Source organism: Pagrus major, chromosome 1 (assembly GCF_040436345.1).
Source record: "Pagrus major chromosome 1, Pma_NU_1.0".
Lineage (NCBI taxonomy): Eukaryota > Metazoa > Chordata > Actinopteri > Spariformes > Sparidae > Pagrus > Pagrus major.
The window spans coordinates 10498661-10641899 of NC_133215.1; the positions used below are offsets into that span (position 1 = coordinate 10498661).

Below are 143239 nucleotides of genomic sequence, written 5' to 3' on the forward strand. Positions count from 1 at the left end.
TTATTTATCTTCAATCTCGCCTTCCATAACAAACTCAGACTTTGAGACGAGGGAATCAGATGTGCACAAATGCAAACAAAGTTCTGGGTTTTAGGACCACAGACGACAACACTCAATAGTCTACCTATCATATCCCATCTCACACACAACAACATTAATTTCCTTCATCCTGCAGCGCTATGCAAGCAGTGAGCCAGCTGGAAATTAAATGGTGCACCAACAGGAGGTCTGATCGCTCAGCTGATGACCTCTGACCTCACACATGACTCCTGCCAACGCAGAACAGCTGATCGGTCAGGTGCCAGATGCTGCTCTGATCATTCTTCATACAAATACCCCTTTTAAACTGATTACAATCAAGCACTACTAATATTTATAGTCACTGCTAGACTCCATAAAATCCCACTAGAGTGAATCAAGATGTATGATTATTATTTATAATTAAAAAATAATACAAACCAATCAAAACGCACCTTTAACCATTTGAGGCTGGTAACAACAGTAATGTTGCTTTTCCATAAATTAACATTTTGACTTTTGACCCATTTTAAACACAACAGCTTGGTGTATCTTGAGGATAAGCTACTTATCTTTATTGGATCAGTTAGATGAGCTTCACTTGTCACACATTTGCTGCAACACACCTCCAGCTGTTTGCTGCCACTGTTATTCAACCAGTTCACCACAAGATGGCGCCCTATTTGAGCTTTTCCAAAGGTCAGTGCTCTGAAATGGCTCTTATACTGTTTCCTGCTTCAGTGGTTGTATGTTTTTCATTATAGCAAGATCATCTGTGAGAGGAATACAGAACATTGGTCAAGTATTTGTAAAAATATAAATGCCTGTTTAAAGGTGCAACAATACTTTTAAATTTAACTTATATTATGAAGTAAATGCTCTGTAGTGCTCATGTTGAGTATTCATGTTGAATCAACACCAGTTATTGTGGGACTGGGTCAGGTTGGCTTGATCAGCCATTAGTTTCACAATGTTTGTTTGACTCTCCAAACCTGCAGCAGTTTGTTCAGATCAACTCCAATGTTGTGACTTTGGCTCCATCCACAGTTCATCCAGAGAACTGCAGCCAGAGTGCTATCACCATCACTGTATGGTTAGGCAGAGTTAAAGGACCAGTTTACCAAAATTAGAAACAAATAAATATTTCCCTACTTACCTCCAATAGTATCTACCCATGCATGTAGTTTTGGTTTCATTTGCTGACGTTTGGAAAAATCTGTTACCCCAATACAATTAACACAATTCATAGTGTGTCCTAGCATTTCATGTTTTTAAGCATTAAAAAAGCCTTTAAACCACTTATGAAGACCAACAAGGTTGAAAGAGTTCTGTTAAAAAAAAGTTATATAATTAATATTATTATTATTTTTAAATTAACCTGTTAAGAACTAGCCTCTATTTTGTATCTCTGCAACTACAAGGTCTATTTGAATAATCAAGGTATCATAATAAACACTTGAAATATTTTTTCAGATGAAAGTACAAGTATATACGTCACTGGGTCAGAGTTAATGACGTTAGCACACAGCATAAATGAAAGTTTCTTTTAAAAAACTTGAATATCCCTGAGGATTGATGCAGCTGCAGCTCCAAATCTCAGCAAACCACAGCAAAACATCTGAACATTACCCCCGACAACTTTTATGCTAATAAAGTCAATCAGAACAAAATAGTAGAGTACTCGGGCAGAATTTGGCACATTTTGGCACCATCCATTAAAAATTTCAGATACCAAACTATATATTTCACCATAGGTGCTCAAAAAAAGGGTTTTCAATATAATTTTCTCATTGGTCCTGATACTTAAAAATGTAGTGCCTTAAGTGCAGCAACTTTTGAAGACAGAGGACATACCCAGTGACACCAACATTTTCCTGGACTTGCACTGAACGATTACAAAATGATTTAGTACTGCAGCTAACAATTATTACCTCCGCCGAGGAAGATATGTTTTCACCCATAAGATGGATCCAATAATTTTTACTCACTCTCTTTAACATAGTGAGACAGGGCCTTTTTGTCCGGGAATGATGCATGGATCTTGGTGAAAGAAATCAGGCATATTTAGGTGGCTGATATATGAGTGACTACAAAAAGGGGACTGTTGGGCCTTGATGGAGGTATGCGCTCTACTGATTGCCAGTTTTCATGTCTATTAATCTGCTGGTTGTTTTTCGATTCGTTCATTCAGTGTTTTGTCCATAAACACTGGGAGAGAAAAAAAAAATCAAAATGTCCCTGAGCCCAAGATCATATCGTTCCTAGTCAGTAAAAAAAAAACCCAAAGATGTTCAGTTTACTTGCATGTAAGAAAAAGAAAAGCAGCAAATCATCACATTTCAGATGCTGAAACTCGGAAATTTGTGGCATTTTTGCTTGAAAAGTGACTCAAAACTATTCAGTGATTATAAAAACATTGCTGATTAATTTTCTGTCAATCATCTAATCATTTCAGCTCTGAAATGATAACCTTCTAGAAATAATATCCTGGTTACTCTACATGAAGCACAAACAATACTGTCAACAGTTCATAAAAAAACTATTTTCTCAAGCGAAAGCAGAAAATGAAAATAGAATAGAGTATGAAATGTTGTTGTTACTGTAGTTGTAGTGTGACAGTCTGCTCATCCTGCCTACAGCTGTCACAGTGCACCATGTTAATTTTCATTATCAATGAAACTACTGATTATTGTCTTCATTGATCGTATGGTCTGTTGATTATAATAACCACCATTAATAAATGGTATATTAATAGTTAATTACATTTTAGTTAATAGTTATTTCACTGTTAACAAACAATGAAATGCTTTATAAACCATTTATTAAGCAACTGTAAAGGTTCATAAACATCAATAGTTATATCTTTATCATTAACAATTGCTTGATAAATGGTTTATAAAGCATTTCATTGCTTGTTAACAATAAGTAATTATAAATTTACCATTTATTAATGATAGTCATTGTGTTACCAGTCTGACATTTGAGAATCTAAAACAAACTTTCAATAATTAAAATAATTGCTGATTAATATGTTGATTTGACAATTAATCAACTGTTGATCAGATTTATCATTAGGAACAATTTTCTCCTGGAAATATAAAATTAAATCTTGAAGAGCTGACCATTTAAAGTCTTTCTAACATCCAAGACTGCAGAGTCTCTGGTTATACGGTCTACTCAATCTGCATACAGTTCCCACAATGCACCATGTCTGCCCTGTTTGGAGGAGAAGGGAAGTGAAAACCAGAAATATGAGGGAAGCAACAGCTCAGAATTTCCAACATAAACCAAACATTTTTATATTCATACCCCTCTTTAGACTCCAGAGAGTACATTCTTGACTTTCCTTTGAAGAAGTAGCGGACACAACAATTTAAAGGAATAGTTCATCCAAAAATGAAAATTCAATCATTATCTACTCACCCTCAAGCTGATGGAAATTTGGGGGAATATTTGTTCATCTCTGGAGCTTCACAGCAAAACAGCGTTGCGGCATTCTCCTAAACTGAAGTCAATAAGGACTTAAACTTTAAAAAATACAAACATAAAATGGCTCCATACAACACGTCTGCCGTAATCTATGGTGTAAATAATGTCCTTTCAAACCAGTTTGGGATCTGAGGGCTTCCAGAGACTTACATTACACCAGTATGGAGCCATTTTATGTTTATGTTTCCATCTACTTCAGTTGTTTAGGAGAATGCTGCATGAGTAGATAAAGATCATTTTTGGGTGAACTTATCCTTTACTGACAAGTGGACATATAGCAATTCCTTGACGTGGCAAAATCCATCTGCTGAAAAGAAGATCATGTGATGTGACGACTGAAAGCTCCAGACCTGATACCAAATGAACCTTGTGTTGAGATTGTTAGGCGTGTCTGTGATGTCCTATAATGTAAATGTGGTGCAGCTCATTTTGTCGAAAACATCATTTTTGGTCACATAGCATCTTTAATACCACCATTATAATAATTAGGATATCAAAAGTATCGAGTATACATACATCATTTGCATTGCGGTACACAAATCTGAGCTGATTTATGTTTTTATATCTTTCATTCGTTGTTCTCAGGATCAACTTTTATTGTCTCGACATTGTGCTGATACATTGAATCGTCCTGAAGAACTATTTCAGGAAGGAGAACATTTAATTGGACATGTATTGTTAAGTATTATAAAAAGTTTTCGATATTTCCAAATGTAACTTGAATCCTATAGTCTACTACTTTCCAATACCAATAGTCAAGAATCTTGATATAAGCCAAACTAGAGTCCATGTCACCAAAATCAAAGTACTTCAGGTAGGTTTTCTTCACCTACTGTGGTCTTGATATTCTGTAGTTTTTCTTCTCTTTTTTGCAGTAAAGTTCTTGAAGCTGTGGGAACAGTCTCTTGAAGCCATGCCTGTTTTTGTAACAGTCCCAGTAAAATGGATTCTCAGGAGTCTGAAGATGTGTGTTCATGTGTATGTGTGTGTATCGGTTGAGGAAAGCGAGGGTCAAAATGGTGAAAACACCTCGCTCCCTCTCTCCTCCACCACCTTCACGGTCTCAGTCTGTGCTGCCTGTCAGACGCTGGTGATGGAGGCCAGGCAGTTTGATGACTTCTGGAGTTTCTCAGGCTGCGTGGTGGGGGGTTCTGGGATGGCGCGAAAGCTGAATGGCAGTCCGATACTACTGGTGCCAATGTGGCCGGGGCTCAGCGCTGGATTCTGCCGTCTATTGCTTTCCACTATGCTGGATGTGTTGGATGCAAGGCTTTCACGCGTCCTGCACAAGAGACAACATAAAGTGTTTGGTTTCAAAATACACTGTGACTTAAAGTAAAAGATTTCACATTGTGTGTACTAGGGATGGGGAATCTGGCAATTTTAGATTGTGATTGATCTTGAAGGCATCCACAATCCACTTTCTAAGTGAATCATAGAGATCGTGGTCTTTAAAGTCCATGTAAAGCAATAATGAATGTGCTCTGAGTATGTGAAACCACAGAAAGATGTGTTATTTACCACCCAGCCAAATTTGAATGACTAATACAATTGTTTACTAATGACTAATACAATTGTAAAAAAACAAATCTTGAGCAAACAAATGATGAAAAACAATTTAAAGATCAAACTCCATAATCGTATTTTCAACAATTATTTTCTAACCTGTACAATGTGTTTCAAAACAAATCTCTGAATTTCATGTATGCTGACTTAATATAACCGAATTGACCAGCAGATCTGCTGCGTGAACAAACCAATGGAGTGGATGTGGCCTGCGAGACGGCTACCCTGACTGGATGAATTAGTTCATGTGGCTCTTCCTTGGGTGACGTATTGTAAATGATGCAACTTAAGTTAAAGCTATAGCAACATGGCAGCTGAGGAGCTTGTGCCTACAAAGAACTATCCTTAAGGCAATATTGTTTGTTAATAGTACAAATAGAGAAGTGTATAGGTTATTTCAAGTCTGGTTAAAGTCTACAAAGCATTTTTTGAATTGAGAATAAAAGATTGCAAGTTAGATCACCCCTTGTGTATACTACGTGTGGTGCTTAGCCAGGATGAGGAATACCACTAAAATACAAATGAAACTATTTTCAAGTGTATTTTGCTGACTGGGGGGAAAGCTGATAAATTATAATGACAGGAATAAAAAGGAGCAACTTATTTCTTTTTTTTTTTTTGCATAAAAATACACAGAAATAATATGTATGTATGTGTGTATATATATATATATATATACATATATATATATATATATATATATATATATACATATATATATATATATATATATACATATATATATATATATATATATATATATATATATATACATATATTGATTCAAGCAAATTTAGGCTATGCACAAGCCTTTACCATTTTAAGAGTTGAGAGATAATTAAATGATCTTAATAACAATATTTAATAAATATTTTATAGGTTAGTGAACCATTTGTTGCCATCAAGATGAAGGAATTACAACAGTGGGGTCACAGATGTGAGATCCAAGCTGCTTATAATACCATTCTAGTTATTCACACACCAACTGACAGAAATAATGTAATTAATACATTACTGGAATGCTATAAAGGTATTGATTGTTTAGCATGAATCTGGTGGTTGTGCTTTATTTTTTGCCGACTTCCATGTTACAACGATATAATCTGTGAATAAAATTACATTAGCATAACAAGTGAGAACACAGAAACTAACCCCACAGTCCAGGTCTTACATGAAATGGAGTGTGAGCATAACAATGCTGCACACCTCTTAGAAACCAACATTTTTCTTTGGTGGATTCTTCTCTCAGAAAAGTTACGATACTGTTGTTAAAGCAGGAAACTGGTCCTTCGCACTTTTTAACCAACATTTTATCTGATTAAATAAGACTATTGGGACACTAAGTCACTTAAACCTGCTTCAAAAATATCAAAAACCTGTAGATATACTCTTTATTGATAACTTTATTAGGTACACCTGTGCAGTATTGAATCCTGAATTTACACATTTTTGACAATGTCACCAAAAACAGAACATTGTGATTTTCTTAGAGATAAAAAGTCGTGGCAGCGCTGTTGTATCAGATTAGATTATATTGTACAGGTGTACCTGATAAAGTGGCCACTGAGTATAGATACAAAGATAATTTGACTGTAAATGCAATAACCTGGGCACCTCTCTAGCATCTTTGCGATAGCTAATGAATCATCTCAGTTTGGAAGCATAACCCACTACAGTTTACACATAATGAAAATAATAACAGGTTGTCACATGACCCAAGTTTCATACTTAAAGGGTAACTCCACCACTTTTACAAATTAAAGTGTTTACAACAGGTTTTGGGGAGAGCTACTGCATATGTGGAAAAAGTAGTATAAAGCCTTTTGTGGCTCCAGAGGAAGCTGCATGTAATCTGATCAGTTGCCTCCAGTGATGTCACTGAGTGGCTAAGTCGCAATCCTCTAACACTGTGGGACACTTTATGTACAGTTCAAAAAATAAATGATCAAAATCAGTACAGCAGACGCAGAGATATCGCTTTTATTCCACACATTCTTCTTCCTTTTAAAAACCTGGTGCCTACATTACCCACAATGCAATTTAGCCACTGAGTGACATCACTAGAGGCAATTTATGAGATTACATGCAGCTTCCTCTGGAACAAAAAATGGCTTTTCACCACTTTTTTCATATGTGCAGTGGTAATCCACAAAGCCTATAAAAAACCTCAATGTGTAAAATGGATGGAGTTACCCTTTAAGTCATGTGATGACTACTGAGCAAACTCCATCCACTGAAGAAAACATGAAATGCAGCCGAAGTTCCCAATAGGCTATTAAGTTGACCTTGAGTCAGGATTTCTTTCGTTGTTTTTTCAATTCCGAGCGACTTTTCGTCACATCATACTACATAAAGACTGCATATGTCTGGTTTGGCAGCAAGCCGGACATATCAGCATATTTTAGTTCCCACTGTGTACTTGAGTTTATATCTCCCAGACTTTACCAATATTGCTGATTTGAGTAGTGGTCGATTATAATATGCATTTACAGTTCGTTTTAGCACATACCTGGGGGAGTTGAATCCACTGTCCACTGTGACACTGCTGCTGTCCATGCTGTCCAAACGGGCAGAGTGGGCCGACTTCTGGCTGCTGCTGTTCTCCGTCTCCTTGGGGCTGAGTAAGGTCAGATTGGTCTCCAGTTTCCGCTGCAGATCATGGTCCTTCTCCCGCTCAAGAAGCCACTGCATGGTTCCCTCCCCACCACCACCACTGCCTCCACCATTACCACCCCCTTCCCCATGGTCTTTGTTGTCCTCAGCCTTTGCCAACTCTTTGTGCGAGTCCTCCTCTGCCTCTTCCTCTTCCTCATCGTCTGATACATTATAATAGTCAAAGGAGGCGGAGGGGACTGTTGGCTCTAAGCAGCCCTGTAAAACTGCAGGTGACGCTGAGGAAGTGGCTGAATTGGAAGGCTGCTGGGGCTCAGGATTGTCTAGGGCCTCTGTTGATTTGGCATGTGAGGCTTTCCGCAATGTGCCGGACTTGGTGTAGCTGCTGTCCACATAGCCTGTGGACAAGGCATTGTGTGGAGGTTTGAACAAAGTGTCCTTGCTGAAGATCTCTTTCCTCTTGATCACCATACCGCCGCCTCCCCCTCCAGGATCTACATTGTGTTGGTGTGGCGTCAAACGGGCATTTTGCACTGGCTCCGGCGTCTGGCTTGGCGTCAGTCGCACTGAGCCGTTCTGTCCCTTTGCTGCCGACAAGTCCTCTTTGTACTCCATCGTGTGAGGAGAGGTGAGGTGAGGCGTTTGGCGGTCAGCCGGAGAGCCCTTTCGGAGTCCCCCTGATGAGGTTAATGTGTCATATTCTGATTTTGCCTGAGGCGAAGGGGCAGTTAGGATTGTTTCATTTGACGTATTGCACTGGAAGTACTCATCTGTTGAGGGCTTAGGAGAAAGTCCCATTAGCTCATTGTACGTTGGCAAGCTGTCTCTGCTTTTGTTCCTCTCCATCGTACTCCGGATCCTTGACTCATCCAAACTTCCTTTCCCCAAATCAGGCACATTAAAATCAGAGTGGAACTTAGCAGCAGAGAACATGATCCTTGAGTAGTGGGAGGACTTCTGCGTGGCGCGCAGGGTGCCGTCATCAGTGTAGTAATGACTACGCTCCTCCAGACTGGGTTCAAAGTCTTCTGGCGCCCCCAGCGATGGGCCTTTAAGGGAGTTATCCATGGATCGAGAGCGTTCCTTAGCTTGATCAGACCTTTCATGACGCGACTTCCTGTCCTGATTATGACTGTGACTTCTTTGCACTCTGGACTGGCAAGTCCCACGCGATGGCTCAGGGAAGGGCATCTCTGTCCGTCTCTTGGCTAGCTCCCCAGACACGTCCCACTCAGGGGTAACTGGGCAGTACGATTCAGTAATGTTGGGGTTACTATGGACCAGGTATGTTGCGCCTCCACTTCGCCTGCGTTCCAAGGTGTACATGGCCTCCCGAGGTGAGCGAACTAACGAGTGGCTAAAGAAGCGGTAATCCCGTTCCATGAACAAAAGGTCCCAGTTTGAACCCTCAGACGGGTCTCCCCTTGAAGTTCTGGGCTTGCTGTGTGAGCGGGACTTACCATGTGGCGCCCTCCGGTGTCCTCTCCCCCTCCTGCTGCGTGCACTGTGCTGGGCCGAAGACCCCGCCTTGTTCTTCTGCGTACGCTCTTCCTCCAGCCTCTTCATCACAGCCGTGTGCCTTGCCACATTCTCCACTGTTAGGTCTGGGTTGATACGGCGGATTATCTCCATCTCCACCTCCCGGGGAATGGGCGTGGTTGGCACTTCCTCGTCACGAAGAGGCCATTCCTCTGGGGGGAACTGGGCTGAGAAGGTGGCCAGCTGCCTCATTTTGTCCTTCTTGAAACTCAGCCTGAAGAGCCTGAGACCGAACCTTTTGGATTGCTTCTCGCCACTTCCGCCACCACCACTTCCTTCTTTCTTTTTGGTCAGAGTGTCAGTTTTATAAGGGAAAGAAGTGATGCTTTTGCTCTTATCAGCGGGATCTTGAGGCGGAGATTGCTGTACAGGAGGGGAAGTGGGAGGAGGGGGATAAGGGTATGACGGCGGTTCTCCTCGGTGCTCCTTGGCTGACGTGCTTGGTGGAGGTTCCCCGCTGTTGTGATCCTTGGGCGGCTTACTTTGATAAGAATCTCCCCTGTGCTCCTTAGGTGACTTACTTTGGAGCGCAGAAGTATGATGTCTGGACGAGTCTTCGCGATAGGAGTTGTATGAGTCATTGTGATTCTTGCGAGGAGGCCTCTCTCTCAGACAGCCAGGTGTGGATGGTGTGACATTGCCAGACTGAGGCGAAGTGCATTGCTGAGGTTGCTGCTGCTGCTGCTGCTGTTGCTGTTGTTGTTGTTGCTGCTGCTGCTGCTGCTGCTGCTGCTGCTGCTGCTGCTGTTGCTGTGACTGTTGCGGTTGGCGCTCTTGCAGCCGATCGTCCAGGTGATACCACTTGTTGTTGGTTCTGATAAGGGAGGGAGTGATAAAGTAGGTCTGGGGGGTGACAATGAAGTAGCCCTCTGGAGTTGGGTAGATCTTCCTCTCTCGCACCAGCATGTTCAGGGTATGTCGCAGAACCTCTGAGCTGGGTGTAGGCACGCCTGCAGGAAACACAGATGGGACAAAGATCGAGCAGAGTTCATAAATTTCACAGTAAAGTGATGTAATTTTCTGACCTTACCGGACTGCTTTACTTTTTCTGATACTTGCCTGTACCCACTTAGTTATTATATCCACATTACTGAAGATTATTTATCAAAAATGCCTTTGTGTTAATATTTCATGAGAGTACCAACAGTTATCCCGTCGATGTTGAGGTATTTGGCCTAGCCAAAAAATATTAAGATATTTGATTTAGTCGACTAGTCCGAGCATCTATGAGCTGTTGAGGAGATTTCAAAATATAGAGATATTTATTGTGTGCAATAAAACCTAAACATATCTCAGTCTCAACTATTTTAAGGCCATATTGCCCAGTTCTATTGTGGATGTACTGTACAATGTTTTTTTTCACATTTCTCTGAAATTCAGCTTGACATATTCAGTATCTTTGGAAATATTACCAAACACTTTATAATAACCATCATTAACAAATGGTAAATAACTTTGGTTAATAGTTTTTTCCCTGTTAACAAATAACATAATGTTTTGTAAACCATTTACTAGGAATTTTCTAATGTTGCAAATGATGTTTAAAAACCTTTACAATTCCTTACTTTATGATTTATAAAGAAATGTAATTGTTAACAATAAAATATCAACTAGAGCTTAATTAACTATAAATTTAGCATTTATTAATGATGTTTATGATAAAGTGTTACCAATGTTGGCTTTAATCTTCTTAAAATTTGAACAGACAGAGAATTTTAACAGCTGTATATTTAAATGTTTTCTTCTTCTATTCTTCTATTTCATTCTTAGAAATTGCGAAAAAAGTTTTTTTTTTCATTTTTATACATCCTTCCTCTGTTCATGCAAATCCAAATGCATTTTAAAATCCTCGTATGACTTCTATATCTACTACAATACTGATACCATAATGCGATCCAAGATTTAATGTAATGTATGTAAAAACAAATGGTACTTAACAAACTCAACACTCCCATTTTCGGATGACTCCTGAAGATTTTCAATCAGGATACAAAGCATCAGTCAGCTTACATAAATGACCAAATCAACATTAAAAGTAGTTCATTTTGAACAGCACCATTCATAACCTTTGTCTAGCGAGGCCTCGTGTTGCCTGACATTACATCACCCCAGTGTTAGTTTTTTTTACACTGACATGATGCAACGTATAAGTTCAACTCCCTTCCACTCTGCCATTGTATGGAGGTAAAGATGAATTTGAAAGACATGCTTCCCATTAAATTTGACTAACAATCTGGTTACACAGCAGTTAAACCTTTTAAACCTCGAGTTTGATGCATTTTAGACTTGTTTCACCAACATCACGCGTAACGCTGGATTGAACTGTTTTCTACATTTTAGTAAGAAGAAAATATAATATGCTACTAAAAGATTTGAGATATTAAGATAAAAAAACATCACAACAATTTGTAGATGGTAGAAACGGATAATAAAAAAACCCTGAGAAATCTATGTTTTTGCACTCTGCATGGTGTCGTTGTATTCAAGCTTAACAATTACAATAAGACTGGTCTGGTTGTTTTTTTTGTTTTTTTTAAAAGAAAATAACAACTGGTTGAGGTTCTTCCCATTACTTCACACATATATTCAGAAAATGTCACATTATATATAAGTAAAACATATAGTCGAGGAGGATGGGGCAGGGAGCTGATGATGCTGTGTTCTAGTACATTTTAGGCAGGATTTTGGAGTAATTGTAGATTTAATATTCAAGTTTGTCAGAAAATAACAACAAAGTCTTCCATCATTTCCCACAGCCCAATGTGACGTCTTTAAATCTCTTATTTTGTCCAAATTTCAACGATATTCTGTTTACTCTCACACATATGACAGAAAAAGCGGCAAATCCTAAAATCTGAGAAACTGGCACTACTGAAAAATTTATCAAATAATTGTCAAAAAGTAACGTTGCTGATTAATTTCTGGTCGATCAACTGATCCCTTGATAGACCATATTCACATGACTGCCATTTTCTTCTGACGTCGCAGAGTGGGAGGCTCAGATGTCATTCTGCTGTGTTCCAGGTTGCAAGACGGATAAAACATAGGTAATATGACAAATTGGGAAATGAAACAAGGGACTGTGAAAACCCAGAGGGACATCAGGCCATATTTTATATTTTAAAGCAACACATTTACCCGTTAGCTTCTATTAGACAACAATTAACATTAGCATTCAACCACTTCTGAGCTAACACTACTGTTTGATAGTGTTGCACACTGCGATAAGAAAAGTGTTAATGAAATCTAAAATACATCTTTGGACATCTTTATGTAAACCTCTAAGGGAAATGCACTGGATGTAATAAAATGATAATGTTAGCTAGGAAGTGGTTGAGTGCTAACATTAACAAATGGGTCAAATATGTTGTTTTAACTTGAAATATGGCCCGATGTCTCTCTAGATTTCTACTATCCGCCGAATTTTCAGAAGCAGATCAATCAGAAAGTGGTGAAATGATAATAATTTGACAGATTCCCTATGTTTTAAAGGACCCTGAGCATGACACCAGAGGAAAATGGCAGCCCTGTCATTATGGTCTATGTTTCAAATCTATTCCTGTTGAAACATTATGATGATGATTTTACATAATGACATGTCTCAATCCTCAGTTAATCAATAGAATGTACCCTGAGGTGAAATCAATATATGTTTAAAGCCTTCATATATGATTACTTTGCTCTTTGAACCTGGCTTTTATAAAAAAAACATTTCCACCTCAGTATTTACAGTAACTGCTCATTTTTATAGCTACATATGCCACATAATGTATTCAGAAGTCACTCTCTGCACGCTTTAGTGCCGTCCCATTTTAAGAAGGAGGTCAGAGGAGCCTACCTGGGAAGCTGGCAGTGAGGTGCTCCACCAGAGCCTCCTGGTTGACAGGCTTGTGGGCAGAGTTCATAGCAGAGATGGCCAGGCACAAGATCTCCCCCAGCGGGATGAACTGTGACTGGCTGATAGGCGACATACTGATCGGAGACACGTCACCTGCAGGAGGAGGAGGAGGAGGAGGAGGAGGAGGCACAAGCACAACTGTGAGATCATGAATGAACAGCAGGCGCAGCGTGTGAAGCTATGATGTAATGGTCAAACAGCAGCAGTTTGCATGCTGCCTGGAACAGCTCCACCCCTCCCCTCTGTGCTTCCTTTAGCCTCTCGTTCCTCCTGTTTCTCGTAGGTTAGCAAAGCGAGGCAGCTGCTGCAGCAACCGTAGCGTGAGATCACCTGAGTCTTCGCAGCCTCATTATTCAATTCATCTCGCAAACAGAAAAGGAAGCTTACACGACCCTTCAGTATGTCAGAACCAAACCGTGTTTGAAATTTAACAAAATGTAGCTCACTTTAGCACCACATTGAGAGCTTACACACAGAAATTCTCTGTTGCCTTTGTTGAATTAAGCTGGCTTTGCTGTCAGCAATAGTGAGTAGTGAGATCATCCTACAACCAGACGGCCCGGCTTCAAGCCCCTCCGAGAGCAAACATCTGCCCTGCCGAAAGGTCGTAAAGCAACACACTGAATCCATCGCTGCAGCATCTGTGCCGAAGCTGACCCTGTCCTCTGACCTAAATCTGATGATCGATAGAGAATCACACCACACGATGCAGAAAATATATCATCACAGCCACCGTATTTCATTTCTAACCTAACACTATGTATCACCAACAGAATGAATGTTGCCTTATTGATCGCCGTTTTAAAGTTATGCTAGCATTTGCTGTCCACACTCCTTTAGCTTAGCTGAGCACTGTGCAGGGCCCTGCCTCCTCACCACACTCAGCTGAATGGTCAGCTAAGCAACACCGATGACGTTATCTCTGCTTAGTATCACAGCCCCTTAAGCTTTATGTGGCTTTAGAAGGCTTTGCTCCGTTTTCAGTAAACATGAGAAAAGCTGGATCTGCCAGTGAATTGTAAAAAAATAAAATAAATAAATAAAAGAGAAAAAAATCAGCCTGTCCTTTCCCTTTTATAGTATTTTTTGGTAAGATATACACAGGGTAAGTCTCTGAGAGGGGTGGTAGTAAGGTTGTAGTATTTATGTTTTCACATCTTACAATAAAACATGAAAAAACAGCAGAAAAATAAATAAATATTTATAGAAAAGGGGGCTGAAAGGATTAGATTCTCTTGGTAGGAACATCAGATATTTGATATTGCATTTTCAACAAACAAAGAATTAATCTGTCACAACATTTGGCACAAACGTGATGCAACTAATGTATCCCACAAAATCTGAACTTTTGAGTATTTAGGAAAATATCAAACAAATGAAAAAAAAAACTCACTAAACTAATGAATGTACATTTTGTCTCACTAGTTTTATCAATATTTTTGAATACTTGTCAGTGAATATGAACGATATGTGAAAATATGTCAGGAAGTAGGAAAGTTAAAGAGATTTGGGCAGTTTAATGAATTTAAAAAAAAGCCAAAAGACAAGCGAATATGTCTCTTTTTCTATTTCTACTTGACCTCATTTCATACATTAGAGAAATAATAAAAAAAGGAAAGTTATCAACATTTCCTACTCGATAACATGAAAATATTTTTCTACACTGAACTCTGCCCTTTGCCCCCAAACCAAACTGTGTCTTTGCTAACCCCGAGTATCTCTGCGTAGAGAGAGGGTGGAGCTTCTGTTGGTGGGAGTGTCAGACTCACCTGGCGCACGATAACTTGGCGGGGACGGAGAGAAATGAGGGGGAGGAGGGGGAGGAAGATGCTGCTTCTGCACACGGATGTCTTTCTCGCTACGGGAGAGATTGTGCTCCAGCGGGCGTTCGCTAAGCTCCGAGCTGGGCCAGGCCCGCCGCAGATTGCTGCTGCGGTTCTTCTTCATCGTGACCCCTTTACCAGGTGGCCTTCACCCCCGGGGGCTTCTGGGATAAGGTGAAGGGGCGGAAGGGGGAGAAAGGGGAAGGAAAGAGGGAGGTGGGGTAGGGGGGTGTGCAGGGGGAGGTCGACCAACCTCAGGCTCAGTGCCTCCCCCGCATCAGTAAGAACGTCCCGCTAGAGCGATCACACACCAGACATGGCAGGAACCAGTGTGCACCTTCACACACATACACACGTCTCATTTACATCCACGAGCAAGCTACAAACGACCGTGTTCGCACTGTGGGTGGTTGTCATCGGCTGCTGGGCTCTCCCAGGCTGATCTGGAGCGATGGCAGCGGTGGCAGAGGTGCAGGTGATTGCGCGAGGCATCACCCTTTCATCGGCATCAGTCCCAGCCACCATTTGTAGCATCCCCATTTGCATGCGTAGGGAGGCACATTACGTAGCCGCTCTGATGTGGGAGGAGGGAGCAGGAGAGAGGTGGGGGGGCAGGGGTAGAGATGAGGGAAATGGGGCATTGGAAGCAAGGAGGACGGTGAGGAGAGATTTCAGCGGTGGTTTTGGGAATCCGCTTGTTCCTTTTGAGTAGAAGGTAGCAGGGGAAGGAAGGGAGGGGATGGATGGATAGTCAAAGATTCAAAGCTTAAGAGGCCCAGTCTTCGACAATAGCTCAATTCACCACAGGAGTGCTCGGCCGATCCCCGGAAAACAAAAGAGCCCACTTAAAAAAAAGCAGAAATAAAAGCTCCATTCACCCTAACGGGCAGTGAAACCTCAATAGTATGCCAAGCACCGGAGACGCCACGTTCACCTCCATCTTTATCCGATCAAGCACAAGACCCCATCGTCCTTTCGACAACAGCACACCAGGAGAGGGTGGGGAGAAAAAAATGGAGAGCATAGAAATAAATAAATAAATTCAAGAATAGATATCCACCGTTTCCCGCAATCCAACGGATGAAGCTCCCGAGCCGACCGCCGTAGCATCCATTCATTAACAGGGGGGGATGCAAACTCCAGTCAACGGCAAATCTCTTTCAACGCTAATGCTGCAGCTGCTCCCAGCACCTCCAGGAAGGGTGTGTGAGTATGTGTGTGTGTGTGTGTATGTGTACGTGTGTATGTGTGTGTGTGTGTGTGTGTGTGTGTGTGAGAGCGGGAGAGCGAGAGAGAGAGAGAGAGAGCGAGCGAGGGAGAGAGAGAAAGTGTGTATGCGCGCATCCGCCTGCTGCGCGCGATTCTGCGTGAGCATGCATGCGTCTGTGTCTGGGTGATTGAGGCTGAGGGGAGGGGAGGGGAGGATGCAAGAGAGGGAGAGAGAGGGAGAGAGAGAGATCGAGGACATACATAAGGCAGAGAGGAGAGCAAATATCAACAGCTCGAAACACACACACACACACGCAAGAAAAAAATAAAAATATTCAGCCCTCAGATGATGTCCGGGGAATAGCTCCGGCTCTGAATCTTTGGCTGAATTTCTATCCTCACCCTCCTTCCTCTCCTGTTCCCTCACCCCTACTAGCTCTGTATCTTGAAGGATGAGGGGGCCCCCCTTAAGCCACCATCCTTCCTTCCTTTTCTGTGTCTCACCTGACTGTAAGGCCAAAGCTACGGACCTGACCAGCGCCACAACCAAAAGGGAATCTTTTTTTTTTTTAAAAGGGCGCTGATTTGTGTCTTCCTCATCAGTGCTTTTTCCACCGGTTGATTCAGTAACTACGCTGCGTGGAGCTGTCAAAAACAAAAAACCCAAAGCATCACCTTAATCATGTTCGGAGTGGCAGCTCCTGCAAAGCTGCAGACTGCTGCTGACTCACATGTGTGGAGTGTGAATGGACGGTTGGAGGGACAGAATAAGGAGCAAAGTGAGAGGGCAGGACGGGGCACGGGTGGAGGAGGGAGGTGGAGGGGGGGGGGGACGGTGTCACAACCAATCTGCTCCAGTTCACTGATACGAAAGAGAAAGAGGAGAGGAAGGGAAGGAGGGGTGAGGAGGAGGAGGAGGAGGAGGAGGAGGGGGAGAGCGACACCACGCCAGCCATTTTATTTCTCAGTAGTGCTGCAACAGCCTTAGTTGCCATGACGACGCAAGCCGATGATCTCATAGCTGTTACCTTTGAGTGCTGTTCCCTTAAAGAGCCAGTTACTCAAGATAGAAGCAGACAGACACCACACAGACGAGGACTGACTGTCTGTTACGCGGACAGAAAATACTCCTGCATCGCTGCCGAGATACCGAGATCCTCCAGCACTCTGTGGCACCGCAGCATTGAGGCACAATTACACAAACTGGATGGGGGGAAAAAAAAATTAGCTGGATGTCTTGTTCGTGGAAAAATACATGTATCCACAGCGACTACAAAGATTTGAATTGTCGCTAGGTATCCCCTGTAAAATCATGCTGCGGTCAGAGTCGGAACGATTAGTCGACTAACTGATTAGTTGGATGAACACAAGCAAATTGAAAAACGGTTTGAATTTGAAACTAAAGTGGAACATTTTCCATCATTTTCTTACATCTTACAGACAAAAAGATTGGACCGATTTATTTTGAATCACATGGTTGTTAATCTGACAGATGGCTCTGTGGACCTGTAGGCCTACTTAGGCATGGCGAGGCTGTGCTCCGAGTTAAATGCTATTAGCAGCAGCTATCATGCTTGCAGTGCTAATGTGTTGATGTTTAACAGTTTGTCATTTGCAATAAATGGCCAGAATTGGAAGGTAGCTCTAAAACTATAAAGGGGCTGGACTTGCTGCTCTTTGCTGTAGCTATCTTTGGCTGGAGCAACTAGCTGCCGTCAGCAAGAAGCTCAGCTAACCGTGGAGCCCACACCGCAAACCTCGGATGACTAAGAGGAGTCACCGGGCTCAGTCAACTGGCCTTCCCAGACTGAGACTGACGTTTGTCTCTGAGACTGACGGATGCCAGTTTGAAGACAGGGGGAGACAGTACAGAGGAGTCCCCGAGCCGGGACTATGACTCCAGGGACGAGAAGACACAGCAGGCAGGGACAGGAGAGGCGTGAAGCGACAGAGGAGCGAGAAAACGGCGTGTTGAGGCGCAATATTTCCACATCTTACTCATTTTAGACCAAACCAGAGGTGATTGTGGAAAGAAGAGTTTGGATGAAGTGTATGGCAATTAAGCTCATCTTAGCTCAGTAAAAGAGAGAAACGTCAATTCAGAAGGTGTACGGTTGTATTTTTCTGTTTAGTAAGGAAAACAATATAAAAATATCTCCTTTTTTGATATTTTGTGAGTTCAGGTTTACCTATTAGACGAAGTAGCAAACTCGCCACTTATACATCTGCTGGCTGAAGCTACCGGGTCTATCAGACTGTCACCTCTTGCAGTACAAAGTGTTATTCGGGAACAGGACGGGCCAGGGCTAGCTTGTTGGCATGCTAACTTCAGTAGAGAGCTCTGCAACGTAGTACATAGAGGTCTATGACAATACATCAACACTGTTGAGTCTTCACATTCTGTTGACCATGTTCATATTTGAATGTTTTACACCATATTTTACAAATTGTCCAGTTATTGCGTTTCATGTTCACCATCTTAGCCAGAGTGCTAGCATGTTAACGCTTGGTAATTAGCACTAAACATAAAGTACAGCTGGGTTGCCTGACCTGACAATGGCATCAGATGATGGGGAAACATAAATGTCTGTATAAAATTTTATCACAATCCATCAAATAGGCTATTTCTACAGAGACTAACGTCTATAGTGATGTTGCACTCTGTTTGGGTGAACATGCCAGTAGTGGGCTGGTACTATCCTGCTGTGTAAGACAGTAGTCCTGAGCTGTGGTACAGTTAAAGGATTTGAGGCCTGTTACAACTTCATCCTACTTCCTTGCAAACAGGACCATTTGTGCCGGTGGTCTGCCCTCCAGTGGATCATTTATGACAACACATGTATTTTCAATTTCGGCTCTCCAGGCCAGACACAGAATAAAGAGGTGAGAGAGAAAAATACACTAAGAACTTTAAGTATTTTAATTACATGTAGATTTTCAACCAAATTGTATTTTGTAAGTTCATTGTAAAGTTTTTACATTTAATGCAAAGTTTTTCTATCATGTTGAGTCATTATCAAGTGCAGACTTACACATAAACCTTGTGTTGACCTGTAAAGTTAAGGGGAACCACGACATAAACATAAAAGTGTTTTATACATAAATGTGATGCATTTCACGTTGGTTATTCTGTCTCTTGTAATAAAACACACATCTAGTCATTTAATTTCTACACATTGACTCGACATGATTGTGACCCCCTCCCCCCTTCTGTGCTTTCTCTGCTCCTCTTCCCTCTAATCAGGTGATTATGCCCTGCCTTATATTTAAGGGAGGTCTTCCACAGCAGCAGTCCTCAGTGTTTCTGTCTTCTTCCTCAGTTGGTCTTGTTTTCTTTTGAGGATGCGGGTCGTTCTGTTTTCGTGGCTTAGTTAATTTTTTCTTAGTTTATGGAGGGAAGTTTTGGGTCCTACGGGCGACTGCATGGATGGCCCAGCCTTCCCCCATTCTTTTGTTCATTTTGGCCTCCAGACTTTGGAGAGATTTGGTTAATTTTGTTGTAATTTGTAAATGAAAATCATTTCGTTTTGCAAACCTGTTCTTGGGTATCCTCTTTATATGTTGCTGGCCACAAGATTGAGCCAACTGTAGCATTAAACCCTTTAAATTGAATGTTTGTAATAGACTTAGATGGAATTTGGACATATAATTTAAAAAAAACATAAAGTTAGGCAAATTAGTTCGAGTGTAACACATCCTGGTCTGACATTAAGCTCTACGGCAACAAATCTGTCTGCTGCGTAAAACATTTCCCCCAATTCTCTACTGGGACCCTCCCTTTCCTTCCAATGGAGGGAATGCACTGCAGGAGTGTTTTCCTGAACAAATGCTCCACTTTTCCTTCCTTAAAAGGCACACACTCCTCCCAGTCCATTGTTTTTTAGCCTGCTAACGGATACAAAGTCCCTCCGTTAATCAGATTGAATTGTCAGTTTTAAAAAAGTTTCCACACAGCTGAAAATCCACAACTTTTGTCTAAATGTATTAATCCATCTACTTGTTGGCTCTCGGCCCTAATCAAACATTCTCGGGCAGTTTGAGGGATAAACCGCATTATCGAAACATGTAGCAGTCATATGAGGAAATTCGCTATAAGTGCAGAAATCTGACATAAGAATGCATTTCACAACAACATGACTTCAGTGTTTTAGACTCAATAATCGAGTGTTGCCTGTTAATTATCTTCAAATGATTGAGCTTGTTATTCCTCCCTGTTTTCCCACAGCCTTAATAATGTCTGAGCAACTTCCTACAGTCCTGTGTGCACGGCTTGTCCACAAAAATACTTTTAAATGACAATACCGTCATACAGTTTTGCTGTATACGTTACACCAAATGCTGACCTTCTACACACAAAGGTTATTAATAGCCTATTTTGTCTGAACTTTGTTTGAACTTGTCTCTCAAATTAAAGTCTCGACACTTCAGTTGACACAATGAGTCACACAGAAACCTGCAGCTCATACTTCTGCAGTGGTTTTCATCTGTGTTTAGTTATTATTGCTCTACAACATACGAACAAACAACAGCAACACCTACATTAAAGATTCTTCTGATACTTAAAGGGGAAAAACTATCTGAATGATTTATATAAAAGTTTTGCATGCTAGCTCTGTTTCAGGTGATCTCAAAGAGGTTAAAGTGTAACTCCATGAGCTTACTATTAAACTAAAGATTGATTATGCTGCCCATTGATTATGTGTGGTGGCCACACAGCTGAGTATGAAAAACACAAGCCCCTGCGCTGTTACATGCACTGTCTGACTCTTCACCAAGTTAATAAATATCCTACATTATGAGTTTCCATAATCTATATTACACAAAAACGTAATCTAATCTGCATCTGGACCAACTGCATATACGCCGTGTTGGTTTTGGCATTATAGAGTCTGGTGAGTTATTAGCCATAAGACAAACATTCCACAGCTTATCGGTGTTTGCTTCAGTAGTGCGAGTGCAGCTACGTCATTTCAGCTAACAGAGAGAGACACAGAAACACAGATACCAAACTCACAACCTATCTTAAGATTTACCTTTGGACTAAAACAGACCTGAAGGTATTGAGGCTTTTAATCAATGTGGCAGCTCAATGGAGAAGTGTTTGTAATGTAGAAGTCTGGACGTTAGCAGTCGGTGCAGGAGTTGATTTGTTGAGTTGTCTGGCTTGAGTTGAAAGTATTGTATATCTGGGAAACTGTTACCAAACAGTTGCTTATTCAGACAGAGCTGCCTTAGACAGGCTAAAATACACTAAAACGACTGATAGAGCTGAGGGGATCTGCATAGTCGGGCCGTTACTCTCTGTACTCTCTTACCCATAGTATTGAAATCCACTGTTCTCATAAAAATATTGATTGGAGCAGCTTTCAAGCCCGCCTTTTCGTCAAAAATATTTTTTTCTTGTTCCTACAGTTGAATTTCTGAGCTTCACTTTGACGTATTATCACTTTTTAAGTTGATAGGGACGTCAAATCACGCATGCATTAATCTGGAGTCACATTTCTGACCGCCTGAGGAGTCCAACATTCACTTTCCTTTTGGCTCTGTTTTTGGTCTCCACCAACACCTGAGGGAAGCTGCTAAATTCTCCACTATCTTCACCTCGCTAAATTCATACTGTGTGTGAATGAAATGAGTTGAATCGGTTGCTGCAGTAGGTCTATAGTTAACACAAGCGTAAGAGATTTTAACGTTTTGTTCTACTAAATAAAATATAGTAGATAGTAGATACCCTGCTTGCGAACTTACTTTAAAGTGTTTTTGGACATGCTTTTACTAAGTTACAAGGTGTCCGTCAGCTTTAAACAACAATAAATATGCTGAACTGAAAGCTATTTAAGATTTAGGGTGTTATCTTCATCATTTCTTTCTTCCTGCTCCAAAGTCTTTTCTGTTTGTAACCTGCTACAGTTTGATGCTGCTCACCGATGGAACTGATAATCTAAACTGAGGCTCAATTGTGAAAGAGACATAAATTTGGTGATCCATGACATGTTGTACGCCTCTCTCATTGGTGCACAAACACACACACACATGCACACACTCACACAGATAGGGGAAACTTGTGAAGGCAGTATGATTGGCACAGTGGTTAGACTTGCTCACAGTACCTCAAACCTGTCCCAGCACATACATGAGTTATAGCCTTGTCATTAGTAGATGAGTATGAGTGTGGGAATGTCGAACTGGAGTTAAACCGGGCCTGAGTCCTGGCTCTTTTATCTCAATGAGTAAGCCTACATGATATGAAGCAGCTAGGTTTAAAAGGTGAGATGCTGCCTAAACCCCCTTCATCAAACTAGCTCCGACTGGTTTTGTGCAATCTGCCAGATGAACTGTTGCCGTGACTTGCAGAGGGAGTGGACAATATCGTATAAAACCTCAGGGAAAACTATTTTAACTTCCAATTAAAAAAAAAAAAGGAGGTCCGCAAATGCCAATCAGCCCGCTCCTAAAGAGGTGCTAAAACCAGCATGAAAACAAAACAAGATGGCGACAGGTGTAATGCCAAATTTAAGGATTCAAAACGGTAGTTCACAAGCCGATAGATAGGTTTATAAATCATCTTGATGAAGACCCTGCAGAAAGCAACTGATGCCATGAAGAAGAAACCTCTCATTAGTCAGCTAGCGTTGCCGAGGGGTTTTTCCCACTTTTGGTTCCTTGTGACTTGAGCACCTAGTTGGATGGAGCATGATTTTTTTTGCAGATCATTCCAGTTGTAAGGTGCACAATACCTGAAACCTGTATGCAGCAATGTGAGCCTTCCTTTCTGCAGTTTCTTTTTTTTTTCTTCTAGGATTTTATGACTCAAATACCTGAGGAAATGCTTTTCAGTGGCATGCAATTAAACATGGCCCATGGGAGATGGAAATTTTAATAATTTTATTTATGTCATCCATTCACATCATTCTGACAGACTCTGTGGTTGGTAGCCAAGATTTATAACATGTTATTGCCACTTTAGAGCCCAACAAATACTCAATATATCAGCCAATAGACGCGCCTTTTTTTTTTTTTTTTTTGCAATGATCCCTGATGTCGGTGTCTAACAGAAGCTATGTAACGGAGGCAGGATATTTTTTAGTTTAAAGGATAAGTTAACCCAAAAATAAAAATTCAGTCATCTTCTCACCCGCATGCCAATGGAAAGCCAGGTTTGAGGTCCAAAAAACATTTCTGGAGCCAAACTGAGAGACTTCCAGAGACTTGGATTTATGCCGGACCACTTTATAGTTTGTTTGTTTTGTTTTTTCAGTCGTGTTTTTACATTTTAAAACAAGTCCCCATCTACTTCATTTGTTTAGGAGAAATGCTGCGACATTGTTTTGCTGTGAAATGTTTTGTGGACTACGTAACTCCACCCAACTTTCCATCTGCATGGGCGTGAGTAGATAATGACTGATGAATGAATTCTCATCTTTGGGTGAACTTATCCTTTAACAACAAACTTTATTCTCCAAAATGACATCAGTGCACTGAAACAGTAAACTTCAAGTTTGGGTATTTAAATTATCCCAAAGATCTTTATTTGCATTATAATTTCAAAACATGCATGTGCACTGTGCATGGCTCTGCATGCATCTTAATGTTTCTGAAACAACAACAACAACAACAACAACAAACCCACCTATGCACTTGATGTTGAAGCCCTGTGGTGGTTTCAGGGTCCGTCGGTTCCATCCGTTCCTGAGGACCTGGAGATGCACTTCTTTCCCCTGGATGAGCAGCACACACTCATCTATCCAGCCCAGGAAGAAGATCTCGGACAGAGCTTGTGTCAGCGCCTTGTTCCAGAAATGCTGCATGTTGACAGATTTGAAACTAGCGAAAACCTCGAAGCCGGTGTGATGCTGTAACTTTACCGATGATGATGGTGGTGATGATGATGATGATGGTGATGGTGAGGGGGAATCCTCTTTATCTCCCGTGCGAGCCTGCGACAGCACCAGAGCCAGGGAGTGCGGAGCGACCTGAAGCAACTTCTCCTCCATTCCTGCTGCTTCAGGTCACTTTAACCTCAGTCCACATAGACGACTACTGTTTTTAATTCACTGTCCGACATTGTTTAGACCACACAGATGTCTTACGTTTAAATCCAGAAAACTTCCTGATAATCCCAGCTGGTTTAAGCATTTTAAAGACGTGGATTAAAAGGCTCGAGAGGGGGAAAAAAACACGCTGCGCTGATCCAGAGTTTGCAGCGCGACGATAAACACGCAGGTGCTCCGTGCAAAAAAAAACTCAGGGAAGTCTGCAACCTGACACGAAGCTCAGTGCGGCCACCCCGACTGTCAGAGAGCATTAGGACCTATTTACAGCCACGGGAGAGGCGAGGACTTGTGCTGCGTTCAGGAGCGACTCGGAAACTCCCAACTTTCCACTTTGGAAAATCCAACACAGTCAGACCTCACCCAGAAATAGTTTAATAATCCCTTATGTTCCAGGTACCTTTACTCCTCGATACCTCAGCATTTTATTTTATTTACCTCAGTATTTCATTTTATCTTATTTTATAACTACTACTAAGCATTTTTGCATCTATGTGTAAACCCAAAACACCAAAATAAGTTTTTTTTTCTTGTTCCTACAGTTAAATTTTTGAGCTTGACTGTGAAATATTATCACTTTTTTTAGTACATAGGGAAAACAGTTGCCTATTTAGTTGATGAAGGTTCTCAGTCATCCGGGTGATGCTAACTCAAAGTGCTGTATCGTAAGCTAAATCCATAGGCAACTGAAACAAGTCCAGTTGCCTACGATATAGCACATAAGAGTTTCCTGTTTACACATCCAGCAGATTCAAATCACATATGCAATAATCTGGAGTCACGTGTCAGATCATGAATCCAATATTCACTTTTCCTTTTGGCTCTGTTTTTGGTCCCCACCAACACCTGAGGGGAAGCTGCTATACTCTCCACTTTCTTCACCTCCTAGTCGCTGACTTCATACTGTGTTGTCTGCTGTTTGTTGTCGGCTAGGTAGTGTACGGTGGGTTCATCAGATCTTTTTCACTAAAAACAGTGATAATGAAGCAAAACAGTAAAGTTTTGGCCTGTAAAAGCAAAACAAGAGTGTGGAGTCCTAAAACACAGAAATTAGTTAGCATTTTTGCACCTGAAAGAGGCACTGGAGAACGTGCATAAAGTCACATTGTTTGGACTGTCATGGGAGATGACAGTCCAGCAGCATTGACTTAAAGCAACATTATGTAGAAATTGGCCTCTTGTGCGGTTTGCCGCCCTCCACAGATTCTGAGTGCAACACTACTGTCGTAAATACAAATCCCAGGTGGTCCCGGGTGACCATCACGTAAACTACATTTTCAAATCTTTGCACAATACGACAATATAAAAGTTGGAGGTGGATAAATCTGAGAATTTGCTGTTTTTTGTGCTCTTATAGCAAATATAACATTTTTGAGTTGTCGACTGTTGACTTTGGACTCTACGTTACCACTGTTGTGAATATTGAAGTGTATATCATGCTTGTATAGTAGAAATATTCAGGTGCAATTTGTAGATCTAGTTTGTAGTTATACACCACTGCTGTATTATTCTGTAGGTATTGTCTACGTGTCAGTGGTGAGCCTTTCTATTGAGTGCATCCAACAGGTTGTCAGTGGTCTGTTGTTTGTGAACACTACTTTTGGTAAAGTGCGTCTGTGCTGGCAGTGAAAGAATCTGAGGCTCAGCTTTATTTGGCGCTGGCCCTCAGGATCTGGTGGCCCAGTTCTTCTCACCTCCAGACATGCCAAATCTGGAGTAATCCTGCCTGTTTACACTCAACAAAGTGTTCACAAGTAGACTCTTTACTGGGTTTGTAAAGGTTAACACTTGTATGAGATATGAGCAAAACTACCAAGGCTTTATGGGAATGTGAGCACTTTAACTTAACAGTAATATATTTATGGTTGTTGATGATCTAAATGAGCCAAAAACAAAATCAGTAAAACTGTTTTCAAGACAGAACAATGAAAAGTGGTCTTTATTTTTCAAGAAGATTGTTATTCAAACCTCACAGTATAGCTTGCTTACAAAATAGCGATACCACAAAAAAAATCCCAAAACTGACACGTGTAGTAAAATGACTTGAAAACTAGATTGTCAAACATCAGTGAAATATTTTAACAGCAAAAGTGTTTTCAGCCTATATGTTGTAAAAATTGCATATTTTCACAAATGACCAGGACCTCGATCAGAACACATATTGTGCTTTGTCTGTTATAATTCACTCAATGCTGATGGTTACGTATTAAAGTTTGACTCTGTTAAACCTCCTCGTACTAGTACCAAATATGAAACAAAGCTGCGGTCAAGTATGACAGCATCGTGCAAGTGGGCTGGCTTTACTTATGCATGCTATGACACAACAATTCATTCAAAGAAATACATACTTAGAAAAAAAAAACCCAGAAAAAAAATGAATTCAGAGCTGGAACACCGACAAAAAACACGATAGCTTACTGGATTCTTCTGAATTTGCTACACAACATTATCCTTTAATGTTCCGTCTGAGTGAAAGCGTTGCATTCATCGAGGCTTCACACAACTCATCTGCTACTTATCAAGTGAAAGACCGTTTATTTTGGTTGTGGATGTCATGATGTCACTAAACTGACTCAATAGTGAAAAAAAGACAACAAGGATGTAAAAAAAGAATAATAAAAAGCAGGCACACATTACACACATGATCCCTCAAGTTAAAATAAACTGAAAATGTTGATGCTGGAGTGCTTGCGGCTCATCTACGCTTCCATGATCAAGGTCAAACTTCCTATCAAACTGGCTTGTAATGTTTTTCCCTGAAATGTATATAGTGTAAACAGCAGAGAGGCTTGTACCGGTAGAAAGTGGTGAGCATTGAATTGCAAGGTTAATTACATTTTTTTTTCTTTAGAGACGTGATTTTTTTTTTTTGTTTAAAAGAGTGTAGAAAACATTGTAATGCTTCTATATCAGAACTGTACTCCACATGAAAAGCGCCCGTCAAAATTTTAACTTTAGCATCACATCTACTCTCCCAGAAATGTATACCGAGGTTTCAAGACACACTCAGTCAGAAAGTGTAACCTAAAGTAATTCGAGCCTTCTGAGGCTGAAGGCTCCTGCAGCAGAGACGACATTAAGGAGAAAAATACATCTCTTTGGTCAGCATTGACACAATGCATGGGATTTGTTTCTTTGCATCAAAGCCTGGTGAATTGGAGACGGACACAAACTCTGTCGCCACCTTGTGGTTCACTCGTGTCATGATGTGCTGGAGCTCCAGCTCTTTTCCATACTTGCTGATCATATCACACAGTGACTGGATGAACCAGGACCCGGTCATAGTGTTCCTCCACGAGTAGTAGCCTGTAGACAGATAAGTGGTAGTAAGTAAAGGGTGAATCAAACCTTTATTTAACAGGGAAGAATCACTGAGGGCAAGCAGGCTCAATAGTTAGCTAACAAAGATGGAAAACCTTGGAAGTCAACACAATACAAATATCTACCCATGAAATGAAACCACTGAATGTAATATTACAGCAGTGAAAAGTATGAAAAATGTGCATGTTTTTTTGGGGGGAAAAAGTACAGTTAATATTTTAAAAATGGGTTTTTCAGCTCCAAAGCTATATTAAAAAAAAACATGTGGCACCCAATTTTTTACGCAGGACCCAAGAACTTAACACAGAATCCAAATTTGGTTGCAACAAAAGTAAAACTATTGATAAGAATAATAAATGACTAAATCCAACTTAGAGGGCCAAACTTCCAAATTCAAAACTAAAACATATGGCTGCATGATGTTAAAATCATATTGCAACTATTTTGACAGATATGATTGCAATATGACTCGAGATTAGTGGGAATAATCATTTTTGCATCACAATTTGTAGTTTCCCTGAGGTAAACTATTAAAATCATGATGATGTGACATTTGTTGGGCTCTGACCCACCAAAAAACAAACAAACATGTTTTCTCACATCAGTCTAAAAAGATGTAATGTGGATATTGCACTTAGCCATATTACGATTTCAATATCTTTGCGATTAAATGTGCAGGACTAATAAAAAAAATTATGCAGAGTACAGCTATAGGATTTTGAAAGGCCCTATGAATTTAACAGAATAATTTTTAAAGAAATCCATGACAGTTACTGGGAAAAGTCTAAATTCATGGAGAGTTGGCATGGGATGACCAACACACCAAACAAGGGAATAATAAGTATACAAAATAGCCTGTGTTTGTGTATGTGAGTATTAACCTGGAGCTGTGGAGAAAGCATAGAGGAAGTCAGCTTCTACAGGGATCTTGGTAATGCCTTCTTCTCCACTGTCTGCTTCAATGCCTCCATCCAGATCAGTGCCTCTGCAAGCCTACTCAATGACAAGACAAGACCTAATTAGAGGTGAGACAGTTAAGAAAAGCCCACGGCTAGTTAGTGCAGGAGGAAAACAAACATAAAAAAAAGACAAACTGTGACGATACCTGGATGAAGAAGAGTTTGGGCTTTCCCACCAGTGATCTGCAGCGATCGCCTCGAAAAAGTGATGTCAGGTACTTGAGCTCTATGGAGCCATCTGTACCAAAGAACACACCCTCATCTCCATGACTCAACAGAACACAGACAAATGAGGCGTTGCTGCTGTGATCTTCCTTTGACGCTGGAAAAAGAGAAATGTGTAGACTTTTTTTAAAATTATATAAATCAGGTAAAAAGAGTCAATATTTGGAGCTTTAGTATTATTTTTTGTGTGTTCAGCTTCAAACTTACCAGAAATTAAAACTTGTTTCATCTGGTCGACCGACTGGTCGTTGTAAACCTTCGTTTTATAACCCAACTTTGTGAATACTTTCATCGCGTTGGCTGCATCTATATCTGTACCATTTCGTTGATTCATGCCTTTAAAAAACAAAGCAGAGACATTTTTTCTGGTTACTTGAGGGACACAATAACAACACAATTTTTTGTGGAACCAATTTTCAAGGAACCAACAACTCTTTGACCATTATCACACACTGTATGCAGTCAATAATATTAAAAAGGCACACCCATGGTACCCCTGGCACTTGTCAGGTGTTACGTTAGGTGGAGAGAACTAGCAGCATGTGGTTAGCAGGAGCCCCGGGATAGCTGATAAGGTCAGCTCTATATGTGTGTCACAGTTGACAGCTGATGGACTGCAGTGCTGCTAAACTTTCTTTATATTCCTCTTGGGAGCAGCTGAGTCCCGTGCGACAGCTAGTGGTGAAATTCAGCATTACTGTTTTGGTCCATAATTAAGCCTCATATCAACCCAGTTTGAATTTTTTTTAAGTGTGCCCAACCCTAGTAGCAGGTGTTGAGAGATGCTGTGTTAAACCTTCATTTTATTTTCTTTACAGCTTGTGATTTTTGTGTAGACGGTACAAAACCTTTCCATTTGAATCAAGCGTGTGATGTTTAGTATGCTGAATGGTGTGAAAACCCTGTCATACCTGCACAGCCACTGTGATGGTGTAGTTTCTTACTAGTACACCTGATTACCTCACATAAGAACACACATATATCTTCCACATGTCTTCAGCCTGATCAGCCAGAAAATGTGAAAACGCCCTCGCAGGTGTAAATAATAAAATGAGTGATGGCTGAATTCCAAGTTTGCTTCTTCCCAGACTGTTCAGTGCATCTTGTTGAATGAGTCTTGATCTGACTTTAACACTGCTACATTTCAAACAAAGTCTAGTGGGCATAACTATCTTGTGTGCTGTCAGACTGCACCATCCAGCCACCCTGTTGCTGTCTGTATGTCCTTTACAGAAAATCGCATTGGTTCTTGCACAAAATGCTGCAATGGAAACATGCATGGTGGATATTGAAGTTACATCTAAGGGTGCACATATCTTCCTTAACAGGAATTTCACATGGTTGAACAGCTGGAAACAATTTTATATGAACTTGGAGATACAGGCCTAACCCCTGCTGATGTTCAACCCACTCATATGATGTTCTAGCTCATGGAACATTATAGCCAAGCAGTCATGTGTGTACTCAGTGAGTCCTGCTAGACTGGTTTGTCAAACAGAAGCCTGACAGCAATATGAAACCATCACACAGTAACTCTGCAGCTCTATATGAGCAGACTGTATTTGCTTGCATTGATATCCAAGGTCCCTCTAAGACAGATAATAAAGACTTTCAATAATAGCTACTGTAACACTGCTCCTCAGCTTTTATAAGCTCAAATTGCAAAATGTCCCTAAAGAGTAGGCGAGGACAACGGTCAACTCAAGAATTCATACAGAATCCAAATCTATTGTAGACGTGAGGCCTTTATATCCTCAGACACCGAAGCGCTGGATAAACATTCCCTTATAGATCCTTGAGGGCAGACATGGTCAAACAATAATCAACAGCTCAAGGACACATATGACAATAGTTCTAGCAGAATATGGCCAAGTGACTTGGCCATTAAATGAATGTTCAGAAATCAAAATCGCACACACAATCTTCTGTGGACTATGGACTTCTCCACAGTCCATAATAAACTTGGAAGAGGAACTAATCAAACCCACGGTATCCATGTGATTTGATGTGTGTCAAATCATACGAAAAGTCATGCGGGTACCTGAACTTCCTGAAGGGCATTACAGACCACATTCTGAATTATCTAAATACAAAGATGTATACTGAGGGATCAGTACAGCTGCCTGCGATTCTCTCTAAAGACAACATAAGGACTGATGCAGAGCTAACTTGAGCATCTAATTAACTAGCATGGGATGTAGTTAAATGGTATCCACAGCAACAAGTGTTGGCTCATGAAGTTGTGGAGAAAATTCACCTGCTTTGTTGTACACCGAGATGGTAACAAAGCCTCACTATACTGTAGCCTAGGGTTGGGTAACATTCAATACTGATACCAATACTTGCACTGGTAGAAGCAGAAAGTCATCTCAAATATTAAGGCATTACAGTTGTACCACCTATGTTTTCTCTCAGTACGGAAATGTCATCTTGACATAAGCATGTGGCCAGTGCAGCACAAAACATCCCTGAGAAACAACAACAGGATGTGTCTACTCTGCAGGAAATGACAGCTTGAAAAGTAGTTAAGCACAAACTGGGTAAATATTAAGATCCAGAGTGGAAGTAGAGTTGTGTTTGTATTAGGCTTGCACAATTACTTGAAGTTGCAATATAACCAAATGCAATATCCAAATCACAAGAAACTGCAGTTTTTCATAAAAGGTCAAACGTGAGACAGAACAGCTTTATACTGAAGTGCTGTAGTGCTGGAGATGTCCTGGCCTACAAGTCTGTTTCTCCAGATGTAGGCAAATATGTTTGTTTGGCACAGACCCCAATCATTTTCACATCCATTATCATCTTTTTAATGTTTTTTGGAGTGAAAATTGTGACGCAAAAATTATCATTCCCACTAATAGTGAATCATATTGCAATATCTGTCAGAATAATCGCAATATGATTTTCTTTTAACCATACCGTGCAGCCCTAGTTTGTATGTTGTGGAGCTAAAAGCCACACGGTTAACGCATCCTTCTGTCCGTCGTCAGCTGGTATAGTTTTCACATGTCAGGAATGCTAGTTTGGACTGTAAAGAACGTCCAAGCTTGGGTGTGACTAGAGGCAGCTGGTCAAACACACACACACACACACACAAATACATACATATAAACTTAGGGTGTTGCTACATTTTTGATCCTCCAGGGGTCAAATTGCTTTTGCCTCATTAAACAATGTTCTGCGTTCCTCCAGCTCCGAGGGACCGACTAGACAAGCTGGAAATACTACTACAGCAATGCCACAGGCCTCTCTACAACCAGCTAACGTCTAATTAAAGTTTTAAAAGTGAACATTTCAGCCACCTGACTTATTAACCTTGGACTACCTTGCTGGTTTGGTCTACAATAACGAAGCATTACAAAATCCAGATGTGGGACCACAAGTAATTCATGCAAGTCATATCCTGAGGAGTCAAAAACAACCATACAGAAAGAGGAAAGCCAGTACATATTGTAAATAAGTAGATATTTAACACCAGATGCTTTCAACATTATAATGATCAGATCTCTAGTTTCAGCATGAAGTCAGACTTTAGATATTTATTTTAATATTCTATCAAATATAATCTCATAAAGTGGTAACATGTATTCACAGCAGCTTCTTTAAGTGTGTTTCATCCAAATAAATAGCAAATAATACAAAATGAACACCTGTTCTCCGGTCAAAGTTCTTGTTGTTGATGATGATGCACCGGCCGATGCTGGGGAAGCTGAGACTGTATCTGAAGCTGTGGGAGTTGGGCTTTGCATCCACGTCCATGGAGGCGGAACCAGACGATGAAAACGGCGACCTGGGGGACAACATAACCATAATAGGACCTATAATTAAAATGTACGCTAACAACGAGGAAGATGCATTTAAAGAGTCAGTCCCAGGTCTGCATTAGTGCTTAAAATGTGACATTTAACGCAAAACTAAAACAGTTTACAGAATTACAAACAGCTATCGGCTGTGTTTTATTATGCTAGTAACGGGTTAAGACTTTGGGCTGGGAAATTAACCAAGACAGCGTCCTCATCACTGGGTGGAAAACAATGAGCTGCTGCAGATAAAGATGCTAACTAGCATAAATAAACCGCGACTCACTCTTGCCCATCGCCTCTCCTCGCATCTGTGGTGTCTTCTCCAGGTCCGTTAGCCGACATATTTATTGATTAAAGTTAACAAATCAACCACTGAGCACACCGAGTGAAATGACTGAACCCTGCCGACAACTAGTGCTAATGTATGAAGACGCGATGCAGCTCAGGCAAAAGACGCCTTAGCTGTGCCGAGCTAGCTAGTAAACAAAGATGCTGATGTCATGGGGAAGTGCACTCGTTTTACACCCCCGCCCCTGCCGTGTGAGGGGGCAAGTCACAACACAGCCTCCTCTGATGAGAGCATGGACATAAGATAGGTTTGTAGAGATCGTGACCAGACACAGACAAGGAAATTATTTGTATTTGTATATTGTATTTATTCACTTAACTGAAATATAATTTTCACTGATCACTTCACCCCGCCCGCATGACCCACGTTGAGGCCTAAATGCTATTTTTCAAGCTGCTTCTCAACACTGATATGCAACAGAAATACAGTTCTGGTACCTGAGCTTATTCTTACTGGCCAAATTTAAATATTATCATCTAAAAATACTACAGTATTACCCTGTAAAATACCCACTCTGTTAAAGTTTCAATTTCAGACCTTAAACTCCTCGAAACCCCCCAAATTCCCAGAGAAAATACAGCCCTACTCCTGTTACTACTGTAACAGACTCTATCCCATCATACAGTCACATAATATAATCATAAACCTCCAGCTGTCACACATACAGTATAGATAAACTGAGAAAAACTTTCAAAGTAAAGGTAAAAAGGTGACATAATGTTGCTTTAATGTCCTCTGAGAGGCAATTTGTTTTACATTACAGATCATATAGAGACATTAAAATGACATCAGATAGACAAAAACAACATCGCCCATAGCAGATGTTTGAAGTGCACGTACAGTTAGTATACTGCACATCCCCTAGTCCATATACTTCCCTGGACTCCTGTAGCTCCCTTATCTTGTTTGAAAGGGTAACAGCCATGGGAATTAAGTCAGTCTGGTCAGATACGGGTGGTACACGTCAGCCTGATGTTTCCCCATGATTTTCCCACAGTTCTTCATTATCTTTCCTTATTTTTTTCCTGTGACTGACAACAAGACTCAGACAAACTGTGCTGCTGGTCACCACAGTGCAGCGCCCTGGATGTGATAGATGCATTCATGATTCAAGATGTCATTTTACTGTACGACTACTGAAGACATTATGGTATGTCACATGAGGAAAGGTGCAGATATAAATTAATAAAATTAATAATGTCTGAATTCCATTTTGCTGCATCAGGGTCCTGTTAGAGGCCTGGAGTACAGCCTTTTAAGGTCACAAGTCTATCTTTGTAAAACAAACACAGATGGAGCTGAACACTTGTACCAAGACGTTAGTACACACAATATTGTGAATATGAGTCATGCAAAATTAGATGACTATTTGAGTTTGCATTTAAAACTCACTGAATTTAACCTCATTTGTGCTACATGGGTGAGGAGTATTGCCAAAGAGTTCGCGGCAGCCTGCAACTCATGTAATTAATGTGGTTAACGCTATCTGTAAAGTAGTATAAGCCTGTTAAAATGAGCACAACACAATAAGAATTAGTATGAGCCAGTTTGTTTTGCTTTGTTCAAGAAAATCAAATACACCACAGATATGCACTTCATCTCCGTTCAGACTTTAATATTGTCAACCTCTAACACAATCCTGCTAAAAAAAGAATAAAGAAAAAACTGCATTGAAGGACAGAAAAAGGTGGAAAGTATTCTGAGAACAGTGAATCAGTACATATGTATATTTTAACTCATGGACATGTAGGAAAAGCTTTCAAAACAAACTCGCAATATAACAAACTCTATGTAATGTACGTTAGGTGCAAGAACACCTTCCGTCAACTTTTTACAAACTGGGAAGTTGTGATATTATGTATAGTGATCTTAACAGTGCAGGGCAAAAAATATAGCTGGGAATAATAATAGGTGAAAAAGGTAGAAACTTAAAAAAGAACATACAAACAAAGAAGAAATGACAGACCTACACAAATAAGGACAGTGGCTAAAAATCAAGGTTATATATATATATGCTGAAAAAGACAGGACAGACAGAAACCTGTGAAGTCGCTCTGTAATTGCAGAGATGTAGTGTGGCAGCTGTACAGACCTGACACATGCTCTTTTTCATCTGTTTAAATGATGTATAAAGCAACAGTAGTTCATAGTGAGGAACGGTTTAGACCAAAAGAAATTAATGTCATTTAAAATAAAGCAATCCTGGATGGTAGGGGGTGACTCATGGTAACATGGTACACAATGAAAATGGATCCAGTTGTCAGGAAAAAAAATAAAATAAAAGTGCATCACTGCCATTAGATTCTCTATCAATATAACCAGTTAATATCACAATTACTTTACTATTTAATATATTTACACAGAAATATTTGCAACATTATGTTTTGTGATCTTCATTTTCAGTGTTCTCTTTTTAAGTACACTTGAATATAAAATGAAATTTAGATTTTCATCACCCACTCAGCCCTTCCACAAACAACAAAAGAGACAAATACAACGACACAACTCAGTTTTTGCTGTTTTAGTTCTCGCTTCACACGTTTCATTTTGTGCCACATGTACACCTACTGAGGCACTCTTATTGCTGTCTTGTTAAAAATCTACACTCACAACACACAAAGATTCAAATAACCTAAATCAGAATTAAAGCTATGATCAACATGTTTGAAGGAAACCAGGAGGACAAAAACACTTTTGCCTCACATTTCCCTTCACTTTACTAATCATCAAGCCGGTAGAAATCAGCACACAGCTCAGTGGCAGGCCGAAGCACAGCTCTGCTGCTCTGAAATCAATCTCAGCTGTTCAGATGGTGAACATCAACATTTACTTTGAAAGCAGAAGTGAATTCTTGGTTGACCAAAGTGAATAGTGAGCGCACGAACATTAGGTATGAGGCCACAGCTACATTCTTTAAAGAGCAGCTTAACACCCAGTTTATTTTGAGCACGCAACGTTCACAGATTTTAAAAAATGCATCCGCTGCCCATCCTACATGTTAGGTGGTGGTGATACGTACGTGATAGATTTCACACGTTTTTGAGCGTGTAATTTACCAACTCAGACGAGTAGCTTTAGTGTTAAATTAGTCTTTACATTGAAGTGTTGAAGAAAAAAAACAAAACAGACAAAGAGACAGAGTTCTGATTGTTTTTTTCCCCTCATTGGTATTTTCATACTTAATTTTTCCTTTGGTACTTACTTTATCCAAATTTGACTCTACCACTGTTACAATTCATATAGTATTAATTATGTTATCATTTTAAATAAAGAACGTACTCTATGTTCTATTAAAATGAATGTGCTACACAAAGAAATGTCATTATTCTCAGTCAATAAAAAATGAATAGAAAAACCATGAAAGTTATGATAGTTAAAAAAAGGTTTTTAAAAATGTTCTCATATATGGAATAAAATATGTCGCCATTTAAGACCCACATTTTGGAATACTTAAAGGGACAGTTCACCCCAAAACCAAAAATACATATTTTCCCTAATAGCTGTGGTGCTATCTAGATTGTTTTGAGGTGACTTGCTGAATTTTGGAGACACTGACCTAGAGATGTCATCATGACCCGGTTACTCAAGATAATCCACAGACCTTTTGTGAGCAGTTCCATCTAGGAACTATTTTCTTTCTACCAAACTACAGCCGCCAAATGCATCTACTTATGGATGAGACCGCAAGTTGAGTGCCATCTAATTCCATTATATCTGAAAGTAGGAAAACACTACAGGCGATATCTCCAAAACTCAGCAACTCACACCGAAACAATCTGGATGGAAAAATAGCACTATAGGTACAGTAAAAGGAAAAATATGTGTTTTTGATTCTGGGGTGAACTGTCCCTTTAAGTTTACCGGACCAGACTTTATATATGGAGTGTATAATCTTAATTAACTACTTTCACATCGCTTCACCACTATCATGTATTTTACAGGAGGATCGGGGAAATATCAGGGAGAAGTTAAAATCACAAACAGGCTTTGAAATGGACTAATAAACAAAAAGCTACGATGTAGATATAGTTGTTGTTTCACTTCAGGGATTAAAGTAGCACCGCAAATCACAACAAATTCAAAGGCAAAATTCACATTCACCAGTCCAAAAATAATTGTTGATTTATTCCTTGAGAAACAATATTTAAGTCTCTTCTGTCAGAAACACTGAAATAGTCAATTATTGAAGACGTTGGGTATTATTAGTTTGATTTACAGTGGTGCTGTGTTGGGGGAGCTGCAATAAATTCATTGCCAAATAATCTGAATGCACAACAAAAACAAACATTAATTACACGTCAGGTGATAGGTCACTATCTCAGCAAACCTTACATATTTGAAGATGTCATCTGAATTATGCCTTTGACAGTAATGCTTTTAAAGACAATGCATAATGAGATTACAAGTGTAATCTCTTACTAATCAAAGGCTGTACCAAGGAACCCAAATAACAAGCAGTGGACCAAGAAAGAGATAAACCCCCAGTGTTTGAGAGGCAGTGAGAGGGATTTCTGAAACACTAATGTGCTGCAATAATACAACAATGCTACAATGTGCATTGTATCTAAGTTGAGCAGGAAGTCCAGATGCTCTTAATCCTGAGCAAATCACTGCTGGAAAAAAGAGGAGCTGAGCGGGCTGAGCAGATGAAGCTGAAGAAAAGGCTTGATTCCCCACTTTAGCTGATGTAAGGTAAGTCACCTCTTACCGTCTTCTCATTTGTACACACGCACACACACACACACACACACACACACACACACACACACACACACACACACACACACACACACACACAGGATAACAGGATGATTTGGCTGGGATCAGAAGATGTCGGGGCACAGGTCCCAGCTGCCTTGCTCCTTCGCCTCCCAGTACCCGCCTTTGTAGACGTGCAAGGTCTCTCCAGAAACGGGGTCGTCTAACTTCTCGAACCACATCGCCTGGTAGTTGTCTTGATGGGCGCCTGAAGGAAAAGAAAGACTATCTTTTACAGAGGAAGCTTTAGAGGGACCTGAGGTGAAGGTTAAGAAACCTCTGTGCCATGACAACAACTGAGCTGATAACGACTCTGACGTTTAAACTGAAGTATAAAAAGGTGCAAAAAGCGATTCTGGAGACTTGTGGTCTCCTGGTGGCCAGCCAGATCTACCAGCACAAAGTGTTAGTATTTAACGACCTGGGAATGGGACACAAAAAATTGAAACAAATTACACCTTTGACTGTAGACTTGTCGACTAGTTTAAAAGCACAAAATCACCCAGAAAACACAATTTAACCTAGAAGATTAAACACTGTCCGAAAAAATAGTGTGACAAATGTTAGACCTCTTCAGTAAATCACCGTAGTTGACAGTAACGGATGCCAGTTTTTTCTAAAGCAACACTTGACTAAGAAGACATGACATGTTAGTTCAAATTATATTACTATGTAATTGTACGACTAATTGCGCTCATCTCAAGTTCCTGATCACTTGGTTTTCAGATGCACCTTATAAAAACTGACGCAAAACAAAGAACAGGAATTATAGATAATTATTCTTCTGCAATATGACATGTGGAGGGAATCAGGCTCAAAACTAATGCCCAGAACTAATGGATCAATGACAGACAAAATGCTACTACTAAAATACTAAAGTACTAGGCTTGTGCTGACTCTACAGTCAGCTACAGTCTTCTATAAGGTTAAGACTATCATCCTAAATCTAAATAAAAAACTAAATAAATGAAGGGATAATGGGGAGCAACACTGATGTTACTTGCTTTTGACTTGAGCTCCATAAGGACATTCCTTGCCTTCCACTAAGAGAGAACAAGTTGCAAAGGATGTAAAGAGGAAATGATGGAAGATGAACAGGGTTTCTTAATCTAGATTAAATTAAACTACAACAATGTTTTGAAATACTTGGACTGTATGTGTTATAATCAGAATACTTGCTTAGGTAAGGGGGGAGCGATGGTCCATAAGGGGCTGAAAATAGAAGAATTAAGGATGAATCTTTGAGAGTTTATATATAAAAGATGAAAGTATAAAGAAGAACAGAGAATGAAATGTAAGAAACTACTTGCATGCAACAGGTGTATGAGGGGGAGAGTCCTCTGTGTCAGCTTAACACCAGCACAGAAAAAACAGATGTGAACCCACAACTCAAACAGTATCCACACAGAATTCTTGTTTATGTTCATTTTAGAAGTGCTGTGTGCAGCATTTAAGGCAAAATAGGCTTGTCAACAATACTGTGAGAGCCAAGTATACTTATTTTCCACTAAAGGCAATGGTCTGGACATTTCTGACCTCTAACATCACTAATATATCACTTCCTGTCATAAAAAGGACCCCTGCTTCTTAACTCCCAAGATATTTATTGCTATCTTTGTCTGCACTTCTTCCCATTTGTGCTGTAAAGCAACATAAACTAACAGATGATTTCCAGTTTTATCAGATTTGGAGGCAGTGTATAGGCTCACCTCTCACCTTTAGTGCCACTTGTCCATCTAGATTATTGGTGTGAAATGTGAGTTTTTGAGATGAGATGGCCATAAAGATGTCTGCTTTCTCTTAATTATATTGGAACTAGATGGCACCGAAGGAACTGTGCATCTACTCATGGATGAGAGGGTATCTAATACCACTTTCATACCAAAATCAGCATGTAAAGCATGCTTTCAGCACCACTAGCAAAGATGTCTGAGTAACTGAAGTCACTAGTGTTGAGAAACAAGCCTATATCGTCTTTCCATGAATATAAAAGAGCAATGTCTTCCTCGCTGCTCTGTTAACACAACACAAAGCACTTTTAAAAGGACATATAATGTAAAGCTGTGAAGTGATACTTGCTTTCATCAGAAACCTCATTTGCTTCTGTGCCAATCTCCACTGCATCAGCTAAACAGAACAGAAATCAATAAAGGGAGGGTAAAAGCTGAATGAAATGTTCGCAAGATGATGAAGGAAGACATTTAGCACCGTCCTATTATATACAAATATACTGTCGATGTGTTTTTGGATCTAGGGTTGATGTATAGTTAGATCGAGGGTGGGAAAAGACTAAGAGAAGAGTACTTGCTTTTCAAGGGTGAGTCATTGATTGAATCCTCAGTGACAGCTTAGGGATGAGACAGAGACAAGCAGACAAGGTATTCCAAGACAGACAGACAGACAGAGTGGACAAAAGATGAATGGACAGAAAAATATTGGACGCAAACAGAATAAACAAGCACCCAAACAAGGCTCATTTCCTTTCATTTTTTTAGTACCTTCCTCAGGTGAGCTGGCTGCTTTAACAGCCTCCCTCTCCCTCTCTCGACGGGTGATGCGCTGTTTCTCTTCTAGCCTCTGTTTCTCTGCGTTCGCCTCATCCCAGCGGCCGTCCTCCATTAGCCGCTGATCAGGGCGCTTCCGACTGTCAGTTGGCGCCACTCCCTCTTCAGGTTCATTGAGCGTCAAGGCCAGTGAGGAGAAGAAGTACATGTTCTCTGCTCCCTCTCTGTAGAAAGTTATGATGATAAAAGATCAGAGGCATGAAGCTAAAACAATTTAAAAGATGTAAATACTGCTCTACCTCTACAGATTTGTTTGAAAGACTTCTTTACAATAGAAACTCACGGTAGAGGGTTCTTTGTCCAGATTTCTTTGGCTTTGAGGGTTTGATAGACAGTCCTCTGTTTGCCTTCTGTGCCGTTCTCGCCTTTACTGCTCTGCATGATCCTGGAGAACTCCATCTTCTCATCCCAGGTTCCTGATAGCACGTAATGAGCCTTCCCATCCTTATCTGTAACTACTCCTGTTACCTGAGAGACAAACGAGCTTTCAACTTACATAATTTTTATGTTTTTAATATACATCTTCCTGTTAAGATGCACATCAGCTCCGGCTTTACATACAGCAAGAGTAATAGAATAAAAAGAATATAAAGAATAATACAATTGAAAAGCCCACCTTTCTTGGTACATCTCTGGAAAAGTAACTGTAGGGAGCAAACTTGAGGTGGCAGCGATCTCCTGTCTTGTGGTTTACCACATCTATCTCTCCTGACTGGAGGGGCAGAAAGGAGAGATACAATATGCTCTGCTGATACGACTTAAAGGATAAACCTAGTAGAACAGTAAGCAAAAATCATCTGAAGCCATATTTGTCATAAATAGACAATATTCCTAAGCAGTTGTAATGTTGTTAAGCTTTGAATTTACCTGGTCAATCCATAGTTTTCCAACAATTATGTTGTGTACTGTGGTAGTCACTTTCTTCCAAGAGTAGTGATTGTTGCTTTTGTCAAATAAACACTGGATAGCACCTGAGGACAGAGGGGGGATAATGTTAGAGGGCAGTTCTCATTTTTACCCTTTTAACCAAAAATATAAATTCCATATCCCACATCTATGGTACAAACTATGGCGTGAGTTTCTATATCTACACATCGCAAACGATCAATTTTTCTTATTATCCATGTTTAATCTTTTGCTTTTTGGTCTGGACGCACTCACCCAAAGGCATAATAGAGAGATATTTTCCTCTGAACTTGCTGGCCAGGGTGATTTCTTGTCTGAGAGTCCAGCCCTTTTCAGAGATGGCATGGTGGGCTGCAGCAGGTGGATGGTGGCTCACCTGAGGAGAGGCGAGAGAAGTGAAGAGAGAGAAGCAAAGTCAGAATTTGACCATCACAAATAAATAAGTAATGCATAAAAAACACTTCATGAATGTGATGCTGTAGTTAAAACTAGCTAATTTAAGTCAACGGAAAAATCTATAGTCTGCAAGAGCCACTTGTTGTATGCGTGATGCTGCCTTTTCACAACAGGTCACAATTTTAAATGATTTCCGGAGTGTATTCCACATACCTGTTCACAGAGGGAGCGGTAGCCACACTCGCTTAGCCGATCAAGCTCAAAGGTTTCTCCCAGCAGAGGATTGAAGGGTTTTCCTGTGCGGTGGACAGTGGTGGAGTACGAAGACACTGTGAACGCAGCCACATAACACATCTGCTCCAGAGAGCTCTGACATTTGGCAGCCTTATCCAGAAGCTCGTAGTACTCCAGGTCTTCAGAAAGACGCTGCAGCATTGAGAGGGGCTCGTTGAAATTCACCTGGTGGGTACAAAGTCAGAGGAGAAGTTTGATTACTTCTGATTATTCTTAAAGAAAAAGCCACTTGGTTACCAACAAGAGCACACGTTTCTTACAGGCATTGGTATCTTTGAGAGCTCCTTTCCAATACAGTTCTTCATGATGCTCCACAGATTGAGGTAATAGTTAGGCTTGTCGGGAATACGAGTCCGTCTTTGTCTAACTGGCTCTAGCTCAAGGGGCTGAGGAGACTCTGGATTGGATGCCAACGACAGTTCATCAAACTGGAAGAAGAGAAGAAAAACAGCCCTCAGGATCAGATGGCTGGCAGAGGAGAAGACAAGTCGATACAAATCAGAACTTGCTGACAATAACAAAGTTAACACACATTTACCGACTGATCATCCATTCCAGTCTCACTGCTGAACCCGCTGACGTTGCTCCCAGATCTCCTGGTGGACAGATAAACAAGAAGGCATAAAAATAAAAATAAAACCCACAAGACTTGAATATGAAATTATTGAAACAGAGAGTTATTAACCTGTGATACTTGGGGTCAGCAGGGACTGTAATAAACTCTGCTGGGTCTTCCATAGCATCAAAGAACTCATTGTCATCATCCTCATCACTGGCATCACCTTTCCCCGACACACCGCCTAAAGTGAAGAGAGACAGTTTGACAGTTGGTGCAGGTACATGTCATGGCGGCCATGCTTTTGAGTAACATCAAGGGCCTAAAGACAGAAGTGCAGGCTGGGATGAGAGCCTTACCTTTGTTACCTAAGGCTGGATTGCTGAATGAAGAGGGGAGGACTGTGGCTCCTCTGAAAGCTCTTTCCAAGTGGTTGTGCTGTTTGGCCAGCTGCTCCAGAGTCTCTTCCAGTCGTATCCTCTGGTCTCTTTCTCCCTGTAAGGCCTTCTGCCAGCGCTTACTATGGTTCTGGGCCAGGGAGAGGAAGTCTCTACATGCCTTGAGAAAGCATGAAAAAACAAGAGTTACATTTCAGCAAGAGAGTCAACAACAATATTGCACGTTCATCAGCAAATAAGTAATAGGGTGACTTACATTGATCATGGCATTCGAGGTGATTCTGAACAGTGTGGCCCTCTCTGTGACTTGTCTGATCTTGTCCCCCATGTCCCCTCCGACACGAATCCCCTCCAGTTCTGACAAAGACCTGTGTGTGCAAACAAAATAAATAAATATCCTTCACCTTTCTTTTCTTTGGGTGATATTGTTTAACAAAGGAGCTCAGTTTGATAACCGATACCTTTGGAGGGCAGACCCATGCTTGACAATGAGATCGTTGCAGGTGGTGAGGTCCTCCACCTTGCTGTTGAGTGTTCGCAGTGTGGACTGGACTTCTGAGTTACGGCAGCCTCCACCCTGTCCTGAGGTGGGGGGAACTGCAGGACAATCATCACCCGAGTCATCTGAGAGAGAGTGAGAGCAGGAAAGACAGTAAGACCAAAAACAAAGTTTTGTGTTGCCGTTTAAGCCATTTTGTCTCCTGCATTCTTTAACATATCTGTGTTCCCTCTCACCAGATTCAGCCTGCATGCGGACTGCCTTTGCCTTGGCGAGCTCCAGAGCTGTGATCCATCGCTGGCGCTCTACTTCTGAGTTGGCCTTCAAGTGGTAGGTCTGCGCCCCTCCATTGGAAATTACAAAATTGCACGAGTCCTCCACAGTAATATTGGCTGTGGCCAGGTTGATGGTGCCTCGGCATGTGTGACCCATCTCTGCCTGGGTCCTGGAACAGAATGAGGGACATGTTAGTGTACTGTTCATTTAAATGCCCTTTAAACAGCGAATGAAAGTCAGTGAGATACTGCTTGTTACGTTTTCTATTTTAAAATATCTATTTAGTATATGACCCACCTCTATGATTTTACATTGACCCCCTGTTTAGCCAGGCAAAACCCTGCAAATTCATTACACGTTCAGTCAAACCTACCTATAGTAAGACAGCAGTCCATTGCTCAGAACAAACCAGCGTCTCTGGTAACCTTTAATGTAGTTAGTCCATTTGAAGAGCCAACCCTTGTAGGTGTCTCCAGGGGTTGGAGTGGGGGATTTAGGCTCCGACATCACAACAGCCTGTGCTTTCACTGGGTGAAGTTAGAGCCTGTGGAGATAAAAACCTAGATCAAAGATTTACATTGATATTCCACTGTTGGACATGTTACTGTTCGTTCTGCTTAATGCACATTTGACACAGGAAATGTATGCAGAAACTGGTTTGGCTTATTAATGTCAACACTTTTTGACTATAGTCACAAGTTCAGTTTGTCATCCTATGTCATATATTAAGGCATAAAGATGTGTTTGTTTATCTTTCTGGTTCTTTATATTTAAAGGAAATTGTTGGCATCAAGAAACACTAATCTCTACTACAACCAATGAATAAATACCGACCTCCTGTTTAGCTTTTGTTAATGTAAAAACGTGATGGCTGCTATTTATCAAACTTACGTTACACGGATAAATGTATGAATGCTGACAGGTCCACATTTAGCATTTAACATTACAAGAGCTATGACTGTTAGCTAAGTAAACAGTGAGGGCTAGCTCTCACTATCAAACCCCCCCTAACACGAATCGGGGATTAACACAGATATCTATGATGTCGTGTTATTATGTCGTTATGACGGATTCAGCTTTGACGTGAAATATACAAACAAACAACAAAATGGTTGAGTGCTGACATCACTTCTACAGTAATAATCTGTTTAGCGAACAGTGCTCTGAAAGACTGAGAAAACACGGGTCACTGCCGATCACAGTCACCTCAACCCGCCACTTATTTGCCAGGATTACACACTAGTGTCCACTAAGCAGTCTGGATATTTCAGATGTACTTCCAGGAGCAAGAAGCCGATTCTGGGCATCAAAGCCACTTAAAACAGTGCTGCCACTAAGCTTGCTGCTAGCTAAACAACAGGAAGCTGTCAAACAGCCGGACACGTTGGAAGCGATAATAATATCTCAAATATGCGACTCTCAGTTTCTTTGTCCGATATTTTTAATTGACATTAAAGCATTATCGTATTTACCGCTTACACTTACCGTGCAAGACTTTAGCTATTAGAGGTGTACATGGCGTACTCAATGTAGCGGTGTTAGCTTGCAAGTGTTAGCTTTGCTAACTACTTTCGTGGATGAACCATGGACCGATGGGATGAGCGACTACTTTGCTACAGGTTGTGCAACAGAAAAAGTCCGCCGGTGAGCCCCTTGATAGTCAGCATTGGTTCCGGTGAAGACAGGAACCAAAACAACACAAGAAAACTTGCATTTTTTTTTTTTTTAGCAAACATACATTTCCAGTTGTGATGAATATTTGATAATCTGAAAGACTGGGCGAATGGCTAAACAGTATCTGTACCACAGTATCAACACTATTTTTAATAGAAAGTAAATGCTTGTTTATTATTCACAATTTAATTTCACTGAATTAGTTTAAATATTTTTCGGTTTAACTGAGACACCCACAAGTAATCACCCACCACTGTCATGGCCTGTTAATAGACCGTACAAGGCTGCCATCTGTTGTACAAAAACAAATCCACCCTATTTTTGGAGTAATGTATGTACATGTAAACATTTGTGAAATGCATATTCTTAATATCAGTCTATATTCTCTCCAATTTGTTGTCAGTTCACCAAATTTAAAAACTAATATTATTTTATTAACCATTTTATTTATAATTTGAAAGGCATGGCTATCAACCAACTACTTGTAAGGAATTATCTTACACACTGTATTGTTTTTTTTACAGAAAGGATGAAACCATGAAAGTGGATATGTTACTCAATAATAAACATTTTTAACATTTTAATTTGTGATTTTCTTTATGTATTGTCATTTTGGATTTGTTGTGAACCACATTTAACTTAAAAAACCCGAGTGGATTTTAAAATTCCTCCTATTGTTCATCACTACTGGACCTGTTCTTAGCCTCATGCCATGAAATGTGCAACAGCTGAAATGAAACTAAAAGGCATTCAGAATTGACACTACTTATTTACAATTATAACAAATTTACATCCTCACTAAAACAATATTCTCATCCTGCGTATAGTTACCCTCCAACTTGCTCTACACCTTGTAAATTTGACACAGAAAATGAAAAAAAAAAAGACATTTCTCTGATTGGTATTCATTTTATTGGACAATTCTTAACTACAACAACAAAGCTTTTATGAAGTAAGCATGAAATTGGATCAGTTTCTTTAAGCATCGTGTGTGTGTATGTGTATATCTGTGCATGTGTGAATGCATGTTTGTGTTTAAGATAATCAACTATCCCCCAAAAAATTATTTGGTGATGGTGTTTGCATTCATACTTTTCCCACTACCACTAAGCACAATATATGGTGTTTTCTGGGATTTCTGCTTCTCCTGAAGCAAAGCCACCGTGCCCAGAGGAGTGTCACTGCTGCTCATCTTCTTCAGCAGTGCCTCCTCCTCCAGCTTTTTCATCCTCCTCTCGGTCTTCATCTTTCCAGACCCTTTCCCATGGAATCGATGAGAAAGCTGCCTGAAGGCTTCTTTTGGAGTGAGTTTCCGCCCAGATTCATCCACATACTCGATCTTGACGTCAGGCTTGTAGCTTTCCTTCTCCTTGAAGTCTTGAGTGAAGCCTCTGTATTCTTCACGGCGACTGTACTTGTCATCAAAGCCCATCTTGTCCTCAATGCAGTAGTTGTCATTAGGCAAGGCGCCTTTCGGGGCTCTGACACGGGCTACTTTCTGCATTTGAGTGTCCAACAGACCTTTGTTTTTGCACAGCAGCAGGGCAGCAGCAAGGCCGGAGTTGACAATGGGCTCTTCATCCAAAATGGTGGCAGAGGCTGTAGAGAAATCTGGTTGTTTCTGCTCTTCGTCCAGGTTAACGGTGCTCCATCCAACATTCTCATCCATTTCTGAGTCTGAACCTCCAGCGTCATCTTTCTCCTCTTCCTGTTCAAAGTCCATAATGTCTTCTTGGTCCTCTCTGTTGCCCGACAGTCCGTATGTTGGAATGTCACCCAGAGTTCTGCAAAACTCTGAGGTGGCGTTGAAAACAATGTTGTTCCTCTTCTCTGGATCATTGTCAATGTCAACTTTAGCAAGCTCTTTAATCTGCTCTGCCACCTTTTCCCCAGAGTCTTTGAGAAGCTGCTTCTGTTTCAGCTTCCTCTGTTTTGCCAGTTGTTTCTGCAGCTCCTGCTCTGCCTCATCCTCCTCAATTACAGCTGGTTCAGGAGGTGTAAAGTCTTCCTCATCGCTTATGTCCATCTCTGCCATCCTGATGTCATCAGACATTTGGGGGATATTGTCTGCCAATTTGCTCTCCTCCTCCCCCTCCCCTTCCTCCTCCTCCTCCTCTTTCACCTCCTTGCCCTCTTCATCCAGCTTTTTGCGGCCTCGACCGCGTGTCCTGGAGCCAAAGTCAGTGTTGCGGGTGTCATCGAGTGCAAGTTCATCAGCAACTGTCAGCTTCTCCTTCTTCCTGATCTTCTTCACACGGCGTTTTGTCTTCTTAAAGCCCACCATTTCCTGAGGCGTGTAATACTCGGAGGCGATGCTGAGAGCGGGCATTTCCAAAGACTGGGCCTGATTTCGTAGAGCCTCTCTCATGGCCTGAAGCTCCCGCTCTCGCTCCCCATCAGCAAAGCCCCCCGTATTCAACCTGAAACTCTTTTTCTTTTCACCCTCAATTTCCTCGTCGTACTTGGACAGAACAGTGTGGGGCTTGAACGTGACCATGTCATCCACACTCTCCTCTTCTTCATAGGGCTTGTAATCTGGCTTTTTCTTTTTCAACTCCACATTCTTCTCTGCTTTTTCCTTGTCCACCATTCCCACATTTACGAGCACATCTTCCTCTTCTTCGAGGACACCTTTATCTTGCAGGGTCAGGATGACAGTCTGGCCCTCGTTGAAGGAATCCACCTTGTGCTGCACTTTGAGTCCCTTCAGATCTCGGGATGTGTAGGCATCATTTCTGCTTTGCGCAAACTCCTCTTCCACCAGACTGCTGACACCAAACTCCTCATCCATCTCCTCCAGAAGTTTGGCTCTTTTCTCCGCCATTTCCTTTTCTTTCGCCAGCGTTCTGCTTCTCTCAACCCAAGCACATGTGTCGTCCAGCCAGTCATCCTCTGCTAGGGTCTTGACTTTCCCCAATTTCTGGTTCTGGATGCGTTTTTCTTTCAGAGCTGCAAGCTTCTCTCGTATCTCTTTTTGCTGTTTGATGAGGACAGGGTTGATCGTCTCAGCCACCATCGGTTCCTCTTTGGTGCCGAGCTCCTTTTTGTTGTCGCTTAACTCCAGAGGCTTGAGACCCAGCTTGGCCCTGAGTTTGTTTGTCTCATCGATGCTAAGAGATGCATCTCCGCTGGCAGACTGAGGCCCCACCTCTGCACTGCCTTCTTCATATCCCAGATCAACTTTCTCCTTCTTCACTCGGGGCTCTCCGGTGCTCCTTTCACCTTTGGTACGGCTCTCCCGCCCGCTCCTCTCCCTGGACCTGGAGCGTTTTCGTTTCTCTTTATCCCGGTCGGAACCGTCTCTCTCTCGGTCCTTGTGGCGGTGTTTCTTATGCTCGCGGCGACGCTCCTCTGTGTCCTTGTCGCGGCTCTTTTCCTTGTGTTTTTTGGACGAGCCCATTATTTCCTCTGCAGGTTTAACAACTCAAGACTGCCAAAAAAAAAAAAAAAAAAAGTTGTTACAACACACTTGCTTACGTGTTGTATAACAGGATGAAAAACGCTACTAGTTGTCGTTTGCTAATTAGCCAACATTAGCATTGAATGCTAAGTCGCTAATCGACGACGCAACTCACCGAGTGCGGAGACGAAAGTAAAACCGTGCACAAAAACGATAAAAGTAATCGACGAAGAGCGAGGATGTGGAAAGTTTGTCGAGCTGTAGGTTTTCTTCACGCCACTTTAACCATCTAGTCCACGTTTAGCAACACGACTTCGTCAAACGTACAGCTAAAGACAATATTACTGTTTCCTGCAAATACACTTCCTGTAGTCGAAGACGAGCTAGCAGCTAATGTATACCGCCACCTGCTGTACGGGGGTGTTTATGACGGTATCAGGCCAGGATCACATCCAGGAGTTGCTGCGTTTGGGCACAGAAACGACGTTATTATTTATCAAATGGCTTTTTACTAGACCCCGACGGGCTTTGTAAAACCTCCTCTGCAATATATGAAGGGCTAGACAACGACAGCTTCGCCACTTTCACTCAGAACGGTAATATCCACGACGTCCCGTGTCTTAAATTGTAAGCTAACTTAGCAATAGCCGCTTTAAAATATCATGACTAAAAGCCACTAACGTTGTTTTTAAACTGCTGCGTTTGTCGTTAGCGAATGCTGATTTTGGGTTTTAGTCGTGAGAGTTTGTAAAAACCACGCCGAGTGTGCGATAAATAACCACACTCACTGCTCGACGCTTAGCGTTAGCTGAGATGCTTGTTTGCTTCAACTTTTATCGGGACATTTAAAGTTAGCTCCGGGCTGAGCGGCTGTTAGCAAGCTAGGTAGCATTAGCGAGCTGTCTCAACAAGCACGACAACGATAGTTCGCGTAAGGTTTTATGAGTTATTTACAGGCAAATAGCGCTGGATGATGTTGTGGTGTTGACTCGATAGAGGGTCGGAGTCGTGTTAAGTCAGTGGGTTAGCTGGTGCGGATCTGGGTTATGACGTGTTGCCATGGCGATTGCGGAGCGGAACTAGGTCACAAATGTTAAGCTAGCTAACTGTCAGTTAAGTTCAGCGAGAAACGAGCTCCGTGCGCTCACATGTGTCACGTTTGTTGAAGCTAACTGCGTGTTTTTGTGCTCGTCCTTCCTAAAAAAAAAAGCTAACATTAACGAGTGGCCCCGGCGGGGAGCAGTGACAGAAAGCTCGCGCTAACTCGCTGCGTGGTGGAGGGAATGCCTCATTGTTTTTTCCCCGGGAATCCGAGCGGGCCACACAAACACACACAAAAACCCAAAGGCAGCTTGGCTAGTGTTCACAGACAGGTGACACCGTGAATGTCCAGTAAGTTAGCCACTCGGTCAACCTGCTGATGTTTCTTAATCTGGTCGTGATCGGAGAGTTAACGTTAGCTAAAGTTGACGGCTGGTAAGAAATGACGCACTTGATGCTTGGATGTAACGGTTAGCCAAAACAGTCGGCTCCATAAATGTTTTTTACGCGTTATTAACATCGGTCATATCGATGTTTAACACATCGCAGGCAATGCGTCGATATTAATTGCTCATTGTTGTTGTCCTAAGATTAATTACAGTCAGATTTGATGTCGTTTTGGGGCACTAACGCAAGGTTAAAGGTTCAACTTAGTGACAGGTGCTAACATTCAGCTAACGTGAGCTAGTTAACCTCACGTCACCTCTTCGTTGTGAACTACAGTAAGCTAAGCAATCAGTAGTCCACTGTGAAATGTCCTTTTACCGTAATGTTTTTTTTTAATATAGAGTTGTGTAACTTCGTTGTAGTGCAGTGTTATGTGTGTGTGATGATGATCAGTATGCCCTTTTGTTGTGAATTCCAGCAAGCCTTAAGTGGATGACATGGCAACTGGAGGCACTCCTTTTGATGACAGTGCAGAAGAGCTGCACAACTGGAGTGTGACCAATGGTAGTCTGGTAGATAGACTCAACAACATGGTAAGGAATGGTCCGAACTTACAGAAACAAAAGACTCTTTGTTTCATTTCCACAGCCATTTTTCACCTTACATGTCTCATTCAATCTGTAAAGTGCTTGCTGGTCTGTAAATGTATCCTACTGCGTTGTCACTCTCGTGGCTTATTGACGCTGTGATATGTGTGCTGTTCATCAGGACTGGGGTGTACAGAAGAAAGGCAACCGGTCCTCAGAGAAGAACAAGAAGAAGCTTTCAGCCGCAGTGGTGGAGAGCCGCCTGACCAATGATATTTCGCCCGAATCCACCCCTGGGGCCGGCCGCAGGAGAGCGCGCACTCCTCATTCGTTTTCCCACATCAAATACACCACCCAGATGTCTGTCCCAGATCAGGCTGAGCTGGACAAGCTGCGTCAGAGAATCAATTTCACAGACTTGGATGAGGTAAAATGGCAGAATGGCAGAGCACGTATAAAAACAAATGGGCGTTGTTTTTACTGGGCTAACAAACCATGTTCATGCATGTTACCCATAGCAGCATATTTTGGTTGTATCTAGTGTGTTGTGGACATTAAAAATATGTAATAACTGTTCATTTATATGGATTTATCTGACTTGTATCTTCTTTTATTACCCAGAGGAGCATTGGCAGTGACTCCCAGGGACGTGTCACAGCTGCCAACAACCAGCGCCAGTTAGCTGGAGAAAACAAAAAGCCCTACAACTTCCTACCTCTGCATGTAAACACTAACAAAAGCAAAGAGCTGCTCCCTCCTTCGTCCTCTGCCCCAGCCACACCAGCTATCACCAAGGAAACTAAGAAACAGAGCCCAGGACTCAGGGACACGTTAACCCCTTTGGTTCCCACCAAGGATACTCCAAGGTTGAGCCGTGGTGCCAGCGAGAGAGGGCCTGTGGCGCACAGAGAATATGGGAGAGGACAGCCAAGAATAGACAGCAGCCAGGTAACATTTTGTTTTGTTGTTTTTAAGGGTCTAGTCCACTCTTACTCTTGTTTAACTTCCACTTGATGTCTTGTAGTCTGAGGATGAGAATGGATGAGTGGAACAATGAGGTGCTGATCTCAAATACAAACAAATATGTCCATCAAGTAGATGCTGAGATGTTTTACTGAAAAAGTAAAAGCACTGACTTGCTGGTGAAGCAAGAGGAAAAGTTCAAATTATCTTTAATATCAAATGTCATAGCAATTAATTTAATAATTGTCAAGATACTTCACTCTGAGCCACATATGTCAACCTCATGGTGGCACTGGAGTACAAATGGGGTCATCACAGTTAGGAGGATTCAGCCTGTGGTTACCATGAATCTTTTGATAAAATGTCATGCCAATCCATCCTATTTTCATCGTTGTTTCAATGTGGACCGATGTGATTAAGTGGCTGACAGACAGACAGACAGACAGCATTGCCAGCCCCAAACTCATGTCATTAGCATGATTGAAAAGATGTTAAAAAAAAAAAAAACTTCATTAACTTTTAAGGAATTAGGTCTATGACAAAAAGGCACAGAACTGGAACATGTTTTGATATAGAACAGATCTCCTGTGTAACAACCAAATTACATAGACGATACACACTGAAAATTTTGCCATTTTGATTTAATGATGTTGTTATGAGAAAAGTTATTTGTTTCTCGTATAAGGTGCAGTCAGTCAAGTTTATCTCTAAGTAACATCTCCACCACAACAAAAAAGAGGTTTTAATTTAAGTTATCCCTTTTTATATCCACACATGGCATTGTCTACATATCATTGCACTCCAGACTGCTCTGTGAAACCAGAACTAGGTTGAAAGTGAGGGAGTGCTTGTGCGGCTGAAACTAGGCTGTATTTAGGGCAATTTATAAATATGCCACCCCTGGTGCCCAATGAGTATTCTGCCCAACCCCCTTTCTGCCCTTATTTCGCCCAGTCTGAGCAGTCGCTACAGATGCTCACTAACCTTTCCTCACGTCTTTCTCTGTCTTCTTTTCATTTACTCTTCCGAAACCCACACCCATCACACCACCCTCCTCTCTGTGTACCATCTCAGGTGGTGAGCAAACTGGTACAGATTCGGGAGTACATCAGTAAGGCCAGCTCCATGCGGGATGACCTGGTGGAGAAGAATGATGTGCCGGCCAACGTGGAGCGTCTCTCCCATCTCATCGACCACCTCAAGGAGCAAGAGAAGTCCTATTTACGGTTCCTGCAGAAAATGCTGGTTAGTTCTTTGCTTTTCTCCTGCTCAGACAAAAGTAGATAATGTTTCAGTAAAAATGTGGTCTTTCATTTGTAAAGCTTGTTTAGCTAATTAATGGTTGAAATGGAGCCTGTTTGTGTTTTTCTCTTGGCAGCTAGCCATACACATACATGTTTAATGGTTGTCTGTGTCTGTGGCCTCAATAACTTCTAGTCAAGTCATGTTTCATGCTACCTTGCATTGCTCTGGTATGACATAGTTTTGTATGTGGTATCATTTTGCCTTGACTGGGGAATTTGTGAAGTTTATAGTAGTATTTGCAAGAAACATTAATTTCCACATATTTCCACTTCTCCTGTATGCAGGCTCACCCATATATGGGGCATTTGGGGGAGCATATTGCATTGGATAAAAAATAGTGTACTGCATACTTTCCTATTCAGCTCTCTTTGAGTCACTGGCTGTTCTTTCCACTATCTTTATAGACACGAGAGCATGAGGAGGATGATGTGGGGACCCTGGACTCTGCAGTGGGCTCAGGTTCACTGGCAGAGAGCACTTCTCTTAACATTGAGGTCCGCTCTTCAGATGCCTCAAATGCAACGGTTTGTGGACTGTTTCCAAAGAATCTGCCACTTTCTGCTCTTGTTAATGGTCTCTGTTGAATTGCACATAGCTGTTATTATTAGTGTAAAGTGATTGTAATTTGTTTTCAAGACAAGAGGAAATATAAACTCAACGATTTGTCCCTCCTTTGCTTTTTATAATTGTAGGCTAGTCTCATTTGCTGTGTCAGTACCCGACAAGCTTCTGTTACCTTTTTCTGCTGAGTAGCACCACAGTACTGTTGCTGTTGTGGTAGATTCAGTGTTTCTAATGCTATGTGGGTGTGAATTTCTTAGGGCGGTAGGCCAGAAACTGTGCGAGCTGACCAGAAGGAAGAGTTGGAGAATCTGCGTAAGCAGCACGAGCTGCTGAAGAAGATGCTGGAGCAGCAGGAGCAGCTCAGGGCCCTGCAGGGCCGACAGGAAGCACTAATGGCCATGCAGGACAGTGCAGAACAGGCACTTGCTGTAATTGAAGACACTGGTGAGATGCACAGCAACAAAGAAGCCAAATAACTATCAAGTGCAGACCAGTAGTTGTTTGTCGTTATTGTCTTTTTCCAAAAGAAAAAGTAGTATACATTACTTTTGCAACAATAAAAACTCAGTTGTGATCTTTTTTATTGAAAATATAATTGAAAGAACTAATAGTATTATCAAAGTTATATTCATGCAGCAATATTTTCTGATAATTATGTTTCTAGCTCTTTAAGTCATATAAAATGATTAACATTAACAGTTAAACCTCTGTTTAATTCCTCTGACATTTGTTGTTGTCATTAGTTGTCACAGAAACCACAGGCAGTGTCTCAGGCCTGAGCATCACATCTGAACTGAATGACGAGTTAAATGATTTGATCCAGCGGTTCCACAACCAGCTACATGACTCTCGGGTACAGTACACTCTGCAATGTCTTTGATATAGAATTATGCCATCTATTAACATTTCCTACATTGAACTGTATTCTATCTTACATACAACAGTTGTATTACTGTGTTATGTCAGTGTCAGTGTATCAAAAAAATTTTTTTTATACAATTTGATGAAGAGACTATAATCTGTAATTGTGGCACGTCCACCTGTGATCTGCCTTTCATTTGACAAGCTATGTTAACTTCATTTAAATCCTTATTTTATCAAGAAATGTGTCTTAACTGTTTTAATAACAAATTTGTGATTCAAGTTTTCCATTATTTATACCTTACAGACCAAAGCAGTGCCAGACAACCGTCGTCAGGCAGAGAGCCTTTCCCTCTCTAGAGAGGTGTGCTGGTCAAGGTCCCCCCAGGCTGTTGGTCCACCTCAGCACAGGCCTCTCCTCCACTCTGCCTCTGGTCCCCACACTGGCCTAGACACGGGGGCAACAGCTGCCAGTGCTAAACTCACTAAGCTCCAAGAACTCCAAGACAAAAAACAAACCATGGACAAGATCCTACAGGAGCTGCATTCACTCAGAGACCAGACGCTCAATAATAACTCATGTAAGAGCATTTCTGGAGCCTTTTCTTTTCTTTTTTTGCAGTCTTTCTTTGTTTTAAAAAAAAAAATGTAATTGAACGTCATGTGGTTCCCTTCAGGCCGCGGATTGTCAACACAGTGCAGTCTGAGCATGGGAGGATCTACAGATTGTCAATCTGCTCTCTGCACTAATGGGGCTTCAGCTTCCACCTCCTTTCATCCGTCACTCACGCAACACCAGGACAGCTCCAATTCCACAGACAAGCTGAGGTACACACAAAAACACACACAGCTTCAAGCAGCTGAATAGACAGATCAGATGTCAGCAGCAGGCTGTTGTATAGTGTGGGGGTGGTGTAATATATGTTGGTGTAGAGAAACCTTGCACCTCCCAAAACCTCCCACAAGTCCACTTGTTGTAAGTTTCAGCCTTTGCTAAAGTGTTCTTAAACAAGACGTTCAGCCTCCACAATGTATAAGGCTGAAGGTGACTGTACTTTGTACTACAGTAGAAGGTGGAATTGTGAAGACACTGTCCTGGCGTGTCACATAACCTTTTTAATTATTAACAAAAATAGTAATTTGCATTTCAGTCACACAATTGTTGTTCTTTGTCTTCTCCCAACAGGAAGCTAAAAGAGGTCCACAAGCGTCTGAATGAGCTTCGGGAATTGGTTCAGTACTACGAGCAGACTTCTGATATGATGGTGGATGCGGTCAATGAAAATGTGAAAGAGGATGATGATGATGATGAAGAGGAGGAGGAAGACGAGACGGAAGATGGTTCTATGTTTGAGGCCATGTTTGATTCTGAACAGGAGAACCGCCATCCTGTAACTAACATCAGGTGTGTTTGTCTAAATAAATACATTTATAGTTTTATAAATGGAATAATCTTTTAACAAGAAATTGTCTGATTGGAGATCAATTAAGAGATTAGTCATTATACTAGAGCTGCAAAGATTTGGTCAACTAATCAATGAGATGATTGAAGGCAAATGAATTGCTAACTATTTTGGTAATCGGTTATATATTCGTTTATGCCAATTTTTAGGCAAAAATGATCTTTTAGCCTATCAAATGTGAGAATATGCTGCTCTTCCTCATCTTATATTGTAATAGATTGATTACTTTGGGGCTGTAGACTATATTATTGATATGTGATATCATCACCTGGAAATTGTGATTTGCATTTTTTTTTTTACATTATTCTGCTGTTTTTATAAATGATCATTCAGTTAAGCATGAAAATAATCAGATTAATTAATAATGAAAATGATTGTTAGTTGCAACTCTACATTATACACAGATTGAGCTTAAGATCAAATTATAGTATGGTAGAGTTTAGCAAAAGGTCACGGTGTGTTTCATTCTACTACTGGTATTGAGATGTATCCATAACAGTCACTGCACTCTATCTGTTTAGAAACCCACAGCGCAGCGGGAACTGGACAGACTTGAATAGCCTGACCAACGGGCGCAGCGTCAGGAGTGGTGCCACAAACAACCGTGATGGCAGACTCAACACTGAGTGCGAGATCAACAACCGGTCAGCAGCCAACCTTCGCAGCCTCAACATCCCGTCAGCCATAGGTACACTCACACACACATACAGATATTTGCAACATTAAATCTCTCTTATTTGAAACCTCATCTGAATCAAGTAGCAACTCCATGCATTTTAACATTTGAGATAAAATCACATACATTAGTTTGGTAAGACTTTTATGAAAGAGTGCTATGGTTGTAGGAGTTTCTTATTGAAGCTCTGTTTTCTGTGTTAATTTAAACGGGCAAGAGACATCATTTAACAGACTAACTCTGTAAAGTAATCTAAATTATATATCTACAACCTTCTCTCATTTAGAGTGCCAGTACAATAGGGACACCCCCTATAATCAGGTGAAGGATGATGATGAGGATGAAGACGGTCTCGGTAATGATGAAGGGGCACAGGCTATGGCTCCAGACAGTGAGGCATCGGGGTCTAGTCGAAGAAGCAGTCTGGGGAACAATGAAGGTTTTGTCCAGAAGGTTCATCGGCAGACAGCGAAGCAGAAACTTCGGCAGCTTCAGGAGCTGGTGGCCATGGTTCAGGTGAGGAAGATGACAGAATAATATGAAAGATTCTGTAGTAGGGATGAAGTTGTTACTTTCAGAATGAAAGGAAGAGTTGTTAATGCCCTGAGGTCTAAAATTTCTGACTTTCCTGAAACACACACTAGGTTAAATGTTTTTTGTCATTTAATCTGACATGTTGCTTTTTTTTATAGGAATATGAAAAAAGCACCTTAAAACAAATAATGAACCTTTGATTGCAAATAAAATATGGAAATGCGATTCCTCAACAGTAGTAGTAGTAGTAGTAGTATTTTTTTTCATTTTTTTTATCAGCTGAGGTGGTTTATGTCTCTTGGCATCAAAAATTATACATTTTCTAGAACAGAGACACTGATCCAATCTAAAGCTGAAAACTATAAATTGTGTGATTCTGTCTGAATCTAGAGTGATGACACTGATGGCACAACAGCTAATGAGGATGAAGTTTTACACCAACAACCAAATAATACCAGAGCTGCAGTGGCTGTGTCGGTGGGGACTGGATCCAAACAGAACCCCAGAGAACTCAGTCTCTCCAGCAAGGCCAGGTATAATATAGTAAATGTCTGAAAAATGAATCATTACTTTTACTGTATTCTGAATGTTTACTTTTTGCCTGTGTTCACCTGGAATAATTCACATTGCATCAAATCTATTTTGGACAAAGGGAGAAGCTGTATGAGGAGAAGCTGCGTCAGCAGAAGCAGGAGCTGAAGCAGCTCCATGAAGAGCGTCAGAGGCTCATTGAGATCCAAGGGAAGATCCAAGACCTGCAGTGGGCCTGCCCTGACCTCCAGGTATTACACTCACTACACACACACAAGGTTTGCCGTATTAGGACCGGGCTTTGGTCCCAATAAGGCCTGCTATTCCCAACAAGGTCCATTTTATACCAGAAAAGGTCTCCAATGGGTAACAAAAATGTACGTACAGGTGTTAAAAATATCTTAACAGGGGGACTAAATAATAGGAACACCTTTCAGTAAAAAACGGCATAAACTATAATCTACAAAAAAGGTAAAGTTTCCACAGAAACAGATTGAACAAAAACAGGACATTCTAAACTTCACGAAGGTAGGATTTATTAGACGACTGCATTACACTGTACACCCTATTAACCTTTCACTTTGTCGTCTCCTTTCTAGTCATCTGTGTCCAGCACAGTGAGTCAGCAGGGCTTGCTGAGGAAGGCTCCAGCTTCCACTCCAATCATTGGCCAGGCCCCCTCCTCCTCTGGACCCAAAACCAACTCAGCTGTGCTCAAACCCACTGCTCCAGAAGCAGCTACGTCTTCAGTCACTGACCATGAGGTAACAGACTCCACCTTTCACACACAAAGACCCTTGGTCTCATCACCAATCAAATATCAAAATGAAATCTGTACTTTCAGAACAGAACAATACAGATTCTAGTTGTGTTCCCTGTGTTGTCAGCAGCTTTGGTCGGAGATGCGTCGGCACCAGATTTTGCGTGAAGAACTGCGGCAACGCAGAAAGCACCTCGAGTCCTTGATGGCTGAACACCAGAGGCGTAGCGGTCTCAGTGACTCTCCTCGGAGGATTGATGATCAAGAAGGCCTTGCTACACCCTCACAGCCTGTCAGTAGGGATGAAAGGTAGGAGACAGACTGCTCTAGGGGCCTGTCTCTCCAAGGTCCGAGAGAGAAGTCAAATATTAGTCAGTTTACATATTTTATAAGAACCAACGCAGCAGCCACATCTTATAACATGCATACATGCATATTGTGGTAGCTGTTGTAATTGGAAGTAAAGTAAAGGCAGTTATTTATTCTTTCTTTGACAAATGAAGAGATTTAAACAAATGACTATTCCATAAAATTTTTCTGCTGTGATTATTAGGACAATGGCCACATGGGGTTCCACTCCCTGCCACCTTGATGATGATGACGATGACGATGAGGACGATTATCGCTCAGAGATGGGTGTAGAAGAGGAAGAGGAGCAGGAAGAATGTGCAGAGAGCAGCTCGGATGATGACATCCACATCTACTCATCCAGCAGGAACCAGTGCTCCTACAGTAATAGGAAGAACCAAGGAAGGTGAGACGGAGTGGAGGCAGAAGAAATCAGATTGTGCCTATATCTACATTATAATCTGTCTTTAAAAATAATGTATTCACTCTATAGCAACCTGAAGCCTCCACCAGCCTTCTCAGGTGAAGGTAGTGGGAATCCATGTCTTCATAACAAGACTAAGGCCAAGCAGCAGCAACAGCAGCAGCAGCAGCAGCAGCAGTCCAGAAGTTTGAACCAGTCTGCGAGCCAGCATGGAGGCACACGGCGACAAGAGAACCTGCGATGGGCCTCTGAACTGTCCTTCACCGAGGGCTCATGCCACTGGCAGGAACAGGTCAGCCAGCTGCAGAGACAGCTGGACTTCAGCACCAGCATGTGTCAGACACTCCTGCAGGACCAGCAGGTTGGTACACTGAACAAATGATGCACACACAGACACCTTGATAATTTACACAAGCTTGCACCGCATCTGTAGGCTTAATTTGAAGTCATAGTGGAATTGTCAATGCAGTCACTCATAGCTTACTGTTCAGTCTTTGTTTCGGTGCCTTTCTAGTTTGTCTTTCGAAACATCATGAAACGATTATCAACAAAAAATAATTTTCCTCTTCTCTCCTCTTCTTCTTCCACAGACACTCTCTTATATGTTACAAACCCTGCTGACGGGTCAGTACAGCGTGTTACCCAACAACTTGTCATCACCACAGGTCCACCTGGTCATGCACCAGCTCAACCAGTGTTACACCCAGCTGACTTGGCAGCAAAACAATGTACACAGGTGAAAACACTAGTATTGTACTCTACTTCATCCCTATCAAGTAGTTAATCTTTTTTAAATTGTCTATAATCTGTCACGGCTTTTCTCCAGACTAAAGCACGTCCTGAATGACCTCCTTCGCCAGCAGCAGCAACAGCAGACGTCGTCCTCAGCACCAGGTTGGCAGACACAGAAGCAGGGCTCATCCCAAGAATCCAGCTCCGGTCCCTCAGTCTCTCCTGGTGTCTTCCTCCCCTTCTCCTCTACCCTGCATCCTTCAGCCAACAACATGTCAACTGCTGCCATATCTCCATTCCCTCCCAGTATGACATACATATTTATGAGCCTAATTCTCTCACAAAACCTGTCTAGAATGGTGTGCAGTAGAGGCAACAGAAAGCTTAAAGATCTGAATGAGGCTTAAAAGACAGTTTTTTTTTTTAGATATGATGTAGAGTGCCAAAAACTCTCTCTCAGCTATTCTAGATCAATAAATCTTGGCAATGCCTCTTTGCAATACAGAAAGAAATGCCCTAAAATGTTTGGAAAAAAGTTTTTTTTCTTCATGTAGTTCCAGTACAGTGGCCAACCAATATTGGTGCTATATGTAGGTATGAGTACTCTTTTTCAATTAGTTCTTTTGAACTGAAGTAAGTGATGTATTTTAAAGTGACTCAGTCATGCATAAATGAAAGGCCAAAAGTCCTATTGCCATGATTTAATATATTTTTTGGACCATTAACACTTAAGCTTTGAATTTAATGAAGTTCTTTTTATTTCTTTAACTCTGCAGGCTTTCACTTATATCCACTCTTCCCTGGTCCCATGGGTGAGTTCCCTCAGGGTGCAGCAAGTCAGGCAACCCCTGACCACCAGAAGCAGCAGTTAGACCCCAACACTTCAATTAAAACAGAGTACATGAGTTTCCCTCCTCCGCTGCAGCGTTCTCCTCTTAACACAGAGAGAGGGTATGTCCATTTTTGCCTGAAAAGACATTTATATTTGTTCTTGTAAACATTTTTGTTCATATTAATTCATTAATTAATTTTCATGTGACTTCTTTAGAGCAACTGGCTGGTTGAAAACTTCCTACGCAAACAACACCGTCCAGCATCACCGATCTAATACGGGGCCCCACGAGTCTCCCTCCTCCTCTCCCACTTTTGCCAACCGCCACTCACGACCTCAAGAATTTGACAGGGCGTCACAGGAAAGCTTCAGCAGCATGCCTGATCCTGTTGATCCCACCACCATCACAAAGACTTTCAAAGCCGGGCGCAAGGCCTGTGCACAAGCCAATCTAGCCTCCCGAAGCAAGACACCCAATACTAAGAGTCGTCGCAGGAGGAACAAAGGGCACAACAAGAACAGTGAAGGTATTTAGATTGAGTTGAATCTCTGCTGTATTGTTTGATTTAACCAAATTAGCAAATGTCACAAATGGTTTCCTTACCTTTTGTGTGTCTTTTTTTTTTTTTTTCAGGCCATGAGAGTGACAGTGCAAGCAGTACTGCTGACTTTGCCCAAGAGAGGGCGCCCTTGTCTCGTCAGAAGGATCAGAATAAGAGTCTGTTGGACAAGCTGACCCAAGAGAAACTAGACAGCAAAACTAAGCTCGGGAACAAACGAAACGATCTCTCTTCTGGTAGGGTCAGACTAATTATAGTGAAAGTAATGCACCCACCTCATCCCTCTTGTGTCTGTGTTCTTTGTTTTTATTTTTATACTTTTCCTATATTTTTAACATCTCTTCCTTTTTGATGTAATTTAAATTCATGTTTCTTTGCACATTTGTCATGAAAACCTGTTTCATTTTAATCTTTGGTTAATTTACGTTGTTGTCACTTTAATTTATCTTACTCACAGCCTATGCTTGGAGAACACCCTTCCTTTCTAACAGAATTGCATGCACAGAAGCACCAGGTAAACTCACAAATCATTTGGTCTTCATGTCACCTCAACATCTCATGCATGTTCTATTTATGGCCTAACCTAGAAAGCCTCTAAATTGGAAGGCAGACTATTACTACTACTATTGTGTTTTTTGTTTTTTGAACTTGTGAATGAGATTATGCTCATATCCATCGAATCTCAGATGCAAGCAGCGACTTCTCACTGTTCGAGGCTCTGAGGGAGACCATCTACTCTGAGGTGGCTACTTTGATATCCCAGAATGAGTCCCGTCCCCACTTTCTCATCGAGCTCTTCCATGAGCTGCAGCTGCTCAACACAGACTACTTGCGGCAGAGGGCGCTGTATTCCCTACAGGTAAGAAGTACAGACACGTTACTACTTATAAACTGCAGTTAAATATTCAACTGCAGTTTCCAACTAGTATGGATATATCATTTATGCTGGGCTCAGATTATAAGTTTTCAGGCTAAGTTACACCTTGATTTGCCCCTAAAGAGAACATGGGGTATGTTCATGTCCAGAATCTAGGTCAGAGTTGTTTGGCACAGAATATCTGGTCATGTGACTGGTTACAGATAAGATTTGATGCCTCAGACTTTATCCAGAAATAATTTAGGGCTGTTTTGATCGTTTCAAAACCCTACTTTTTTGAGAGGCTCTGGACCAAATGTCTCTGCTTTCTTGGCAGACAAGACCTGCAGCAGATACAATTAGGAGGAAGAAAAAGGGGACTTTTGAAATGGCGGTCAGGAGGCTGAGACTGGATTTTAAGAAGACTGTAGATGGCTGGTGGAGATGTGGTCTTGAACTGCAGATAAAGAAGAGATAAGAGTAGTTGGGCAAATCATGAGGACGAGAGTGAGAAAAAAACACGAGTCTCCTCAATTCTACTTCGGTCAATTATTCTGTTTTAGTACGTATTTGTTTTAATGAATTGTACTGTTTGAAGTATTTATCTTGTGATTATCTTTTCTGTTATATCATTGTAATGTAATAATTGCTTGATTTGAGCCCAAAACTGCTCAAATTTCTTAAACTGCAAAATATCCTGTGTTCATCACAAGTGCAAAAAATTTCAGCCCCAAAAATCCAGGATCGGTTGATTTCCCAATCCATTTTTATTGTCATGTCCAAATTTTAAAACTCCTCAGATCTGAGCCTGACCGCAGATGTAGATAGAGGATCCCATTTAAAACTTTGCATGAGTCCATTAGCTTCTCCCTGTGTCTCTACTAGGACATTGTGACCAGTCACCTAGCAGAGAAGAGTGCGGCTGAGGACCAGTTGCCCCCTCTCGGTCCTGTGGTGTGGGCTGCAGGCTCTCAGTCTGAACTCACACCCAGTGAGAGTCTGACTACCAGTGATGCAGTAAGAAACACATTATTGCTTCTCAGCATGGCACTCTCACACATTTCCAATCTTTCTACCTGCCCTGAAGTCTTTCTCTCCATCCTTTTTTTATCCTGTCATCCAGCCCACACTTTTTTATCACTTTGACTTGCTTCCTCTTCTACATTTCAATACATCTTTCATTAGTTTCTCCCTCTCTTGTCTCCTTTCATCCTTCCCTGCCTTGTCTCTTTTAATCCGTCCATGTCTCTCTTTATTCTCCCATTTTAATTTTCCTTCCTCCTATCTCCATTGTCTTTGAATTTAACTTGACAGCAAGACTTCAGAAGCCTGTCTGTAAAAAATGACCCTCATCTCACCACGACTCTTTTGCCAGATCAGACATGTGTTCTTTGTTCTGGGCCAAGGTCCCCAGAGTTATGCTAATTGAAAGCTAGGCCTTTTGTCTGCCCAAATAATGCCTTTGTTCAAGAATGATGGATGAAATGTCTAATTTTCCAAGTTGGGACAAGCCACCACTGCAGTTGTTTATAGAATACGCCGCTGTAAATTCTTTAGGGAGATGTTGGGCGGTGGATCTGTGATGAATCATCCATTCTCCTGTAATCCAAACTGTTGGGGTTATAACCTTTTTGGTTTCAGAAATGTCAGATGTATTCTGTCGGTGCCTCATATCAGAATCTTTACTTTTTTCAGGAGGTGGTGGAGGTGGTGGAGAAAAACCTGAGGCTCACCCAGGACGCAGTGAAGAAGAGGGATGACGCAGAATCTGTGGACAATGAAAGCACCTTGTCAACCTCCTCCAACCTGGAACCATTTGCTAACGATGATCTGGGTATGGTTACGCATGTAGTATGTGTTTGATTTTGGAAAACGAGGGGCTCAAGCTTGTAAAACTGTACACCTATTTATAACCCTTTGCATATCTTAAATGCTTTGCTTGTTGCCTTTAACTACGGGCCCCTTCTATTTTTCTCAATAGGTCAACTCAAGGCCTGTCTTTGTAAGGCAACCAGGTCACACCTCAGGATCAGTAATACATGGCCAAACGAAAAGAATATCCAGAAAAAGAAAATTAATTGCAAAAAAAGTTTTGCAATGAAAGAGCAGACTCATATTTTGGGAGCTTCAGTGACAGATTAGGAGTATGGCTGGCCTACTTTGTTTGATCCTGTAGTGTAACCCTGGTTACTGACTGACTGCATTAATATCCATTACAGTTGTCTCTCTCTTGCTTCATCGATTTTAAACTTTTTGGGTCCCATTTCTGTCTCTTTTTTTCACTTCCCCGCTCTCCTTTCTTTGCTGCTCTGATAGGCAACACGGTGATTCATTTAGACAAAGCTCTGGCCAGGATTAGGGAGTATGAACGCATGAAGCTTAAAGCTGAGTTTAACCCCTACAACGCCAGCAGTGCAGGTGACTCTGACGTCTCAAACGCTGAACATCCCTCTGCTAACCCCGCTGACCAAGTGGAAGGTACTGAATCATACAAGGCTGCCCGAGTTAACCATGTGCAAAGACCTGTAGCAACAGAATCATCACATTCAGTTTGCTGTTTGAGTTAGCAGAAATTGTAAATGAATGTTTTTGTCTGTGAGCAGGAGGTGCAGCTGCTCCAGCAGGTGATGTGCGCTGCCCTCAGATTGACACACAGCAGCTGGATCGTCAGATCAAAGCCATCATGACAGAAGTCATCCCATTCCTTAAGGTAAGATAACCAACACAAGGAGCTGCAGAGTGGATGTTGTTAGCTTTGTGCCAGCAGAAAATGTGCTGATATTGAAAAATTGTGCTTTACCTACACTTGAATTAAGCCATTAAATTAAAGGTGTGCTCGTTAGTAATTAATTGCTAAAAGTTTTAAGGCACAAATTGAATGTCAGTACTAAGTGCACTATTATGAAAGAAAACCGCTATAAAAGAGTTAACTCACTCTGTAATGTTCCTCTTTTCTTTGATTAGGAGAACATGGATGAGGTGTGTTCCCTCCAGCTGTTGACATCTGTGCGGCGCATGGTTCTGACTCTCACCCAACAGAATGATGAAAGCAAAGAGTTTGTTCGCTTTTTCCACAGACAACTGGGAGGAATACTGCAGGTATGACCAGTACCAATACCAGGCGACACAAGTTTAAGCAGATCAAAAGAAAAACATCTTTTCTGACATTTCACCTCTCTTCTCCTGCTCCAGGACTCTCTAAGTAAATTTGTGGGCCGTACTCTGAAGGACTGTGGTGAGGACCTCCTAGTGGAGATCTCAGAGATCCTCTTCAATGAACTCGCCTTCTTCAGGCTCATGCAGGATTTAGATAATAGCAGCAGCATTGCCCTGGCAGCCAAACACAAAAATAAGAAGAGGCCTGAGCAACCCAGTAAAGCAAAGTGCAGTCTCAAGGTTAGTTGTCTGTTCTATTCCCTCTTTGTGTTTTTGGTAAACAAATATAATAGATGTATTTATGAAATAAATATGTCTATTAGGTTAGGAAATAATTAACACTGACGTAGAGAAATGTGTTTGAATGAGACTAATGTGAATATTTGTGTTAATTTATTCCTCAATTTAGGAAAATACAACAGCTGGTGGTGATAAATCTGTTTCTCCCGCCTACACAGATGAAGACAAGGTCAGTCATTTTAATACTGACAATGAAATTGTAAACACCACTTAGTACAATAGTTATGTGTTATGAAAATGTTCTCTTTTTGTCTGCCAGGACCAAGATGAGGCTGAGCAGGAAGGGGATTCTACTCTGCAGGAGCTTTACCTGCAGACAGAGAGGAAGAACAGCAGGAGCGGTGAAGCCTCAGAGGTTGAAGAGGAAGATGAGGATGAAGGGGATGGACAAGGAATACCTCTGTCAATCAGTAAATGAAAATATTTTGTACAAAGGGCCCCTAGGAGAACATATTGTTAAATCATTTTAGTCAGACTGTGGCCATGTTGTGATCCATCAATGTCAGTGAGAAGATGCCTGTAATGGATCTTCAAAGTTAAATCAGGATAATGTCAGTGACAGTTGGAAAGAAAATACAAATTCCAGTCATGCTAAAAGCATTTTTGTCACTTTCACTTAAAATATTAAAATCATGATGTTGTGACATTTGTTGGGGTCCGTACCAAACACTGTAGAAGCAGAGTAGTAGTTTCTGGCACAGCACTATAAACACAAGAATGTATTAATAAACACACTCATTTTTCTGTGTGGTCTTTCTTTCAGGTCTGTCCAAAGCAGAGACTCAGGCCTTGACAAACTACGGCAGTGGAGAGGATGAGAATGAGGAGGAGGAGATGGAGGAGTTCGAAGCCGGACCTGTTGATGTTCAAACATCCCTGCAAGCTTCTGCCGACGGACAGGTGGAGCAGGAGGTTAGTGTCGCAGAGATATTTTTCACCAACAACCTTGGCTTCGATTATTCAACACATTTTTCTTTGTCTGACCTGTGTGACTGTGCTGTGCTTCAGGGGACAACATGTAGTGACACCCAGGAGACCAAAACTGAACAGAAGAATTCAGATGATGAAGATGGTGAGGCCCTCTTGACATTTTCAGTGGAAAATTCCTTTCAAGCTTGAAAATGTCAGATTGGCTTTTTAGTCTGATAGAAATCTTGTATTTTTAGACCCTTTGTCGGTCCATCATCTTTTTATCACAGAGGCTAATTTCTTTTTGGTTTAGCAGAAATCAACAACTCTGTCAGGGCTCTGGATTCCGCAGAAGAGGAGCGTGAAATGGACAAGTGCCAGAGTCCTCAGGAAGAAAGTAAAGATGGGGCAGCTGCTGCCTTAGAAGAAAGCTCTGCCGTCTCTCATGGTCAGGAGGTCCCCAAGGAGTCAAACACCACAAGCAGCCCTGACACGGACTCACCCGTCATGATCAATGTAGATGTAAGTCCAAGCCTGAAGATGCTTAGTTTTATTGAAAATATGCTTGGGATATTTTTGTTTATCAAAGTAGAAGAGGCACAACTACTTGCCAGTAAAACACAGAGTACTTTGTTGTGTACTGATTTTATTCGTGTTGTTGATGCAGGAGATGGGCTCGGGTAACACCAGTCAGAAATCTGACGAGGAAGACTTTGTGAAGGTGGATGACTTGCCATTACAGCTTACAGTCATGTGTGAGGTGTGTAACAGCTATAACACTCATCAGATGTTTATATATTAAAAGGAGAGTCGAGGTGTGAAAACACCTAACGATTAACTGTGTTCTGTAGGAGGAACTACAGAAGAGAATAGTGGAGGAGCAGCAGAATAACAACCTGTCTGTCGAGATCCTCAATGGGAACACTGAATCGCTGACTGGGCTGGTGGGAAATGCACACGCACTAAAGGAACCAGGTATGGATTTACAATCCTTGGCAGATAGTGATACGGTTCTGTTTGTGTAGTTGCCAAATAGGCCTACCCTACATACAGAAGCCTCTGGTTACCATGTTTACTTCCACACAGGAATGAGCTGCTATTTTTGTCTGTACATGAGCTGAAAGTCCAACCCTAAAAGTAAATTATGTGTTTTTCTTGTCTTTTTCAGACATTGTTGGTGCCCAGAATGTGTAAAGATTTATACCGGTCTCAAAATCTACTGTTTTTAGCAACACTATGCTTAAACCCTCAATCTGTATTGATTGTATGATTGTTGATTCTTTATCTGCTAGTTTTAAAGGAGCAAAGGCTCATGATATTGGTCACAAGTTAGCTGTGACACGCAACAGATAAAACTAAACATCTGCACATAATCAACACATAGTTCCTTTTATTCCTGAATGTTTAATGTGATTTATGGATAATCTGGGGAGGGGTCGTCTCTAAGCTGCTGATTACTGACAGTTAAGCCTCTGTTTGAATCTTTATATTACTGAAACTCCTCTTCAGATCCGCCTTAGTTTCTTTCTTGGTTCTGGGATCAGTTTGACATAAGTTGTGATTTTTTAAATGTTTTATTTGTCTCGGCCTGGCCTTATTGCTGTTCAGCTCATCTTATCTGCACTTGAGTCCTAATTATAAAGAGATTACAGTAGGATGGAAGTTCAGCTGTAGCCGGGCTGACTTCAGCTATTTGTTTCTCCAGCTTGAACACTTTCTTTCTTTATGAGAGCTCAAAGCTCCGACTTAACTTTTATCCCTTCAGACACATCTTTATACTGTTTTGTTCTGTCAGTCGTTAATCTCCATTGATTTTTCATGTAATTAAAATGTTGACTACAGTAATAAGTTTTAAATAATAAAATGCTGGAAGTTTCAAAAATGTTTGTGTTGACAAACTTTGTACATCATGTAGATTATGATTAATTTTTCAAGCAAAAAAGCCAAATATTCTTTGCCTCTACCATCTAAAATGCAAGGATTTGCTTCTTCTTTGTCCTGTGTGATAATAAACTGAAACCTTTGGGTTTTTTTTGGCTGTTTGTGGGTCAAAACAAGACATTTGCAAACAGCACCTTGAGCATTTCCCACCATTTTATAGACCAAATGATGTAAATAGTTTTATATCATTATATAATAATTAAAATTTTAATTGCTGATGAAAATAATCGTTAGGTGCAGACATCGAAGAACTTAATTCAACATACAAACCGCTCACATGGTAAAAATGACAGAGACAGAACCTTAAAGTTGACAATAGTTTAATTAACCATCTTTAAAAATTAATAAGGGAGTGCCCAGCGATGAGGTACATCTAACAGTTTCACTGCACAAAGTGGTCAGTCAATGAGGTGAGACAGACAACTTAGCTGTTAACACAGGACTACAAAAGTTAGTGCTAAAAAAAAAAAAAAAACCTACAGCAGGGCCACAGTGTGGAGGCACAAAATGGTGCGTGTGGGCTGGATTTGAGATTTTAACATAAAATGGAAAAATAATTTACAAGTGCATTCATCTCAGGGGTCCCTATGCCTGGGCTAAGCTCCACTGATAGACTCATCATGCAATTATACACGTAATAATTAGTCAAACAAAGAAGGAAACATTTACAGTTTTTATCCACTTTTGTACTGATTTCCCTCACAACAGAAAAAAGTAGGATTTAGTATTTTCATCAAAGTATTCCTGAAAAATTAACAAAATGTCAAAATAACGTCACTGTTGAAACAAACTTTGGTTTATGTGATTAATCACTTGTGCAAACATTTAAAGGAACATGTTTTGTTCCAAAATCAGCTGAGCTTGTCTCCATCGCAGCTTCTCAACGCAGATACGCATCCACAAACTGATCAGGGTTCAGCAGGTCGGACCGTTACCAGGGCATGCAGGGGTTCGGGCAGTCGCGGATGTACGACTCCAGGATGCCCTCAGACACTTGCATCAGTGTTGTGTATGTCGTCAACTGTGGAAAACACAAAGAGAAATTTATTTGCACTGAACTGCAGCCTGATGTCACCGAGCCATGAACCCAGACAGATTTCATAGTCTGACTGTCAATTTACCATTACACTCGCAGAACCCGTCCACATGTACAAGGGCATTTCTTAAAACATAGCCTTTTCTATGAGTTTTAGCCTTTTGAACTCTCAGACCACAGACCACTGACCTTAAGATGAGGGAACTGGATGTACAAAATGCTAACTTATTTCCAGGCTTTAGAAGTCATTCCTGAGGAACTCAGATGCAGGTGTCCGATTCAGATGAGAAGTGAAAAAAGTAGATCTGTGACTCACCTTGTTGAGAACCGGTTTGGTTGAGAGCACGTCGTACAGGGTCTTCAGTGAGATGTTCTAAAAAAAAAAAAAAGGAACAGATCAAAGGTGTCTTAACGCTCAGATTAAACAGGAAAGTAACGTATCAGACTTGTACTGAAGATCTACAAATCACTTGACTGAGCTTCAACGTCATCTGAAGACATTCAGACACAGAATTTGTTCAGTTCTGTCACAAGAAGTTGGTTACATCAGCACTCACTTTCTGTGAAGTCTGGTTCATACACTTCATGGCAGGAGTTCTGCGATCGTCCAGGAACAAAGGCTCCTTCCAGTGATCGTAGTTTGTCTCCAGGACGAACCAGCGGTCTTGCTTCAGGTCAATCCTGAAATACAATAATTCAATAAAAAAAATAAAAAAAACTCAACATGTGACAAGCAGCTAAACTAAGCAACTGATTTGTGAAATTGAGTTAAGTCAGGTGATCTGAAACCATCAGCTGTCATCACTTCCTAGTTGAGCAAGTTTCACAAGAAAAGCTGCGTCATTGTGACTTTTGAGCCACACGCAAAAGACTAGACACGGAAAAGGTTATAATCAGTCATTCCTTGTGTAGGTTATAGGCTTTAAATGCTCTACATTGTACAGAGTGAGCTCCAGTACTTACTCCAAGATATCAAGACTGAGCAGTCTGGACCTGGTGATGATGCAGCCTTGGCCCGTCTGGTTTCCTCCAAGGATGAAGTAGGCCGGAGCCAGCAGCTTGGTCTGAGCCAGGCTAGTTTTGGCTTCCTCGTAGCTGGTGAGAACGGGTCAAGACTCATTGTTTGGACACAGACCGGACACTGTCGCCTCACACAGAGAGGCTGTGTTCTGGAACAAAACGCTCCAACTGTTTTACAAAAGCTTAAAACTTTTTCTGTGTGCCACTTCCTTTCATTAAATTAAACTTTTATCTTTCAGTATTTTACCTTTAAATCCTGTTTATGGTTCTTTTTATATTGCTTTGAGTTTTTTTTTTTTAATATCTTGTCTCTGCTGTTTTATGTTAAGCATTTGAATAGCCTTGTCGCTGGACTGTACAATACAGATTAACTTGCCTCTGAATTAATTACAGCCTTTTATTTAGGTACCCTGTGGAGCTTTTGTTGTAATATAAATGTTTTGTTTTTTGAAAGCATATCGCATCGTCTAAATCCTTCAGACCTAATAAACAAATGTTTCTGCCCAATAAAAACATTTGCAAAACCTTTTCTTAGTCTTTTGAAACCTTCATCCTGTACATCAGTATCCATTTTGATGATCATTTTTCATGCCCAAACATTTCTTGAAACATTTGAAACAGCAGATTTATGAACGTTGCAGTCTTTCATCAATAAACTACTAATGATATAATATCAGTCACAAGGCCATGTTTCTACATTGACTACGTTACTTTTTATAATTCATTAATAATTAAAAGTACATTATCCTGATCATACTTTTTCTTGCAGCAGAGTACTTTTACAATGTAGTATTAGTATTTTTAGTTATAGGATAATTCACCCAAAAATTTCAATTCAGTCATTAGCTGCTCACCCCAACGCCGCCAAAAAAATCTAGTCAAGTTTTGTAGTCCACGAAACATTTCTGGAGCTTTACAGCAAAACAGTGACGTAGCATTTTCTAAACAACTGAAGTAGATTGGGCCAAGAAAAACAACATAAAATTGCTCCATACAGCTCATTATTTACACCCTCATCAAAACGTTCTATTGGCATGGGTGAGGTTATCCTTAACTTATCCTTTAAGCAAATGACCAAAATACTTCTTCCGCTAGTGTGTCCTCATGTACATGCTGCTAGAACATGACATACTAATAATACAGGGACCTGCTACACAAGTGGCTAAAAACTCCACAATGTCCCTTTAAATATCAAAGAGGAAAACTGTACCTATTTGCATTTTCTAGGACAGAGCGGGTGAGAAAGCTCATCCACATCCCATCTCTCTTTCCCAAGATCCACTCCAGGATTCCTGCATGTGAACAGATTTAGATGATGATGACTTAGAACACAAAATGGAGAACATCTCTGTTAATATGTGTGGAAATACTCACCGATGTATCCTCCATCCAGGCTGAAGCGTTCGTTCATTGTCAGAGTGAATACGTGCTGGGGGGAGAAAGAAGAATCTTTTTAATATTTTCTTTCAACCAGAACATTGCAGGAAGTACAAAACGACTTAACAGCCGCCATTGACGTGAAATAATATTTAATGCTGATTGAACCTTCAGCTGTGATTCTAAATGACTTACAGGCTTGATGCCAGTCAGCATGCCAACATATCCAGCAAAGTTTGTAGACTTGAAGACGGTCTGGTTATTTTTCTTGAAGTCGAGGTTGACCACCAGAGGCTTCAGCTTCTCACTGATGATCCACGACTTGTTTTTCGCATCCCAGCTGTGAAGAGGCACAAGTCCGTCTCATGAGTGGTTACTTTACAAGATCAGAGTCCAGCTTATAAACTGTGATTCTGGGCGTGATTCTTACCCCATAAATAATCCAAAATCCAGATTTCTACCATGAATAAGGTTACCTGTACAAAGGCCGAAAGCATTTTAATACTCATTAAGCATTATTTTAAGAAGGTTAAGCAATCTGATCGTGGACAATGACCCACCCTTATCGTCTTCTGCAACAACTGATGTGCACACAGTGAACACCTCATAGAAGATGTTGAACAAGACGACTTCACCTAAATTAGAAAATGGACGTCAGTGGGGTATTTTTTGTTTTAATGTTACTAAATTTAAAGTTGAAAACATTTGTGTTTTCTTACCGAGAGGAACTCCTGAAGCAGCTGCAATTCCTTTGATTTCCTCACCAAAAGGGTTTGGGAGAGTGTCCACCATCAGAGGCTGCAAAACATAATAAAACACAGTGTCATAAAACTTTTTGAGGCAATAAAAAGAGAGACAGAAACAGAGAGACAAAATGAGACTCACCAGCGTGATGTCGACCAGCTCGATCAGCTTCCCACTGGGCACAAAAGCGTTGGCCAAGTCTCTGATGGCCTGAATCATGCTGACCAGCTTCAGAGAAAGAGATCACGAGGAAACATTTTTAAAAAGTTGAGATTTTTATAAGACTATTTTTTCCTATGATTGCTAATTACCATCACATTGATAAAACTCTTCACGCAGTCCATGTGGACCAAACTATGAATCATTTTTCATTTCTTTGAGAATGGGTTAGCCATTAAAAAAAACAACTTTCTTACTTCTGTTTTCTTGTCAGTAATCAGAGCTGTCCATCTCTTGATGGGCGGCAAGTCGAGGTCCACTGTGTACCAACTGACCGCTCCCTTGAACCTGATTAGAAAGGAATAGCTGTAAAACTACTGAAGCATGACAATGCAACTAATGATAACCTACTCGCAAAAATCACTGATTAGATTAGACTGGCCTCTGTTAAAATGCATGCATTATTCTATATAACCAGTGAATCCTAGTTTAATCTAATGTGGAAACAAATAGAGTATAGGATAAAGTTGTTAGTTTAATTAATTTGCAACAATTTAGGTAATTTTAGGCATTCATCAGGCAAAAATCCCCCAAAGGTTTCTGGCTTCAGCTTCAAACAAAACAAGCAATTAGCAGGTGTTACCTTTATACATTTTACACTCTTTATCGATCGTCTATATATCAAACAACTATTAGATAAATCACAAATCATCAGTAGGTTGATTAATAATTAAAGTAAATGCTGCAGCCCTAGTCTGATTTCCTTAAAATGACTGGCATCATTACAAAAGTATGCTGCGTTCAAGTGCTGTCCTCATAATTCAAAAGTGTATTTTTGTTAAATTCCTACTTCTTTATAAACATCCACACCTTTCCATGCCCCCAGTTGAAATTCAGGCTTTTAGTTACAGATCTGTCATCTTTAATCCCGGCAGAGCTAACAGATTAATGGATTAAACTCCTAAAGAGTCACAAAAGACTTTATATACTGTTCTCATAAGCTGGGCAGCACTTATTGTGCTGTGTCAACTGATATTAATGTGTACAGTTGGTGGATTGACTGATAAGTTGTTGATCAGTGTTGGAATGACGCCTAAATGCAAATTTTCTTCTCTTCCAGCAAAGGCTTTATGATATTAGGTTTCTCAAACAAACAGCAGCCATAAAAACAAACACTTGTGAATTTGGATGTTCAGGTTTTCGAGGAACAAGTGAAGGCAACCTAGCTAAGTAGCAGTTGTTACAAAACATATATTAGTGATTCACATGGCTAACAAACTACGCAGTTACTTTCCGCTCTTTCTTTGACGATTGCAGACTTATGATACTTACGTAGGACCATTTGGTGGATACATTTCTGCTCGACAGTCTTCAGTATACTGTAAATTAAAGCACAAATACAGTTTAATGTAGCTAGACAACACACCCAGGCAATGACACAACACTGTGTTAAGCGTCACGGTGATAAGGCGGGAAAGTCGCTTACCGGTGGTATAAACTGTGTCGATGCGACGGTGAATAAAGCCGCTAAAATAAGCAATGCACAGTGACCCATTTTGGAGGATTTCACTCAAAGTGTTGCTCGTCCTGTGTCGGCTCCTACAGAAGTTTCATGCGGAAGTTCCTGCGACTGTTTATCCCGTGACAGTGACCCTATTTTATACACGAGAGGGGAAACCGGAAGCTCTAAACGAGACATAAATCTAATTTTATACAAATAAAAAACAAATAATTCATATGACATTTCGGTGAATACTAAAAAATAATTAAAGTATTTTCTGTTGTTCGCCATAAAAGCGAGATTCTTGGACAAAATGAGTAAAGACTTGATCTGGACACCCCTCTAAACAGCTATGCTAGTGGTTTCTTCCACACGGAAGTGAAGCTAAATAACATGACCACTCCGACCACTCACATGGTTGGCTGCATTTATTTCCTCCTGTGACACCTGCACATCTATAATAAAAAGTGGCTTAATATACCAGTTTCACACTGAGGACAAGTTAGTTTTACATTTTACATTTACATTTGGTTATATAATCAGTTCGATAACAAACAATACACATCATATGCACCAAGTGATTAAAGCTGGTGGCAAAGAAGAATAAAAAAAACTTTAAAGTTAAAGGAATAGTATGTGAAAATGGCAGCAGACTAAACAGAAAACCTTAGAGATACATTCAATATGTGGTCATCCAGATATACTGTATACTGACGTAAGTAACCTTTAAAAAAACAGTGATGGAAAGCACATTCAGGGCTCTGCTTAAAGCTGAAGTAGACAATTCTGGAGAAAGATAGATTGATTGTTGAGGCTCATTCCCAGGTCATCAAATACTGATGGCGACCGTCCAGGTGGCTTTTTGACTACCTACCGAAAGCATCCGTATTTGACGACTTGGGAATGAGACCCAATAATCCACTATCATTCTCCAGTACTATCTACTTAAGCTTTAAATTGGCAACTATCTTTGAGGTACTTGTACTTCACTTTCACAGGAATACATGTATTTTTTTTCCCTCCACTACATTTATTTGAAATTGTTAGATAATAGTTCATTTTCATGTTAAGATTTTAGATGAGACATGCATTGTAATATAGCAAACAGTTTCAGAGGTCTATGATTTGTTTAGCTCCACGGAGAGTAATATCACTTCTTCTCAGAAACAACTGTTGTGTTTCACAATAACACAGATCTAAGAAAAGTTTAAAGAAGCCCAAAGTAATGCAAAAAGAGCAAAAATTATGATGGACTTGTTTTTCCTTCTTTCATACGCCATTTATCGTCTCACAATTGCTCAGATTTATCTAGACTGTTTTGATGCGAGTTGCCAAGTTTGGGCTGTGGAGTTGTTTGCCTTTTCTTAAATGCAATGGAACAAGCTTCAATCAGCAATCAGCTTGCAGCACTCAAAGCACCAACACCAAACAGCCCTGCAATCCTCATTCACTCCTTGATTGCGATCCTGTATTGACAACTGCAACTCTATTCTCTTTGGTCTCCCTCTCAAGTGTCTTCTTAAACTTGGAAGTTGGTCCAGAAGTCTGCAGCCTGCATCATTACCAGAACTCCCTGCATAGATCATATCACTCAGGTTCCTCAGCAGCTTCACTGGCACCCTGATAAATATCGCATTGATTTTTCATATTCTGCTTCTCACCTTTAAGGCCCTTCATAACCTTGCTGCTCTGTATCTTCCTTAACTCCTTCATATATATACAGATCCTCCGAGACACAGATCATCTTCTGCCATCAAACTTACTACACCATCTGTCTGCTTGAGTACCACACGGTCCAGAGAGGCTTCAGCTGCTCTCCCCCACGCTTTTGGAACTTTCTCCCAGAAGACATCGGAAATACAAAATCCTGTCTCAAAGAAAACTGGCATACTCTGTCTGATTCTGACTTTTTTAAAATCACGATTTTATACCTTGTTATTGTTTTAACTTTTATGGTATACCATTGCTGTTTGATACATTGCTGTTTGTTTGTTTTTTAGCTTGGTCTTGTAAGGTGTCCTTAAGTGCTTTGATAGGCACCTATAAACATGAATTGTTGTTGTTATTATTATTATTACAATGAGGGATGGAGTGTTACATAGCCTCTCACATTTTTTTGGTGACATTTATCTTGATTACACAAACTCACGGCAAACATCACCCCAAATACTGTCAAACCGATTAGTCACAGTAAATGAATAATACATTCTGACCTTTCATCACAGGTTAGGTAAAGGTCTGTTTTGGCAAGTTGTTTTCCCTGAGTATTACCAACTCCGTCATAGTTTATATAACATTATACTGACCATCCAATCACTCTATGGAACTACCAGTGTTGTATAAAGTACCCAAAAGTCATACTTGAGTAAATAAAATGAAATAATATAAAGAAGCTCTGCCAGAAATGTATCAAGGTATCACTGCACTGTTTCATCGGCTGTGAGGACTTCATCCTCCCACTGTCAGTGTGAACCTTCATCAACATTTTAAATGCACAAGGGAGAGCTTAAAATAATCTGTTTTTCTAACATAGGCAATCTCAACAATAGATTGAAAGTAAAGATATTGTGTTAAAAGATTACTTTGGTAAAAGTGAAAGTCAACAATACAGATTGTACTTGAGTACAAGTCTTAAGTACATTCAATATCACATACTTTAAGTATCAAAAGTAATTTTCTGGCAATTAATGTACTTTGAAAGTATCAAGTATCCAAAGTACAAGTAAAAGTAAATTATACATAAACTACACGTACATATTACATATTTGTACATACTGTGTATCAAATCAAATCAAATTTTATTTATATAGCCCAAAATCACAATCACATTGCCTCAATGGGCTTCACAGTGACGACATCCTCTGTCCTTAGACCCTCGATTCGAGTGAGGAAAAACTTGCCATGTTGTTGGAAATTAAAAAAAAATTACTATGGGTCGACTCATTATAGACCTGGCAGATTATCGAATCCAATAATCTGCATTTTTCTGATTATCAGAATCAGTGTGTTTTTTATTCAACTGTCAATAAAATAAATTACTTTACAAAAAATTACAATTTGGCTCTGATGCAGCCTGCAATCTGCAAGATAACAAGTACCTAAAATCCATGTTTAACAGACAGTTGCTCCACAGCACAGCGAAGTGAATCATTTACACAGAACAGTTAAATGGGCCATTCCATAAATGTCACAGTGAGGATGAATCACAACAAAACTGATTTGACCATGTCATTTTATTCAAAATATTTTTTTAAAAACAACAATAACAAAAACAAACCTTACTAAATGTAAGATCAAATGGCCAAATCTATAAAATCAAGACATTTACAAAGACATGATGGCAGTAATCTATAAAGTTGAGTCTTCACTTGCAGTACCTGTCTGCTTTCATTTTGCTTCTCCTGTAAAGAACACAAAAAGATGACATGTTACGTTCAGTGTCACAGCGTGTCAATACTGCGTTCAATCAATCGATTACCTGTTATCATTAAGTCAATATCAACGCCCCAAATCAATTTTTTTGAATTTAAAATCAGCCACGAATAAACTGTGACTTTTAAATGATAAATATACAACTGTGTTGGTCTAAGTAACTGATAATTGTGTGTTTAACACGTTGTACAGTCAGTGGATATGCAGCTTTGTTTGTTGCTTCTGTTGACAAACAGATTATATGACAGCGTGCATAAATTCTCACATATCCCACTTGTTACGAGTGCTAGGGTGATGATGTGAATATATTTCTCAGTTCTTTATAATGACAGCACAAGGCTCCCTGAACTAATTGCCTTTGAGCCTTCATTTGTTCAAATAACACATCTCCTGCTGCAAAGTAAACATAAAAAGATGAATGGAGGCTGGTCCAATTGGAGTGCGCATTACACTTTTATGTATGATTTTAGTCTGGATCAATAAAAAAACACTTGGATAAAGAAACATACTTTAGAAATGTGAAGTCACCAACATTTTGAGTTTCATTTTTACTCAACCTTTCAGTTTTAGCTTAACATTTTAACCAGATTTTTTTTTCACTTTGAGTGAGAATAATGATAGTCTTTGATGCATTTCAAATTAAGCCCAAATCTGAGGGAATACCATAAGTGAAAATAGCTTCAGTTTGGTTTTACGCCTGCTTGGATAAATCTCCTTTACACATGAAAGAACATTAAAGGAAGAGTGATAATAAAAAAACGAGGTGTCTGAGAATAATATCGACCAGCTTATTTTCACACCTGTCAAGCAAAGCTTCGTGGAACTTCCCGTCTGTTCTGGCTCTCTTCAGTGTGGAGGTGTCACCCTCATTAACCCTGAGCCGCCGATCTTGAAAACTTTGAAACTTCTTCCTGTAATTCAAACAGCAACAACAATCAGAGTATTACAAAAGGATGTGCAAAGGTAAATGACAGTGTACTCCATTAACACACAAAAACACTGACATTTTCGCAACTTATCCTCCCCTGAGAACTGACACTGTCTTAGACGCTAAATATTTTAAAATATCCTGATAATGAGCCTAAGAATGAACTAAGGCACTGAATGTTGACAGTGGCAGCTAAATACCAATAAGATGAATGGCTAATCCGACTAGCTGCCACAAATTAACATATTCTGTACCTTTATTTAAATATTAAGCTGAGGCTGAAAGTTTTATCAGGGATAACAGTGGAATTTATTAATGAGGGTGAAGGAATATCCTCTTTAATAATAACGATTTCAGCTTTAAATTATGCATGTATATAAAGAAGCTCTGCCAGAAATTTAGCAAGGTATCACTGCACTGTTTTATCGGCTGTGAGGAATTTATCCTCCCACTGTCAGTGTGAACCTTCATGAACATTTTAAATGTGCAAGGGAGAGCTTAAAATAATCTGTTTTTCTAACAGAAGCGATCTTAGCAATATATTTAAATATCTACCACAACAGCGCCATAAACAACAGAGGCATCCAGTCAGAAACTTCCTTGATAGTTAGTTTCTCTTCGCTCTGCCTTTGTTTTATGATTCCCAGGCTGCATTCCATCCTGAAAGGCATTTTAGACGCTAAACACTACATCAAGACACAGGCTCAAGGGCAGCCATTATCAACATGTCAACATGATGAGTCCATTTCCCCAGCATTCATCCAAAACAATAATAGAGCTGCAACACAAGCCAAAGCATGCCAAGCAAAAAAAAACAGCTTCAGACGTATTGCCTGGGACTTAATAGGCCGCAGACGGGCCGTATATAAAACACTTGCAGCATCGGAAGCTGAAATGTAGCGTTGCCTGCTCTCTCATCCCACACAACAGCAGACCATCAATTGCATCTTTAAAGGCGCAGGACTGATGAGGCAGGTTGCTTCAAGGCGTGATCTCTTATCCAGGGATGTGATTTTGTTGTCAAAATCTTATCGGTGCACACCAACACAATGTGTAGATAATGGGAAGGAAATCACTGTTTTTCTCCGCACTCAGATTGAAGTGCTTTGGCACTTGTATCAAATGGGGCTGAAAGGTGTATTACTTAAAACGTAAAACGTCAAGCTGTTGTGAAACATGAAGTATAATTATTGTTACAATGTGACAGCAGCTTAAAGACAAATACCACTTAAATAAAATCACTGCAAACTACTAAAACAGGACAAACAATAGGGATGTAACAATTCACGGATATAACTTTAAAACTCTGTTTTTTTATATTACCCAGTATTTAAACATAATATTCACTCCGTGTTCATAATGTGCAGCGACACACGTCATTTCAAGGGATCTAAACATCTTCATGACAACTAAGCAACTCATCTATGTCAAATCTATTAGTTGTTAACAACATATACAAAACTATAATGGCACTCAGTACAACGCATACCTCCACCTAGGCCCAACAGTCCCCTTTATCAATCAAGCCTACGCCCTATATCGCAATGTTCCGTTCAGTAGTTTTTGTGTAATCCTGCTGACGACCGACCAACCAACCAACCAACCAACCAACCAACCAACCAACCAACCAACCAACCAATCCAGAACATTTATTTCCGTTTTAATTATTGTTTGCATGTTTATTTGTCCTGTCTGTATCTGTATGTATTTAACGTTGTGCGTGATAGCATGGCTGCACACTGTGTAAACATGTTGACTGGAGAGCAGCCAGGACCAAAGTTTTTCATGGATCTGGTGACATTTGAACACATATGACAATTAATTTGTCAACCACGTCAAGTCCAGGAATAAAAGCTATGTTTGTAAAACCTCTGTTAGGGACGTAATGTCCGAAAGGAGTTGATTACACTCTGTAATTTGTGCACATTAGCAGCACTATTGAGCCTAGAAGATGGTGAGAGACAGTTAATATTAAAGTTTAATGCAGAGAGAAGCCAACATGGGTTTCCTTCATTAGTTATTGATTGGGCTGCTTGCATGTTAAGTCAGAGCTAAAGTAATCACAGCAGAGGTTACGTACACATAGTTGACCTCACAAGACTTCACATTGCCCCTGTCCTCTTCTGCAATGTCATCTTTACGCTTGGGCTCTCGTTCCGCGGTCGATCTGATCTGTTCATCATTCAGGGGAGAAAAAACAGAAAGAAGTTTTGCATTTAATATCAATACCTTGAACTCCCCTGAAGCGAGGTCACAAACATTTACCCCTTCCATCTCCACTGTCAGGACCCCACAGAGATTGCATGCTTAAAATAAAAGGATTAACATGCATCCTTGTGGAAGGGCACAATTTACACATCACCTTCAGCATCTCGCCATCCCCTGCTGTCTTGCTCTTAGCCTCGATGTCCCCACTGTCACTGTAGGAGATGAAACAGCTATTTGCTGCCAGGAGAGCCATTTTGCCCTGAGGCAGAACAGAAAGAAGACAGTGGAGGAAGCAGTAGATTAGATAGAATTGCGGTGGGATTGGTTGTTGTGACAGGCATGAAAGGTTGCCTGATATTTGATGTAAGAGCGTCTCAAGGTTGTGCCAGGCAGGTTGTTTATAGGTTCAACAAAGCATCAAGGCGAGCAGTGCGCGACAGTGATAAGGTAGATGCATTCTGCATAATGAATTAGCTGCTCCTGACGACAACGCACCGTTATCTCTCACGGGCTAAACTCCAATCAGCCACGAGGCGAGCCGTGAAAGACTAAAATATCAGTCCCTTACTGTATGATGTGCAAAAAATATTATATTATTAATATTTTCAGGCAATAGTTAATCATATGGGCACCACGAGAAATAAGAAAATATGTAGATGCAAATACATTTTAATAAGTTAGAGCTATTACATTATCCATATGATATTTATTTCAGCATTCTTTAGACTGTTTAGACATTTGAAAAGCTGGTATCTGTGAAATTTTGGCATTATTGCTTGAAAAAAATGACTAAGTAGTCAATAGTTCCCGATCACTTTACTGTTGAGCAACTTATCGATTAAAAGTGTGATCATTTCAGCTCTACTTGTATTGAAGGGTTATGAAAAAAAGAAGATATACTGTATGTTAAAAAATAGCGATGTATGATACCGAGGGAAATTATAAATTATCTGCCGATAATGTATTTACAGCTGATAAATACAGCTGATACTACAAAGCCATATTACTGTCATTGACTTAACAAGTGCAACATCTACACACTCCAACACAGTGGTGGATGATCTGAGTCTTTTCAACAGCTGAGGTGCACACAAAGAGAGTCGAGGCTCACTTGGGGAAAGCTGTGATTTTTATCGATGTGCCCTCAATCCACACCTCTCCACATCAGCAGTTTGAGTATGGATATGCAAAATATTAATTGCATTCAAGCCAGGGCAACTTTATTTACATCACACATTTCCAAAAGATGGTAGATTCAAAGTAGAGAGATATAGCATCGCCTCTGAATGTTTTCAATGCAGATCATTGATGTTAGATCTGGCAATAACAGTAATTTAGTGTTGCCACTTCATCCACATATACAGTATTGACTGTACTGACTGTAATCTGGCTCTGTAAAGTGTCCTTCGGGTGACTTAAAAATCACTTATAAATAAAATGTATTATTATTATTATTACGACATGCAAAATTAAATTATATTAGAGGATGTCTATGTTTGAGTCTAAATCTTACTCTTTCATTATACTCGTAATCATTTCGCCCATAGACCTGGTAACCCCCGGCCCCTAAAAAGGAACTGAACCATAAGACGCGTCTCGCTTCGAAGCGCTGTAATTCTCATCACTTCCACGCAGTCTACCCGAGAGAGAGTCCAACGTGTTATCGCTGCAATTTGCACAACATGTTCCGGAAAGGTTATTACCCTCTATTTGAGACCTGCTTCTTCGTTATTCCAATTTACCTGCTGGCCAAAGGGGTTAAATGTACGTATGCACCCAGGGAAAGAAGAAACTATATAAGATCCACTCACTTCCTGAAAGACCGGTTCCCATTGTTCCCTGGAGCCGATGGCATCTGAGCGCCCCACCACCAAACCCTCAGAGTTGATACCCAGGTACTTGCCATATCCAGACTTCAAGGCTATCCTGCAACAGCAAAAATGACCAAATTAAATCTTCAATGGAGGGCACAGGCAAAACCTTTACAATGCCTTAAAAAAAGAAAACATAAAAAAGGCTGATCTGATGTTTATTGGGAAAGCCAATATGTGTTATTTCTGTGGCTATACAGAATTGCTTTGTCTTCATGACAGGAAAGGTTAAATAAAGTCAGCAGAGAGTTGACCCGAGATCCAACAGCTAAAGAAATCGCTCCAGAAGGAGCAGTCCTCCACAAAGAGAGGCTAGAGAGGCTCATGGAAGGGTAAATTACTCTTGTACATCTCGACACAATAAAAGGCCCCTGCAGAAGCCTGGTATTAAATCTGTTGGTGAAGCAATATCTGTGGATGCAAATACACTGTATTTTGTCTCTGCGTACTCACCTTGAGTCTGACACCTTGATGGCAGTAAACTGTTCTGGAGGGTCAGGTCCTTCATCCTCTGAAACATATCAAACAATGTTTACCTTTTAAAGATTTTGCGGTTTTTAGTGTTTCTTTGCAAATGTCTTTATTTTGGTCCATACACAGAAATAATACATTTCTCCCCTTGTTTGTTGTGTTGTGTTTGAATATTCTCTAATTCTGAACACTGATCTTTCAGCTTTGCAACATAAAAAACAACCATTTAGTATTTAATTAATTGTCGTGTAACAGTTATTGCCATTAGTGCCACAATCAAATATGCATAATTTCTTCTCACATCAAGTTCCTTGAGAGCTGCCTCCCATTTTAGTTATGCATTCTTGTAATTAATAATTCAAACCCTCTGGCTAGGTAGTGCTGCGCTGATCTGGGTCCAATTCACCAGCAATGAGACATGGAAGGAACTGTTGTGCAGCATTTAAATGCTTGCTTTTTTTTAAACTGATGTCTCTTGGGTTCTTCACAATTTTATAAATCTGATCTGCCTGTAATTAGGTCACTTCCTGACCTTTAAAATAAATCAAACTTCTGCATAATTTGTAGTGCTTCAAACAGGGTTCAGGTCAAGGGAGCGCCGAGCCTGCGAGACGTTAACGAGGAAAGCATTAATAAACTAGAGGTAAAATGTGACATAAGATGCTTTTTCAAAAGGCTAATTATCTTTGAAAAATGTCAGATGGTGACCCTCAGAGTCGGCTAAGAGAACGTCAGTGTGTTTCCCTCTGACCTGCAGGTGAATGTGGACATATTTTTCAGTTTTCTAAAATGCTGCATCATCTACAGCGTGGCTCCTGTGCGGATGATCCAGTCAGGAGGGGGAAATCTCTAATCTCTGTTTCTATACTGCTAGCTCGCATCCTCTTTCATCTCCTAGAAACGAGCTTATGTGCATGCCGAGGATGAGGACCCACGTAGGGAATTGGGATGTTTCGATCTCCCAGCCATTTTCACTGGTTCTCACAGAACGTGGGCTGAATTAATTGTTTGTAGTGGCTGAATGAGCACCGCTACCTCAGAAGTGCCTGAAGGCAGAAGTGAGTGAAAGCTCTGAGTTAGCTCTGTCCTTACCCTCAACTCAACCCCTGTTCAGCCTTTTCAGTCTGGTGTCTGGATTTACTCCTTAAATACGTACTGCTTTGTAGACTGAAAGCCCCACAACGCCTGGAGCATACAGTAAACGGTATCTCAAAAGTTTGTCCAACTATGGGATAAGTGCAAAAATGTAGAATTGCATCTTCATTTAAAACAGCTACCATCCTACATGGTCCTATTTTTCCATTATGATGCTACTCTGCAATTGCTCCCAGGTAGAGCCCCACTCTTTTCTCCTGTGCTACATACATCGTCCTTGGTAAGGTTGGGTGACACTGATCATCATAATCATAAATGATTTGGGCCAACATTAGTATGCAAATGACAAAGAAAAGCATCACTCATCACATTTGAGAAGCTGGAAACAAAAAAATGCAGCGCTTGATAAAGTTTGAAAATGATTAATTGATTATCATAATAGCTGCTGATTATTTTGCTCTTGATTGACTTATTATTAAATCAACTAATCATTGCAGCTCACATTCAAATATATAAAACAAAGACCTTGATTAGTAATTAGGGCCCGAGCACTGACAGTGCGAAGTATTGTTTGTATTCATTAACTGGACAATTCTGAAAATGGTGTTCAAAAACAGTAACATTACTATACAACTCAGCTTGAAGTACAATAACATTGAATCATTGCCCAGACAAGCAGTGAAGAGCATTATTTCATGTTCTGCTACAAAACATAACCTAAAAAAAAAAACAACTTCCAAAATGTGTCCTTATCTGGTTCAGAAATGCTCCTGGAATTAAAATTTAATAGTTGAAATCCTTGTAAAATACTTGTAAAATCCGATTGTGAATCTATTGTGAGTCTTTGGCAATTACATCGAGTGCGAAGACAGAAATATGACCTGCGGCATCAACACAGCAGTTCTCATGCACAGAACTAAATGTTTGAAATGACTCTGTCACTACAATGCATCCTCTTACCGTTGTGTGGTGCACCGACTGTGAAGAGCCCGCTGTCCAGGGCATGGATGTACGAGTTGTTCTGCATCTCTATGGCAATCATTCCAGTGATTTCCCCGAAGCTGCCGACAGCCCACCAGCCACCTGGTGAGAAAAATCCATGTTGAAAGCTATAACATTAAGGCTCAGAATCCACTCAGAGGAGTAGCAGAAATACAGTTTTACTTCTAGCTTCTAAACTCTATGACATACAGTCAGGGTGACATTACAACAGCATTAGTACTGTAAAGAGGCTCCTGGCTGTTGTGTCTGTCGTTGCATCATTTGTAACTCGGCCACTGCAGCTTTTGAAATCTCTTTTAAAAGGTAAAATCTATGATCTACATATAAACACAATGGCCACCTTGAACCTTAACATATCTCACCCTAATTGTCTCACCCATCTACAGTAGATGCTACAAGAATATTCACTTTCTTAAGGAGAGGTTAATGGGACATAACATTTGGTTGGCTTCTGCAACACAGAAGGCCTACATTTAATCAAATACAGCACAAAGACAATGTTCAAACTGAAAGTATAAGCTCATAATCAATGCAATGCCTGCAACACCATTCATAAAAGTTTGGACAGGAGAATTTTTACCACTGTGTTACATCACCTTCTTTTCTTCTTTTAACAACACTGCGGGTTTGGGAAGTGAGAACACAAATTATTGACGTACTGAAACTGAAATTCTTTCCCATTCTTGCTTGATGTATGACTTCAATTGCTCAACAGTCCAGGATCTCTGTTGTCGATTTTGTGCTTCATAATGCACCACACATTTTCAATAGTCTGGAATTGTATCTTCCTTAGACCGGAAGTCATGTCGTCCACGATTTCCAAAAACATCATTTGCATCAGTCCATGTCAGATGAGCTCGGGCCCAGAGGAGTTGGCTGAGTTTCTGGACGTTATTGACGGCTTTTGCTTTACAAGGTGGAGGCTTAACTTACATTTGTAGATGCAGCTGTAACTGTGTTTACAGACAACCGTTTACCAAACTGTGCAAGCCCATGTAGTTGTATCTTTTGTACAATTGTGTCTGTTTTTAAAGCAGCCTTTTGATATTACCCCTTTCATACCTGATCATGATATTCTCTTGTTTACCTGTGGAAAGTTCAAATCAGGTGTTTCTTTTCAAGCATTCTACAACTTTCAGAGTCTTTTGTTGCCCCCGTCCCAACTTTTTTGAAACACATTACTGGAATCAAATTCAGTATGAGAGTGTATCTACAAAAAACAACAAAGTTAGAACATTAAACCTCTTTTCTTTGTGCTGTATTCAATTACAGGTACAGGTCGAAAATGATTTGCAATTCATTGCATTCTTATTTTATCTAAGTTTTAAACGGCGCCCTAACTTTTTTGGAATGGGGGTTGTTTAATTTAGAAATACAGTCCATGTACCTACCAACAACATCAGGTTTTTGTTCTTCATCGTCCGCTTTTCTCTTCCTATCCTTATGCTTCTTCTTTTTCCTGTGAAAATACACAATAAAACATTTTTAAAAATGTCTGCATTTGTAATGAGCTTGCGAAATGTTTAATTAAACCTCGCAGGTGGGTGAGCTGGTTTGTGGAAAGTGAATACATATTCCTTGATAACGCAACTGTGAGAACCTTAAAGTCAATAAAAAATCTCTGAGTGATCATGAAGTTGTTGTTATGTATTATGGTTCTAGGACACGAAGCTGCAGCACCTTCAGAAAACACTGAATCTTGTTAACCTGAAAGGTGCACTGTGTAGTTTCGGAGAAGAAATTTGAATCAGAAGACAAAGAGTCCTCAGTCTTCATTGACTGATATTGTATTTCCTAAACTAAATAAACAAACTCTCTTGATTCCATGGCTGAATAAACTCATAAGTGAAATAGAACACAAGGCTGAAGTGCTTTTATTTATTTCTTTGCTTTTTATTTTTAAAAAATTCAAATGATGGGACCTCTTGTCAACTATTTTTACTTGGACTTCACTGATATGCTCTGACATAACCTTACAGTATAAACAAACATTAAGAGGCTTTCTTTGTCTAAAGTTAAGGTAAGCTACGTCAAATCAACATATTTTACATTTCTGACGTTATCTGCTGCTTAAACTATACTTGGACAAAGTCAGGTAGTTTGTTTAAAGTTGGACCACAGTTGTTGTGTTTGGCTAATGGCTAGCCAAAGATGGAGGACTAGCGTGTTAGCTAGCTACAGCTAACTTGTGAGAGTGAGATTTAAGCTCTGTGGCAGCCTTCTTCATGATAGTAGCTGACAGGCTTTTATATGCAACACTAACTTAGGATGCAGTGGAAGAAATATCTGCATACAAGTCTATATTAGCAGACTGGTTTAATCAAAAATAAGGCTAAGGCTAAGGCTAATGCGTTTTGACGCATTAGCCTTAGCTATCTTTAGCACAACTATGATGCAAACCTAGTTAGTTAGCTTCGAGTACAACTGCAGGTAGTAGCGATTAATGATACTGAATAAAAGACACACTCACCCTTTGTTAAGACCTTTTAAAACCAGTTTGGTTGATTTTACGCGAGAATATTCAGCCATCGCTTCACCCAGCAGTTAGCACGGCTACTAAACAGTGTGCAAGTTGTGTTTCCTGACTGGGGAGGCAACTACGGCGGCCGCGGAGGCTCACTCAAAGTCGGAGCCAAATCTCATTGAAACAGTCAATGATTTCGACCTAAAACTGTCCCACTGCCGACTTAATCTCAGGGAAATCATGCATAGGATACTTTAATACACTTACAGAACATGAAAATTACTTAAAATAGAAATACCTGTAGACCTTAAAGCAATACTACAGTCACCATAACATTGTAATCTGACAGTCCTGCACAGAATATCCCCACCAATTTGTGAAATTGTTTGAAATTGCTGTTGACACTTTGCAATAGAGGTGTTGAAACATTTGCATTTACTTTGCTGACTTTGAAATAAGTTTGGGTGTGATATTTTATTACCTGTGACCAGACAGTGAAGCTCCCCCGCACAGTCATACCCTGACAGTGTTTTATCCTAATGTGCACCTTTGGGTGATTTTTAAATATCCATGCTAGTCTAATACACAGTCAAGTTGGAGAGAGGAGAGACTGATCACTGCTGACGTTCAACACCCTGTGCATCACATTGACTAAGTGTTTCTTTCATATAACATATTTAATCATAGCAGATCATAAATCATAAAAGACATGTTATTATCACATATATTAGGATTGAGGCCAGAGTCAGAAGTATTGGCATTTGTTAAATGTTAAATGTTCTCCGAGTCAAACCTTGAGACCTTTCCCTCCATCGCAATCAGCTGGTCGGCATTCAGTGGGGTTGACCTCAAGGATTCATGGATGGTGTCCTCAAATAACTGTATATGCTAATGTTGCCTCATTTAGCAGGAATGGCCCAATCAGGAGCCTGTGACAGGAGGTAATAAATCACTTGTGGACACTGTGAGAAGTAAAATAAATTAGACAGTGGCTTGTGTTATCTGCTCACTGCAGTAAAATTCAACTAGTAAGAACTCAATCATCGAACAAAAAAAAAAAGTGGACAGAGTGGAGAAAAACTGATGAGGGCTGCCCGAAACCAGCCAGACACACCATAATAACTCCGGCACAACAACATGTCTTAACTGTTGCCGGAGAGAAACTACTGTAATACCCCAGTGAGACTCCTGGTGTTGCTGTATGTGAGGAAAAGTTGTCTAATGGAAGATTAATCTGGTCAGAAAAGTCTCATAAGCTTTAGGGAAGTTAGCCAGTGGGGTTTACAGAAGTCATGAATCAACATTTTACCCTGCCTGAGCTGAATCCCACTCGTACTTCCTCTGTCATTTGTCAAATTCAATGATACTTTGACAGCAGTCCCTGTTGCTGATGGGATTAAACAGTCATAACTTGCACTGAGAAAGCTGAGTGGTTAAGCCCATAAGTACTTAAAAAGAGCTGAAGGAAGACGGTGTCAAGCAAAATGGTAACACACAGTACCTGATGGATGACACCTGATTCTGCAGGTTATTTAAAGGTGCCACTCTTTAATATAACAGCGTTTATAAAGGGTTTCTAGGCTGCAATAAGGCCTTAATACATTAATTATTATTATTATTATTACATCTTTTTCTTGTAAATGGTCAGATGGCCAGTTAAGAGCTAACCTCAGTTAGCCGAAGCACAAAACTTGTGTTGTTACATTAAACTGTGGTTCACTGTTTGATGTTTGATGTTCCTCTGAACAGAAACTCTCAGTCTGTTAGCTACGTTAGCTCTATTAGCTCCAATATCTGTCAGCTCCCTTCGCCAAACACACCATCGGACTCTGCTGCCCACCAGCTGCTCACAGACAACAAATAACCAGGTCTCCTCCTGCCGATTTCAACATCGAATCTATTCACAGTGTAGTGTCAGGAAAAAACAGGGTCCGTCCCTTGTTCACTGGGTCCTTTCGGAGTTTAAAATAATATTTTCCTTAGGTTATACATACATAGGCTACCTATAAAATCCCTTTAATCCCGGAGGCAGACTGAGCTCTATTGGTCTCAAGAACATTTTATGGGACACTGCTTGTCCCGAGCTGTGATTTAAGGGTCTGTATTATAACATAAAAAGACAATACAGGTTGTAGAAGGGAATATTTAACTTTACTTTAAATCAAATAAAAACAAAATGACATTTCAAGGAAACAAATATTTTGATACGTGACAAGAAATAGCTGTTACCTCCTGTCATCTGTTTACTTCACCGATACATCACTTCATCAGTGGCAATGCTGAGTTGAGTGACTTGAAATCCTCCTCACAACATGAAGGATAATATAAGTTGTGCAAATAATAGAACAGTGCAACTCTTCTCACAGTCTTAATGTTCAGAACTGTCATCTGGTGAAGGATGTGTTAATGCGGGACACTCCCATGTCCTTTGTGTCTTTCTTGTCCTTGTTAAAGTGCCTTTTGTCTAATAAGTCTGGCTGCTCCATTAGCTGCCTTTCAGCTGTGAAAAGGCACATTTATCATCCTTTATGTACACTGTACCAAATCCACGACAGCGCTAACATGGAATTAACTCCTTCTTGTTTAGGGGAAATGTTATTCTCGATCATTTTTGACCCTAGATTAGCAACACAAGTGAGGCAAAAACTTGCAGGTATCTTTTATTTAAGGCAACTTATATGTAGCAGTGGGGTTTGATCCTACACTGATCCAGACTGAAATTATTGGATGGATCGCCGTGAAATTGTGTGCAGACATTCATATTCTCTAGAGAATAAATCCTAACTATTCTCCAGTTGCTACTCAGTCTTTGAGGCCAATATTGATACTGTTCGTGAAGCGTACATTTGCTTTGTTTTTCTTTTTCCTCAGCTGTGTTTAATACATTTACAGAAGCGAGTCATTTCGTAGTTCGAAATGAACTTGTCACTTCTCTCTGGAGGCAAAACGCTGTTTCTTAATTGCCTCAAACATATCTTTGATGTTTTGAATCGGCTGATACGTCCTGTTACAATATATCAGCAACAGACGACACATCAGCCCGGCTGATGACTCCGGTGATCCCTTGACTTTCCGTTTTGTGCAGCAGCAGGTCAAAGTCACAAGTATCAAGTTAAATATATATTAACATCTTTCCCTGAGTATGTATCCCAAAGACACTGGTGGTCTCCTAACTTAATCTAGCGCTACTATATGGTAGAAATGTCCGCCTGTTTACTGCTGATTAGGAAATGGTAGCAAATGTTAACACGCTGCACAAATATGGAAACAATAGCAACAGGTGCTGTAGACTCTAAAAGGATATTGGTCCTGTTGGCTTCATCAGACCCTGACCTCCAGTATGCTCTGGGGTGGTTTGCAGTCAAATGTGAAGTGGTTAGAATGGAGGCAGCATCTGCAAGTCCGAGGCCATCGTTCCCCTGCTGGAAAAACATTGTGTTTCTTCTTCCAAGTTGGGGGTGTGTTGCTGTCAAAAGTGAAGAGATTCAAGTATCTCACAGTCTTGTTCACGAGCAGCCCAGTCGCCAGGATAAAATGTTGGCTGTTAATGTATCTGCAAACCACTGATATATTCATATTCGTACGTGTTATAGGTCTACATACTATATTGCCATTTCTACAATATGTGTAGGACATCTCCAGACAGACATCAGGACTCATCAAGCCGTGTTTATGCCGACAAAAACAGGTTTTTTAAGCTAAAACACAATCTTTTCCTAACCCTAACCAAGTGGTTTTGTGTCTAAACCTAACCAGACCATAAACACAGTATTGTCACAACATAAAATAGAAAATTGAACCTAAAGAAACGTAAAGTTTCAACATAAAACATTTTCTATGGTGTTCAGAAATGTCCATTGCCAATGTTTATTCTGGTGACTGGGTTGTCATGAGTGAGGATAGTATGAAGCGTAACGGTCACGGGCGGATTGGTGTGGCGTCAGCAGTAATGCGGGCGACTTATCGGACTGTGGGAGCTGAACTGGGAGGTAAAGCTTTCGATTTACCAGTTTCTAAACGGACGGATGGACATTAAATGGTTCCTACATGTTGTTATATTGCACAAGCTAATGAGGTCTTTCATTTCAACACCCTCAAACGTCTTGTAATCATTAGTCTTGTTTGTTTGCCCTCTCTCTTCCACTCTTCTGTGTCTCTTTCATCTGTTTTTCTATCTTCATCCTTCTCCCCTCAAAAAAACACCCGACTTACTTATGAAGTCACTTCTGTCACCCCCACCCCTGACCCCCTCCCTGTCCTACATCTGTCACGTATAATCCTCCAGTGGGGATTTAGGTGATAGAAGGTTAAGTTGCTGACAGTGTGGAGCAGGTGTTTTCATAAGTGGCAGCGTGCTGTTACATTGCACTATGGCCGCCCTCTCACTTTGTCAATGTCATCGCTCCTTCACGATGTGCTTCCTCTGCTTTCACGGTGTGTGTTTGTACAGACTGTCGAAGTTTATGATGTGGACGTCAAACCCGAGAGCGGGAGACAGATGAAGATGGATCAAGTAGCTTGGTGCCCCGGGGCTGCTTAGTTAAAAATGGTGTAATGATGTAATTTCCTGAGAGCGGCACAGGGGAGGAGAGTGAGACGTCGGACAGGTGGAGAATTTAAATGTATGGCCTATTTAAGCCATTCAGTGTATGTAATGTGTGGGTATTTTCACCCCATATTTCACTTAAATTGATGACAATATTTAGGCAAGACGTAAAATAAATCACAGCACATAAAGGTCCATGTATGAGCTTAATTAATGACAGTGATTAAATCATATTTATCAATCCGTTATGGCAGTTTCTCATAATACCATGCAGGTTTCAGCAATGTATCCAGGCTTCACTTGACTAAAATTACCTGTCACACGGTAATTACTTGATGGAATATTGCATCTCAGGTTGTGATTGAATGCAGAATGAAAAGGAAGGACAAGAAAGTGCCTAGCATGCATATTTATTCTTCTATTATTAAATGAAGGGTGCAAGAAACATTTATTAACAAAAGACACACAAGTAAAAAAGATTAACCTGAGAAGTGCAAGGAGAGCTATTTATCCTCAGATGAATAGAGTGCCTGCCTTAATACGTTTCATGGTGGACTGGACGACGGTATTACCAGACTTCATGGAGCTCTGGCTCTGGAAATTGACTACAGTCTACAGTCATTTAGAGGTCTTATGGCAATTTCGCTGCAGGTTATGGAAGAGAGGAGTTCAGCGAATGGATAAACACCTGTGACATTTCCTTTCAGCACTACGCATGTTCAAGGTAACAGTTTCCACACCACCTTTTTTTCACCTTTCTGGCTATTTTTCTAATGCCTCCTCTGAGGAAAACTCTCTCTGTACTGTACTTTCCCCCCTAGTCCTTAATTCACATGACTAACATGCTCCATTGCCTTAATTTGAAATGTAGATACCGACTTCCTGATGTAATTGAATCACGGTTTACTGATATTGCGCTGCACAAATGTGCTGTGAATCCACGGACGTTTCCTTGCCAGGCTTTACTGCTGATTACTAAATAATGCAGTGTGATCAGACTGTGTTGAAATGAAACACGCACTGCAGTTGGCTCTCTTTGTAGGTGAAATTGAACTTGAAGCATAAAGTCATACTATCAATGACCTCTTTCAAACATATGCTACTCATCAAGGTTATAGAGGAAATAAAAGATGTTGAAAACTTTTACAGCCTTTTACAGCCTCCTGCCCTTGAGGACTGTGTTCAATGCCAGGTTTTATAAAAAAGTACGCTGGCCTCTGTCTAATTATAAACTTTCTGAAACCAGTCATTTTGTGAGCCACTGAAAATAAACTTCTTTTGGTAAAATTTTTCTTTACGTCCTGAAATAGCCCTGCAGGATTGTTGCAGCCGTGTTATTTTTCCAAGTTCATAATGATGACCTGCGTACATCTCCTTCTCTCTTTCTTTCTCTCTGCCCCATTGAAACGAGCTGTGGTTTTTTGCTCCGACTGGTTGGTGCTTGCTGCTCCCTGCCTCACTCCTTCTGTCACTCCCTCCTCCCTCCTGTCTTCTCACTCCATGCACACCGTCTACACAGTCCTTTCAACCCCATCTTCACAGACCTTGAGATTGCCTTCCATCAGTTGTGAATGTTAAAAGAGACTAATTTATTACCCAACCCGGGTCCCTCTGCAGCAGGGCAGAGGAAGGCAGTCAGGCTGCAAGAATGACTCATCGAGGCTTGTAGTTTTTGCTCACTTTCACTGGGTGGCAGTATACACGCACGGCTCCCGTGCACCAGACACAAGCCACCTAAAGCCCAGGGTGCCATGCTCCCTACAGATCGCAAATTTGCCACTGTGAATTTTAGGCAGCATCCTATAATGAATCAAGATTAGTAATTTCTGAGTCATGCATATATGTATGATCCAGATGAACAGAGAAGACGTTCTGTAAGATTTTATTTTGCGTTCAGAGTGTGCTGCTTTTTTTGTCGTTGCAAAAAAAAAAAAAAAAAAAAAAAAAGTGAGCCAGACGTGAATCTGCAAACATTCATGTAAAAATGGTGTTAATTAATTTTCAGATAGCATTCAGGAAGGTTCCTTATTAACACATTCAAAGACTCACTTTAAATATTGAGAGCATAGCCCCAAGTGTGTGTTTAGCTGCATGGAGGCAAATAAATTGCCTTATTTACACACTCCATGGGTGGTACAGTATATTTTCCTCGCCTAATTATTCCACTGCTTTTAATAGAGTAATTGTACCCTCTTCTGTTTTGCGCTGAAGGTTTTGTAGTACTTGAACATAACATAAAAGCTACTTCACGTCAACATTCCACCTACAAAATCTCATGTCACTGACGGTTTCCTCGTTTATCTCCACATTACTCGGTGTATCTGTGCAGCATCAAGTGAAAAACCTCTCAGAGTGTGAGGGGAGTGGCTGAATAATTCACAGTCTTGTGTATTTTTAAACTCATCCTTACATTCATAATGCAGAGAAATTTGAATCATACGACACTGACACGCTGTTAATCTTTTAGTGACTGCACATCTCTGTCGGCTTTTATCTGTGAATCACTGCCAGTTAGCAAATACACGGGATGCACTAACCAACACACACACACACACACACACACACACACACACACACACATCTGTACAAAGTGAGATTTGCAAGCTTGTGTTCACTTCCTTCTAAAGCCCCACGAGCACAGATGGCCTCTTCTTTTCCTCTCTTCTCTCTAACAGAAAAGAGTTACTCGCTTTGACATCACCTGCTACAAACTGGCAGGGGTCCAGCGCCCGCTTTGAATCTGCTCCAAAAAATGACCAGTGAAGAGAAAAGATATTTTTCATCATCATTCATCCTAAACAAATTGGAGGATCTAAAGGCCGTGTCTCTGTCGCAAAAAGCACCTCTGATTAATATGCAGTGTACTGTATACAGCACACAGCGGAGTGAGAGGAGATGGAATGAGATGGGACGTGAATCACCAGCTGGATCTGAACCAGGTTTGAACCCACAGTCTCACAAGCATATGGTAATCATGCAATAATGAACTGTTGTCTGCTGTGCACTCTGCAAGGTATTCTCCCGAACATATTGCTGTGGGTCTGTTCATACCATGGTGGCACACACACGCACACACACACGCACACACACACGCGCGCACGCACACACACACACACACACACACACACACACACACACACACACACACACACACACACACACACACACACACACACACACACAGCTTCCCTACAACCTATTCCACCCTGGGCAGTAAATGATTGTTTAATCATATTGAACCACACAAACAAAGACACAGATTTGAATGCACACACAAAAAAATGGCAGGCTGCTGTTTTTGGCTTTCATACTTACAGTCTCTGTGAAAACGTTATTAAAAGGTCCAGTGTGTCAGACTTAGTGGCATCTAGTGGTGAGGTTGCAGATTGCAAGCAACTGAACACACCTCGTCTAACCCTCCACTAATATAATGACCACTAAAAGGCAACAGGCCCTCTCAAGAGAGCCAGTGTGTGGTATGTCCATTCTGTGCTACTGTAGACATATGGCGGTGCAACATGGCGGACTCTGAACTGAAAAAAGAAAGGGAAATCCCACTGAGCCTGTCACTGTATTATTTATGATTTCACCCATTGAGTGCGCTATCTCCTTATTTTTTCGCCTCTGCCTCTTTGCCAGGTCCATTTGCAACTTTTTATCCACGTATCCATACGTTCTCTGGGGAAACAATTTTGGTTGATATTTCTGGTGCTCGGTGGAACGAGCAAAGTAGTAATTACCGAAGTATAATAACTGTCAAGGCTTTAGAAGCGTTAGCTAGGTGGACCAACAATAGTAACATGGGTTGGCATATTCAGATGATTGAGTCGCTAACCTAGATCTTCATAAATGAATAATATGTCGTTCCAATCATTCTGAGAAAAATAATTAGCGTCTTGTTAGCATGGAAAATGCTGGTTCCGGTTAAGTGACGAGACGTCAGGCCCGTAGGCCAGGTGTCATAGAGGCTGGGAATAAAGTGGATTAGACACACTCTCAATTAGAAGTGCCTATAACTGGTGTATCATAAACACCAGTAGAAAAAATAACGAATACAGACTACCACTGCCTGGATGTATGGAGAGTTATATCCTCTCATGCAGGCGCAGAACGTACGAGCTGGCTGGACGTCGACCAGAGTAGATGTGGGTTCGGTGTGTCTGGGCCCTAAGTTAACGAAAACATAAGGTTTTTTCGCTTCAGTTGCCCCCAAATCCCACACTGGACGACTGGCCCTTTACATAAACTTGTTAATGTCAAACTTATGAAACTTTTCACTTCTTGTCATCGTGACAGACGTTATCTCAGGGCACTTTTCATAAAGAGCAGGTCTAGTCTGTGCTCTTTTTTAATATTATTTACAGAGACCCAACAGTGACAAGGAAGACTTCCTTTTAACAGCAATAACTGGGCTCTGGGTGGGCGGCCCAGACACACAGACAACATAATTTTACAGAATGCATACTGGCCAGTCTTCTCACCTTACAATAAACCTTTCATGGCAGCTACAGCACAATTAGGGCATCTATTGGGATTGCTTCAGCGTTTACAAGATTACCTTTCCGGGTGCTGATAAAAACAGGACTCATGTATCAAAATCAAAAGTGAGTTGTTAGACAGTGAGGCTGCGTGCCAGTGTTCTTCACAAGTTCATATTTATTAAATCTCAAGCGCAGCTGTGAGAACAACTGGTTTCACAACTGTGAGTATTTATGTTTATGCTAATCTCCACAGTTTGGCTGTGGTTTGGTTGAGATTGTGGTTATGGTTAAATACTGAAACAGACTCGAGGTTTACGAGACAGGTCTTCAGAGCTGAGGCACTTTGTTTAGCCATCAATCACTCCACCAGACTTTTCCTTTTCTCTGCTGTATTTTAATATGACTTCCACACTACTTCCTGCATTGGCACTAAATGTCACCAGTGAATGCAAGTAGATGTTGCAAATTAGCTCCATATTAATGTAATTTTGAGGAGACGGGGGTGGCATGAGAGGCATTAAAGCTGCCAAGGGGGATTCAACAGCATGAAGTGCTACTTGTGCATAATCAGACACATCAAAACAACTGCAAAACAGGTATGTTTGGTTGTTAGATACCATCTTGTATTTTTTAGAACAAATTCTGCGAGTCACTTGACTTGCTTTTATGTATGAAGTGTGCTATCTTTGCAAGCCTCGCCTTACTTTAAAGACTCTCGCTGTAGTATTGAAGAGAGTGAGCGATGTCATGTTGTTCCCTGCAATCAGACACACTCCTGTTGGAAAATAATCATTTACACTGACACAGTTCAAGTGGAAAATCAATGTTGAATTCCTTGCAGATTTCTTGAACTTATTAACCACCATTTTACATGCCAGTTGTTGAGGGATTTACTATGATAATGACTCATATAATTGTGAAAATACAGTATTATAATTAGTTCCAAGTGTTTTGTCTAATTAGAACCTGTTTGGCACACTTAAATAGTGATGTTTAGTGTGTTTTCTGATCTCATTTTAAATGAAAGAAATGATCGTCTGCTACAGTATGTTTAAATACAGAGCTCACTTACTGATACTGTACTTGGCAACCAGCCCTTTTCTTCTTGCCCCATTCTAATCCCATAGAAATTGTGTGTGGATTATGCACAAAAGGCACTTTTTAGACACAGATGTGCATGTTTGGATTAGTAAGCCCTGTAATGGAGGCTTGCAGAGAGCAACCATCTTGTTCTGAGGCACACTGAACCGATGCATGGTTGCTTTCCCTTTTAACTACCAGACATTACTCATCTGTCTGTCTGCCAGCACAGATAATTTCTTGCTGGGAGAAATTTGTTCTGTTGCTTACAAATGTAGAAAGCAGAGGGAAGAGTCTCCCCTTTTTAATTATCAACCTCAGTAGCCAATCTCCTTGCCTCTACAATGTCTTGCGAACAACAGCCACTAGATCAAATACACTCATTTGCATCTGAGGCGTCCAGAAAATTGAGTGAGTGAAGCTCGGTGCTCTGCAAGCCCGTACCCCTCAGTGACACCCTGCCTGTTTTTAATACATCTGAAACACAATTTACATGCATATATGGAAGAAAATACAAATTAGACTGACTTAAACTTTTGTGTTAAAATTAGCACCCTGGGATCGTATAATTTTTTAGACACTTGCGAGACACATTTTAATTCAGTCGAAGGTACAGCTGTGAGCTTGTGAAAGTCACAGATCTCAGTAACACTCAGTGCAAAGTTATACGATTGATCATTGCTATCTTTGCTTTCTCTCAATTCAATGTTACTTTTCTCACTTTTTATCTCCTAGAAATTCAAAATGCTGTGCCAATAACAACATCTCACGCCCCAACCAAACAGTTATTGTACAAAAGGTACAGTAGGGCCCTTGATGTAAAACCAAACGTAATGATGTGTGAGGATATTAGTGATGCTGTATCTAATGTAAGAGTAAGAATGGTACAATACTAACAGTGGCTGTTTAAACACAAACTATTTCAATTCACCTCCTGAATGTGTCAATCCTTAAGTCCATATGACGTACTGGTCGAAATGATAGAGTTTGACATCTGATGCAACTTTGGGAAATATGGAGTGAGAGTTATGGACACTGTTGTCTCAAACAATGGCAGCAAGTTAATATGAACCCTGACCAATTACTGAGCTGAAAAATGGTTTCTGTTTTTGCCACTAGTCAGCAATGGAAAGTTTTAACATACAATGTTGACAATGTGAGAACCAAATGTTGTCTTAATATTCTATCTATCTTACCGCTAATGGATAGAGATGTGCAATATAGAGAGGCAAAGTCACATCCCTTCAGATAGACAGTATCCCAACTCATATTGGCTAATAGCTGATATCAGAATATGCACATATTTTTAACATCGAGTCTCTCCTGTAATTGAATCACATATTTTTAAGCAAACTCTTATTGTGATGGCCCACTGTCACATGCAGACTTTTCAAAATGTACACATACACTGGGCAAAAAAAGAAATCTACATCAACGGTTTGTGTAATTAAAGCATCATCTTAGCGGCTTGTCATCGGCAGAAATGTTTATTGCGGGTGGATGCCAATATTTCATTAATATCTGCCAATACTGATGACGTGCAGGCCTTTGGTTGTAGGTCACAGTTGGTCTTCCTCATTATCCATCTGACTTCCTCCTTTGCTGGTGTAATAATTACTATGGCAAATAGAGGCCGCTGCCTAACAGCAATGATCAATATAGTTTGCATTAAGCTGCTTTTAAAGTCGACCTATATGGTCGTTTTCTGATGAGGATGGGCTGACTGATAAATAACTTATGTGGGAATAACTGTTTAGTATTTGTGAATGATTTTGTGTGTTTATTTTGCTGTCATAGTTCAAATCTTGGTTTTTGTTTGTGACGTGCGCTTCATAGTATTGTAATGCTAAAGCCATAAAAAAAGTTTTTTTTCAGTCTGTTACTCAAGGGAGAGTTTTCCTCTTTGTTAGTTTGGCTCAATGCACATTTTCTGACCATTTGAATGTTTATACTTCAGCTGTTTCGATAACATTTTTTCAGGTTACATTCTTTCGGGTTATAAAATATGTTCCAACTTTATAAAAGGAAGGACATTTCTGTCTACTTGGAGGATGGGAAATAGAGCATCAAACTATTCATATTCAAACCATTCATCCGACTCTGAGTGGATTTGTGAGTAACCTTCAATTTGAGGTGGATAGTGGAGTTGTAAGGAATGGAAACTCGTTAAAAGTACAGACCAACGGAAGTGGGAGCCCAGGGTCTCGAACAGAAATTAAGATCTGCCACTACAGATATAATATCACCAAGGATATTGCTGCCTTCTTGGATGTTAGAAAATAAATCATTTAACTATCCATGTGAGTAAGTGTGAGCAACCCTCAATCTGAGGTGGACAGTAAGGTCTAAGGGAATAAAACTCTTTAAAAGTACAGGAAAACTAAAGTGTCTACAGCAGAGATGACAGAGAAGATTAAATGTGTTACTCGACATTTGTCTGTCTTACACATTTATTACCATTCATTTGCAGGTGGACTTCTGTTCACCACCTTCAGTTCTGTGTTGGTCTCCACCAATGCCAGAGAAGAAAATAGGGCTCATTAGCTGCGAAATGCTTAATTTACATTCTTGAATCACATATGTCCTTGCGATCCTGGTTCTGTGGACTAAAAGAAGAAGGCAGAGAAAAAGAGATTTTTATCTTGTCATGTGATTATAGGCAGAATTATAGAAGGTGTAGGTCTATTGTGTGTCATATGACTAAGCCTACAATTAAAAATATATCATATTACATATATTACAAAAATATCTAGGCTATTTAATTGTTCTATATGGCTTATTTGGGCATTTTGTTGAAAGTATTGTAATTAGTAATATATTACTCTACGCAGACAGTAATATTGTAACATAATATATTACTTTAAAATGGAGGTAACTAGTAATATGTAATATATTTGCTTTTTGTCATGGGAGGAGGAGGATGGAATGGATGATATGGATCAAATGGACACTTTTACCCAGGAGACCGCTGTTTGTGTCCCAAGTGAAACCTAAAAGTAAACATAGTTTGTGTGCATTACTTAAGTTAACTTAATGTATGTAATGTTCTGTATGTAAAGTTCAAATAGAAATTCCTAAACCTAACCAAACTGCGACAGAAAACTGAAGAGAAATGGAAACTATTGAGTGAATTTAGTGAAAATAAAAAAAAAAACAGTATAACAATATGTTCCAAGTGGGATACAAACGGCAGTTTTCTGAGTGAGAGTCCAATTCTTAACCAATTAAGCCACAACAGCTTGTCATTAATTATGATGTTCAAGGAACAACACCAACACAGCGATATATCAGAGACACCATAACTGGTGGGTCTTACTCACCCCCCAGGGTGAAAAAGCTGCAGAAGTGAATTCTGAGCTGAGACAGACATTACAAATTCATAAAAAATAAAGTTTGGATGTTGGGTTTGGACTATGGTTCGCAGCATCTCCATGGGTACCAGACACAGTACATTTGTATTCATCACAATACAACAAATGCACTAATGGTTGTGGGAATTTCACAACAGCGGTTCTGCACTTAACTCCAGAAAAATGAATAATATGGCTCACTGTTATGTTTATTAGAGGAGAGATAAATAACCACCATCTTTTGATTTACGATCATGACCCATATTCAACATGAAATATTAATGAGCGCTTTAATAGATATTATAAATACGCTGTGATATATTGGAACACAATTACGCACAAACACACACTTATATTTCAGTATGAATTCCCTGCTAAGTACTATGATTATCCTTAAATCAACCGATGAACAGATTCACGTTCTAAAGCAAACGCAATGACTGAAATGAGCTCTGAGTAATTCCCCCCAAACAATTAACCTTCCCATCACATAGGTGGTGTGATATTACCATACGAGCTTGTCATTTTGCCACCATTCAGAACAATGGCAAAGCATAAGCTTATTAGATGAGTAGGGGTGGATTCACTCGGGCATTGACAGGCTGTCAGTGAGGAGGAGGTGCGCAGAACCATATGGCTCTGTTTACACAAATCACTTCAGCAGCATGGTGTCTATATATCACTACTATCAGGCTGCTTTGAAGGTTATCTTGGTTGAAACAGCTTCATACTGAAACTGTCGCTCACACTTCATACCTGGACTCTATTTGTCTGTCCTTCAGAACGTGTTCCTGTGTAAGCAGGTTAAACAAATGCAAGTCAGTCTATCATGAAATAAAACAGTCACAGCGGTCATTTACTCAAGTACTAAATCTGAGGTACTTGTACTTTACTTTAGTCTTTTCATTTCGTGCTACCGTACACTTCTTTTCCCGAACATTTGAGAGGGAAATATTGTTCTTTTTATTCACTGCAGTTATTTGCAGCGATGGTTTGTAACTAAGTAAGTACTGTACTTTTGTGTAATTTGTGAGGTACTTGTACTTTAATCAAGTATTTCTATTTTTTGCTACTTTATACTTCCATTCCTCTACATTTTGGAGGCAGATATTGTACTTACATGTACACTACACTACATTTATTTGATCACTTTAGTTACTAGTTAATTTGCAGATTGCATGCTGCGTCAGAGACAAAGTAGCGTTTTTTAATTTTTTTTTTATTGATTTATTCTCATCATTATTCTCTCTCTATACTACTTCTCCTCACTTCCTCTTTTGCACCCGTAATAATTACTACAGCTGCTAGAGGTCGCTGTCTAAAAAGACACGTAAACATGGGTTGTAATAACTTTCTTTCATAGTCGACCTATATAGTCGTTTTTCTGATGAAGACGGGCTGGATAATCGGCCTGGTCAATTATCGGTCGACTCATGCTATACAGTATTTAACATACATGTCAATATTTGTAGATTTTACTTGTACTTCTACTTTTGGTGTGTTTTGCTGTATTTATTGTCAGAAAATTACTTTTGATACGTAAGTACGGTATTAGTGCCTAAGTGAAGAAACTTACTGCTGTACTTGTGTACTTGCTGTACCACTGTATACTGTAGACACAGAAGGTACACTCTCCCATTCATCAGATATCTTCACTTCATCCTGGCTTCCATCCCTGGCAGCAACACCCTGGGTTATTTTAGACAAATCAATGCAAGCCTCCTAGCTTTCAAACATAGTCGGTCATGAATATTCTCATCAGGTCCGAACCAGTGGCCGGTCAGGACCTTGCTCAGAGGACACCCTGGGGGCCACAGAGGAGCCAATCAAGCCTTAGCACAAGGGTCACTGGTGATTATGATGCAGGGCATATTTTCATTACCATCCGCTGAGGCGAGACAGCATGACACGGGCCACAGGTTGGTTACTCATTCCTTACAGCTTCTCGCTCTTTACAACTTCAAGTCTGCTGCATTTAAAAGGGGGAGATTTCAGTCTGTAGAGGAGTGGAGCAATGCCTACATTAAAATGAAGCAGGTCACACTGGAAAACTGAGACGTTTTTGCTGCATAAGAGATTTGTGACCACATCTGTTAACTCTATCAGACCTAGACTGCAGTGAGGAGTCGGCTGCAGTTCTTTATTTTACAGGTAGCCTACAAGACGGGAAATAAACAGCAAGTCAGGCACTCTCAGAAATAATTCAGCATGTAACAAGTAGTCTTATTTGCTTTCTTTCTGAGATTTAGATGAGGGGGATATCTCTCTCATTGACTGTTGTGAAAGTACTGACATAATGAAAAAAGCAGTTGTCAAGATATAAAACACATTTTATAGTTACTGGGTCGGCCCTGATGAGTCTGGAGCAGTTCAGGAGGTTTAAGACCGGATCTGTTCACCCCTCACATTAGAAGATAATCTGGGTCGGGCAAATCAGGGTTAAATCAGCCTGATACTCCTGTAGTCTGAGCCCTGTTATAGGGGCGTTGTATGGTGTATTTCCTTACAACATCATCTCCCTATTCCTTCTACCAACGCCCCCTGTGATGACATTAACCTCTGTCTGTGTATGGATTACATAAACAATATACAATTTTAATCAGTTGGCTTTTAAGGTGTTGCTGTTAGAGCCAGGCCAAGTTTTTCCCCTGCTTCCGGTCTTTACACTAAGCACCTCCTTGCTCTGGCTCCAAAATCTCCAGACGGATATCAAGCAAATAAGTGTGGGATGGCTGAGGCTCATGAAAGCGGGGGTTGTCTATTGTAAAGATGGCGGTTTGATTCCCAGCTAGTGCTGTCAACCTGTAGAAGAGTCTTCTAGCGAGACATTGAACCTCAAATTGTTCGAAATTGTGTAAGTGGGTAAATGAGACCCGGAAATGTAAAGTGCTGTGGATAAAAGCACAACATAAATGCAGTCCTTTTACCGAGTGCATTTCCCCAAAAAGGTGATCTTTTCCTTTAAAACCATCTAACTCATACATTGTGAATCACTCTCTGATTGACCTCAATCACTTACTGCTTTTGAAACTCAATCAGATGTCTCAGATGGCAGAGGAAGATTTCCTCCTTCTCTCTAAATGTATTTTTGTAAATCCATTTATTGTTTGCCTCCACCTCTCTCCCCCATTAGCACGCACAAAATGGCTCATTTATCATCTGTGAATGAATTAAAAACCAGGCTCCAGATGTCCTCTGCCGTCTCGCGTCTCTTGTGTCTCCATGGATCTGTCTTGTCTTGTCTCCCACCTGTCTCTCTCGAACCCTCTCAGTATGCTGATGGTGCTCCTCTGATTGGCAAGGCATTAGACAGACACAGATGAGAGACGAGAGGGGGAAGAAGGAAGAGGAGGGGACGGTGGCGGTGGCAGTGAGAGTAAGTAAAGAGGACAGAGATAAAGTATAAATGTGTTTGTAGTAAAGCACTAGAGAGAGACGGTTGAGGACAGAAGGGGCTGAGAGGCGCAGAGTCAGAAAGAGGAAGGGAAGAAAAGAAAGTTAAACAGAAGTAAGTGAAAGAGTAAGTGCGTGTCACTCATGTGTGGATGAAATATTTCCCCTGCCCCCTCCATCGCTTGGTATTATCCTTCAAAGAAACAGTTAGACTGGAGCCAGTGTTTTATCAACGCAGTGCTGCAGCTTCTTTTAGAAGATGTGACGAACGTGCAGTTGCGAAGCTAAACAGCCACACGTTAGAACAGAGATAACGATCTCTGTGTCCAACAGGAAAGCTCTGAGTTCAAACCAGAGCTTGTGCATTTGGATGAAATGCATATGAGCCTCTGAAGCTCAGTGTTATTGAAAATAATTCTTCAAAAAAACAGTGTGTATTCGCACTGGCATCACTTTTTTAATTCAATGTTTCATTGGTAACAGTTCAGAACATTTTGACAGGTTTCATTTCATTATGAGTAGTAGTAGTAATGTATTTTTTAATTACCCCCCAATTATGACGTAAGATTTTGTGAAAATTCTTTAATACATTTCCAGGAAATTTCAAAATGGTTTCTACTTAACCTCTGCTGATCATACAATCTTAATTTCCAAATAGTTTCTGTCCAACTTCCTCTCAGCAGGCCTCTAAACTCAGTTGTTGCAGCTTAATTGTCATCTACTTTCATTGTCATCTAGATTTTTTTAGGATTTAAAGCTGCATTGAGCATTTTTTTAGCCACTAGAGGGCAAAACACAAACACAAAACAGACACACTTCAATTCATTTATCCAATTTCTGGTGCATTTCACGTGGTCTGTGTCGTGATGGCAGCAGTCTCAGCAAGGTAGCCCAGACCTCCTTCACCCCCAGCCACATCCTCCAGCCCCCCATCGGGGGGTTCCCAAGGAGTTTTCTGGCCAGATGGGATAAGTAATAGTTGTTGGTCTGCCCCAAGGTCTCCTCCCAAATAGATGTGCATGGAAAAACTCTAAAATGAGGTGTCCAGGAGAAATCCTTATCAGTCGCTCAAACTACCTCAACTGTCTCTTTTGAACATGAAGCAGCAACGGTCTGAACTTTGAGCTCCTTCTGGATGTCTGAGTGCCTATCTTTACAGACACATCTCTGCCTACTGTTATATCCAGCGTACGCAGAGAGACATTGTCATTCATGTGGAGCCTGATTTCTGGCCACCAAATGCAATATTCACTTTTCTTGTAGCTGTTTTTTTGTCCACTAACGCCCAAGAAAAATATCTGTTGATAAAGTCTGTTTATATCCCTCGGTTTTTGCTGGAAACAGCTGCTTATGGAGTTTGACTCCTGGGATGCCATGTTTACTGTCATTGGTAAAAAAAAAAAAAATTTCTATCTGTGGCTTGTTCGAAAATTCCACTGCTGGATTTCAGTACTATGAACAACCAAACAACATATTTATAAATCATCAGGTACCTCGTAGGCTTTCAACTCAGCCTTTGGAATTGATTTCAACATTTTATTGAATACTCTTGAAACTCTCCCGGGCCTCGCTCAGAGTTATTGGTGAGCTGTTAACCCCTACAGTTTGTTTAGCCACACCCCTGCAAGGCTTTTCTCCTGGTCCTTCCGAGGTCGAGATTTAGTCTTAAAGCTGACGGTGCCTTTACTGTCAGTGTGTGATGTTAGACGAGGATGAACACACCTCTGGAGATCAGACACCATGAGTTCTCATTTAAAGTAAAGAGTTTTAAGGAATAATTACAATAAACATGCTTTTAAGTGACTGTTCTGCTCTTCTTGTCTTATAGATACATAGATGGAGGTAGAAAGATGTGAAAATTGCTATTTAAATTTTAACAATAAGGTAAACAAGGCGTTTAGCTTACTGTATATAGCTCCACAGAGTTTGTCTCTTGGATCTCTTTTAAGATAAAAAGTGATCATGTGGCATTGGATGGTTTGAAATATGTATATTTTTGCATGCGTGGATCGTCAGAAAAGCAAGAAATTCTGAAATGCCAACAAAAAGAATACAACATCCGAAGTAAAACACGCACAAAACATCCAAGTTATCTGAGCCTTTTGGCTGGATGAAGGCAGAACAGTGAAAGTGAACTAGTAAACTTGAATCTTTGGACTATTTTTGAACTTCTCTAAACACTGACGCTGTGTCAAATCACCTCCTCCCACACCAGACACACAAACACACACTTGAAGACACTCCACGGTCACAGAGAGAAAACTATGTGTTGCAGGTACAGCCGTTAGGGAATAACATTATCTGAACAAGCACTTCATTTTGAGTGCTCCCAGGAGAGTGAATACGCCTCTGGTGTTGTTGAGAGATGCAACATAATTGATGATTGCTAACAGTTCGCTGTGGTGCTCTGTAATGCGACTATATCAGTATCAAAATGCTATGACAGTCGACTCCCTGCAGAGAAAGGCCACTCAGTATGTCTGTCAATAAAACAAAACCCTGCTTTGTTGTTTTCTCCCATGATGGCTGAAAATAACAAGGAGAATATTCCCTTACTCTTCTGTTGCTGAGATTCGTGCTCTAGACAGGAAAGAAAAATGCCAAAAGGGGAATATTGAGCTGGCTAACAGTCTATGGCAGTGTTTCTTTAGTGAGGTGTGAGTGACATTAGAGAAGAGGCAAGTGTGTAGGTGGAAAATCCAGTCACGCTGTGAATCTGGTATGCAGAACAATCCTACATAGTGTGAGTGAATAATTTTATCTCATTGATCAGGCCAAATCATCTCAGGACTTTTGCTCTGCCGGGTGTGCAGAGATGCTAAAGAGGGCTGGACCTGGAGGAGAAAAACGAGGAGTCGTTTTCTGAGTGTGGGAGAGGGAAGAGCGTGGAGGTGACGAAGGGGTGCACCGCCTGTAGTGGGTTATTTGTGTAGGAACGTATGAATGTTTGTCTTTGTATTTTTCCACAACATGATATGTTAATACAGGCTAACAGGCCCGTTATGCACAGCCTGTCAGTGCTGTGCATAACATCTGAGAATAACTAGATGACACATAAGAAAACATCCATCAGGGCTCATTATTAGATCACTCAGTCGTCTGCTCGTGCTCTGGAGATGGGCTGAGTGATAAAATAATAATCACTCATTCTGTCTACAAAAAATGAGTCATAGAGGACTGTAAGGTACAGAGAAATACTGCAACACTGGATGATCTTCTAAATTTCAGGAGGCCATAAGTTCATTCTCTCACATGAGCTGCTGCTCATTTAAATGCTATCTGCTAGGTCCATTTCTATATTTGACATTTCTCTGGGATCTGTCTGCAGTAAATAAAAAAATAAAAAAATAAAAAAAATCTCTGTTGCTCGCCCTGCAGGGAATAAATTGGCAGCTAGCGCAGAGTTAGTCTGAAAAAACACCCCTTTATTAAAACAGTGAAGGCAAGCGTTGTTGGAGGTGTGTTGTTTAAGATAAAGGCAAAACGATGAAAATATGAACCAAAAAGTCCAGTCCGAGTAAAGATTAAAGACGCCCTCGTCACATGTATTTAGGCATAATTCTTTAATGGGTGTCTGACATGGTTGTTGCAGAAAAAAGTAAATTAATTAAAATCCTTAAAATGGCACCTATTCCTTCTCCCTCATCAAAAATGTATGAATATGCAAATATTTTTCATTTCACAAGTTTAACTGCTGGACAAAAGATGTCTCCTACTTCACTGTTAAGTCCATTCTCAGTTTTGATGCACTGGAGGCTTCAAGTTATCACTCTCTAGTGTCTGCACGTCCATCATTCTACGCAGTGTGGCTCAAACATTCAACGGTACAACCGCTAATCAGACGCCAAAACACTGCATAACAGGTTGTTATACTCACAGACAGAGTTTTACAACTTCCCTGGGGTTCTTTGTCTAGTCATTTTAATGTTCATGAAATTGGAAACACACCCTTCATACCTGAATGATTCAGTAAGTGGTTTCCCAGTAACTTCCAAAGAAACATACATTTCCACTTCTAAAAATCTGGTTTGGGTGAAAAAAACTCTGTCACTTCTACGTACGTAACTTTGGCTATGCATCTGACATCACTTAACTACTTTAATAGGTTAAAAGAACTCCTGAATGAATGGTCGTTATTCTGACAAGGACGACCTGAAAAAATCTGACAAATTATGACGTATTAATCAGGTGTTTATCTAAGTCTTCAAGTATTTTAGCTCTGAGGAAGACGCAATCAGAGGTGCTTTGGGTTTAATGAATGGCAAAGCAGGGCAATGTATCTATCATGCACACATGGCTGTTAGCCATTTCTTACGCTAAAAAATGAACAAACAGAGCAAACATCTCTATGCGCCTCATAAATTAAAGTCGGACACGTCTCGTAGAGAGTGCAGAGAGATGATGGCATTTACAATATGATCAAAACAAATGGACCAAAACACTGTGTAATGACTCCCAATGTATAGAGTAAGATTGATGGGAGGGGTTAGAGAAGTGAAGTGACTAATCTCCACACACAGCAGTATTTTCTCTTAATTAAAAGAGGTGTTCATCAAAAAAAAAAAGGCGAGATCATTGGCTTGGTGTGACTCCAAAGTGAGTTAATTAATGGCATGCTGGGCGTGTGGAGCAGGGAAGACTTGCCACCCTGATTTATCATCAGAACCTGTTTCCACTTTGCCATACATGATACATCACAGATTTTACAGCTTCCTGCCAGGCGGTGCGATATTTTATTGCAACCAGGATTGAACTTGAACAAAGAACTGATTATCACCTGTCAAATACTTATGCTATTTAGCATTAATTTAAGACGATGAATTATTATCGAACATGTTGGACTCCGCTGTTGAAACCACCTAATTCCCGACTCTTCAGTTACATGATATAATGTACGTCTAAGCCACCTGTGCCACCAGGATACTGATATAATGCAATTTACAACAATGCCCTCCAGTGTTTATTGCAGACATATTTTGCATGATGTTTATTTGCGAGTTTTATCAGCCTATAAATTCAAATTTATTAGCATATACGCATATAAAACACAACCTACGTATCTTTTTAACTGCACTGTATATTCCCGCAGCCCTCCCCCACACATATGTAAGTCGTGTTCATAAAATCTGATGGATGACAAGATTTGCTCACAGCTCCTCATCTTTGTCTGAGTGTGTAGGTTGTGTGGCAGGACCCCCGATGGTTTATAAGGATGACAACAAGTTCAGGTATCGCTTCACAGACCTGCCTCATCTCCCTGCAGATCGCTATCGCAGACTTCTGCAGTGAAAAATGTCACCTCGGATGTCTAATAGGATGTTACTCATTTCCACAGTCGTTGATTTTATAAATGAAACCAGTGGAATATATCTAAGTGACAGACACAAATAGAGCTAATAGCAAATGCAGAGCATCTGGCCCAAGACAGTGTTCAGTATGTGACAGGAACATATTTACTGGCGAGTTGTGTTATTATGGAAAATTACAATGCCTTTTGATAAGGGTCTATATACGCAGCTGCATATCAAAATAACAAAGCCACAAATAAAGGTTGACTGTAATGGGCATCCAAGCTAATATGGCTGCCCTCACAGACGTGCATCCAAGTGGTTTTACTTATCCATTTTCCATTTTCTCATTCACACCTTATTTACCATCCCACCGATCTCATTTGCATTGTAATGATTAGACTGTATGCATGCAAAATAGCTTTTTAAAAATGGTTTAACAGTCCTAAATATATTCATGAGATTCCCGGGAGAGTCGAGCAAACCTGTCAGAGTGGGAACCCGCTGCCAGCACAAATGAGAATGACTGCAACAATCCTCTGTTCTTCTTCAGGTGTGTAAGACTGGAGAACACAATGTTCAACCAAATGCTCCAGTGATGGTATATGCAGGGATCTGAACATTTTTACTATGGGTAGGTAAAGACAAAAGTAACGTCTGTGTTGTGTGTTGAAGTTATGGATCGATTAAAAAGGCAAGGCAAACACTAGTCTTCAAGTAAATATACAAGCCTTTGTTATTTATACACTTACTCATTTACTTAAAAGACTTTTGAGACAATCACCTATATAATATTAATATATTTACTCTGGAGGAGAGAATTGAGTGCAGAGCCAGACCTTCTGGAGGTATAAACACCCAGAGTCACATCAATTCTGCTCTGATTCTGAGTCATTTATCAACAGCAGGAGAGCTCAGAAATGTTTTTTTTTACTTTTGGGATGAAAAAGTGGATTCATCTTCACTCCTGTTTACCAACGTGACTGCAGCAGTGATCCACAGAGATCATCTCCAAGGGAAATGTACTTCATTAAAGTGACATTACAGAGAGGAGAAGGGAAAAGAAGAGAGAGAGAAAGCCGAAGTCTCAGGTGCATGCTGTTGCTCACTAGCTTAAGGCGAATGTACAGTAAGTACTCTGGCTAAACACTGTGCGAGTAATGTGAATAAACGCAAATGATGTTCAAGGACAAATTAATATTTGAAGGTTTTATTCACATTACGTTTAGTCTCATTCTTTAACTCCATTTCTACCTCTCTTGATGAAGTTATAGTGAAAAACTACATGAAACACACAAACTTTTCTCTGGGTTTGAACATTGCTGTAAACATTTGGGATAATGTAAGTACACAACAAACAATATATAACAAAGGTCTGGTTATATACATTTTAATGCAGAATTCTTACATATTATATCTTTAAGTATGATCCCGTAGTGGTTATTCATCCTTGAGCAGCTTCCCAACATATTTTAATACCATCTTTATAAACCTGTCTCTTCAGAACAGTTGAACAGGGAGACATGAGCTGGAACTGGAGGCTGCTTATGGTGAAATAAAGCTTTGATAATGTCACTGTCTTCAATTATGAAGGCTGTAAAGCTTTCAGAGCAGAGTAACGGCGTGCTAACTAGATGCCAAGGTCAGACTATAGAGAGAGCTGACCAGGCTCGTGCACCCTCACTACTTCTTCATGATATCTTTGACATAACACAAAATGTTATGTCCAACCTAGACACTTACATTAGTTCCTAATAACTAACTAACAGTTAATTACCAGTAATACCCGGTACACTGGCTTTTTACAAGAAAAGACACTATCTATAGAGCACTGTGTTAATTTACTGCTTATGCAAACTGAACATTTCCTACAGCTGCAGCTTCACATTAAACACATTTAACATGAGTTGACTTTTATTTTGAAGTAGCCTAGGTACAGGAAATGCAATGTGTTCAATTTGCACTATTGTTGATCAAAAAATGAGTCACTAGAGCAAAACAATGACCATTTTTTGCATTTTTTGACAGCTGATCAATTTAAATTATTTAAGGGAGAAGTTTTCTCTATATTCTTTATTTGTTCTTTATTAGCATCGGGTTCAAATCTCAAATATTGCCATAAAAGGCACTTTTGTTCTTTGCTTCGACAACAATTCCTCTGCTATCGTCTTGTTAGTCATCTAACCCTTGCTCATTTTACAAGTGAAATGAGACTCCTGCTATTCTGTGCTGCAACTCTGCTGCTGGCCCTGCTGCACAGAGCAGAAACCTGCAGCTGTTTGTAATTGTAGCGTTCGTCGTCCAGCTAAGTTCTTGTTTTAAAAAAAGCAAAACGATAGTGGGGGCGGTGGGAAAGTAATGTAATCAGTGTAGCCCAACCACCGTGTAACACCAGGAACACTGACTAGCACAGCAAACCTGCTGGATATACATGTTTCATTACAAAACTTCTATAAGACGACACATGCTGATTTTGTGTCTTGTAGCACAGTTGGTTGCAGTTTCTGTGAACAGGTTTGAGTGTCCTGCTGTAGTTCCCTCTAAAGTCAGACCCAGCAAAGAACAACTGCCAAACTTTAGCATGATGTTCAGCTTAAGCTAAGCTGGAAGTTAAGTATAGCATAAGAGAGAGAAAAAAAAGGCTGATGAGGTATGAATAAAGGGAGAGGGGTGAAAGAAGAAAGCTGTGGTATTTAATTCACCCAACAGTTCTTAATTGGATTTTGCTTTGATGTCCAATACCAGTCACCATGGGACGGAAAAAATGAGGGCTTTTCTTTAGGGAGATTTATTTTATAGCTGGTTAAATGGTCCATATTTCCTTATTAACTAGAGAGAGTTGCAATTACTTCCAGAGACAATAGTGACACTCGTCCCAAGTCTTTTGTCTTTGGTTTTTTAACCTTGCTCCATATTTGAAAAAGTCTATCTTTTCTTTCAGGAACTGTACGTGTCTGTCTAAATTAATTTTCAAGTGGGTTGGAACAGTTAGTGATGCTGCAGAAAGAAAATAATAAAATCTTTCAACTCTAAGGATCTCACAGGAGATAAAGCACACAGTGTCAGCTCTTGCGAAAAACAATTTATGTGACGGAAATGCTTAAATCCCACACACCTCTAAGCTACTCCAGAATATTTGGCAGGATTGTAAAATGCCTTAGCAATAAAGAAGGCATCCTTGACATTTAGTAAGTCACCATTATTTTATTCTTAACTTTGTCCTTGCGGATAAAAAGACCGAAAACCTCAATAAATTGTCGATAAACCAATTTTAAACAATTTGACAAAAGACTTGAGCTTGGCACAGGTTTATTGCAACCTAATACATACACCTACACATGATACGAGTCTAGAAAACATGTGACAATGTGTTTACGGCACTTTGACAACAACAACAAGGATTTCTTCATCGGAGTCGTACTCTGTATGGCCTCATGGCTCTGTTTTCGTGAATCAAAGCACACAAAGCGCAGTTAATGGAGCATGATGCAGGGATAAAGTGGGGAGTACCATATTTGTTTTACATTGCTGAACATACCCACAGGGCAGATTAGGCTGACCGCAGCCCATCATGTCCCAAACTGCCTCCTTTTAACCAACATTCAGTTTTGAGTGCAAGTGAACAAACAGCAATGGGCTTTTAAGGTAAAGGTTATTCATATCAGAGCTTTCCCCTCCCTTAAAATCCACAACACTCTTTACTTCTATAAATGAAAAAAAAAAGAAACGTCTCGTTCCTGCCACAAAAATGTCTCCAGAGTGAAATCTGATGTCCTTTTATGGGAAGTACAGAGCTGCCAAGATTGAATACGTAGTGCTTCAAATTGAAGCAGCTTTGAGAGAGATAACACGTTTTGGTTACCCTGTTGCTCTGGTCCAAGGAGACTCATTCGCCAATGTGGGCAGCATTTTAATGATGTTAGGTAATGAGATGAACAGAAACTGTGTGGACAGTTTGGATACTGAATGTGGACATCCACCAACCAGACCCTTATATCTTTATAGTAAATGACACAGCAAAAATCCTGACTCTATGTACCACATATCTGATAGACTTAATGAAAAGATACTGGCGTTTTTGAAGGGGGGTATGAAATAAATAAAAACATGCCAAGCACATCATAACTAATTAACGGGTGATCTTATCTGATGAGTTTATGCCTGCATAACTCATGAAAAAGCACAGAACATGATGGATCATTTTTCACCTTTGACCTGGTCTAAGCTGCACTCATCTAACTTTGGTGTGGGGAAGGTCTTGGTGAGTCATCAAATCCTGAACATGCACAGTCACACTTTGTTTTGGTTAGCAGGAAACACAACTTCTCGTCCTTAAGCTGCCACCGAAGCCAAACCCCAAGTCAGTCGGAGTTTCAGTTGTCTGTATCAGAGACTACACGCTCTCCCACAGTGCCTTGGGTCCCTTTACCAGGATTTCAGTTGTATTTCATTTATATCTTTTTAAGTAAAATAAAGTTTGTGCAATCATGCACTGATCTCTAAAATTCATGCGGGACTATCACGCACTGCCCTTACTGAGGAGGAAATAAAGACTGAAAGCTCAAAGAGAGGATAAGCTGGCAGGATAGATAGGACTCTGGGTGAATATATTAAGAGCACGGCTTACATCTTTCTGTCTGTGCATGTCTCATTGTTCAACTTCGTTTTGAGGACATGTCCACCTGCCATTACTGGTTTGTGTTCTATACTGATATTTCATTGTTAGTTCCATTGAATATGGTCAAAAGCTGCAATGAAGGAATCAATAAAGTTGATTGAATGAGTTGTCATTTTGACAAAACCATTCAAGTCAACAAATAATCAGATTTTATAAGCTCATCATATGTTATGTAAGGACATGTCAAGCAAATGTAGTGGAGTATAGTAAAGCTGTGTTCAGTTACCAGAGTCAAAAGGTGATTAAATGTCATGTTTCAGCAATTAACACATACTGCTCGTCTTATTCTGTTATTTTTTCTTTTTATGGAGTTTTTAATTAGACAATCTAGTTAATAATAAATAAACAGTAGGCTCACTTTTATATGAATGCAAAACATTTGCATTTCCTGCACACAAGGTTAAGTAAGAGTACAGGATTAAAAACTGAGAAAGCAACTGAAGAAAACAATAATAACAACAAAGCTTGTGGGTGTGCAAAATTACAAGGCGCTGAAATCGTTAAACACTTTGCATAAGTCTTAACATTTTGCGTAGTTCCCTATATGTCTTAAAAAAACATATCTTTAAAGTACAGTAGCACTTTGCTGTTTTACGTCTGAGTCATGAAGTGATCAGCTACACTTTGCAAGAAAGTAAGCCTGACATTATGTGAAGTAAGCTGCCTGATAGAGTCCTCACAGAGCTGCCTGCCGTGGGATTTAAGAAGTTTTAGACTAATACCCTGTCATATATTTCCCACGTCCCAGGAAGTTCTTGTAGGATATCCTTATATAACAGTCCCCACTTTCCTCAGAATCACTTTTGTTTCTTTAGAGTTTGTCCTAAATCTGCTTTTTTTTGCCATGTTGACACTGTAGGTCGGATTGACCTCCTCCTAGGTGCTTTTAAAAAGTGCTTAAGACTTCCAGTGTAGGTGGCGGAGATTGTGCATGTTGCCTAGAGACATTTATTTCCTTTCAGATGGTAAATCTGACTGGGCCTCTGCTCTGTCCATTATGTGCTGCAGAAATGGCATGGTTTGAAATCACACCTGCCTGCAACAACTCACACATACAGAAGTGTAATAAATGAAATGAAAGAAGAGTGGATAGACAAAATGAATGAGTTGATGAATGATGATACTTTGTTACAGGTGGAATAAAATTAAGTAATCATCTTCTTATCAGGCGCTGTGACATTTACCAAAATACTGAGCAGCTGGCCTGAAGATGCACTTGAGAAAAGATATAAAGGTCTTAAAAGTCGCAGACAAGGCATGAAGGCAATGATGTGCTTCATTTGCCTTTGCGAGGATCACTGACACAGTTCTGGTGGCCCAACACACGGATGGATTATGAGACGATGGACACGTGTAAAAGGCTCCTGAGACAACCGCCAGCTGTAAAAAGTACAGGAAAATATGACAGATACTCTGATTAGGTATTGTGAGCAAAAAATGAGTGACTTTGACTTCCCAAATTAGAAATCATAATTACAGTCTTACTTAAGAGAACACGGGAAATGTGCAATTTCTTCAAAAGCTTTCAAATGTCAACACAAAAACAAAAAAGGTACTACAGGCAGGAAAAACTCTCAGCTCCCTAAAAAAAAAAGGCAGAAAGAAGTGGAGTGAAGGTAGCTTTGTGTTGGAGTCTCTAAAACAACACTCTGGCACAAAGTGAGGCGCTGTTGGAAACTGTTTGGTGATTCAGAGCACCACACTCAGAGTGGCAGAGTGCACTCAGGGAACTCTGAGGGAGGCATGTCAAAGTCCTTTTAGGCAAATCTTGCCACTTGGTGGCCATCTCGGCAACACCCCTCGGTAGTTATTTCAGGCAAAGACCAGGCTCCTATGTAAATGAACCGCAGAACTTCACTTTCAAAGGAAGGATACATAAAACACAGCATGAACAGAATCATCAGTCAAATCTGACAAAAAACGCTTTAAAAGTTCTGCGAATTTTCCCCAAGATCAGGTTTAAAATGCTTTTTCCTCGCAGGTTATGCTTCAACTACACATGTGCATACTGAAATACTGTACGATGATTTTTCTGTTAACTCGTTATCATATATCAAAATCTTTATTGTTTGGTGTTCAACCTTTAGGGATGGTGGAAAAATAATAAATAGATTTAATACAGTTACTGTGAGGTTATATAGTCCAGTAAAATTAAATGTATTTTGTAATTATCATCCTCAAATCCATCTTTGATGAACCGGAGCGCTCAACGAACTTAACTCAGCAATGAAATGAAATCTAAACATAACCATAATTAAATTAAATGAATGCTGCCCTCTCTCTTTAAATGAAAGCTACAAACAAGATCTTTATAGACTTTTATCATGTGTGAATCAGCCCATTATCACAACTCGTCTCATTATTCTTTAATTGTTCAAATGTGAGTGACTCATATAACCCTCTGTTCTCAATCCACTTTAGTATTTTGGTGAATAAGGGGCTCATTTATAACGCTTTATTAACTGCTTTTAAAACAACAGAATTGAAATGTTTTTCTTATGTTTCCTGAAGCAAAAATCCCCTTTATTCACCTAATATATTACAATACATTGTTCTGTACAAATGAGTTTCCTTCTACTTGCATGGCCGGCCTCCAACTTCTTATCAAAGGCTGTGAATAGCGGCTCTGCCGTGGTTCTTGACCCTTGTGCTTGATTCCAGTAAAAGACTGCACTGCCTCCCACTCGTTTCTTTCAACTGAGAAAACATGGCCTTCACTGTTTGTTTCAGCACTCTCCCCATCACTTTACACTGCCTGCAGCCAATTTTCAGGAATAAATACTAATAAAAGTAAAAAAACTCCAGAGTGGTATCTGCAGAGACTGGCGAGGCTTTATGGGAGCTTCCACACATCATGGCTACTCATTATCTGTGTGATGAGTTTGGTAATCCTTTGTCATGACAGGAGTGACTCAGGAGAGGAGTCAGGAGTGTTTTCTGTGCATTTAATTTAACACGTGCGCCTTAAAGGGGAATTCCTGTACTTTTTCAACCTGGGCTCTATGTGTACATGTTTTGGTATATAAATGATTCACTAAAACAACCCTGACTTTCAAAGATACGTCCAATATAAGTGGTTGTTTTTGCCACTCACAGCTGAAGTTGTCTGACAACATTTCAGAAATATTTCCAAACGGAGGTGAGAAAGATATAGTATGTAGGAATTCTGTATTAAAATATATATCATATATTTTGTTGAGTTGTGTACTGTTGAGAAATCCTTAAGGTCACACATTTGTTTCATTTGGTTGCTGCCGCTACTTCCAGGATAGAGAAGTCGCCGAATGAGACTAAACTTAAGCTCTCTGTAATGTCTCCACGAAATAAAGTACATTTTCTGTCCAGCTGTCTGGCTGATAAGTGGGAATGAAGCTGAATCCACTTTTTCTTCTCAAACATTAAAAAGTAATCTCTGAGCTCTCCTCCTGTCAGTAAACTGCTCCAGATCGGAGCAGAATCCGATGCGACTGTTTGCTCCTCTGGCTTAGCCCTCAAAACTCTAGCCGGCTCTGATTGGCTGAGCTGTGGCTCCTCCCCACAAAACACTCTGTGGAGGTCTTATGTTTAGTTTATATAGGGAGCCTCCGACCGGCAGAAACTACATATTGTATATTTAAAATGCAATATCCTTTTTTAACCAGAAACACAAATCTGGTTCAAGGAGAGGTCTCGCTCTGAAATCTCGCGAGGTGAGTTTTCTAGCTGTAGGTGTTGAAAATCAGTCAACAGCCAGCGATGACTTTGGGAATACATTCTTGCCAGCAGTTCCTCTTGGTAAACTGCAACTCACGTTTCCGCTCACCTCTCAAGACATTTCAGAGCGAGACTTCTCCATTAGAGAGGGTTGTATTTCTGCTTATAAAAGGATCTAATCATTTTCAGAAAGGAATCTTTTCCATAACGTCTTCAGACACATACAATAACAACGTCCAGCCTATCAGTGGCAAAAACAAGCACTTCTTGTGGTCTTAACTTCAAACAGTCATAGTTGCCCCAAAGGATCACGTTGCAGCCTTTGCAGCCGTGTCAGCTGACGCGATCTACTGGACCGATTCAAAAACTTTCGGTGAGTATGAATCAGTTACACCAAAACATGTAAATACAGAGCCCAGGTTTAAACATACTGGAGTTCCCCTTTAAATATGGAGGATCAGCCGCTAAAAAGTTCCTTCTTTAAAGTCACTGGACGCTGAATCACACAGCTGTCCTGTGTTATTTACGTCTCCTCTGCTTTGTATTGCATAAACTCACCTATCGCCCATTAATGCCTGATCCATATGCTGCTTATAGAGCTGCACGGAGAAGCAAACCGCAGCCTATACGGTGCAGCAGGTCTTTTCTCTCTTGACAATGTTGACATCTGATGGATTGCTACAGTGAGGATGAATATATTGCTGTGATCATTCATCTTGCCAAGTGTGACACATCAGCACAACAGGGCATAACTCAAGGTACATCAGCCGCTGTTGACAAAAGACTTGACATTACCCAAGGGCAAACAGACTAACATCAGCTCCTAAAGCTTAAACAGCCACAAATTAAGACATGATAGCCGAAAGCAGGCTGGAGATAGTGTAGTTTAGTGTCTTCATTCTGACAGCAGGGGTGACACTTACAGGTCGCTGCAAACACTTCTTAATTTTACTGACTTTCTTGAATCTACCTTAAATGGGAATTGGTTCATGAGGACTACAAACTGTTAAGTAAAAAGGTGAAAGTATTATTAAAAAAAAGGCATTGTCAAGGGTTATTTGCAGCCTAATGAGTAATTCATTTTAGTAACTAGTTTTTGCCCTCAAGCAGCTCACAGAATAAAGAGCTGCAATTGTCAGAGCTGATTACTTTGGAGGAATTTAAGTCAGTTTTAAGAGATAGTGAAAATGGTACTTTTAGTAAATTTGATTTCTCTTTGCTATTGTGTAGTCTGAACCCTGCACAGGGAAAGATAGTCATCATAGAAAACAAAGAAACAAACAAAGAAAAAAAAAACTAAAACAAAAAGAGAAAAATGCTAATTATCAGGCCTGTAGGGACGAATCAGATGCTTTCTGTCTCACTGCGCACCGTCACACTCCTTCTACCTTTGATACTGAATGTGAACATACAAATGGGTCACAAATTAAAGCAACAATATGAAAGCCAGTCCAAGATTTACTTTTGTCTGGCCTCTTGCTTGGTCACCCTCTTTTTTTTCTCTTCTTAGCTTCCTCCAGTCAAAGTCCTCTTCGTTCTTCCAGCATGTCCATACTGAGAGTACCGAGCACGCCTCTTCCTATGGCCAGCTGAAGATCCATTGTGTGTGGTGTGGTGCCGTAAAGTGTTACTCACTTCTCGTGGGAAATCATACCCGCTCAATCCAAGTTACACAGTGCAAGAACAGGCTTTAAGGGTACAGAGTGGGATCTGAAGAGGCGGCATTCCCCCATTACAAATCAGTGTACCTTCAAAAGGTAAAATATTATGCTACTTTAAAGGAAAAACTCATATGTTTTATCGTGCTATGCATACTATAAAGTATATTCCTGGACTTGCGTGCTATCTATTTCTAATTCTCTGTCTCTCCATCTATGTCTCCCATCTTGTCTCTCTCTTTTCAAAGATTTGTTAAATAATGTAAAAATATCAATGCCATTACATTAATGTCCATTAAACACAATCATAATGCAACCGCAATCGAGCAGCGTCTGCTCAGATGGACTGCAGACTGAACGGGGGTATTATGCACTCGCAATTTGCCTCCTAAATCAATCTGTTTGACATGCTGTGCACAGCAGGGGAAGTTAAAGAGATATGCATGTGAGGAGGAGGCTTTGGTGACGCTGTCATTTTAGCGTACAAGAATATCCTTCTGATGGGGTCTAGAGTCTGGAGCAATCTGGAAGGATGTGGATGAGCTCAGTGGAAAGACCCAAAGATGCTGTTGCTGATAAAAAAAAACTGGAGGTGAATGGGGTGGAGGTGGGTCTCATCCATCTGACACTGAAATGACAGCTGACAACAGCAGAAGGATCAGTTTGAAAGTTTGACAGTAAAGAGATGATGGGCTCGCAGAGTTTGTGGCAAAATCTCAAGAGTGTGTGTAAATAAATATCTTAAGCATAGAGCACTGTTTGTTTGCAATAACCTCCTGACAGAGAAACCCTGCATCATCCACCAGCTTACATACAATTGATTGCCTTTTTTCATGATGTTTTTTCAAAGTGTGCACATCTAGTTCATCTAGAATGCATGTTTTATGCTTTCACATCTAAATGATGACAGCACTATAACTAAACGTCAGATCACTGTGTATAACTATATATCTTAAAATGTAACCGTTATGGCTGGAAATGGCAACAGAAATAAACAAAATTGCCTTTTCAAATACGTCCACAATGCAAATCAACTGACGGTTGTCTACCAGGAAGTGACAGTCGTTGATTTATGCTTTTTAGCCGAATGTAAGCATGCCCATCATTTTAAGTGACAGATGCTGCTGCTGTCTGGCAAGAACTCTGTATTTACTCTATAATTAAGAACCAGAACAACATATGAGAACAATTAGTCTAAAAACAAACAATTATCACATGTACTTAATAATTAGCAAAAAAGCTAATGACTTCCAAACCGTTTAATGGCTGTAGCATGTCTGTTTCATCTGTTTTGTCATATGTCTACCTTAACAGGGCTGAACTTGTAGCTCAGTCGCAGAATCACAGCCTGTCAGTCTAATCAGTGTTTCCATGGTAACAATTATCTCACTGTTCTCATTGTATCTTGCTTTCCTCCACTATTTTGGACTTGTTTCAAACACGCTGGTAGCTGAATGTGATTCATATCATGGCCTCTATTGCAGGAGATAGTCTTTTGTATCAGCACCCACCACGTCAACACAATTCTGTGGCAATCCCTTCCTTATCAAGGATAAGTTATTTGGCAATGAGCGTAATTCAGGTTATATCCTGAGTTCCCTCAGAGTCCCGTGTGTGTGTGTGTGTGTGTGTGTTTTGTTTGCTGTGGTTTGATAACATTAGACTACTGGGAGTAAATCTGTGGTGGTGCCCACCTCACTCTTTGTGTGTACGCCTGCAGAGCTCAGATTAAACTTGAATTATCGGTGTGGGGACTGCCTGCTGCTTCTTCCTCCTCAATCATACGGGTTCATCTCTTGGTTGTTATTGCTGTTCTGCCCTGTAGAGAAAGAACTACAGCCGTCCACCGTGTCTCTCAGGACACCTAAGAAACACGTCACTCACTATACAAACTTCGGATGTCGACTATTCTGCTTAAATATTCTATCATAGTTCGACTCTCATGACTGTGTCCATATCCGCAGTAATCAGAGCTATCACAGTGAGGACTGAATGTAAGAATGTGATACTATCCAGGGTTGTAGGGGAAATAATGAATAGAGCTGCCTTGAGCAAACTATTGAAATGACAACATCGGTATATTTTTCCAGACCTCATTATCAAACAACATTCTTCCAGTTCTTCCAACATTCAATCTTGTTTTTTTTATTTTTTACATTTAATCACAAGTAGGTGTTGCTATGCCAGCCACTGACGTCGATATTAAGTTTTTTTCTCAACTGTGCATGATTAGAAAATAATCATCTCTTTTAGGCCACGACAGCAGTGTCTTTCTGGTGTATAATTATAATGACATGCTTCAGCCTGCCTTTGTTCTTAGTTTCGAGATTTGTCGTGCATATGGATTTGTTTTTTTTGAGGCAATGCTTGCGGCCACATTGTTTGCTACTTTGTGTGTCCTGGTAAAGCTAAGACACTATTAAATTATACATTTTGAAATAGCAATTTAATTTCAGCATGATTCATACCTTGTTTTTGACGCACTGGTAGCCTAATAACTAGACTATGTTTACAAGCATGAACAATACCTCTGCACATGCCCACAGGGGTTTTGATGCAGTGAATTATGAATTGAATGAAGATCTGTTTACCTGAGTTTTAGCAGAATTTTACACATATTGGTTATTTGTCACAGGAGATTGGCAATTTGAGTTGGGAAATTGCACAAGTAGCGCAGGATATGGCATGTCTACTTTTTAAACACTACAGGTCAGAACAGATGGGCGGAAACAGGAGGCTCAGGATTGAGTTGTGCTATTTAATCGTTTTGCCTGCCAGTGCAACAGTTGTTGCACCTAATAAGGAGAATGAGAACAAAAACAATATGGTTACTTCACAGTCATGTTCTTTGTTGCAAGATACAAGGTCACTGGAGTGATAGCTTCACTTTTTTTGTCAAAGATATCAGATGAACTGAAAGTGAAAAGGATAAGTTCACCAAAAAAGAAAAGAAAAAAAGAAAATTCAGTCCACATCTACTCAGCCCTATGCCAGTGGAAAAACTCGGAGCTAAGCCGTTTTTGAAATAACTCCAAAAACGTAACCTTGATTGTAATTGTGCCACCTTGAATGTCATTTAATGTTCCCAATTTTGGTGAATTGTGGTCTTACTGATTTTGCTGCAAGTAGAGAAAAATAAGAAAGAAGAAGACCGAATAATGTGGAAAACTTTGCTGTTTTGACGCCTTTTTATACTACAGAACATGGTGTCCTGATTTAAAGGCGATGTAAATAATTCAGCATTATTTCATTTTCAAAAAAAGTTGCCTATTAATTTTCTTTTGATTGACAAATTGTTTCAGCTCACAAAATGTCAGCCATTTTCTGTTTGTTGTAGCAAGTAATGTATCTGTTAGGCAGATATCATGTTGAGCTGTGAGTTTTGCATTTTTTCAAGTTGATAAATAAACAAACACATAAGAGTTGTTTTCGTTTGGTTACTTACAACAACGGTTGCATCAGTCTCATCCGTGCTTGTCAATATTTTTCTGAAAACACCCAGTTGCTATTTTTCAAGCTTTGCTGCAGGAAGATCACCAGGGCAACAGCCAGGATTTTAGATATACTGAATTCATGAGAGTCCAAACTACCCCCAGAGCGATTTGACCAGAAACAATACAGAAAATCTGTAAATGATTTCACATTTATTTATTTAACGGTTTAATTATTCTTTCTGCAAATTCTGTTTTCTTGACATTATGGTCTCAGTGCTGCCTCAGAGCCTTCCTTGGGGAGGCTGAAGCCTTTATTTATTTGTCTTAAAAGTAGTAGAAACTAAACAGACGGAGAACTTTCCTCGCTGACCACACGCAACACTTATTTTGAATCTCTGAACAACACTGGATTTATGGGCAATAATTCATGCTGAACGACTGCTGTGTGAACCTATTAGCTAGATTTTTTTTCAGGCGCCATTGTGACAACTGCTCACACTAACCGAAAATGTCTGAACATGTTTTGGAGTTGGTCTTGCAGAAACTGTCCATCACGAGGCTTTTATTTTGCTCACTGGGACTTTAGTCTGCAGCGTGAGTGGCCATAATTTTACATCCTCGCCTGGTTGATTGGCACCTCATTCTACTGTATTTCACAGCTGCCATAATATCATATAAATAGCTGATGAGATCTGACATCACGTTGTTAAAGTTTGTAAAGCCGAAGCGTTTCAAACAGTGCTGTCCAGTGTGTTGTACTTTAAAAACAAGCCTGCAGGTATTTTTTCTCTGCTGTGTTTTTATACAGTTTTTCTCATTCTAAGTGCGCTCTCAGGAGAGGCACCATGTATATTAAATGAAATCTGACCTCGCCTGACAGTCATGTCTTCCTTTTTCTGAGCCTCAGCTTCATCGTACATGACCACAGACTATATATGTGCACGTCTGTAGAGTGACTGACGGCTCGAAATCGGCAAGGGGAAATGAAAACCTGTAGCTCACCAGTCGGACCTTGAATGATACATGAATCACACATGCGTTGGGAGCCAGGAGGTTTCTCCACATCTGAAAAGAAAGGCCATAGGTATGAATGAGGAGGCTGGGTTTTACATGTGTTCGCCCCGCGGTTACCTTTGGGCCATTCGTGAAAATCACCACGTGCTTTCATGTACCATTAGAGACTCTCTTTTAAGGAGCATCCCTGTTGTTGGAAACAACAGAGGCTTTGACTGATAGTATGTAGGACATGCTGGCTTCATTATGTATCCACCCTCTTGTGAATATTTGATAAGCACAGAGTCAGTGGAGAGGTGATCCCTTTAGCTGAGACGCTCCCGGAGGACTGAGACCAGAATGCTAACAGCAGGCAGTCTGTGTCTGAGCTGATGGAGTCAGACACTCACTGTGGCTGGATATTAACCAGAAATGGTTACACTGTGTTCTGCCTTGAACTCAAATAGAAACAGGACGCTGCTGGTGCTTTTTGAGAGAGGATCCAATATAAGATAGTGATTAGTCTTAAGTGACTCACCGAGAGACTAACAACACAGGCAGGCTCCCCTTTGACAATTTCCTTTTGTGAATGCAATTTCCTAAATATATTCTCTATTATCCTATCAATGTGTTATGCCTTTGTGTGTCGGAATAAAGTGCTGTCACTGTGCAAAACATAATGTATGCTAAATTATTCAAAAAAAGTCAATGGGAAAAAAAATCTTTTGTTCCAAAGATACTGTGTCAAATCAAGTTCCCATTTCATATTTTTACCGTCAAATCCTCTTTACTTCATATGTTTGAGTGTATAGTTACGACAGAACAGATTACAGAAACATACACACGAGCTTTCTTCATCTGCATTCAAAAATCTCCCTGAGAGGATATATTTGACTAAAGACATGTTTGAATCAATAATATACAACCGACACATGGCTACACTTAAATCAAGTGAAATAGAAGGGACTACTTAAGGCCCATTACCCAGTAGGCAAATTACACTACTCAGACTTAAAAAAAACATTTGAAGTTCTCTGCGCAGTGCAATTTCAATTTGCATGCAAAGCTGCCGGTAAATTAAATCAAAGTGATGCAATATCTATTTGCTCTATGTCAGTTATTTGGTTCTGTACCCATCACATCGATTGCATGTCTGCCCATCCGGGAGAGGAATCCCTCCTGTATTTCTCCTCCTGAGGTTTCTTCAATTTTTTCCCATTAAATAATTTTTTGGGGAGTTTTTCCTCATCTGAATTGAAGGTCTAAGGAAAATAATGTCATATGACTGTCAAATGTCATACAGCTCATAAAGTTCCTTAAAGAATAAGTCCGCCCATAAATGAAACTGTCATTATTTACACATCGTCATGCCAACTGAAAGCCGGATTAAGTTTTTCGTAGTCCACAAAACATTTCTGGAGCTTCACAGCAAAACTGTGTTGCAGCATTCTCATAAACAAATTAAGTAAATGGGTACTACTAAAAAAACAAAAAGAAAACATGCAGTGGCTCCACAGCTCATCCAGTGTAATCCAAGTCTCTGGTGCCCCCAAGATGCCAGACTTGAAAAGACGTTATTTATTTATTTTTTTAAAGCTGAAATCTTAAACCTTGCTGTGTGTTAGTGCACATCCAGTCTGAAGTGGATGCAGGAGCTCAACCATGTGTCAAGGTTGTCTTTTCAAATCAGTTTGCTTCTGGAGACTTGTCGAGCTGTACGGAGCCATTTTTATGCTTTTTTTTTTTCTTAAGGTTTAAAACATTTTAAAGTCTCCATCTACTTCATTTGTTTAGGAGAATGCTGCATCACTGTTTTGCTGTGCAGCTCCTGAAATGTTTTGTGGACTTAACCTGACTCTCCATCTGCATTTTTGGGTGAACTTATCCTTTAACAACTATTGGATAGATTGCCGATCCTCTGACTTTTACTCTAGCACCAATGCAGGTTCACGTTTTCGCTTAATTAGTCAATCTACAATATGTAAAGGGCTCAGAATTTTCCTGTAGCTCCACCATGAGTTTAAAATTTGGGGATATAATTGAAAAAAAAAAAATCATTTTTATTGGATAAATTGCTGGAAATTTTGATTTATATATTCATGGTCCGAACAGAACAATTTTTAATTTGTCCAGTAGTTCGATGTGTGAACAAATACCCACAAAAGTCATGACCTTCCCATCAGCCTCAGCTGTACTTTGTGTCAAGCGCTAATTAGCAAAAAATAGCATGGTATCATAAGTGTTGAACATAATACATCAGCATGTTAACATTATAACTATGAGCAGTGTTGCTGATGCTGATGTTAAAATTAAGCACAAAGCACCGCTGTGCCAAAGCGTCACAGAGGTGCTAGCATGACTGCAGGCTCTTCATCGTGTTAATTTTAAGGACAAAGATATGAAGAATAGCTTAAAAACACATAATACTGATAGCAGCAACAAAATTGATCTTTTCTCCTCTTTCATGCTCTTGCTTAGTCACTAAACTGACAGCACTTTCTACTTACCGCACAACGATAATGATACCGATCTATTTGATATCTGAATACAAATATAAAATGCTTTTCAGACTTTCAGCGTGTCAAGTCCAGTGTTGCTTTTTCCACTCAAAAAAGAGCATTTCTAACCTGTTAAAAAAATGAGTTCCTCATGTCTTTCAGCTCCTTTGCACCAGACCTTTGTCATCGCATTTCAACTTGTTAAACACAGCTGTAACTGATGACATGAATAATGGCTGTATGTGTCAGATATGCTGGCTACTGACCTGCCTAAATTGAATGGAGCAATCATTTATTGTATTAGTTACACCTGTGCTTTTATGACAATTGAAACTGTCTGCTGTGAGGCATAAAGGCCTTTGAGTCACACTTCAGTGGTTAAATTTAAATTTTGGCTTTTACAAAGGGGGCAATATTCTCATTTTTATTCAAATTAACAAAGTTGATTTTCTGTCTTTCAGTATTTTTTCCAGTTTTGTTGGACTACACAGAGGCCCAAGTGAAATTCCATCCAAAACCCGTCTTTTCAGAATCAAATGCTCATCACTTGAACAGACTTGAAAAGTGCATGATGTGAGCTGGTAATTTCATCCTTTGACTGTGTTTGCTTTTGAAGCTCACCCTTAAAATGGATGCAGTGTATAAAGCCAGCATTTAAACCTCTGTGATGAAAGCCAATGACATTAGACATACAATAAGCAGGAAAAGTTTCAGGGTGCCTCGGCTCATCTTGAAGGATCAGGTGAGAAGCCTTAGTGTCTAGTTGAGGAGGTTTTGGCATCTGGTGGTGCATGGGAGGCATCCAAATTTCGGGAAAGCCTCGGGCGAACCTCCAAACAAGCTGGAGGGAGAAAATATCCCAGCTACCACGGCGATGCCTCAGGATGCCCAAGAATGCCCTCACACACTTGTTGTATTTTTTCCTTTTATCCCTTTAACGTGATGTTATTTTCAATTGTAGACTAACCCTAAGCAAAAAAAACATTCTCATGGTATTCATAATATTAGTACTGCTACACTGACATGAGGCTCTTCTTAAACTTAAGATGGCTATTGTATTATTCATTAATTTGAGCTTGAGCTTTCATCTGGAGTGTATGACCAGCAGTGGTGAAGGAAGTATTCAGATCATTTACATAATCAAAACTGGCAAAACCGCAGCAACGGATGAATGTAACAACAATTACAAAATGTATTTAAAGCTCCACATTATAAGAAAGTTTATTTATAAAACAATAGATTCTAGATCAGTTGTAATTACAGGAGGTTTTCCTGGAGCTTCCAGGTAAAAGTCAATGCGGAAGTGCCTTTAATCTGCATTCTTCCTAAAGATCAGCAGGGGCGACTCCACTGGTTTCAAAAATAACTTTGATTGTATGTAAGCTTATGAGAAAATGACCCTACTTCTCTCTTGATTTATTACCTCTGCAAACAGTTTCCTAACAAGTTCATGGTCTCAATCGCCTGAGGTTTATTTAGTTAATTACGGTCCCATTAGAGTCAATGAAATAGGGCACACTTTCAGGTGGAGCTATCTTCTGAAGTCACTACTGTAGTGTGCGATTTAACTGACTGAATACAGAGTAACTTGGTTCTTTTCTGGTCTTACCTTTTAAAAGAGCATTTAGAAACCGTCTATTCTGCTGGGCTTCTAGTATTTGCATCTAACCCTCGGGATCTATTGAGAAGCTCCGTGATCCTCCATTGCTTTCGTGTTATCAGTCAGATCCAGGTAAGGTCAGCTCCTGGCCATATCCAGATCAGGATATTATTTCCAGCTCCACCCTCTTGTTCAAATATGGGCCCTTCTGGCTCCAAAAAACCCAAACAGGACACAAACATAATGTCAAACTGAAGGAAGAACTCAGTGAATCAACCAATATGTCACATCCCAGTGGGTTTACACTTGGATAAAAGACTCATGGTAGCTGCAGGTGTAGTTCAGGGAACTTGGGAGTTTGGATAATTCCCAGAACATTCGCATACCTGGGTCAGCCTGCCCCCTGTAATGAGCTTGAAGTGTGAGCATGAGGCAAGAGAGGAGTGACTCACATCTATCACACACACTTATGAGCTGTCGCTGATGGAAACCATTCCTCATTGCACCCTTATAATGTGATAAAAAAAGAAGGAAAGCAGCACATACTGTGTGACTCAATTATCAGAGTATATTTTCTATCCTATGTACTGTATATGTGCGTGTGACAGTTTCATTGACATGTACTTTGATAAATGTGACACAGCTGCTGTGAAATGAATTTATATTACATATTATATATATTTTCATTTACTTAGCTAAAGACCTCGGAGATAGAGTGTGATAATGGCGCAGAAAACCATCATATTAGCATATTATCACTTGGGCCAATATTTTATTGTTGAAGCCATGAATTATTTATAGCATCTCACCAAGTCTTAAATAGACACGTGAATTGTCTTTTTACTGACGGACAAACATGGACGGACCCTTTTTCTCAAACCACACAAATGCATTGTAATATAACTCATTTATCTTTTAATTTGTGAGCAAGTTTCCTCTACATTACTGATGCATAGATTCATCAGGCAGAATAAGCACCTCTGAGAGAATTTTGTATTGATTTTTAAATACATTCATTTTGTTTCAGAATGAGTGGAACGTGAATCCTCTGTTGACGGACAAGCGGCTCTGAATCCTAATTCTGCCCTCTTCATATTTGCATGCAGCAACGTTGAGCCTGGAGGCACTCCTCTCTCTTAACAACCACACTGTGCAATGGCCATTAAGAGGTACAGTCTTTGGGTACTTTATCTGTCCTGAAGGCTTCTCAGACAAGATTTTCGCTTTTGACATCCTCAACGGCAGCAGGGACCCAAGCCTGACAGGATATTCAACCCGCAGGTTTTAATCCTGACAGATAAATCATCCATTTAAATTTAAATACCTAATTAAAGGTGTAGAATCAGTTAATAAATATATGTAATAAGGGTAATATTACCAAATCCCCATGAAAACACAGTCTGTCCTCCTCATCAGAAAAATGACCATGTACGGCGAAAATGCAAGCAGCATTTTACATCCCATATTACGTTTGTTGTTAGGCAGTAAGCTCAAGCAGCTATATTGATTATTATAGGAAAAGGAGGAAGTGAGGAGAAGTAGAATAAAGGGAAAAGGGCATTAAGGGAGGAGGCCGGGGATGGACCGTGGATTAAACAAGCACAGGACTTTCAAACAGGAGTGTGAAACCAGAAGTCGTGGTGAAGTTACGTCATATAGGTTACTCAGGTAACGTAGGTACATTTGTAACGGAAGTTACAGAAGTAAAATAGTGATTCTGACCCAATCCATGATGTTTTCCGAAACCTAACCCAGTGGTTTCGGTGCCTAAACCTAAACAAGTAGTTTTGTTACCTAAACTTAATCACAAAGTATTGTTCCCTCAACCTAACCAAACTGTGACCATATGACGAAGGTCCAGTATGTGCGTTTTGTTGTTTTGGGAACGTTGATATATGTCGTTTTGGGAGATGCTGACAATCGATCTATTCAGTTGTGTAGGTACGAGGATGTTTTGAAAACACCAGAACAAACATCATGTTGGTCTGTCTCCTTAGACTTTCTTGCAATGCTTCAAGCCCATTGTATTATAATGGAGATGTAAATCTTTAAAAATAGGCAATGAATTTACAGTAGACTTTCATTTCATTTTTTAAAAATGTGGTTGTATGAGGAATCTACTCAAAATAGATCACAGTACACATGTTAACCATAATGAAGCCCCACGCCATCCAGGGCAAAGGTGGGGTTCATTGATTCATTTTTAATAACAATGGAGGTCTAGGAATGAGCTAGATGAGGCAACACAGACAAAACTTCACAAATAAACAGTCTTTTCCTGTTTCTATCTCGCTGTAACGTTGAATCTATTTGCATGTAGCTCTCCTGTATAACAAACCATTCGCATGTCAACATCAAAGCCGAGCCATGGAAAGCTGCAGCGACTTCATCAGCCCTGTTTACTCTTTGATGACACACTAATTGAACACAACGCTGAAACAACAGTGAGCTGTAACCTGCTCTGGTAAATCACATAAATCTGTTATCATTCAGGGAAACTGGAGAGAATTGTGTCTGAGACTTTGTTGCTGAAGTTGGAGTAATAAAAGCAGCAGCAGTCGGAGTTTCTGGGACTCAGTTTGGGAAATGAAGCCTCACTTGTGGTGGTTCAGTGTTTTCCCATCTGTGGAATGAGGTGCAACATCAGCACTAAGCTACCTTCCTGCACACTCACAGATGATTTAACAGCCAGCTCTTAAGCGCAGCCATGGATTAATAGAGCTTGACACAAAGCCTTTTCACTGGCTTTATCTGTTTCTTCTAAGCTCGGGGGAATTGAGCACTGGTGCTTTTCCCAGCGTGACACCAGTATCATTTGTGCTGTTTCACAGTACTTTTTCCCCCTCAAAACTTAGGGGTTTATGCTGTGTTGGCAAGCGTTGCCACTGACTATTGGCAATCTTTCTCCTCGGAGATTCAGATCAAAGAAGAATTGGCTCTTCTGCCCAAAGATTAGCCTAAATCAAGACCCAGTTCTTTGCAAAGCCTCTGTGGGTCATCTAAATTTGTCGAAGACCGTCAGATACAAGTGTTAGTGCTGATGCGCCATTGGATTATGGGAGGTTATCGAGGCTGACCTTATAATCTGTTTGTTTACAAGTACACTTTGTAGCGGCTGCAAGAGACAAATTGAAGTTTTGAAATTTGACACTCATCCGAGTTATAAATATAAACAGTAAATTGGGAGGACATTAGGAGGTTTTGTGGTCTTTAAAGAAAATCTGGGGATGTATGTTTAATCTGTGTGCACCTGATGCCCTGTGTTTTCCATCAGGCCGTCAGCAGTCATGGAGGAGGTAATCAGATCCTTTAGGCCCTTTGTCCATATAGTTTTTTTTTTTCTTTTTTCTGGGAGCCAGCATTTTTTTTCAATTGTTTCCAATGAGGAGAGAGCGTATGTGGCTGCATGCATACGACACCCAGCACTTTTTCATCCCACTCACTTTTTTGAAACAGTCTCACTCCCAACTTGTCAGATACAGCAGCAAGCTACACAATGCTCTGCTTACCCCTCTAGCATCAGTCAGTCAACTTAGCAATAATATATATGCAATGTACAGTTAGACTTTCAAAATAAAGCTTGCTGCAACTCAACTAATGTTGTGAAACAGGCTTGGTTTGAATAGGTTTAAGCACAAAAACTACTTTGTTAGGTTCAGGAAAAGATCATGGGTCCAGTTATAATAACTTTGTTACTTACGTGAATTATTTCATGTTAGTACCTTACCTGCGTGACACAATTTAAAAATGAATCAGTCAGAACACTTTCACACACCTTACTCAACCCTCCCAACTGCTGCACGGAGTGATGACGTGTTATCAACATCAGGTGGGGGCTTAAGTAAGGTACTTAAGGAAGGAATGTGAGATCTATTCAAGGATGTTTTATTAATGGACACAGTGTTGGAGGCGGAGCCCCGTTCATTCCTATGAAAGCTGCTCAGTGGTGTTTTGGAGCCTGAAAATACCTGAATCGCCGACCGAGCCGGCTAACTTCCGGTTTAGTGCCCGGCTAACCTGAAGGGGGATAAAATAATTTAATCGTGTGGCATTTCTAGACTTTCCAAATGTTATTGGACCGAATGGCCCAAATTATGATTCTGAAACGAGTCATTTCGCGGGGGTTGCAACGCTCAAAGGAATTTATCCACTGTTTTACAGACACTTCTTTCAAAATGGGTCTATTGTTGTTTTCTCTTCTGTAACGCTTCAGATAAAAATGCCTTGCCTACGGGAAGTGGGAATGGGGTCAATAGGCGATTTTTAGCGTGTTGACCTGCATTTATAAAACCTGTGTAGACCTGCTTATTTTGGTGGAAGAGTGGTTCAAATAGAGTTAAGTTTGCCAGCTATCTAATAAACATGCAGTGTTATTTCTCTCACCACACAAGCTATTTAGTCAATCTATAAAAATGTATTAAGTAACTATATAACAGTGAAATAAATGCAGTGAAGTAACAAGTACAATATATATCTCAAAGCAAAATGATGCATTATAAGTATAAATTTGCACAAGTTGGATATACTTTAAAGTCCAAGAACCTCAAAGTGCAGAACTTGAGTACATGTACTACTATCCACTACTAGCCCTCAATGACCAAAGGAGAGCAGTGAAAAGTTACTTGATTTCATTTTTTAAGTCAACTGTATTGGATACAGTCACAAGTACATATTTTTGTCTCTCAGTGCGTTTGTGTTTTAACTGTCAACTTAAAAAAGCCCCCACGTTAAAGCTCCTGCAGGGATTTGACTTGAGAGTAACTCAGTGTAATAATAAATGTAAGTTAACTGGGGTTTTCTTTTCTAAACACTTCTGGTCTCAACCTGCAGGTGACCTTCCAAACTACAAAGTCAGACAAAAAAAACCTCAGATCCATATTGAAGTTTTCACAAGAAAGCCAGCCAGCAATGGATCTCTGCTGCTCAGAATGTGAATTAAGGCACAGCGTAGGAACCGGTGGAAAATGCTGCAGAGATTAAGTGGAGATTCTTCTGAGATGAAACGGAGGATTGCGCTGCTGTTAATTGTCTCCCTCAGGGAAAGAGTCAGCTTTTCCCCCTTTCAGTTTAAATTGTAGAATTCTTGTGACTTCCTCTGTGTTCGTATTTGGAAGTGATTTCCCAATGAAATCTTGCAAAGTAACAAAATGTAGCTTCAGTGACCTGCAGGGTTCACTCGTACCTCTCACAGTAGGTCTAAACAAATGTACACGTGGTGGCTGCTTTCATTGTAGTTGGACTACGACGTGCACTTTACTAATAGATCCATATTGGTATTAATCATAACGCTCTAACTGTTTGCAAACATTTCCTTTAAGCCATGACCTCATGTCCTGTTAGCAGTGCCTCTGCCATCTGGTGACCCCGTGGTTTAATCTTTCTCGCGTGACACAGTCGGTCAGAAAATAGCTGGTTTATTTGTTTGGATTGAGCTGTGGGATACTGTGCCGCGCTGCAGTTTTTGTGGTGAAACGGAGAACAAATCCTCCTCTTTAATAATCCATGTTGAGATCAAAGGAAGAAATGGCAGTCGTGTTTTATAGAGACGCTTCTCTCACTGTAAAAAACGCTGCTCTTTTTTCTCCAGCTGCCTTTTTCCGGTGATGTTCCTATGTTGTGTCTAGGAACTCTCTGTGGACTGTTAGGTCTTATATTGGCAGAAAAATACTGCCCGTGCACGACTGACAGTGGAAGATTTTTGACCTCAAAACAATTCTCCGCCAAACACACGATATGGAAGAATAGTGTGGATCATAAATGCCTGCAGCTAAAAGAGGGAGCCTCGGGGATCATCGACAAGCTGTCACCAAAATACGATGGAACAAGAAGGATTTTACACCAATTACATAGAGTACCTGCTATAACCGGATGGATAGCGCTGGATCTATGGGAATCAGTCATCAAATCCACAGACATTTGTTCTAATTTTAAGACAAAGAAGAAGAGAGGAGGACAGTTTTTGCTTCAGTGAAGCTCAAGTGTCCTTATTAAAACTGCAGTGTCAGCACTGTCAAATTTTATGTCAAGTTTGACTCACTTTTTCAAACCCAAATGTTCCGATCCATTTTCTTTCAATTCATTAAAAGGCCAAAGTAATGGCAGCATGATTCACTCCTACAATTTTTTTTTTATCTCACACACATCTTCACACACTTTACACACCAATAAGATGTAATCGTACCATCATTTGTATTAATTTAGGCAAAAACTAGAAATTAGACGATCATTAGACACTGGTTTATTTATTTGGGGTTTTAAAAAATTGGTTTAAGATAAAAATTTCAACAGTTAACATTCATTTATCTCTTTCCTCCCTCCCTCCAAAAGATACAGAAATAAACCTGAAAAAAGTGCTTAAAACTATCAAATATTTGACAATCTTACTTCTTGTGTTACACCCCAGAAAAATGGCACTTTCGTTCTCCGAGGTCAAAACTGCAGGCGCAGCACATGCATGGGTGACTGTCTACTTCAGAGCTGCTTCACAGCTGACTGCAGAGGCCTCAGTGTCTCAGAGGCTGATGGTGAATCACTTACAGTTTAATTGGTGTATACCACCTGAAATGTATGGCGTCACACTACTGACTTTATTATAGGGCGTAACAGTATCCCCACATGCAGCGGTGACCCACCATCAACACCCAACTAATCTGTGTAATTTTTCACAACTCTGTGCAAATTAAAAATATTATAAACATTTAGGAAAACATTTTGGAAAGTGCACTTTCCAAAATATGACAGTATAATCATCCTGTGTAATGTTTCTCTTCCACATTCAGTTCTCCAGAAGTTATTTTGGACCTTCCATCGTTATGTGGGCCCTGGGCTGTGTGTTATTCACGATGGTCAGCTGCTATTAACCGTTCCATGGAAACGATGACCATGAAAGAGTAAGTCTACTACAGTCAGACTATTTGTCAGTTACTTGCATTTCTTCACTTGTGCTTGAGGTTTTTATCCAATTAGAGCTCCATGTACATCCTACATGTGTGATGAGAAAGCTAAAGCTGGGAATCAAAAATACGTTTAAAGAAAATAGGGAATAAAAACATACTTGATCTTTTGTTCAAACAGATGAAAATACTCACTTACTTTGAGTATGGCAGAAGGAAGTAATTTGATGTTTACCTTAGCTATGATTGAAGGTTTTAGCATTAGCATGTTGTCAAAAAGAGAACGGACGCTTTCCAGGATGAGCTGCCCTACTCTGCCACTGATTGGCTTACCCTGATATTCTTACCCAACCAACCAAAATAACGATGAGAACTGGCCATTCAGATACGGCGGGTCATTACTTTGACCTCCTGGGAAAATGATTTTGCTTCCTCTTGCATATTTTGATGTAATGCTGTGTTTAATCTCCAGCTGCTGTGCATTGTTGAACTCCTGGGTCAGCCAGCCGACCATCTTCTTGATTATAGTCGAAAGACAAATAATTACTTCAAGAGGACTGAGTCCAACAGCTGGAGGCTCAAGGTACCACAATGGAGTTATTTAATCTTTTATCAGAACAAGTCAAAATGGCCCTGTGGGAAGCATCTGGGCCACACGGAAGCTCAGTGTTTAACCCTGTGGCCTCAGTGATGGTCAGGGTTGGATTACCAGTCTCGTTTGCAGTGATCTTCGATAGTAGTGCGGGGATCGGGACAAAGGTTTCATTAGTTTAAGACACACCTTCAAGCAGGTAGCCCAGTCGTGGTGGAAAAAAAATCTCTATAGCTTTTGCCTCCTCCTCCTCCTCCTCCTCCTCCTCCTCCTCCTCCACCTCCTCCTCTCTTATCATTCAGGCTCTTTCTGCTGGCCCACGGGCCCCTGGGAACATCTCTCTCTCATGGCTCCCTCTGCCTCATTAGTGACGGATCTGGATCATCATACCCTGGGCTCAGATGAATCATTGCTCTCTTCTGTTTTTTGGCCTGTCCTCTTCCAGGTCACCACTGCGGAGTGGAGGTCGTATGACTCGGGCAACACTTGGCGATGCCTCGGCCTGCTCAGTCGTCCCACTGGATCCACACACTTCACATATAAATTACTGTATCAGATTTCAGTCAATGATTTTGTTGTTTTGTTCTGTACATGCAACATCTATTGCATGTCTGTCCATCCTGGGAGAGGGACTCGAGGGTCTAAGGACAGAGGATGTTGCTCATTGTACAGATTTTTAAAGCTCACTGAAGCAAGGTGATTGTGATTTTGGGCTATATAAATAAAACTGATTTGATTATCTTTGTTTAATGTTTGATAAAGACCACATTATTTCTAGTTCTTGTCTAATTTGACAAAAAGTACGGCTTATTACATCATATTAGTGTATTTTAAAATAAAGTGCGACCCTATGATTTATTTGGTCAGCATTCCTTTTTTGTGTCCTAACGATGTGATGATTAGAGGACGGCTGTGGACTGGAGTGGCCGAGCTCTCGCAGAATTGCCGATTGGGAGCTCCTGCTGCTGACCACATGAACACACACACACATGCTCACACACACAAATACAATGATCCAAGAGAGATGAGAGAGGCAATGTGTGTGTGTGTGTGTGCATGTGTGACAGAGAGAGAGAGGGTAAGAAAGAAGGCGAGAGAACATCAATCTTGCCCAACATGATTTGCTGAGTGGATGAAAGCACTCCATCTGTCTTATGCTGTTTATTGAGGGAAAATTGGTTGAATTTAGCACAGTTGTTCCACAAACAGCGAGAAAAAAAAAGATTAGGAGATGTCCTTGTCCACACCTGTGGTTGGACAAGGTATTTCAACCTGAGGAAATAAAAAAACCCAAAAACCTTGGATATTACACTTTATAGATTATTACCTCGAATGTGTCTGTGAGTGTTTGGACAGCGGCGCATTTTCTTTTGTTTTTGTTCACATAACAACAAGGTTAAAGTGCTGACTCTCAGCTTTAAAGCACGAGTAAGTAATGTATTTGAGAAGTGTTTTCGTAACATTTGTTTAAATTCTCTCTTACATCCCAACAGCATCAATGAATCAAATGCTCAGACTAAAATGAAAAAATAAAAAAGAAGGAAAAAAAATCCAGTATCGTTGTTTGGTGCATACCTGTAACAAGTCCATCAATCATTTCATCTGGCCTGAATGAAATGATCGGACGGCCTACCTGCCAGTTTGGCTCGGCCGTCGAGCCGTCACACAAGAATTGCAGAGAGTGCAGCCAAAATTTCCCATTACTATCATGCTAGCTTCACAGCGGGGAGTACTAACAATATCCATTGTCGATGTCCATTATTACATGTTTGGTGTTTCCTTATATGTAACTGGGTCATGAAGTTGTTGGATACCAGCCAGTCAACCAGATATAATGTGAGGTTTTTATGGCTTAACCTAAGCAGACCATAGGCACAGTGTTGTGACATGAGACAAATAGAAAATTAAACCTAAACATATAGCAATATAAAGACACATTAAGTTTTACTAAGCTAACATTTATTCCGGCGATTGGGTTGTGGATACAGCTCGTGGTGAAGATGATTCTGTGCTCCTCTTGGGGCAGTGGCTTTGTAGGCAGGTCTGAAGGTAGGTGGTGGGGAATATTAAATTTAATGTTTTCAAAATATCGCTTACTTTTGATGGGTTTTCCAACCTTACCAACCTCATTTTTAATTGGATCGGGGGTTTCACAAAGTACTTTTTATACGTAGTCCTTGGTTTTTGACCAGCACAGCAGGGCAATGACAAGGTTGTGCCTGCCCTTTCACTAAACAATTTCTAACACTGTCTTTTCATATGGTTTTGTGAAACAAACCGGATCGGGTTAACAATGTTCACCCAATACAAGTCTCTGAAATGAAAGTGGAAAAAGTCAGCAACCTCATTTCAACTGTTGTTGCTCTTTATTCACTTCAGATCTAGAAAAAACATCAGTCCAAATACTTACAGACTGAGCTGTATAATTGTTGACACACAGCAACCAACCTCAGCACACTTAAATTACTTTTAGTCAAGATTGGAAGTCTAAAGAGCAATTGGTACATTTTTGCCTTCTCTTTGCTAAAGTTAATAAGTCAGCATGTAAGTGAGGTCACAGTGTCCAAATCAGTCTTACTGAACTTATTGGAGTCTGCTGTGTCAGCGCACTTAGACGAATTAACAAGACAAAGGTTGTGCCCTGCCAAGGCCCTAATCTGTGCCCACTCTCTGCCCTCAGCTGTGTGTGCCAGTCCATGACTGCTAAACGGCTTGCTCACAAAGTATTTTCGCCCTTGGAGCATTAAGGGAGCTTTCTACAGATGTTCTCTTCTCTCAGAGAGAACAGTGCAGATGAAGATGTTGTAACTGGGCGGTTTAGTGCACCAAGACATGTTCTGAACACAAACTGCAAACGTATTGTCCTCAGCAGGGCTGCACATTATTTATAAATTAGTCAATTATCTTTTTATTCATTGTTTAGTCTATGAAATGTCAGAAAACTCTGGGAAATGCCTTTCACAGAGGTCCTTGTAGCATCTTCAAGTTGCTTGTTTTGTTTCAACCAACAGTGAAAAACCCAAAGGTAAAGATAATTAATGGTTTGAGAAAATTTAAATAACTCTCATGTCTGTACAAACGAGATATAGCATGTTAATTTGTGAGGTTTAGAGGTACTGGTAGGATTGAGCCAGTCTAGCTGTTTCCCCCTCTTTCCAGTCTTTATGCTAAGCTAAGCTAACAGGCTGCAGGCAGCTCTCAGGATAAATTCATTTGCTGCGAATTATAGATAATTCCTTAAACGTACAATATTAAAAGGTGCAATATCTAAGAATTGGCAACTTGTTGAAGTCATACAACAAATACTGGGTAGCATATCGGCAGAATAATTGCTAACAGTAGCTGCCGTTAGCTCAGTTCGCCGTGCAGCTAGCAGTCCAAAGTGGGATGCTAAACATCGCAAGACGATACACAGACATCATAACATCAAAACCGTTATTCCTCCACATTCCGTTGATACGTTTAGTGAAGTCTTGAATGTTTTCAACCAAAACTCTTTTAGAAAAAGTGGCACAGCTGCCTTTTTTTTTTTTTTTTGCTTGATAAATGACTTTAACACAATCGAATATCAAACTTTTGGTGAATACATTTTCTAATTAACGTACTGCCTAATGGTTTCAGCACTGATGTTCATCTTGAATCCTCGCCAGGGACAAAAAAGTCACTACTGATGATGATAATCGAGGATGATGATGATTATTATAATTAAAATAATTGATAATTAAAAGCTTGACAAAGCTAAAGTCTACCACTCACTCGTGTCCTGTCTGTCAATAAAGCTGTGAACTACTCGGCGTGGTCAGAACGCCCATCATTAGCAGCATAATTACAGGTTAATAACCCTGCATTTTGTATTGCAGCAGCTTCTTTGAAAAAAAAGGAGGACAGCTTTCTGTGAGGAGTTAGTCCAAGTGATCACAGACACAACACATGTTTGGCAGTTGGATTTCTCTTTCTGCTTCACTCTGCTGGGATTTTGCCGCGGCCAAGTTTCTCTCTGCTCGGTCGCTTTGTGTAGTTTCTGCTGCTTAAGCATGTTTACACTGCAGCAGACATGGCGGTGACTGGTTGCGTTCATGACGAGCACAGACTTGGCTTTTAATTCCTCCTGGCGTAATTTAACGCACTGCTTCAGACAGCAGGACCAGAACGACTAGCCACACTGTCAGTCAGCCTGACGGAGGAAGTTGTATCTTTTTTTTTTTTTTGCCTGGCTTCATCGTTTTGCAGGATATGTGACAGCACTCATCTTTGGTTGTTAGTTAAAATGAGGAAGGGATGTCATAAAGCTCATAGCAGGTGGCAGCCAGCCAAAGTCCCAGCAGAGTGAAATGTAGAGGTGTGACACTGCCTCTCTTGCTGGAAAAGAGAAAAAAAAAGGAAGTTTACAATGACATCAGGCAGCTTTAACATCACTGCCTCTTTTCTAGTAAACAGAGTGAGCTGAACCACATTAAACTCAACTTCAGTACACATCGGGAATATTAATTACATTCTGTGCATGCCAGATTTCCGCTGCTGTTTCTCGTCACAAATTGAAGTCTCAACACTTAAAGGTACTGTGATGATTTTCTGACCACTAGTGGTGCTAGAGAGCAACTTTCTGATGTGTGGTTCCTCAAACAGATGTGACTCAAATTTCTGCAGGCTGCGGTATGAAATTGTGTAGATGTGGATGTCTGGCTTTAGAGGAAATAAAGATTACATTTGAAGAAATAAGAATCTGCAATAAAGGATAAGTTCAGCCCCAAAAATGAGATTTTGAGACTCTCAGGTGAAAATTTCTGGAGCTTCGGGGCAAAACAGCATGGCAGCATTCTCCTCAACAACTGAAGAAGACGGGGACTTTTTAAAAAAAAAAGTAACCTACTTTGGCTAAAAATCAATACGGTGTTATTTGGGGTTTGACAGAGGGTGATGAAGAAAAAATGGGGCACAGACAGGCTGTGCAAAGTTCAATTTCGTTACCACTAACACTACATATGATACCTTACCGTTATATTGTTCTGAATCATATTGTTTTTCTTGTGGCTTGGTAGCAAATGCTCTATTGGGATGGTTGGTATTGGTTGTTGCTGGGATCATCAGATATAGCCGGTAGCCATGGCAGTGCCCTGCTGCTGTTGCTCATTCGAAATACAGAGTAACAACAACTCTGGGCAGCAGACAAAGCTGCAGGAGCTCCCTGTCTGAAAGCACCTTGAGGCCGATACTGCTTATACTCTCAAACTTGGCTGCATGCATGTTTTGCAGTCACTATCCCTGGTATGGGTGGTCGAATTTTAATATGCTACATCCATTTCCTCCCAGAGAAGAATAAAGATATTAATGCACTTAGGTTTCGTCTGATCTCCTGCTCATAATGTCCTCAAGTAAACAGCAACTACTCTTCCAGTAGTCCAAGCCCCCGCCGTGCCATACCTCCGGGTCAAGTATTAAGTAGACATCAGAGGAGGAGCTGCTCCGGACTAACATGGCTACATGTGTGCCTCTCTGCCTGCAGGGGAAACACTCAGTCCACTAACATCAGTCTTTACTGGACACATCGGAGCACAGAGCAGCTGGAGGCACTAAGACGGAGCAGAGACCGGAGCAAAGCCAACCAACTTCAGGGGAAAGGCATTAATCTTAGTCTTATTTCTTGCATTACTTTCCTTTTGTTTTTAAAGTCTTTTTTCTTTTACCTATTTTATATTTATAATTTTTTGGGGATGTTAAAGTAAGAGAAATGATCACTACCTCACACATCCACTATTTCCTGCCCACCGTTGGATGATAACATCAAGGTCCAGCTCAGTCTTCAGGATAATATGTGGGCTGTTAACAATTCTGGAAAACACGTCCACGTCCACGTCCACGTCCACGTCCACGTCCACGTCCACATGACATATGCCTACATGTCATACTGACCTGATGGTCAGTGGTTAGCACTGTTGCCTCACTGCAGGAAGGTTTGCATGTTCTCCCTGTGCTTGCGTGGGTTTTTTCAGTGTGAACTGTTTTTGTGCTTAACCTAACCAACCTATACAGAACGAATGAAAGTTGCAACATTGAGAAATATAACGTTTTAGCATATGTATGATTTGCCAGCATTTAGTCTGGCGATTGGGTTACGAGGTGACGACAAATAACCTGAATCTGTCCTCATGAAGAAAAACAACCATATAGGTTGAAAATGAAAGGAGCTTATAACCACCCAAATTCATGTTTGTTATTAGGTGGCGACCTCTAGCACTGCTAGTTATTTTACAGCAGAAAAGGAGGATGTGAGGAGACGTAGTATAAAATATAAAATATAAAAAGGTCCATTAAGTGAGGAGGTCGGGGATGCACAGTTGGGTTAAACAAGCACAGGACTTCCATTTAGTTTGTGTCCAGTGTGAAACGGGAACTTACCAATGTCGTGAAGTTACGTCACGTGCATAACGTAACATAAGTAAATTTGTAATGGAAGTTACAGAAGTAACATAGTGATTTTAACCCAAACCACAACGTTTTTTTAAAAACTTAACCAAGTAGTTTTAATACTTAAACCTACACAAACTGTACGATGATTATCTACGTGCGTCGCTGTTAAGCTGAACCAGTCATGTTGTGATATGTCATTTTGGGAGATGCTGAGAATCTACCTATTCAGTCATTTATGTATGAGTATGTGTTAAATGATCCATATATGAATATATAAACATGAGCCTCATGATACTGACTCAATGATATCACTGCTGCTAACATTGCTGCTGAACATAACTGGCAAACTGAAGCTATATTCAGCTTCAGATCCTTTTCAACCTATTTTTCAAGCTTGAAAATGTATCTCAGACAGCCAGTTGCAGGTTGGTCGGCCAAAATGAGCTTTAGACAGCAACCGTTTCTCTAAATTCAGTCTGAAGAAATACTTCCTGCCACAGATTTAACTGTGGAAGCAGCTTTTTTCTGGTTGAATTCGAAATAAAACTTGAAGGATGTGTCAGAGGTGACAGTAAGACTTACAGTGTCTCTGATCTAGGAGGAGGTTAAGTGGGATGAACCTAAATCACTGCCTGCATTCATGTCCAACCGTATGATGGCATTTGTTACTGAGGTTTTAGTAATACGATTGGTTCGGCGTGTAGACATGTTTCTGTGTATGTGTGTTTGCAGTAAATGGGTGTTTTGTTCTGGTTCCAGCAGCAGCTCCGGGACTCCAGGCAGAGGCTCATGCACACTGGGGAAAAGTCATTTGATGGATTCCCAGCCCTCCCAGGAATAACAAAGCCCTTTTTTCTCCTCACATCATTGAGCCTATTTTGGTTTTTATTTGGAGATGAAAATAATGACATGCAGCAGATTTATTTACTCAGTATCTATCTTTAATAGCCTGTCCGCCTTGTCCTTCTATTCCAATGAAAAATAGAGTGCTTGACCCATGATTTTGTGCGATTTTGTGCTGCACTGGCAGGA

At 40.4% G+C, this 143239-nt stretch overlaps 7 protein-coding genes across 23 annotated transcripts; 1 reads left to right on the top strand and 6 right to left on the bottom strand.

Annotated features, from left to right (window-relative positions):
- Window positions 1-3951: 3951 nt before the first annotated feature.
- stox2a (storkhead box 2a) lies at window positions 3952-24422 on the bottom strand. 3 transcript variants are annotated; one of them, XM_073464541.1, is made up of 5 exons: window positions 23786-23874; window positions 14893-16349; window positions 13064-13216; window positions 7583-10175; window positions 3952-4789 (listed from the first exon to the last, which is right to left on the bottom strand). In XM_073464541.1, exons 2-5 carry the CDS (start codon window positions 15068-15070, stop codon window positions 4588-4590), a joined length of 3126 nt encoding a protein of 1041 aa, XP_073320642.1. In that variant the 5' UTR covers window positions 15071-16349; window positions 23786-23874; the 3' UTR covers window positions 3952-4587. The 3 variants fall into 3 exon arrangements, with proteins under 3 accessions (XP_073320642.1, XP_073320626.1, XP_073320633.1); XM_073464525.1 differs by lacking the exon at window positions 14893-16349 and having other exon boundaries at window positions 23786-24422; XM_073464532.1 differs by lacking the exon at window positions 23786-23874 and having other exon boundaries at window positions 14893-19071.
- A 1706-nt stretch (window positions 24423-26128) lies between these two features.
- On the bottom strand, window positions 26129-33041 carry casp3a (caspase 3, apoptosis-related cysteine peptidase a). The gene is made up of 6 exons (XM_073475640.1): window positions 32798-33041; window positions 32362-32501; window positions 28919-29047; window positions 28633-28808; window positions 28409-28520; window positions 26129-27512 (listed from the first exon to the last, which is right to left on the bottom strand). The coding sequence occupies exons 1-6, from the start codon at window positions 32854-32856 to the stop codon at window positions 27283-27285; spliced, it is 846 nt and encodes a 281-aa protein (XP_073331741.1). The 5' UTR covers window positions 32857-33041; the 3' UTR covers window positions 26129-27282.
- A 1411-nt stretch (window positions 33042-34452) lies between these two features.
- Window positions 34453-45138, bottom strand: LOC140994781 (oxysterol-binding protein 1-like). Of its 7 annotated transcripts, none has more exons than XM_073464599.1 (16): window positions 44996-45138; window positions 43884-44054; window positions 43471-43679; window positions 43197-43359; window positions 42992-43103; window positions 42697-42895; window positions 42467-42581; window positions 42320-42377; window positions 42042-42209; window positions 41701-41946; window positions 41347-41467; window positions 41053-41156; window positions 40802-40897; window positions 40469-40653; window positions 40120-40349; window positions 34453-37829 (listed from the first exon to the last, which is right to left on the bottom strand). In XM_073464599.1, exons 2-16 carry the CDS (start codon window positions 44015-44017, stop codon window positions 37687-37689), a joined length of 2283 nt encoding a protein of 760 aa, XP_073320700.1. In that variant the 5' UTR covers window positions 44018-44054; window positions 44996-45138; the 3' UTR covers window positions 34453-37686. The 7 variants fall into 7 exon arrangements, with proteins under 7 accessions (XP_073320700.1, XP_073320692.1, XP_073320670.1 ...); XM_073464591.1 differs by having other exon boundaries at window positions 42314-42377; window positions 44996-45086; XM_073464606.1 differs by lacking the exon at window positions 34453-37829 and adding an exon at window positions 37857-39968 and having other exon boundaries at window positions 44996-45086.
- Window positions 45139-46073: 935 nt separating this feature from the next.
- sart1 (spliceosome associated factor 1, recruiter of U4/U6.U5 tri-snRNP) lies at window positions 46074-49001 on the bottom strand. The gene is made up of 2 exons (XM_073464696.1): window positions 48760-49001; window positions 46074-48614 (listed from the first exon to the last, which is right to left on the bottom strand). Exon 2 carries the CDS (start codon window positions 48582-48584, stop codon window positions 46248-46250), a length of 2337 nt encoding a protein of 778 aa, XP_073320797.1. The 5' UTR covers window positions 48585-48614; window positions 48760-49001; the 3' UTR covers window positions 46074-46247.
- Window positions 49002-49071: 70 nt separating this feature from the next.
- On the top strand, window positions 49072-68255 carry pcm1 (pericentriolar material 1). Of its 9 annotated transcripts, none has more exons than XM_073464616.1 (40): window positions 49072-49180; window positions 50491-50605; window positions 50781-51026; window positions 51221-51547; window positions 52637-52807; window positions 53272-53391; window positions 53689-53875; window positions 54175-54284; window positions 54600-54873; window positions 54970-55120; window positions 55479-55697; window positions 56277-56443; window positions 56718-56947; window positions 57356-57498; window positions 57618-57747; window positions 58096-58260; window positions 58384-58565; window positions 58810-59010; window positions 59098-59389; window positions 59619-59764; window positions 59855-60066; window positions 60537-60711; window positions 60809-61119; window positions 61227-61388; window positions 61610-61666; window positions 61839-62011; window positions 62894-63025; window positions 63704-63842; window positions 64325-64486; window positions 64612-64718; window positions 64973-65107; window positions 65201-65404; window positions 65574-65633; window positions 65724-65874; window positions 66228-66376; window positions 66473-66536; window positions 66687-66895; window positions 67041-67133; window positions 67225-67348; window positions 67542-68255. In XM_073464616.1, the coding sequence occupies exons 2-40, from the start codon at window positions 50510-50512 to the stop codon at window positions 67565-67567; spliced, it is 6402 nt and encodes a 2133-aa protein (XP_073320717.1). In that variant the 5' UTR covers window positions 49072-49180; window positions 50491-50509; the 3' UTR covers window positions 67568-68255. The 9 variants fall into 9 exon arrangements, with proteins under 9 accessions (XP_073320717.1, XP_073320744.1, XP_073320752.1 ...); XM_073464643.1 differs by having other exon boundaries at window positions 66690-66895; XM_073464651.1 differs by having other exon boundaries at window positions 58387-58565.
- A 362-nt stretch (window positions 68256-68617) lies between these two features.
- On the bottom strand, window positions 68618-74282 carry asah1b (N-acylsphingosine amidohydrolase (acid ceramidase) 1b). The gene is made up of 14 exons (XM_073469469.1): window positions 74137-74282; window positions 73983-74029; window positions 72908-72998; window positions 72633-72719; window positions 72467-72545; window positions 72308-72382; window positions 72178-72223; window positions 71943-72087; window positions 71745-71799; window positions 71581-71662; window positions 70314-70445; window positions 69908-70031; window positions 69667-69723; window positions 68618-69335 (listed from the first exon to the last, which is right to left on the bottom strand). The coding sequence occupies exons 1-14, from the start codon at window positions 74203-74205 to the stop codon at window positions 69246-69248; spliced, it is 1179 nt and encodes a 392-aa protein (XP_073325570.1). The 5' UTR covers window positions 74206-74282; the 3' UTR covers window positions 68618-69245.
- A 3083-nt stretch (window positions 74283-77365) lies between these two features.
- frg1 (FSHD region gene 1) lies at window positions 77366-87743 on the bottom strand. Its single transcript, XM_073488257.1, has 9 exons — window positions 87629-87743; window positions 86550-86617; window positions 85117-85239; window positions 83044-83101; window positions 82531-82645; window positions 80874-80978; window positions 80592-80683; window positions 78384-78494; window positions 77366-77552 (listed from the first exon to the last, which is right to left on the bottom strand). Exons 1-9 carry the CDS (start codon window positions 87685-87687, stop codon window positions 77516-77518), a joined length of 768 nt encoding a protein of 255 aa, XP_073344358.1. The 5' UTR covers window positions 87688-87743; the 3' UTR covers window positions 77366-77515.
- Window positions 87744-143239: the final 55496 nt, after the last annotated feature.

What these genes read in the sequence shown, in the direction of transcription:
- asah1b (XM_073469469.1), bottom strand. Translation starts at nt 74,205, where the DNA reads ATGGGTCACTGTGCATTGCTTATTTTAGCGGCTTTATTCACCGTCGCA. An exon ending in TATCCACCAAATGGTCCTAC is followed by an intron (nt 72,999 to 73,982) that starts GTAAGTATCATA and finishes CTTTCTAATCAG; the next exon opens with GTTCAAGGGAGCGGTCAGTT. An exon ending in GTCCTAGAAAATGCAAATAG is followed by an intron (nt 70,446 to 71,580) that starts GTACAGTTTTCC and finishes CGTTCTCACCAG; the next exon opens with CTACGAGGAAGCCAAAACTA.
- sart1 (XM_073464696.1), bottom strand. Translation starts at nt 48,584, where the DNA reads ATGGGCTCGTCCAAAAAACACAAGGAAAAGAGCCGCGACAAGGACACA.
- LOC140994781 (XM_073464563.1), bottom strand. Translation starts at nt 44,017, where the DNA reads ATGTCGGAGCCTAAATCCCCCACTCCAACCCCTGGAGACACCTACAAG. An exon ending in CCTCGAATGCCATGATCAAT is followed by an intron (nt 42,896 to 42,991) that starts GTAAGTCACCCT and finishes TGCTTTCTCAAG; the next exon opens with GCATGTAGAGACTTCCTCTC. An exon ending in TCTCTCTATTATGCCTTTGG is followed by an intron (nt 41,157 to 41,346) that starts GTGAGTGCGTCC and finishes CTCTGTCCTCAG; the next exon opens with GTGCTATCCAGTGTTTATTT.
- stox2a (XM_073464525.1), bottom strand. Translation starts at nt 24,149, where the DNA reads ATGGAGGAGAAGTTGCTTCAGGTCGCTCCGCACTCCCTGGCTCTGGTG. An exon ending in CCTCACTGCCAGCTTCCCAG is followed by an intron (nt 10,176 to 13,063) that starts GTAGGCTCCTCT and finishes TGTTTCCTGCAG; the next exon opens with GCGTGCCTACACCCAGCTCA. An exon ending in AGTGGATTCAACTCCCCCAG is followed by an intron (nt 4,790 to 7,582) that starts GTATGTGCTAAA and finishes TCTCTTGTGCAG; the next exon opens with GACGCGTGAAAGCCTTGCAT.
- pcm1 (XM_073464616.1), top strand. Translation starts at nt 50,510, where the DNA reads ATGGCAACTGGAGGCACTCCTTTTGATGACAGTGCAGAAGAGCTGCAC. An exon ending in GGTTCCTGCAGAAAATGCTG is followed by an intron (nt 52,808 to 53,271) that starts GTTAGTTCTTTG and finishes CTATCTTTATAG; the next exon opens with ACACGAGAGCATGAGGAGGA. An exon ending in ACACGCACTAAAGGAACCAG is followed by an intron (nt 67,349 to 67,541) that starts GTATGGATTTAC and finishes TGTCTTTTTCAG; the next exon opens with ACATTGTTGGTGCCCAGAAT.
- casp3a (XM_073475640.1), bottom strand. Translation starts at nt 32,856, where the DNA reads ATGTCGGCTAACGGACCTGGAGAAGACACCACAGATGCGAGGAGAGGC. An exon ending in GAACTTTGACCGGAGAACAG is followed by an intron (nt 29,048 to 32,361) that starts GTGTTCATTTTG and finishes TGTTTTTTAAAG; the next exon opens with GCATGAATCAACGAAATGGT. An exon ending in GAAACAAGTTTTAATTTCTG is followed by an intron (nt 28,809 to 28,918) that starts GTAAGTTTGAAG and finishes CTCTTTTTCCAG; the next exon opens with CGTCAAAGGAAGATCACAGC.
- frg1 (XM_073488257.1), bottom strand. Translation starts at nt 87,687, where the DNA reads ATGGCTGAATATTCTCGCGTAAAATCAACCAAACTGGTTTTAAAAGGT. An exon ending in ATCAAGGTGTCAGACTCAAG is followed by an intron (nt 82,646 to 83,043) that starts GTGAGTACGCAG and finishes TTGCTGTTGCAG; the next exon opens with GATAGCCTTGAAGTCTGGAT. An exon ending in GGGATGGCGAGATGCTGAAG is followed by an intron (nt 80,684 to 80,873) that starts GTGATGTGTAAA and finishes AATGATGAACAG; the next exon opens with ATCAGATCGACCGCGGAACG.